Here is a 144,179-nt window from a genome sequence, read left to right as displayed (position 1 = left end):
CAGAACATCCTTAGGCTGCTGCTGTTTTCTCAGTTTTGCCAGAGACAGACAGAGAGGACAAGGAGAACTGGTGAAGCACTGGTAGCAAATGGGTGCAGCATGAAGAAATAGGAAGAGATACCAAGAAATGTCTATGTGCAGGGCCTTAAAAGATAAAAACAAGACCTGAAAGCAAGCATAAAGCAAGGGCAGCCCCAGGAGTGAGCTAAAAGTGTGTGTGCATGCATGTGTGTGGGGGGGGTTGGGGTTGGGGTTGGGGTGTCTTCCCAAATCAGAACAAAGGGACAAGTATGATTTTGCAAGGAAGGTTAAAAAAATGGAGAGTAAGCAGAAGACATCACAGTATTTCAGGAATGAGATAGTCAATAGCTAGACTAAAGTTTTGGGTGGAAGGATGGAGTAGCAGTAAAACAGAAAAGAGATGAAAAGAAAAGGCCTGAATGGGAGCAGAGCAAATGGGGGGTAAATTGTCAAAGACCACAGGGAGCTGAAAAGCCTGATCCTGGGCAGGGCAATGGTGATGATTAGGGGAGACAGGGCAGGATGGGAGGACTGATTTGCCAGTTTGAAGTATGAGCCAGTGGCACAAACAATGCAAGAAGGTGTGTGAGAAGTTAGGAGCTGGAGAGGCTCTGTCTGTGGCCAGATCCTGATGCATTTACCCATGGGGAGTATCACCTTAGTGCACACACTCCACTGAAGTCAGGGAGGAAATTCATAGGGTAAGGAGGCTTTCAGCTGGAGATTGTGGGTCTAAATCTCAAATAGCCTCCAGCGTAATGTTATCTAGGGCCAAAAGATGAAACAGGATTAACCAAGATAATCCTGCCCATCAGCTGCTCTCTGGAGGGAAGACCTGGGCTCTCAGGCACACAAGTGCAGCTACATTTATTTCAGGGCAGCTGTACTGATGCAGATGCTAACAGAAGTTTCTGATTGAAATTTATAAGGACTGCTTTGTAGCTTCTAAAAACTATATTCTATCACATTTACATTCCAGCTTTCTTCATTGGGTGGCTGTAAACTGAATATTCTCTCCTTTATTAAATCTTTCTTTTCCAAAACTATGTGTCGGTTTACTTGATATATACAACAACAGTCTTTTCAAAGCAAACAGAAAATGCTGATAATGCCCAAAATGACCTGGATGAGGGGAGGAAAACACTCTCCAGTCCAGACTTTCTCAGCTTCCCATTGTCTTCCTAGGCTCCCACCTTGCTGTAGGTTCCTGTCAAAATTTTTTAAAAAACAAGAAATTCTTTAGGAAGCACCACTCAGATCATGCTCATATCATCAAGAGCAGCCTCAAATTTGGATGTAACTAGTTCTGTGGATTTGATAACCATCGCTCTCATTTCCTTCTTGATGTCTACCTAACATCACAATTTTATTCTGTTTTGCCTATTTACAGTTTCTAGTAGACACCAGCAAAGGTTTTTCTCTATATATTTTCCATAAACACCCTTCCACATAGAGGTTTTTCAGATTTGTGTGAATGATCTATTCTTCCAGGCAGATTAGATTCTAGATTTCTCCTTTTACCTTTTTCTACTCCCTCAACATCTTAGAAGATGTTAGCTTCAAACACAAAGACCATCACATGCTTCTTAACATTTACCTGTATTGTTCTGTTTTCCAAGTTAAAATAAGTTTTTCATCATTAGAACTTCTGAGCTGGGGTGGAATCAGCATGGGTTTTTTTTCTCTATTCCATAAAATAGAAGTAGTTTAAGCACATTTGAAAAGGGAATTTCAACAACAGTGAAATCCCTTCCAATCTCAGAGAAAAAACGTTACCATGAGTCAAATACTATCTTTTACCAATGCAAACTTGAAGCAATTTTGACTATCTAAACAAAATGTACTGTTGGACCTAAAAAGAACAAGATAAGGAAGGGAGGTTAAATATACAGTCTTAGGCAATGCAAACTACATGCAAATTATAGCCAACACTTTCCAAAGGGCTTCCCCAAAAATGTACCAAAACAGTATTTGCATCCAAAAAAACCCTTTATTTGCATATAAGATTGAAGATCGTATATACTTCACGATGCTGAAGTACTGTACACATACCATTCATGAAACAAAGAGGCTGCTTTGGATGTCCTCCAAAGATTTCACTTTTACCACCCTTTGAGATACACAGAATACCTCTGCTACTTGATAAGACACTGTAGGAAATATCCCATATAGGGGTATTAACTTTTGGATCTGACAGAAGTGCAGATATCTAGAAGGAGAGTAAATTAAACCCCAACTTTTTCATGAGTCCTTTGTTTCCGGTCTTCAAAAGAGGTCTCATAGAAGGAAGTCCTCTTCATAGGACTCACAGCAAAAGCAGGACATGATAACTGAGGCAGTTGAGACCACAGTATTGCTTCAGTTTATTTAAATTAATAGGTCCCAATCTGATGATTCACAGGATCATGGTAACTGTTCTGCAGAATCATGTTAAACAATACAATCTAGTGTTTTCAGCTGCAGTTTAATGGTAGGTTGTCAATAATCACACTCATGCCAAATATTTGGGGAGCAACTGATCTGTAAGAGGACCTTTCCTCCTCTTTCCTGGAAGCTCCCAGCAGATGCAATAAAGCAGCTTTGCTCCCTGGAGCCTGGCATAGTCTAACTCCCTGCCAGCTGTCTGTCCGTGAGCACAGATATACGTGGTGGGGTTCTAGCTCCACAGTGCATTGACCCCAAGATGTAGTTATGTACTCAGTTCATACAAAGACTTATATAATTGTAAGAAATGTGAGCAAATAAGATTCCCAGAAAGGACCATCACAGCTATCAGAAGCCTGACTTTGTTCTCTGTCAGATAGAAACAGCAATATTTAAGAGTAATTATTCGTCCTCCAACGCTCTTCATAGACTAACTAACTACTCTGTTATAGGGATTTTTTTGGCAGTGATAGCTTATAGCTCAATGCAATTGCTTAAACATGGGTGTTTAGAGGCATTTGAGATGTCCTCAATCTCCTGGTCTCCAGATACCACCCAGAAGGGTATGCATCTCCAGTGTCCCTGTGTCATGTCTGTCAGTCTTGCATGGATGTCTCAGGTCCATAGGGGAGACTCAGATGGCACTCGATGCCTCTGTTTAGGCAATCAAGCCCCAGAGATAAAAAGATTTCAGAGTTGCCCTCCCATGTTTTTTTACTGGCTTTCATTACAAATATACTTTTTTTTTTTCTCAAAGCCTGAGTTCCTGCAGTCACCTTATTCATTAGAATATGCTTTGACTTTTTTTTTTTTTTTTTTGGTGTGCTTGGTATTTAATTTTGGTAATATAAGTTTTTATTATATTTTATACTTATTATGTTATTGTGAAAGCTCACAAATCAAAGGAATATTTTTGCTTATTAACTTTAAATGCATGATTTAAAATCAGTCTTATGAGCTCTGAAAGAATGGGGTTCATGCTTTCTGACCATGTGGTGCAGCATACTCTCTAACCTACAAGTTCAGGCTACTTAGGAAAGCTGTCCAAGAATGTACAAACTTATGGCCAAAGCTCACATACTTGTCATGAGGTATCAGAACAAGCAATCAGCACCTTTGAACAGGTCCTCCTTTGTAAAGGATGAGATGCTGAACGGTCTTGTGAACCACTTTTGCTGCCAGTGGAGAGCAATGCCAGGTGCCGCCTACCCACTAGGACTACAAGAGGGCACACAGATATATTGTTCTTCCTAGAAGCAGGACCAAGAAAGATGTAGCTCAAAAAACTTGCCAGAACTTGCCATCTTTGGGCAAATTGCCAGCCTCCCTTGCCAGCTCAGACACTGGAGCAGCTAAGGAGCAATACTAGTAAGGCATTACATGCTTTCAGCTCTTTGTAACTTTGTCGCATTATTGCAAACCCATGTTTTGAAGGAAAACTCTTCTCTTACCCTTAATGTGACACATGGTAAGGACCTTTGAGGCATCAGAAATTCTTTATTCAGGGATGAACTAGCAAATTCCTAGAGTATCTCACAGCCAATGAGTCTGCAGGGCAACAACCTCGTGCTGGCCCAAAAGCCTGCTCACAGTCAGGCAACATAAGTCATCACAACATGAAGGAATACCTCCTTCTGCAAGTGGCAGCCCAGCTTTGTCAGGAAGCAACAAGACAGTGGAGAGAGCACTCGAAACAATTTGGTCACCACGAGCTCTGTCACAAGGTGAGGACAGACCCTTCCCGCACGCCACCCCCTTCACCCTGGGGAACGTCCCCATCTGCTCATGGAGAAACATGCGCCATGCACGAAGTGATGGTGAACGGGTCTCACACCTAGGCAGGTCTCTTCAGTTTCCTGACTCCAAAACCACCTTTCCTCCCTGAGGAGATGGGCAGAGGAAGGAGTTATGGAGGCTGAAGCCAGGGCCCGCATTGGCAGCATGTCAGCAGCTCCTCAGAAGCTGCCTGTGGTTACATGCTCTTACTTTGGGGTACCCACGGAGAATGCAAGAGGCCTTGTCCCTCCCAGGTAGTCTCTACAATATAGCACCAGGTAATAGCAAGATCGTGACCAATCACTTCTGGTAAGCCGACTTACTGCCACAGTAGCTTGTTTGCCCTCACAGACCTAACGCATACCTAGTGCATGCTAAAATGCCAGCATGGAAATAAAATCACTTTCCATCAGATTGTCATCAGACCAATTTTAATCTTAGTCTTTCAGGGCCAAGCAGTCCTTTCTGCTGAGGGCTCCAGATGGGATAAAAAGAAAGCAAATAGCAGTCTAATCAGCATGATAGAAAGGGAAGATGTCGGCGCAGAGCCTTGTTTTCTACTATTTGAAACCCAGCCAATGAGTCATTTAATCTGCAGCAACATGTATAGTACCAGTAGCTTGTAAATGAGATGAGTAATATAAATTTTAAAAGTTTTTTTTAAGATGTAAAGTTGCAGATAGTTTCCTGTAGGCAGGTGGAACACCACCTCTGGCAACATCCAAATTGTCTGAAAGAATTAAGCATCAAATTGCTTTCAGTAGCTTGTGTAAGTACTTGGCCAATTTCAGTAGATATATTCTCATTAATAACATTTCTTGCACTTCTCCTCATGCTGTTTTTGGTTGGACCTTTTTAGGGTTTTGTTTTGGAAATCAAATGAAATAGAGAAGTTTTAAAAATTAGATCCCCTTTTCTTCCAGATATTTACTTTTCCGTTCGTGTCTGACTAAGCTTGTATTACAATAATTCTGTTCTTTCTAAAATGGAAGGTCGCTTAGTGCTTAATGAATAGGTGCTCAAGTTTTTTTATTTTCTTCCTTCTATTTGTAAAGAAAATTTCAATAAAGGAAGATAGCAAGAAAAAGCAAATAGAGATAAGTTCCCGAATAGGAGAAAAAAATCATGTTTCTTACACATTTCTTTCAGTCTTAGAGCTTGTTTACATACAGTTACAGTGTTTTTAAGAAAAGGTATGACTTTAAAATGGTTTAGATGAACAAGCAGAAATGGCTATATAAACTTCACTCTTTCAGCCTATATCAGGCTCACATCTATTTATCTTCTGTCAACTAGGAACAGATTTTTAAAGTAAACTGAAATAATGGAATCAACACTTCTACGCGCGCTTTCACCCTGCCTTAACTGAACCAGTTTATATTGTATGCAAGGAAACTTTGGACTAACCAGAGCCCTGGTGCGAAGAGAGATGATGAGAGAGGAACAGTGAGACGGCGGGCACCTCAACCTCCTGCATCTTTAGCTAGAGTAGCAAGAGTGAAATATCACCTGTGGTTCCTGGAGCCAAAGCGGCAAACCAGGGCGCTTGCACACGCAGCCGCGCGTGGCCCTTCAGCGCACGAGCTGGGCTGCTCCAGAGGAGAGCGCGTGCTGGTGGCTCTCGACACACCTGCACCCAGCCGCGGGGCAGGCTGCTCACTGCTCGCCCTGAAGGAGATAGATACAGAAAGTTTGCCTCGAAACCAGTATGAGCCCTAGCTTTCCCCTCAGCTCACCTCACTCATTTTGCACTTCCAAAGGCCTGTTTGAAAAGCTGGCTCTACAGGATTTGGTAACATCTTTAGTCTGGATTATTTTAACTAAGTGCTTGGCATGGGATAGCAAGCATATTCGAAGAGCGTAATTTAAATACAAGCGAAATCACTGGAAAGACTCCCACTGGGCTCAATACATTCTGAATTAGGCATAATGAAACATGTTCTGCCAACACAGTACAAGCCCTGGGTGGAAAGTGCTTGTAAAGATGGACACCTCTCAGATGGATGCATGTGTTAAACCAGGATTTCTCCTGTGTATTGCCAGCAGGGCGGAGGGAGTCGCGTACCACGACTTCTCAATTCTACATGTCTTGACTTCTGCATTTCTACTTGGCCTGCAGATTACCAGCGGCTTCCTCCTATTTCCCACAACGGATGATTTGCACCTCTTGTCGAGTTGTCTTCACACTGGACCAATGTGAGGTCAGTGTGAGCTCCTCATATCTAAAAAATATTTACAAACTTGTTTTGTGTAAATATTCCATCTTTCCAGACTGATTTAAAGTCCTGTGCAGTGAAACTTGAAGGGCTTCTAGCATTATCCCACATTTCTGTGGATTTAAATGATAAATCAATATCTGTTAGATTAAACAAAACTGAATAAAGTTTTGCTCAAACAAGTAAAAAGTCAGTAAAACAAATTGAACTGCAGTGCTCTCGTTGTTTTCTTTCTGACTATTCAAATACTGCAGTCCTCTCAGCTCCCATGCAGCTGATATCCTGCTTTTTAGTCATTTGTTCCAGTACCAACTGCACTAATTTTAGTAATGCAATACCATCTCTGCTGTGGTTGAAATTGTTATGATGACTTGATTGCATGGCTCAGTGATGCCAACACATGCAAAAATGGAAGCAGAGTATATATTAGACCCTATTTCTGCAAATATTTCTGTTCAGATAGAACCACATGTAGTAGTGAGCTCATTTATAATCGATGGGATGAAACACCAAAGCAAAGGACACAGGTAAGTGCCTACATAATCAAGCTTCCCAAGACAAAAATTAAGGTTGATACCATTGGGGAACTAAGAGTGTGGACGGACTCTGGAGGCAGCTGATGATAAGACAGACTCTTCCGAGTTTCTTGCTACAAGCACAGTTAAACTATTCTTATTAATTCTAAGGCCAAACATAATGAAGGACAGAAAAAAGAATAGGAATTCACTGTTAGCTACAAAAACAGCTACCATTACAAACTGCCTGAGAGCAGTCTGCTCTAAAGAAAGGCAGCACTCTGCTAAACCAGTTTTTAAACTAATTTATGTAAAATGGCACAAAGTGAAAGTCATTCTGTAATAGAGAATCTATTTCAGGAATGTCTCAGGCTCACTGCAACAGCTTTTAATTTGTGTGCACACGACCACATTCAGTGAGCTTGCTGCCAGTTAAGATTGTTTATACAGAATATGACGTTTCATTTCAAACGCCTTTACAGTTTCAAGGAAGAGAGGGAAGGCCACAAATGCACATGAATGGGAGACTCCCGACAGCACTGGCGTGCAGCAAGAAATGGCATTTGGCTGCGGACAGACACGACGCAGCGGCGTGGGGGCAAGATGTCCCTGCCCTCCCTTGCTTGCCACCACCAGGGCCGCCACCTCCTGTCCACACGAGCTGGAGGAGTGTAAGCCAAAGCGAGCACTTGCTACCAATGCAGGTGAGGAGCTTGGCTGAGCACTTGGTGGGGAGCTCCCGGAGGGAAGAGGAGGCATTTGGCAGCCGCAAGCCGCATCCCGAGGGACTCCCAACAGCAGGTCTTGCTCCTGAAGACCATCGAAATCTTCCCGCTGCAAGGCTCTTTACCTAAAACTCTGCTTTCAGCACAGGCATTTTGAATTTAAAAAATTATTTGAAAGCATTTTGGAAAGTGTGACTTTGCTGGCAGAGTTGCATCAATGCCAGAGCAAGCTGTGCACATTGCAGAGTCACACCGCAGCGAGCTGAGGGGTCCCCAGGCTTCGAAGCTGTCAAAGGGAAGGAGCTGCTGGCAGGTTGTAACATGCTCCCTCCAGCCGATGTTTTTAATGAGCACAGAGCACCCCAGCAATAAAAATGTAGGGGGGGGGGGCGACCAGAACAAGCTTCCCTGGGAAACCTTGCCTTTGGTTTTCAGCAAGGTGCAGACTTCCTCATCCTTATCTGTTTGGCCTGGAAGGCAGCTGCCTGGCCTGTTGGCACAGGGCTTATCCAGTTCTTATCTACAAATCTTAACCATCAAATTAAAACTCATTAAAAAAAGCCTAGGTGAGTTATTGTTGATGGTTCTTAGAGGTGATGAAAATGTGCCATTTGAAATGGGCACACAATATACTGGATATTGCCAAGTACACTGCATTGCACTGAATGTGATGACGTATTTCTTGTCGCTATCTGCTGAGAAAAAATAAGGGTGTTTCCAGCAACAACAATATTATTGCTAATGTGCAGAGACTAGTAAAATCTCAGTTAGGGTGGTTTACATAGCTCTTGTTATCCATGCTCAGAGAAGATGAATCTGGGCTGAAATTTAGGCAGAGATGGGCTGTCAAGATGGTCAGGGAATAGGAACGCATGCCGCAAGAGAAAACTGCAGGAATTCATCCTGGCAAAAGCAAAGCTGAGATATGATGTTACTGCTACTTAAATCCAGTCAGCAAGCACCCCAGTGAGAGATCTAGTCAGGCTGAATGAAAATGTTGGCAAAAGAGCCAATGAATGTAGCGTATGTATGGTGCAAGCAAGAAGATTCCTGACTATCAGAAGGATAATGCTCTGCTGCCAATAGAAGCAGTGAAGGCAAACAACCAAATCTAAGAATGAAACTTATTTTCAGTTTTTAGCAGGCTTTAAATGAAATGGTTGTTGCCATACAAAAATGAAGGATGTCCCTCCAGTTCTTAGTTCTTACATTTTGCAAATCACCGCACTGTACCACTGTGTCAGCTGCATTTCCTGGCTCTGCCATGCTGCCTTCTGGGTATTACATGTTACCAGAATGCAAAATCCTATCTCTTCTGGTAAGGTGGTTAGCAAAGGTGACTGGTGCAGTGGTGGCAAGCAAGAGATGATAACTGCCGTAACCTTCCTGTGGTTAAGTTGCAAATTCCTGAGCACTAGTCTATTATACTGAAAGGAGAATGCTGCAACATGTAATATTAATCTAGTTCCATATTTCTCATCCAATCAGTGAGAAAAGCACTGCTTTCAGCAGTGCACATTTAAGATTTTCAGTTGTTAAAATAATTTAAAGTATTAATTCATCAATATGAGTAGACTTAGGGAAGGGTTATATGAGATTATATCTGAAGTCTGTATTCATGGTCCAGCCTTCAAAAATCAAAAAAGGTATTTCCTGGAAGTAGCAAACAGAGAGAGATGAAAATTCTTGGCAGGGTTTTCTAAATACATCTACAAATCTGCTCAGATCCCAAACACCTTGGTAAAGAGACTGCAAACGTAATTAGCACAGCAACAGTGACCAAGAGCTGATAACTGTTGTATCTTTCCTGAGATCAAGTTGCAAATCACAGATCAAGACTGGGACACACAGAAACAGTGCAGCAGTCCTAACAAGATCTATCTTAGTGCCACTGATAAATAATAACAACACTGCCAACCCAAGAAGGAAAAAATCGTGAGCTGCACCTGAGTCATGGCAGGATTTGAATATTCTGATATTTTCATATACATAATAGAATTTAGAAAACACATTTGTCTCCTGTTTAGATAGCCCAGCTTTTTCCTGATACTGGAGGGCTACGAACTTATTTAAAACAAAAGAGAAGGGAAGAAACCGACAGTCTCATGTCATCAGGACCTAGCATAAATATTTTGGGACTGTGGGGCAAAATTAAAAGATGGCAATGCTATAGTACTAATTTTTTCCATTGCCTGAAATGAACAAAATGTACCAACTCCTTCAAAAGAAATTAAGCTAAATGGCATTTCCAAAGCATCTATGTTTCCATATTATCAGACGTTGTTTTACTCAATAGTGAGGTAAGTTCAGTGAGAGATCTCTTTGATTTATAGAACACTTTGTCTATTACAAAATCCCTTCTGTAAACAAACAAATTTATTGCAACTGAAGCTGCAGTCGCTCTTATCATACTGTCGGCTTTGATTAACTTCACCACAGCCTGGCACGTCGGTTTATTGTAACAGGCAGACACGGGCTGCTTCTCATGAGAACGAAGTAATGGATATGGGAAATGGAGACCTTTGTTCTTAAGCCTGTAATCTGCTTTCATGCAGGGAAAAACAACAACAACAACAGCAACAATTTTGGTGCTAGCCTAAAACAAGCTTTGGCATTCTGTTCACTGAGAAAATCCTCCGTTATGAAAACTTGTTGAGTATCAGTTTAATAGCCTCTAAGCTACACGTTATAATCGCGAGGGTGCAGGTTGCTAACCAGGATCTTCTACCCAGGCGGCTGCAATGGAATGTTTAGTTTAATCATTTTTCCTTGTGGTTTAAACAGGATAAGTAGATTTTATTTTTGCCAAATATTTTACACAGAATAAATCATTTGAAATCCTGAACAGTTGTGCTGAAAGAATTAATTTCTGTGTGACAACACCTGTCATCACCTTTCCATTGAATCAAAAAACAGGTCTCAAAGACAGCTACAGTCGAATAAGTTAGTTTCTTATTTACAGAGCAAAAAGTAACTGTGCTTCTAAAAAACTTCAAATATTTTGTTTGATGTCTAATGTTAGAAGGAAATAAAACAGTTTAGGGATGAATAAGACTGGTCTGAAATACCTCACTACAGTTTGCTAAGCATTTTTCCCATATGACAAAGCAAGCTTTCATCTTTTTTTCTGGCTTGTGGGTCTAAATTTCATAGTGCAGGTGACACAAATGATGCAACTGTGGGCCTCTGTTTCTTGTCTCTTCCCTCTTCCCTCTGGTCATACCAGAAGGGCATGAGGATCATAGCCAGGTCCTTTCTCTCCTAAAACAAGATCTTCATCTTTTCTTATCTGTAGATTCCTTCCTAACCCCTGACACAGAACCTGCATTCAAAACATACATGCCCTGAGCAGATAATAATTCCAGGGGAGGAGTGCATGCAATGCCCATGCAATTGCCCAGAAGATGAGCCAAGAACACATCCCAGGAATGATTCTCAAAAATCTGGAGGGAAAATCCTGCAAGCTGATATTTTTACCGGAACAGAATAACACATAAATAAATCTCCTCTTCTGCAATAATCCAACAACTACAAAAATCCTCCTTCATGGAGGGCGAGCACTTAGATCTAGAGGTGACCAACTAGCAAACATATCACTAGCAACCGGCCACAAAAATCCTACTCAGTTCAGAACTTCCTTGCTGTTATAAGTATTCGGATCTTGCCCAAAGAAATCCCCCAAACAGACATTTCCAACAGGGAGCCAGGCTCTCCCATCTGTCTAAAATCTTGAAGGGAAAGGAGAGGTTGAATTCTTTTCCCTAGGAGATAACAGGACTTTTGGAAGCAATTAAAAAAACAGAAGTGGACACTGACAGAGCACCGTCAATGAAGCTGCAGCACCTCATAGCAGATAGGCACTGTCTTGATATAAAGGCAAATTAATATGTTGCTTAAGATCAGAGAAGCTTGACAGGTATGTTTACCTACAGGCTCAAAAGATCAACCAATGTAGAATATCAAAGTTATAAGTTTAACGCTGAGAGGGTTGATTTGGGCAAATTTCACAAGTACCTCAGGTTTTACATGCCTTCTAAACCTGTTTTGAGCCTGTTCAAAGTACCTCTGAACATTTCTGTTGCTCACAGAAGTATCCAGTCCATTTTCCCAGTCTTGCTGAGTCTTGAGCCTTGTTGCTATCTTTTGGCAATGAGTTCCAGGCTCCAGCTGTACCTTACATAAAATGCGCTTCCTTTAATCTTTTTGGAATTTGCTCATATTTCATCTCTGACCATCCCCTTGCTCTTATGCTATGAGAAAGGTAATAAAAGCAACAAATCAACTGCTCTAAATGATTACTATTTTGTCCAATTTTACACTTTCCCTTTTGCTTATGTCCTCCCAAACAAAAGAAATTCCAATCTTTTCATGCCTTACAGAAGACCAGATTCACTGGAGGGGGCTGGAGTAGCCTCTCTGTGCTCTGTTTGTTCTTTGAGGGGAGCCTGGGACCTCTGTGCTACCTGTGGAGTCAGAACGGGACAGACACACCACATCTGGTGAGGAGCATCTACAGACACAGAGATCAGACTGCTGGACTAAGCAAGTTCCAGAAAGCACAAGGTTTTTTCATACAGCAGCCTGGGGCATCATCAGAAAATAATTCGCGTGCAGACTTCTTCATTCTCTGATTGAGGAGGACAATGATCAAATTAAGCTATCAGGTGCTTTCCTGGGTGAATCCATCTACATACTGTCAGTCACTAATAAAACCAGCTCCTACCTCAGATGTCAGCAGATGAAACATGAGTAATTCATTTAGTCACCTTAAGATGCTTCTAAATCCAACACTGCTTTCTTTTCTTTCAAGTTAGAAACTTCCCTCCTCTTCTAAAGCATTGCTGATGGCAACTGTTGCAGAGCACAAATCATTATCTTTCAAATAGATTTCTTCAGTCATTGTTAGGTTTCAATGTTACCATTTCAAATCCATTTTAGAAATGCAGGGGTTTCTTGAAAGGAATAGTGATTATACTGTGATGCTGGGCTAAAGAGAATACATGCTTTGTTCTAGTGAAAGCAGAAACTCAGGTTTCAAATGTCATTGTTGCCTTAAAACTTTTCATAACAAAAAAAGATTTTCCATTTTACAGGTATGAAATTATTGAAGAACTGAAAACTACCATAAATGGGTTGTATTACATAGGATAAAACCTATTGCAAGAGAGAGTCCTTATCTCAAAAACCTTAGCAGAAAACTGGTCCCAAATGTATTGTTCAAGTAAGGTGCAGAATTTTTAAAGACTCACAAATTATAAATACTGAAACACTTGGATTCTCCACAGTTTGGGCTATTTTACATCTTAACTTTCTACCCAGAGCCCCTTCAGGCCCTTGAACAGTATGGGTGCTGGTCTCATATATTGTTTGATGATGCAGAGATTATCATCTTCTCAAACAAAAAAGTTAAAGGTGTTCAGAAAAGTTCGCTTTTGGATAGGCACCAAATACAGAGTTTTCTGTCCGTAAGAACTTCTCATACAGCAATTTCACACACAGAGGCAGGAGGGAAATGTGCTGGGAAATGCTCATGTGCTGTCAGTGCCAGATCTCACCTTCATTCATGCTGGCACAAGTGGCTGCAGTTCTGCAGCCAACGCTTCAGCTGTATTTGGAAACACCTCATCTAGTTCTGATATTATAATAAAGGAGTACAGACAGAAATGGAGGGTTTTCTCATAGAGAAATGCAGATGGGCTGAACACTTCTAGATCTGGATCCCCCCAGACTTTGCCACAGCCAGTGGTCAAAAAGACAGGAAGCAGGAGTTCGGACAGCAAATATCTCTCTAATAGCTGTAGAAGAGTTTGTTGCTGCCCCAGCAGGAAGAAAGTAGTATCAACTGTAAGATAGACAAATTGGGATTGACTAGTCTGAAGCCATGAGGAAAAAGACTAGGCTGACTGTGACAGAGTTAGGAAAACCCTCTGCTTTGAAAACCCAAGCCAACAGCCCAAGTACTGAGTATGCATATCCATGGTATCCAAAATATGCAGACTAAATAGCTTAGAAAAGGCTCAAATGTTCCTACAATGTAGCAATTCCAGTATGTCAAGGGTGTTGGGAAGTAGCCTGCCCCTGACCAAAGTGGTGGCATACCCATTTTGCTCCCTGGCCATCCGCAGGCCAGTCCCTGCCAGGAACTGAAGGCTTCAGCAGCTCTGGTGCCGTCCCCATGAAGAGGAGGGAATGGGTACAGGGGAGACGTGCTGTCCTCAGGCCGCTGGGAATCTCAAGGGCTGGACGCTGCCCCTGATAACAGCAATGTCTAAAGACTGACTGACAATCAGAGACTTCTCTGTGCAGATGAGAAGAAGGAAAAAAATGACAGTAATGCTACAATGCCATCAGTTAAAAAGAGATTATACATGGAAGCTGAAAAGGCTACCACACTAACAATAAAATAGGCAAAATATCACTCACTCCTGTTTTGCTTGGTATTGTTTTTTGATCAAAAACTTGTATGCTATTAATGCTAAACTTCCAGCACAGCGTGAAACAGAAGAACAAGACACATCAGGAAAGGAGTGGTGAAAAATGATAGATGTAGCAATGCTCCATATCTCTTTAGTGGAAAGTGAGACACAACACATATGCATAAAAAAATAGGTGCAGATTTAAGCCCTGTGGGGTTCCATAATGCATGAGCTGACCGGAAATCAGGCTTATACAGAGAACGATGTGGAAGACAGGAGAAATATGCTCTGCTAAAGACTTGCATAAAATTAAAGGTTTTAGCACCCCAAAAAATACTGCCTTACTCCTGGCCAAGAGAAGTAACCCAGTCTTCCTGCATGCTTTGAGCAGTACGACAAGGAGTGGCATGAGCAGGGAAACTAATGAACCTGGTTTCCTGTGGGTTTGTGTCTCACGGCTGAATTGTGCCTATTAAAGGATAAGGTTGTGCTGAATCCTGCCCTTCAACAAACCCTTGACAATATGTCTCTCTTCTATCCAATTTAACTGAAATTTATAGGGCCATACAGGACCACAGGGATGCCTGTCCCTCTGGTTCAGAGTGGCCAGCAAATTCAAAAGGCGTTTGGGGGAGACTGAGAGACGCACACATATATGTAGTCAGCAAGTACCACGCATGCCTTGCCTCCTTGGGAAACTAGCTAAAACCAGACCTTCCCCTCATCTGCTTATTAAAGGACAGCATCCAAGAGGAACGTGGACAAGCATTTTGCAGAACTGCTGCCCACTTCTTTTTTTAAAGAATTGCTGCATTAAGGGAAGTTGGAAGACCCTCAGAGATCAACACATAGTTCACATTACACAAATAGCTGAACACGGAAAGTCAGGAAGAGAAAGCGTCCAAAAAGACAGTAGGTGGTCAAGCACATCTCCTAAGACACTTGAATGGAATCAGACTGTGAAAAACAACAACCAAAACCAAAGCGAGACACCATCACTGCAGTGGTACTGGGACACAGCGCTGCCCCTCCTGCCTCTCAGGCACTGGTGGGAAAATGCTGAGGGGCAATGCGGTCTGAAGGAGCTGTGTAACGAATGCCATTTTGTTGGATTGACTGTGGAGGCCCTGGGAAGCCACCCTGGAGCCAGTGGGTGGCCCAGCAGACATGGTGGCAATCGTCACCTGCAGTTGCCCAGGTGGCGGTCCTCAAGGACCTTCCTCTCCACACAATAATGCACCGTTCTTGGTGAGCACGTCCATGCCGGCGTCCAAGGCTGGGGCTGCCTTGAGCTTAATAATTATGAGGAATTGTATTGGTATCGCAATGGCAGTACCCAGCCTCATGTATGGGCTAGCAAAATCTGAGGTAAAAAACACCTAAGGTGTTTAACAAAAGCTGAACTTTACAGATATACCATTTTCTTACCAAAATATCTAGGCCCTATGGAAAGACAGCTGTGAATCTGTCCTGGAGCCATGCAGTACAACTAAAGTGTCGTAAAAAGAACAGGCTACTGTTTTTACTCCATTTTGCAGCTTCTAAGTGTATATATAAAACTTAGGTGCTTCCATAACGGAAGATAATGAATAGCAAATAGACTTAGCAGGCAAGTGCCTTTTCCATCTGGTTTAATTGCACGAAATTGTTTCAATAAACATAAACGCAAAGGAGATAAAGGGCAGATAATGCTTAGAAAATCTTAACAATCTCTAGTTATTCAGTCCTCTGGTGACCCAAAAGGAGCATACATCCATCAGGCCAAGCGTGTTATTGATGCTGATTTTTGTCACTTTTCCTCTAGTAATCTTGTACTGTTTATTGTGTTTGTGGTTTACAATTTAGATAAAACAGACCAGCATCCTGAATCACAGTTTTATACATGTCAAAATATAAGCAAATTTGCTTCTGTACTATCAGACTATTTATCTTATTAACTACTAGTCTGATTACATAAGATCTACGTGCCATGCATTTATAAACCACATTACCAGCTTCACTTAAATTCAGTCAAATTCATGCCCTAACAAGTGTTTATCAAGATAAGATGAATGACATCGCATATTTTGCCATAAGGTGTTTAACAACTCATACCTGGCTAGACAGTGTTTATTCCTCAAACTTTCCAGTAATTACAGATATTGCTCAAGTACCTCATGTGTGTGCTGCTGTTCTGAAATGCGCCGTGTAAACACACCTTGGAAAACTGACTTACCACCTGTGGGGGAGATGATATCATACTTCCTTGGTGGTATTACCATAAACCCTCAGTTCACATTTGCTTGTAATATGAGACACGGGAAACACATGCTGCATGTAGCTAGAAGAAAAAAATGACACATCTCCGTTTTTAATCATTTCGACTTTCCACAGCGAAGCCAAGTTTTTTATTGTCTTTTTTTTTAGTGTAATGTTCTTTAACAATGATTCCTGTCTTCATTCTCATCAGCAATCTTTTCAAGCTGGAGTTCTCATCTCAGTGGGTGTCTCTCATGCTAGAATGCATGGGCTTGGTTATAAAAAACAATTTTGGTGAAAATAAAGGAATTGCCCACATATGCCCTGCAAAAACTGGTCTACTATCGACACGCAGCTTTAGCCTGAATCTTCCCATCCTCTCTGTAGATTTTCCAAGTCAAAAGAAATGCTACGAGGTGTCCTAAGGCAGGGAAGATGTGTGGGGACCAAATGCAGGAAGAACCTCTCTGGGATATAGAAATGCCTTGTAGCTTCCTTCAGATCCCACAGCAACTATTTTATGTGGCTAAAAGGGAAAGGGCCTGGTAATTGGGTGAACTAATTAAATAAATCCTCTGCAGCAGCCATGAGCAGAGAAATGTAGCATAGTCACGGGCAAACTGCACTTCTATTGACTTTAGAGAGAAAATCAGTCCTGGTAGGAACTGGTCTCTGAGCTAAACCCAGATGTTAGGTTCTTGCCAGTCTGCCCAGTTTTCATAATTGCCCTCTTTCCATTTTCTGTACAAAATAGAGGAAATATTTTAAATGACAAAACATATGGAAATGTCTTAGTTCCACAGCCACTGGAATATGTTTCTGAAGAGATGGCACGAACAATTATCGAAGGAAAGAAATGAACGGCTAACTTGGATGAAGAAGATGGTCCTACCTGTGTATTCTACCCAAATATTTGCCCACTGCAGCATTTTTCTGAGCACCAGAAGAGACAGCTGGGAGATAAGAAGGAGAATCAAAGAGCAATGAAAGTGTTTCTCCAGCAGCTCATAAAAATAGCTCCTGCTAAAGTAGAAACAGCTGCTCCTGGGGACAAATAAACTCCCATGTCATTCCCATGTGAACAGGAAGCACTCTTAATTATCACAACACTGTCATGCTAAGAAACTAAAAGAAAATTAAATTCAAAGCTAACTACACATCCACATATTTACCTATTATAACTTTTTCACAGCGTACTTGTTTAGCCTTTTCTGCTACCCCACAAGATATTGTTGCAGGGCATACAACACTGAAAAAAAATCGCTTCTGGCTCTGAGCACAGGGAGACAAGATAACACCAGCAGCAATCCTGGGCTTGTGTGACACACGCTGTAGCTTTAAAAAAGTATATTTTTGTTCTACTTGTGCTCATGTAGGTACTCTGTCCAGTTTTAGGCTCTAGCTTTAAGAATAACACAGAGCAATTATGGGGTGCCTTAAAAAAAAGCTAACAAGAATAATCCTACATCTCCAAACTATAACCTACAAGGATGGATAGAAAGAGGCTGCAAGGCTCCATCTAGAGAAGACTGAGGGGAGAGACAGTGTCAGACTTCAAATGCATACTGCTGCAGACAGAAGAATGTGTCCTCTGGGTCCCTGATGGATAAAATCGATGTGTCAGAACAAGGAAAATTGAAGTTTGACATTTGGGGAAGGGTAGTAAAGCTCCAGACACGTTATCTTGTGGAATCACCATCGGGGAGGTTTTTCACAGTGGTTCGGACAAACATCTGCTGGAAATGTTATATCTGATCCGGGCTTGACTGCAGCAGGGTGGGCTGTAGTATCTCCGGAGACCCTCCCCAGCCCGCGCTGGCACTGATGCCGTATGTCCCCCTGCAATCTGCAGATATGGCTTTCTGCCTCTGGACCTCCCCGACTGCTCCCCATCGCGTGCGGGGACATGCTGCCCAGGAACAAGGAGCCACGATGGCGAGCTCTGGGTCCTCTCTGAAAGCTCCCGTGAGCCTTGCTCGTGCTGGGAGCAGCTCCCGCAGCTGAGGCTGTGGCTCCAGGTCCCTGCACAGGAGCCGGGCACACATTTCTTTTCCCAGGAGTCAGCCCACGACCACAGACATAACGGAGTCGGAGTCGTTTGTCCTGGATGGTACCTAGAAGATGTAAGGAAAGGAAGACTCCCTGACCACATATGGAGCTGACTATTTTTTACCACATCGTAAAATATTTTCTACCTTGTTTGGTGTTTTAAGCCTGTGTTTTGCTGCCAGATTTCCTGATAGCAGTTTCTACGAGGTGTCAGGCAGATGCTTCGAGCAGAATGAGCCAGTCCTGTCAGTCAGCTTCGTCATTCAGCACCGAGAAGGAAGTTAGCGCTGTGAATGGCTGATTTTAAAGCAGGGCTGACCTGTCAAAACAAACTTGGGGAAACTGCAGAAGTGACTGCATGTGCTTATTTCTCATGGCATAGAACATGTTTGTTTTTTCTCATCCCTATCCTTCCTTAGTAAAACGGAAAATATCTGTCAAAAGTCATCTATCAGTGGGAACACTTAGTAAGGGTCTGCTTGAACACGAAAACATATTAGGTGCAACAGGCAATGCCAAGCAAAAATATTAAAAAGGAAAATGAATCTGTAGATAAGGCATAGGAGCAGAGGTAATTAAATTTGGATTTTACTGTCAAGCAAGTAAAAATGTCACAGGTGGCCTTTGGAAAGTCCCTAATCATACTGTTTCAGTCTCTAAAATGGAATTTTAGTAATTACCCCTATCACAAGTATGCTGTATTGCTACGCTTATGAGTGACTGCAAAAGGTTCTGCGATTACCTCACAAAATTGTTATTCACGTTATTATCACTGTGATCTGTGTACATTCATGCAAATGCATCTGCGTCCCCAGGTGATCTATTTCAGGCGCTGGCTGGAATTTAGAGGTAACTCCTTATTCTTAGGTTGTTCTTTCATAGCTTAGTACAACTGACTGACAGAGACATTTATTCCAGACGACAAACAGTTTTGCTGTGTAATCTGGAGAGTTGCCTAAATTTTAAATCAAGGGCAAATAATGAAGAGCCCACTCAAAATCCATCCTGCAATCTGCAACAAGGATAGTGTAGAGCAAAATATGTTAAGGATGGGCACATTAAAACTACAGTAAAAGAAACTTAGAATGCCTGATGTCGTCTTAGTAAGCAGAACCCACACATTTTTCTGCTGAAATAATAATTTAAGCTGACCTTAATGGACGAATAAGATTTACATATCACAGACAGAACAAGTCAGACCACAACTCTATGGTACAACTCCACAAGGCAAGTATACTTGGAATATAGATCAAAAATACCGTGGCTATGTAAAGCTGATGCAAGCTTGCTCTGTCAGTTCAAATCAGTCCAGAATACTTTAAGAGATACAGTCACCTATGTAGACTCTATGCCAGATTAGATAGGATCTGTTCATACTGCCTCTTACAGGTATGATATATCCTTCCACAGCTGGCATAAAGCATAAAACCTGCAATGACTTTTATCTGCTCAGGTCAAATTTGTCCTGCCAGACGACCTGAGAGTGTGCAGAGGGGGCATTAGCACACGCCCACATCTCCCATCGCTCCCTGTGCTGGGAGACAACAGATCAGAAGAGAGGGATGCGTATGCTGCATCACTTCTTTGGCTTCCAAGAAATAAGTGTTTAAAGGAGTGAGTTAAAAGAAGGGGTTGTAGTTGTCGATATCATACCAAAAAGGAGACATTTTCATTAAAGTGAACATTAAAAATGATAGTAAAATCATCTAACAAAGAGTGACAGCTGACAGGATTGAAAAAGTACTCATATCTGAGTGACATAACCAGGACTAAGAAGAGCCAAGTTTAGACCCAGGTGAGGGAAGAGGTGTAAAGACCATACCTGTATCTGCAGTTCCTCAAAGGCAGCTCTGCTGGGGGGAAATCCCAGCACCCCCCTAAGCACACAGGGATTTTGCCTGCTGAGATGTCTCATACAAGCAGGGTTGCAAGAACTCATTCTTAAGATTTAGCGACCCTTGTGAAGAGTACAAACTACAGTCAGTATTCGGGCAAAACTCCCAGTGACTGAAATAGGTTCTGCCCCTGGCCAGTATGGACTGCTCTGATTTCTAAAGAGAATTATTTACATTCAGCACTGGGAAAATTGGAGATCTATTACCTGGCCTGAGAACTGATCGCAGGCTGTTCACCCACAGGGGGACAGCTCAGATCCCTGCTCTCTGAACTGCGTTATTAATGTGATATTACAAGCATCCACAACCAACTGCCTCCAGGCCCAGGAAGGGACTTGGAGCACTGAGGTTTGCTGCACTGAGGTTTGGTGCACAGTGAAAAGGATCTCTCTTCCCTGAGCCACAGTCCCTGGTGGGTTTATGGGCTGCTCCCTGGAAAAACATGGTCTCTTGCTGTGGTGGGAAGAGTTTGGGTTCACTGCTCAGAGCAAGCCTGTGCCCGGGCTCTCAGAGCTGGAGCCCACTGCATTGCTGTTGGTCTCCACACACAGTACACGCAGGAGCCTGGTCCCAGACTGGCCATGGCTGCGCCCTGCAGTGACCTTGGAAAGTCACTTCTGATCCCAAGGGGAGTCTCCAAGCTCAGACAGGAGGATGTGGTTGAGCTTTCAGGCACTGCTCCACCCCACCACTCAGCAGGGAAAGGCAGAGGTTGTGTAGAGCAGGCAGCTCCCTGGCTGCCCCCCACCTGCGGCGCTTGCTAAAAGTGCATAAAAGTGCATCAGGGCCACCATCACCGCTGCTGCTGTTTAGAGAAGCAAAAGCTGTGTTACCCTTCCCCTCTGCCTCTTGCAGGGAGGCAGAGGAGAGGAGAGCAGCCTGTTGCCTCCCAGGCTGTATCCTTCCTAGCCCGTCCCCTGCACATGCTTTTCCCAGCACTGCCCTGGCTCTTCTGCTTTGCATCGAGATGGGGCAACACCAGCTGTTAACAGCTTCTGCCCTCATGAACAAAACAATCCAGTGAAAGTTAGCAAACAACTGAGCCAAGCTGCTTTCTGAATTAATTGCCACCTGTCTCCCTGTTTGCTGTGTAGACTTTCCTGCTCAGCTCCACCTTAGAGGGGAGTGAAGACACACTGCACAGGTGGTAAGCCCCAAAGCAACCTTGGTCTACCAGGAATTATTGTGACAAGGACTTGGAGAGAGCTACAAGTCATACTAGCACAAACCAACCACATGGCTGAGCAGAAATCACAAGACGGATAGACTGGGATGCGCTGGTGCTCTGACGTGTTTATAGGGTGCTCAGAAATAACCAGGAAGGGTGGAGTTAGATTTTGCTAACTTTTGATTTCTGATGCACTGCAAACTCACTGCAGCCTCACTGCAGCTAACAGAGAACGAGCCATATTCATTACTGGCAGATACATTTTTAATTGAGATCCTGTTAGTGCCAGAGACTAAATTCCCAGCCTCAAGATAAGCCTCCAGCTCAGAGGCAGCATCATTGTTAGAAAAGGTAATATTGAACCCAGGATGAGTCCAGCTTGACCCTTTTCAAGCTGTCCATGGGCTGCTGGAGTCAGTGAAATACCAGGCCAGAACAAACCTAAAGTGGAACACATTCAAGCTCATTCGCCCCAACCAAAGGAAGGCAAAATCATATACATTTAGATGACAGCAGAGAAACATTTGTTTAACTTTGTTTGCCAAAACTGCCAATGGGTAGCCTGTTCCAGTGCTCTGTTCTCTTGGTAGAAAGTTTTTCCTAATATCTAAATCTTCTGTGATGATCAGGTCACTTTTGATCATACCTCCATTAGAGCTAGGAACTCCCCCCGTCCCCATCCTCATCACTCTTTATAACAGCCCTCTCAATATGGAAGTCTTTATCAAGCTAAGCAAGACAAAAGAGTTTCCATCTCTTAAACTTTGTTACGCTTCTTGATCTCTGCCCTGATCACCCTCCAGTCTGTCCACGTCTCATGATACAGTGCTTAAAAGTGGACAAAGTGCTCCTGCTGAGATGCCATCAGGGCAAGAAGAGACTTAGTCACAACTCTTGTTTTACCTATTATGCCACTTCTTATACATCGCAGACTAGCATCTGCCCTTTGCAACAGCATCGTACCTTGTCTTCTGTTTAATTTGTGATCCATTGTAACACCCACCCCCCTGGTGCTTGCACAAAGGTTGCCTTCTCATCCATGTGCATTTGTCTTTAGTCGTCTGCACTTTTTTTTTTTATTACTTCATCTTGTTGGTAGCAAATCCTCCCTGCAGTGTGCCCAAACCACTTGCAATACTAAGCTTGTTTCCTGTACTCGCAACCTGCTGGAGCTTTCCTCTCGGTTTTGATTCAGTGTGGAAATACCAACTTACACCAAATGATCCGCTGTTACTCCTAACTGGAACAATTTAGAGAACAGTGTGTTGCTTAAGTCAAGGGGATAATTTAACAAATGTCGAGTTTATCAACATTATTCAAAATCTTTCTTTTCTCACCATTTTTATAAATTTCACATGCAAAAATACTGATGTAAGATTGATAGCATCGCTTTTCCACAGGTGCTAAAAACACTGAAGCTATTCATTTGCTGAGACCATTGCTTAGTCATACCTAATGAGACTATTTGTATCTATCTCATCTCTTTTACCTGAGCTGTACACCCTTTGGGGAGGTGACCTCCTGCTCCCTTCTATCTCACCAGCCCTAAGCACAGGGCAGGCAGAGCTCTGTCCCCTACAGTAATGGCAACAGTAAATAACATTAAAGTGGATTACTATTACTACTGTATTTTAAATGTGCACTGCTTCAGGATCTGCCAACATTTCTGTATTCCTTGTCCAGCTGAAGGTCACAGCAGCTTGTTTGTCCCTCCGATCTAGTGTTAAGTTTCCTATCAGGGTATTCAAAATCTTAAATAGATAGATGACATGTACCCCTGCTCCACCAGGCACTGCTTTGTGACATGAGCTTTGGAAATGCTGATATTAGACAGATATCACAAATCAATCATCTCATTCACTGTACTTTCATCACAAGCTCCATTATCTTCAGTGGGACTTTCTCTTGCATGTACAAGTGAAACTTGGGCCAGCTGCTTCTTCACAGCTTCTTTATACCTGCCTCTTTACAATTCTCTTTTGATAACGTAAGTCAAGATTGCTTTAATAAAGGAAAAGGAAAATATTTTACTGTCCTTGTCATATACTCTTTCACAGCCTGAACATTGGTGGGCTTTGTCACCCAGGGGAAGAGGGAAGGGTCAAGCCACAGAAATATCCAAGTCCTCTTTAGCTTTTGCTCCAGGATACAGTTTATTATCCAAACATCAAATTCATAAAGTAACACAAAGCAAAGCTATTCCCTCATCCAAAGACAGCTGCAGGGGCTCCTAGGCTTTCCATGCCAGAAAAAGGGCACACATTTTCGTATAAACCCCTGCTGAATCAAGTGACAAGCAGGCAGCCGTAACCCTTTCCTGACTGTTTAACCCTGTCACAACACAATTTGCTGTCGTGAAGGCTTGGGGGGTGGGGGGGAGGGGGCTGGAAAAGACAGTTTTATGGTCTTTAAGGTTTTTGTGCACACAGTGCTTTAAAGGCTGGTTTTATACATCAGTACTTAAAACAGCATTAGGTAATTTTGCTAAACTTGTTTAAAAATCAGGCTGTGAAGAGGTGTACATGAGGTGTATGTCTTTTCTTAAATCAGGACAAGTTTGTACATACAGTTTAGCTTAGAGAAATTTTCTGACCATACGAAGACCAGCCATGTGTTCTGGCTAAGAGCTCACAATCTATGAGAAGCTATTAGATATAAGTTTTCTACACTCAGCCAAAGTATCAAGACAAACAAGGAAGAGATAACAATGGAGATGTGCAACTGGGTCTTATGTTTTGGATGCTTAAAACTTAACATGATGAGAAACAGAAAACTATTTAGGAAAAAAATAAAGAAGAGTTTGTTAATAAAACCTGGTTCTCAAAAGAGCAGATAAACTGGAGGGATGCAAACAAAAAGCAAGAAACAGCAGAGAGGAGGGCAGAAATGCAAAAGGATTTATTTTCAAGGCTGCTTCAGATAAACACCTTACACACATGGACCATAGTTACTTGCTGTACTGTGGACTTGTGAAGAAGAAGGCACCTTTCTTCTTACTTAAAAATACTCAGTCCTTCAATCCCTACTCCTCAGATTTAAACATTTTCCTGGATGCTGGCTGCACAAGGTCTTGCTTAACATGCTAGAGAACAGCAGAACAGATAGTAGGCAGCTCCACAGACTATTATCAGTCCCAAATTTCTAAGGGAAGTTGAGGCATAGAAGAGATAAAGTGTCCACATTTATGTCCAGAAACATAAAGTTACACAGCACCCTCTGAACAATAGGCCCATCTTGTCTCATGTTATTTTGACAACCATTTTATGATGCCCTCATTTACAAGACTAGCACTTGACTCTGTACCTTGTCGCACTGTCTCTGAGGGAAGTGCAAGTAAAAGTAGCAAAGTGTGGCCCATAATGCCAAAACGGCATTTCGCTAATGTGCTCACTCCTCTTGAGACAAGAGGTGGTGCTGACAGTGAACGGGGCTCCTTTCCCTTCCTGAACCTTCAAAAGAAATGCTTAATGAATTTCTTTGGTGCAGGCTTTAACACTGCATTAAGACACATGCCAGAAATAAAACCATTTGAGCTTCAGACCTCAAGGTAGGCTTACTTGCCTGACAGATGAAAACACTTTCTCCCTACTTGAAGACCAGCTAATTTGATGTGGAATCACTGCAGCCCCGGAGCCTCAGTATCCTGCTCACAGCACTGGCTCCTCTGACACTAAGCATCTCAGGCATAGCCTCCTCCTGCTGCAAGCCTCTCCCTGCTGTGTCAGGCTATGCACGAATGGGGTGGTGTAAATATCCCACCTGCCTTTTCTACCTAACTTTCATAAAGTTTTCATGAAATCAGTTGCAGGAGTAGCCATGAACAAACTACAGCCTGGATAACATGATCCAAACCATACATTCCTTGCCTGAAGAGAGGGCAAAATTTGCTTCACGCAAAATTGAAATCAAGGCCTTTAGGTAACTGGTAACTTAAATAGGAACCAAATCAGGTGCTGTCACTTTAAAACTTTCCTCCACCCTCCATCACCTCCATCCATCAGTTGCCTGCAGCACGTATATTGAGGAATCGCGTGCAAACGTTACCATAACCCAAGGCTTAACATAAACTATACTCTTTCAGGTCATTGGCAAATAACAGGTATATCCGGTTGTGCCTTTGTACTTGCCTGCACGCAAATTAAAAGCGCATGTAAAGTTACAATAATCAAAGTCAGTCAGGGGGAAGGGGAGGAGAGCAGGGGGATAATAACCGGGGATTCAGGTTATTTATCTTCACAGCAAAGCCACTGAGAAGAGTCTGCTTGCATGCCATTTACACCTCAAAAGAAAGAGAGGGGCAAACCTGGCTTTCAGTCAAAGCCATCCCCTAGAGCACCCCAAGCTGCGCCTAATCCTTCCTTCTCCCTGCATCCGGTAAAGGGCCCTGTTACCTCTGCTGCTGCTACCTCTTCTCCACAGTAGCGCACAGTGTTTCACACCTCCTCCTCGACTGCCTGGCAAGAGCGTTTCTACAGGAGAGGACAACCGCCAAGAGGGACCTTTGGTTTTCTTCCATGGGAGACCTTTCCTCTCCTGGTCTCAGCTACTGCTGCTTTTGCCACTAGGATGCACCTCACAGCGGGGCGCTGCTTCGGCAGCTGCTTCCTTCTCTGTTCCCCGACGGAGGCAGCACCTGCAGGATGACCCCAGCAGCCGCGCTCTCGCCTCCAGGTGGGCACGGGCTCCTGCCCTGCTCTCCCCTCCGGAGGCAGCCAGCAGGCCTCCTTGCAGCTGATGGGAGCCTGGGTGTGGGCTGCTTGGGAAAGGGAAGAGTTTCTTGCAATTTTTTTCTGTCTTTCTCCCTTGGCGTGCCATGAGATTAACAGACATCAGCAAATGCCTCTTCCCGGAGTGCTGTGACAAGACGAAACCTGCCCCGACTGGCACCTGCAGTCTGTTTCCCTCATGGTCTTTGATCTGCCATTGCTGAAGGTTAGGAAACCTGAATGGCTCAGAAACAGACACTTCCCCTGGGTTCGCTTCCAAATGCTGGGAGCAATCTCTATGTGTCAAGACTGTGTTTTCCCTCCCTGCTGAATTTACTGAGAGGGTTAGTGGAAAACTTTATTATTACTACTTGTCTTATAGGAGGAGTCAGCTGTCTTCATCAAGGTCACAGGCCATTATATTGAATATTGTAAAGTCTCCCAACTTAGTTTTCCATGACTGATCACAGGTACCACAAAGGGTGTTTCTTATTCCCTTGGTTTGATTATATTTTCTCTAAATGTTTCTTCAAATAAAAAAATGTGCAAATAAAAAAAACCCATTTCCCTTACCCCAGGGAAGGGCATGAATAATTTTATAGGCTAGAGTATTACCAGTACATATCCCAGTCCTTAAAATTGGAGTCACTTCACTTACCACTGCAGTGCAGTTACTGCTGGAGGCAAATGCACCAAAATCTTACACAACAGAGCAAGTAAAGCCAAGAATACCCAACTGCAGGGGGATGTGCAAATGTTTCCTTAGCTGAGCTTTAGCAGTCAAATCATTAAGGCCCATTTTGGATTCATGTATTTACCTCTGACAGTATATATACACCTGCTTTGCTTAGCCAGACGCACTGTTTCTGGTGGAAAATGTGTCACTCTGCAGCTCCGTGTGTCTGTCCTTCTCTCCCAGGTCTTCACGCTTACTATTCACCATTTTATTGACCTCCAGCAACAAAAGGGAAAAGGGGAGTGAGGGGCTAGGGTAAGCACGTTCCCTGGCTCATTTCAGCGGGGCTATTTAAGGGATGACATTTACAAGCAAATCCTTGATTGACATGAATTTTCTTAATGAAATCCCAGCTAAGGACCTTCCTCTTAACAATTAAAGGCTAGGGAGAGCCCTCGTGATGCACATGCTGTGTGTCCCTGTCTAGTTCAGCTGCCACCTCGACAATCGGTTTGTCATGCTGAATCCCTGTGCCGAGCGCAACCTCCTCTTTCAGAGCACCTGAGAACCTGAGAGGAACAGAATTAAGTAAACGAAAATATTTTCTAAAGCACTGAAAGTTTCCCATTATGAAGTTTCAATCATTTGGACAGGACCCTATGGAGTCCGTGCGTGACAGGGCAAGCAAGCTTAGCATATCCACTTGAATACGCTAGTAAGCAGAACAAGCATTTCAGAAGCTAGAACTGAAGCCCAAACAAGGGGGACGCACTGCCAGCCCTCTGAAAACACCTCATGAGCACGGGTAGCCAAGATCTGCTTTTACATTCACCTGACACTATGTTTCAGTAATGGTCCTAGTCTGACTCCGGAAGGGAAAAGTATATATATATTTATGTATATATATGCACACACACACTAGACCCCGGCATCACTTTCTGAAGTGCTCTTTATTTAGGTGGTTTGTAGCTCAGTCCAAGAACCCCCCTTAAGCAGCAAGATTAGAGGTATTATAAAAAGCATTGTTTCATCGGAGAGGCTGAAGAAACCACAGAACCTACTTTTAAGCACAACCCCATACAGAAAACATGCCCTCACACCAGGGGACACAGTTTTGGCCAAAGCTGGGCACAGCTCCCTTACCTAAATCAGACCTGCATCCCCCACTGTATAATCAGGTTTATTCTCCAAAGGAAGGAGACTTCTGAAATTCAAACTGCATTGCTCTAGAAGCTACCAGATTCAAATTGTATTGCCTCTGTTAACATTTTGAAGAGGTATTTTGCTGTCAAGTGGCCAAAGAATGCCTGGTGCACGCGATACAAACTAAAGCACCCAAATGACCAATATTTGTATCACAGCAAAGTATTACTTGGGAACTGCAAAGTGAACATAGGCTGGTCTAACCAATGGCTAGGAACCCTGGGATACACGACAGGAAAACCCTTATTCTCAGCAAACAACTGTAAGTCTCTTGCTTCCGTCTGTGCTTTGGTGTCTTCTCTCTGTGTAGTAGTGCCACAGTTCCCTTAGTCGGAGACTCTGCGTGCTCCATTACCTGTAACTTTGTCAAAGTGTAATCGTCTGGGATGAAAGTTTCTACTCTGGGAAAATCCATTACTCAGGTTGTAATTTTTAGAAATGTTTCATCCAGAAACAGTTGAGGCCATTTATGAGAACAAGGAAAGAAAGTGTTCATGTTAAAAAATGGTGGTGGCCTTTCCTTTGAAATGCTTTGTAGCCTCAAACTTTAAAGCCAGGACTTGACAATCATCCAGGTAATGCCTTTTCTCCCACATTTGTGTTTTTTGTTCTTCCCTTGATAATTCCCTTAAATTTGAACAAATTGCAAAACTCTGAAAAATCATATTTTGCACATCTGTAGTAGAGACTTCATTGAACTTCACAGATGAATCTTCAGAACTTCCATTCATACAGAATATACTCCAGCCTGTGACTGAAGTGGACCTTGCTTTCAGCTGTAGCCCTGCACTGTTTTGAGCTAGCATCCATCACTGTGCTGAACATACAAATGTACTGGCTGTACCGGTATTTGCTAAAATGGTAAATACTAAACTCTCAGAGTTATAGAGCAATTACACTGGAAACTTCATATCATAACTATTAATACAACACCCAGAAAAGTTTGCAAAGCAAATGAGAAATACAATATGACTGCATAATACTCTAAGCAATGTTACCTTTTTTTAGCTTCAGAGTGACCTAGCATATCATACAGGCTATAAAGTTTCTATACTTCAGAGTAAAGAAGGACCTTGTCAGCACAGCTCCTAGTTCTGCAAAATTCAACAATGTGATGATGCAAAACTGCTAAATGTCACAGGCAAACGTATTTGCTAAAGATGGGCACTGAGCAAGCACCACAGTTTGTCTGCATTTTGAGGATAGACACCGTAATGTAAATCTTGAGCAGGATCTAAACTTTTCTAGATGTTGCTGTTCGGTCCATCTTTCTTTCAAGTCCTTTGCAGTAGTTTAACTGTTGCTCACTGAGGGCATTTGTATGGTATAAATAAAAAGACACACACAAAATACCACAGATGAGTGCCCAATAGTGTGTAAATCACATTTTGCTATTGTTCCTCTTAGAAGAGCAGTTTAGAAAAGTTATTCAAAGCATGACCACAAAGTAATCAGCTCTGTGTTTTTCTCTCAAGAAAGACTTAGCTATGTGGTTTCATCTGGTACTGTCAAGAAAAGACAGCAAACTTTGGAAAGAAATGTTATAGGAATTTGGCAAAGCAAAATTAAGACAGTTACATAATCAAGTTTTATGCTTGAATTAAACATAATGTTATGTTCACATTTTCTGTAATCACACCTGTGTGCTATCTGTGTGGAAGAAGACTGCAATCTATACCTTTATTTTACAAATAATATGAAAATGTGAACAGATGCAGAGACAACAATTCACACTAGCACTCAGCTGAGCCCCAGAAAGCGTTGGGAGATTTCTTCCCTTCCCTCAGCAGCTGTGGGAATTTGGCTCAGAATTCAGAGCCCAACTTAGGCTTTTCAGTAGTAAGTGAGAATTGAAATCATGAGTTGGGAAGTCAGTGGGAATGCAGGGAAGAGTGAAAGTCCAAGGAAATCTGAAATTAATGAAGGTTAAGAATGTGATATGCAACCACAAATATATATATTTTAAAAAGCGTGCCACAAATGCTTTAATTTAGGCCAGAATGAATACAGAGCTAGCTCTGAATCACGGAGCCACTGGCTCCTATGTGTGCCTGGCACGCTAATACTGAGGACATGGCTCCTTGTATTTGCTGACATCTCGTGCTTGGTGTCAGGGGAAAGCTGCCAAACTGAGCAAAACAAGGAGCCTGGATCAGAAAATATCATATCATCATCCACACTCTTGTGGTAAACTCTTTTGGCTCAGGATTTCTTTTCCAAAAAATTTGCAAAAGCAGGAAATATTAAGTCCAAAAAATGGAGAGAAAATCCACCAGCCAAACAGAAATGTCTAATTCTGATCCCCCCAGGTTTCCTGGAACGATACTGAAGTAAGCAGTCTCGGAGGGGAGTTTTAACACTGAGCAATTCAATATTGTGTACGTAGCCCTGAGCAAGTAGGTTTTATCTATATGGTGCTGTGCAGCAAGCACAGACTCTGGCTCTGGACCTGGCTGCCCTGGGGTGGCCCTGTGCCTGCCCAGGCTGAGCGGCTGGTGCAGACCTTCTGCCCCTGGATCTGAACCTATCCCAGGCAAAGCTGGCTCAGGTAAGCCCAGGTGGTGCTAGATCGTGCAGTGCAGGCAATCTGAGGGAATTCTTGGAGGTTTACCAGGTTCTAGTTCTGACTGTGAACCAGCACAACTCTGCTTATTTTAATGGTGATTTGCCTGATTTACAACAGCATTGCTGAGATGAGAATCAAACTGCAAAGATATATAAAAATGCCTGTAAAATTTTAAGCAGTCTTAAACAATAGGATGTTCCATTTGTTTAAGTTTCTCAGTGATTTCTGGGTTTTATCATTATGCTACTTGTTTCTTCATTTTATAAAGTATTGTGCAACATTCAGAAACAGACAATCGGAAAAATATTTCCAAGGGATTATTTAATGAAGCATGGTTTGAATCCTTCTATAAACTGTAAACAATTTGTACAAGCTCTGTACTGAAGCAATCCCAGGACGAAACATTGCTCAACTGTCATATAATCTACCCTGAGAACTTGTAAAATGAAGAGGGGGGGGAAATGTTCCATAGTCCCAGGTATGGGAAAGAGACAAAGGAGCTCAGTGTCAGTGTTCTCCACAAAAAGCTTCAAAAGGAAGAGGTAAAGAAAGAAAAAGGGACAAGGTCAAGTCCTTAAGAAATTCCGGTTGCTGCTCAGGAGGATTTATGTGCAGCAGATCCTAACTGATAACCTAGTCTTGCCAGTGTCCCAAAAGAGAAGCCAACTGCCACCAGAGTTGGAAGAAAAGCTGGGAGCTGAGTCTGCAAACCATTGTTTAGGTAAGTAGTTCTTAACACGTGAAAAATCGCTTTGGGGATGAGGAGTTTTCTTCAAAAAGGGAAGACTGTGGTCGAGAGCTCAAAATTTCCTCTTAAAAGGTAAATGAAGTCTCTCCAAGTTCTGTAATTCCCCCCCAACCCCCATCAAACTTTCACCTTCACAACAAGGTTTCTCATCCATGTACACAAAGCACCTTCATTCAGAGTTGCAGAGGCACTGATGTCCCCACTGACTCTGCCTGCCTCCTGCGTCTGGCATTCTTGTCAAATCAGTCAGGATTTTTACCAGATTAGGCATGAATTCCTTTCCCTTAATCCCAAACCCACACACTTATCCCCTTTCAACTTCCTTCTCTCCCATATTGCACATCAAGTACATTTTTCTAGGCCTCAGAAGTAATTCATTTTAGGCAGCATACATTTTCATTGATCCTAGTCTTCAATTCTTGACAAAACCAACTTTGACTCGCAGAAATCTGGAACTGACTTCAGTAGCACCTGCATCTGAATTAAGTCTGAACTGAAAAAACAAATCATGAAATAGCTAAGAGCAATTCTGAACTTCTGTGTCTCTAGAAACAAAAGAAGGGAAGCAAGAAGAGTGAAAAAAGAGGTAGGGAGAAGGGCAATTTGTCAAGTGTAACAGAGACCAAGGGCTTGATCATCCCTTGCCTGCACCTGGTAACACACTAACTCATCAGTGTGCTCAATGTTTTACTGAAGCTGTAGTTGATTGTAAGTGTCTATAAAGGTCAGGATCAGACCCTAATATCAGACCCTAGAAAACTGGGTGAACATTTATTGCATGCAATCAAGCTAATACTCAGGCTATAATAGATGTAATAGTAGGCTGAGACTCTAAGTATTCTATTCGTACAGCACCTATTACAGTGGGACTGGCTGGTACCACCACAATAGAACAAAACATCTAAAAGAGATTTTTCTGTCTTTCATATTTAATAATGACAGAACTCCTAAAAAAACAAGGAGAAGTGAAAAAGAGAGGCAAATGTTTTCTTACAGCATGAAAAAAAAATGTACAAGGATTTGTGAATAACTCCTTAAACTGTGTCTGTGCAGCTCATAACAGTGGAAACATGCTCCTTCCTTCTGTACTGACTACTAGTGACCTAGGACCCATCCCACTTGCAGTATAATGTTGAAATTACAGGGAAAAAATGTTAGTAGGATATAAAGTGTGCAGTGCACTGGACCCCAGCTCACTCACTGAATGGATGAGAGACAGTGAGGTCAGTGCAGAGCCACTTGCAGCAAGGTAAATGCTTGCTCCAGGGTAAATGACATCCTCACCCTGACTGCAATAGAAGCTAGATTAAGCACTGCATCCAAGAAAGGATTTAAGGACTTACTAACTAGTGCTATAAGGCTCAGGTTTTAGGCAGCCAGTTCCTAGAGTTCCTAGAAAAAAGGCAAATTTGCCTTCTGGCAATGGCAAATACTCAGCAATATAATCCAGCACTCAGGCAACTGATCCAAGCTAGTCCTCGCTGCCTGGACCCAGAGCCCTGAACACTCTGCAGGGAAAGGCCTGTGTCTCTCCTTTGACATGTGACAGATGAAGGAAGGAAGGGTGGCCACCAAGGTGGGACAGCCTGCATTATATAACAGCCTAGTGGTTACACCGTGTGAAATTTGCTTTCTACTTTATGATGGTGGTGGTGAGATCAAATCCCCAGGACCCCTCCAAGCTTGCCCTAATCCTCATGCCATGGGGACGGGGCCATTCCCTTCTCCTCTTGGATGAAGCTGGGCCACAGAGCAGGGCCGGGCTGCAGGATCCCTCCAGGTCACTCCAGAGATGCAGCTGGGAGGAGGGAAGCTCACTTGTTCTGCACTACTAGGAAAAAGTGTTTTCAGTGCCTACGTCACTTGGCCATGTCTGGAAGAAGCACAGCGTGCTCTGGGGCACGCAGATGGGATTTTAGAGAGACATGGAAAATCTGTGTGATGCTAGTTAAAGCAAAAGATAGTACTGCTGTCTGGAAGAGCCTGGGACAGTGACGACCGACTGGATTGCACTTGCTAGCAAAGTCACAAGCAGCAGCCAGGCCAGGCCTGCGATCACCCCTTGAGCTGGGCTGAATCCCAGCATCCAATTTTATCTAATTCCTAAATGCTACCAAAATACCTTTCTTTCTCATGGCGTCACCATAACTAGGACCTGGGTTTTGTTTGTTTGTTTGTTTCTCTGCCTGGTACAACAACAACAAAACCAAGAAGTTTCTGAATACCCGGGGAACGGTTTCCTTAGCTCGGTGGTTTTGCAGCCCCTTTTTCCTCCTGGGGCACCGGAGCGCCCGGGGGGGGGGGGGAGTGCGGGGGTGCCGGAGCGCAGCACCCGCACGGCCCCCGCCAGCCCTCCCGGCGGCCGAGGTCCCCGAGCCGGGAGCTACAGGCGCCGCGGACGGGAGCGGGGTGAGCGCGGGGCGAGGCCGGGGGCAGCGGGGCGCTTCGAGCCGCCCGCGCTCCCCCTGCCTCCTTCCCCCGCGCCGCTGTCAGGTACTGCGAGGAGGGGTAGGGGCCCGAGGAGGAGATGGCTGGAGGCTTTCCAGCCCCGGCTCACGCAATGCAAACTCCGCACGCAACGGGGAGGCGACAGGCGGAGGAGGGGAAGCTCTCCGGCTTCCTCAGCCGCGAGGATGAAGGCGAGACTTTGCCTCCTGACACGGAGCGCTGCGAGCCCGCCCGTCGCCCCGCTTCCCTCCCAGCAGCTCCTCTGCTAAAACTTTTGGCCCGAGCCATAAAAGCATCCGCCGCTGAGCCGCTCCACTTGGCTGGGGACCAAGGGCAGCTGGCAAATAGCTGGGACCCCTCAAGCCAGGGGAAGGGCCAGGCAGCGGCGATTTGTCAGTGGGGCTAACTGCGGCACGCCCGCACCGCACCGCGCTGCGCGCCGCGGATGCTGGTGCATTTAAAGGCACGAGTACCAAAGCCAGGCGCGGCTGCTCCGGCTCCCGCTAAGCCTGGGGGGACCGGGCCGCCCTCCCTGCACTCTCCGAGCCGCTCACATCCACTCTCGGCAGCAGGCTGGGGTCGCCCCGTCCCGTACCCCCGCTCCGCAACAGCTCGTCCCCGCCGGCCGAGCAGCCGGGCGGCACTGCAGCCCGCTCGCCCGCGTTCAGCGGGGCTGCGCTAGGCAGGTGGCTGCCTGCGGGACGAGCTCCAAAGGGTTAAAGCGCTGGGAAGGTGATAATAACTCTATGCTGGGATCGGGTGCAATTGGCATTTGCCTGCACATGACCTGCCAAGCTCCGGGTGACAGGAACCTGGGCTCCTAATGAGTTTCCCACAGTCTGAGATCTGAACCTCGCTGCTGCTGCTGCTGCGCTCTCCTCCCTGGGGCTGCCTGCTACGGCTGCCGCGGGCTGCCCGGCTCCTCTCCATCCTCCCCGAGGTCTCTGATGGAAGCAGTGTACAACAGGTCAGTTTTGCTACAGGCGCCTGCGACGGCCGTTTATTTCACCCCCTCCTCCTCTCGCTGCTTCAGAAAGGCTGGAGAAAAAGGTAGGAGCGGGTGCTGACAGTCCCGGGCACCGGGACGGGGAGCGGCGCCAGGCAGCTCTGCCCGCCGGCCCCCCCCGCGCTGCTGCCGCGTGCGCCCGCCCGCGCTGAACGCGAAAGTGCGGGGAGGGGGGCGCTGGGCAGGGCGGGTGGCGGGGCCGTGCGCGGGGTGGCCTCGCCAAGCAGCAGGAAAGCTCCGACCGCCACGCGAGGAGCCCGTTTCTTGCAGGGGCTCTTTTGCCGGGAGCAGCGATGCGCAGCGCGGGCATGGACCTGTCTCCAGCACACACCGGCTGCCTGCATCTGCGGGAGGCTCGTCGGGAGAGAGCATCCTCCCGCCGGCCCTTTTGCCTTCCTCAGGATCCCCCGCTGCAAACTCCCCCTTGCAGGGGGGGAGAGCAGCGGCCCCGGCACGAAATATGGTTTTGGTTCTTTAATTCGTCACTGGGTTACCGACTATGCCCTGTTTCTCGCACAGGACCCAGGCGGGTGGCAGGCACACCGGGAGCGCCTAGCAAGAGCGCACGCCGACTCCGGGCGCTGCCGGCGCTCCCCTTCCCCGCGCCAGCGCATCCTGGTGCCCTGGCCCGCGCGGGGCCCTGCTCCTCCGGCGGGCGGCAGGGAGCTTCCCGGCCCTCCCGCAGGGCGCTGCCCGCTGACCTTTCCCTTTCCCTTTCCCTTGCAGCATGGCCCTCGAGAGGCTGGGAGAAGCCCTGCGCAGCATCCCCCCCTTGCAAAGCTCCCTGCTGCTCCTCCTCTCCCTGCTCGCCGCCATCCACCTGGGCAAGCTCCTCCTGCAGCGGCAGCGGCTGCGGCGGCAGGGCCAGCGCCAGGCGCCGCCGGGCCCCTTCCCCTGGCCGCTGATCGGCAACGCGGCGCAGCTGGGCAGCGCGCCGCACCTCTCCTTCGCCCGCCTGGCCAGCACCTACGGCGCCGTCTTCCAGCTGCGCCTGGGGCGCTGGCCCGTGGTGGTGCTGAACGGGGAGCGCGCCATCCGGCAGGCGCTCGTCCGCCAGGGGGCCGCCTTCGCGGGCCGCCCGCCCTTCCCCTCCTTCCAGCTGGTGTCGGGCGGGCGCAGCCTGGCCTTCGGCGGCTACTCGGAGCTGTGGAAGCTGCACCGGCGGGCGGCGCACGCAACGGTGCGCGCCTTCTCCACGGGCAGCCCCGCCACCCGCCGCCTGCTGGAGCGGCACCTGGTGGGCGAGGCGCGGGCGCTGGTGGCGCTGCTGGTGCGCGGCAGCGCCGGCGGCGCCTTCCTCGACCCCTCGCGCGTCCTGGTGGTGGCCGTGGCCAACGTGATGAGCGCCCTGTGCTTCGGCCGCCGCTACAGCCACGGCGACGGCGAGTTCCTGCGCCTTGTGGGGCGCAACGAGCAGTTCGGGCGCGCCGTGGGCGCCGGCAGCCTGGTGGACGCGCTGCCCTGGCTCCAGCGCTTCCCCAGCCCCGTGCGCGCCGCCTACCGCGCCTTCCGCGACCTCAACCGCGACTTCTACGGCTTCGTGCGCGGCAAGTTCCTGCAGCACCAGCGCAGCCTGCGCCCGGGGGCCGCCCCGCGCGACATGATGGACGCCTTCATCCGCCTCCAGCGGGAGCAGCCGCGGCTGCAGCTCGAGCACGTGCCCGCCACCGTCACCGACATCTTCGGCGCCAGCCAGGACACTCTCTCCACCGCCCTGCAGTGGCTCGTCATCTTCCTCATCAGGTAGGTGCCAGCGAGGCGGCGGCGCTCCCCGCCGCGGCCCGCCGCCCTGGCGGAGGCGGGAGCAGCCGCCGCGCCGGCACCGGGCTCGGGGGCGCGGGCGTCCCCTTCCGAAACGTCCCGCCGCCGCGGGGGAGGCGCCCGCGGGAGCGGCCGGCCCGAGGCAGGGCGAAACCTGCCAGCTCCGGCGGCGCGGGGCCGCGGGCAGCGCCGCCGCGACGCCTGCAGCCGCCAACGGCCGCCAACGGCTGCCGGGCGACCGTTGAGGCGGCCCGGCCGTGCGCGGGGGGGAGGGGGCGCCGTGGCGGCCCGCCCGGGTGGCTCTGGGCACCTCGGCCGTCCCCGATTAACGGGCACGGAAGCTCTGGCAGAGCTGCCAGAAAAGGACATGAAGAAGGAGGTGAGGGGAAAAAAAAACCACACCACTACTGTGGCGGACGGGTAATGTTGCCTAAAGAGAGGCTGGCAAAAAGGCCCCGGGGTAACACCCCAAAGTAACAGACTTCACCAGGTCGAGATCAGGGAGATCACAGGAGCAGGATAACAACCGCTTAAGCAAGACAAAGCGTTCGTGCACTGGTTTACAGACCCGCTATTATGTTGTTGCCCCTATAATGTGTGCCTTTCTTGTGATTGCGTGACTGGCGGCAAAACACCTCCAGACCTGCTGGGCAGCCCTGGTACCAGCCCTTCACGGGTGGCAACCTCACGGCTGACCGGGGGGGCGGGGGGGCGTTTAACAGAAAAGGGCATGGCACTGGTTTTCTTGCGTGTCCCAGCTTTTTGTTTGATCGTTTGCATCATTTGTAGACTCAGGCTAACATTTCATTAGGTTCTTTTATCTACCTAGCCACTTCTTGAAAAACAAACAAATATTTAATGCTTCAGGAGAAGGGTATGATTTCCAGTGTTTACATAATCTGTTTGATTTCTCCTCGTTTCTTACATTTGCCTTGTGTTTGACATGCAGACCCACGGCAGGAGGAGAAGGCAAAGACACGAAAACCAAACTTGAATATTTAAAAAAGCAAATAAAGGCTACTTGTTAGGAAGGCATGCTTTTAGGCAAGCAAGGAAAATAAGAATATTTTATTGATATTTTGGCCTTGTTTTGTTACTTTGTTTCTGCCCACACTTCATGACAGTGGTCTTAAAATACATTATAAAGAAAATGTATTTTGATAATAATTTGAGTAAGTATACCAAACTAAGACGAGCATGTTCATAAAACTATTCTGACAATTTTTAGCAGGGATCTTTTTCAATTTAAAAATATGTAGACTTTAATATGTGTGTAATATATCTAATGGTAACGTAAACTCCAGGGCCGACATTTAGAAGTCACATACAGAGCTGGAAAACAGAATTTTCACTCTCCCAGAAAGCCCAATATTTGAAAGAAAGAAGTCATTTTAATTTCAGAATGAACTATATATATATTATATATTGGATATTTAATTTTAGAATATTTTGTTTCAGAACATCTAAGTTAACTTCAGTTTTTGTATTGAGATTTGATTAGATGTGATATTAAATATAAAAGTGAAAACCGAGCAAATAATTAAAAATGACACCGTTGCATGGAAAGTTTGGATTTTTCTCTCGTCAAGTTTTCATTAAGATCTACATGTTCCTACAATATATTTATGTTTGCTCAAACTGTGTAGTGTAGGGTAGGGGGTGAGGAATTGTTTTGTGAGAAATGTTTAGAGCATGTATTATTTTTAAAAGTGTGCACGCACACTTATTTTAAATGACAGGTATCCAAAAGTGCAGGCTAAAATGCAAGAAGAAGTGGATAGGATTGTTGGAAGAGATCGTCTGCCGTGTGCTGAAGATCAACCTCATTTGCACTACATCATGGCTTTCTTGTATGAATCCATGCGTTTCAGTAGCTTTGTGCCTGTTACTATCCCACATGCCACCACAACCAACACCTTCATAATGGGCTACCTCATTCCCAAAGACACAGTGATATTTATTAATCAATGGTCAGTGAATCATGATCCAGCAAAATGGTCCAACCCAGAGGATTTTGACCCAGCGAGATTCCTGGATGAGAATGGATTCATTAACAAAGATCTTACTAGTAGCGTGATGATATTCTCATTGGGAAAACGTCGGTGTATTGGAGAGGAGTTATCAAAGATGCAGCTGTTTCTCTTTACCTCCATACTGGTGCATCAGTGCAATTTTACTGCTAATCCAAATGAGGACCCCAAAATGGACTTTACTTATGGGTTGACCATTAAACCTAAGCCATTTACCGTGAATGTCACACTTAGAGATACTATGGATTTGCTTGATAAGGCTGTCCAAAGACTGCAAGCAGAGAAAACAGCCAACGAAAATCACCAGTCTGCAAATACCTAAGCACAGAATCTTGCATCTAAAGATACTCCCTCTCTCTTTTTAGACTTAAATAAGTTATAGTTTGTTCTGGTGATCTTTTTGGAAAATAGACAGCATAACAAGATACAAGAGCAGGAAGGAAAACTGTGCAAGTCATAATTCAGTCTTCTTTTTTAATTCTAGAGGCAGAGCCAAGAGAACCATTTAATATATTAAATGATAAAACATATGCAAAAATATGCAATTCAAAAGTAAGCTTTTTCTTTTCTAGCATGTTCACAGAAGTTGTAATTGTAAAGTGCTTTTTGTCTACTGACTAGTTAGAGCATCTCCAGGAACTGTTTGTACAATCCTTTCCATGTCTCCATGCTCTATGCCTTAACTCTAAGCTCGCCTTCAGTGATTCCACATTCCAAAGTGAAATCTCATACTCAAAAAAACAAAACAAAAAAAACCCCCACGCTCAGAACATTGTAGCCTCCCTCTGAGTTCACTCTTTTGAAAACTGCCATAGGCATATGGCAGGTCCTGTGTTGTGACTGCTGGGGTGTATATTAATGCCTTCGTAAAAAACTTTCAAATATTTTTGATAAAATGCCAATGTAAAGTCTTGCCTTTAACATTCCAGAGTGTTTACACATACGACTAAAAAAAACAGATTTGCTTATGAGCACAACATTTTTAAATAAAATTCATATTTTATATGAGAACAAACAGAGTTCCTAATCCAGTCACTTTCAATACATTTTGAAAGGAAAGATCAGAACTGGTATGTCACCAGTTTTCTTCAGTAAAGACATACATCCCCACCCCTAGGCACATAGTAAGTCCAGTTAAAATTCAAATGGCCAGGATTTACAGAAGTGAGAATCTGGGGGGAGTTATATTGAAACGTCTGTGCCACATGCCTCAAATAATGCACACAGCAAAAACAACTCTGCTCACCAGTCATTCTGTTAGACTGAGTTAAATGGTGTAGCCAAGCATTGATTACGTACTTTTAGTATGATTTGTTTAGAACAAAGTCACAGAACAAAAACTAACATTACATATCCTGATTAATGTACCGGTTAACTAAAGAAAAAGTACTTTTAAAACTTTTTTGAGGTAAAGGACATCAAGTTAAAAAAATAAAACTATTATTTTAAAGTAAAATATACACAGGAAACTTTGTGGCCTTGAATCTCTGGCTAATGTTTGTGCACACAAAGCAGCATATATTTCTCTAAAGTGTGAACCCTCTACAGATGTACATATCTGATTTTGAAAAGTGTTGGACATTTCTGAGGAGCTACAGATCACTCTCAATGACATATAAAACCTGTCAGAAATAAGAGTACCTCACATGTGGCTTGCTGTGCTCATCTTCGTACAAAATAAGGCTTTAACAGACCTAGAAAATAAGGGCACAACCCTACAATCTAAAGTAGCTCTGCTGAGACCTAAGCAAGTAAAGATTTGCAGGACTGGGTCTTCTGATATGTGGCCAGGCATAATCATGTTGACAGCAGTGACAGAACTCATACTGACATTGATAGGAGCTAGACTAATGACACAATCCTGATCTTCTTGCTACTGATTTCAATAAGAACCTGAATCAAGTCTAAAAGTACCCCGCCCTAACCCCACATAGCAGTAATGTACTTATTTAACGTCCCTGACTTCACATGGCGTCTATTCTCTTTTTTCAAAGCTAAAAAAGCTTTGTTACCTACACAAGGAGTAATCTCAGGTGTTCTTCTGAATTACATACAAATCTGTGATATCCCAGAACTTAGCCTGTACCTGTGAAAAGCTTTATAAGATATCCAGCATTTTCATATGGAGATCTACATTAGATCAAATGCTAGCAAGACGTTTTTCCTTGTACCTTTGTAAGTATCATTACTGAAAAAAATATAAAGGATATAACCTACAACTGAATAGTTATTCTAACTCAAGGATCACTGTTTTATATTTCAATAAAAAAGGCTTTTGCAATTTTGTACTCTCTTTAAAGCTTTAAGTATGCATTGGTTACTAATGCAATTTTCATTCACACTGCTGATGTGGTTTTGTTGATGTGTGATGTCTGTCATTGGGTCTCACACATTACATAGCTGTTGGTGAAATAATGCCTCATATAATCTGTAAAGTTATTCAAATTTAGTAACACCCATTTAGAATATATGCAGTTGTTCAATGAGATAACTTTTGTGATTATTTTGAGACGAATCATTGTGTTACCAAAATACTAAATAAAATTATTCTTGTACTGCCTTTGCTTAGTTCACTTGTGTAACTTTTTAACATCCAGATAAACACAATTTTTATTTTTGATTTGGAAAGTATTATTCTAGATATTCTGTGTTCATATACCTTTTCTTCCTCTCTCCATTTCTGGATTTTGAGTTTTTTCTCCATCTCTTCCTTCAGGCTTCTCAGGTCTCCCTGCTTGTTCACATCCTGCCATCTGTATTCATGTTCCTCATTCTCTTTTGGCTAAGAGCACTCCCTGCTTCTGCTCTCAGCGTCTGTCTGGATTCTCTCATGTGTTTTGCTTTCTTCTAACATCTGTTAATCTGTCCTCAGCCTGCACAGTCTCCTATGTTAGGTTCTTCCCTCTAGCATTTCAGTTTACTTCCATCTCCCCTGATTTCATGCCCACAAGCTGCTTTTCCCTTCTTTTTTTTTTTTTGCCCTATATCCAGTGCTGGCATCTGTACATTCCTGCTACTGGATTCCCACCACTGCCCTTGAGACCAAATTCCCTCACTGTTCATGCTATTTTGGCCTTGGTGTATAGTATAGTCAGGAGTGGGGTGGGAATATTTCCCTGGAATGCCAGGAAGGAAGTCTCAGGGCCTTAACATGTCCTCTAGTGCAACCTCTCACAAAGTCAAGGCAATCCTGTGGTGAGGGGGGTGGCCTTATTCACATATAAAACATTTCCTCATGATGCAGTGACCCCCTGTCTGCATTCTCTCCCCCCAATCTCTTACTCCACAAGCCTGCTTACTTCAGACACGTCTGAGAAAAGACCTTCACAGTTTCCCCATAAACCTAGCCATGAGAAAGTGGTAAAAAACTACTGACTAACAGTAGTTCCTTACTGATTTGGGATACTTTTTTTCCCGGAGTTTCTTCTCAATGAAGCAGGACTTTAAGTGTTGGCTGAAGTAGCAAAAGACCTGTGGAGCAGCTGTAATGTCCGAAGACACTCCATGCGGTGTATGCATGGCTGGGGCTGACTAGTGGGACACACAGTGTGAATAGAGATCAGGTGTCCTCCCTAGGGCAAAACCCAAGAGCAACTTAATATGGTCAAGCAATACTGTGGTGAGCTGCCAGCCACACTGTCCCTGCTTCTGGTAATTTTGTAGATATTTTTCTGCTTTACCACCTGTCTACAGCTGAAGTCTAGCCTCCCTCTTCAGTATTGACAGGCACGTTCTTATAGCAAAAACTGCTGCTTTAGTGCAAAAAGATTCTTGTGCTGATGCAGCTAGGGAAGCTGGCGTGAAGAAGGCTTTCTTGGAGAGATCCATGAAGATCACTATAAATACTATAGTATTTATAGCAACTCAGTAGGCAACTGAAAGTTTCTGATTTGCTCATTGTAAGCCAGTACCAATTGTAAAGGAAATAGAATAAAGGCTAATGCGGCAAATAATCTTGAAACCTTTTTTTTTTTAATTCTATAGTTCCATTTTTCATCTATTTCATTAGAACAACTGGTAGGAAAAAAAACGCCATTTTCAAAATTGGGCAAGCTCATGTTTAACAGCAAGTCATGCACTTGAGATTTCAAGTTTGCACTGTCACTACCTCACCAACCTGTGACTGGATGTCACCATAGCAATACTTGACAAATACATGCTGCTCTTAGGGAACTACTTCATGAAATACAGCACAAGACGAATCAAAGTTGAACAGTTACAGAAAACATTTTATTCAAGTCAAGTGTTTTTCCTTTAAAATCTTGATGTTCGGGTTGTAGTGACTTCAGTGGGCCAGGAAAGCCAAATGGCATTCTCATGTTTGCTTTTTTCTATGTGTAGCCCATCCCCCGAAACTCTAGTAACATCTTTCATTCAGACTAAGATGAGTGTTTAAAAAAAGACTGGAAAGTACAGGGACCATTTAACATAATCATAAGTTTCTTGGAAAACCAGTAGCTGTCACACCACCCACTACATAAAATGAAGGGGAAGCAAATAAGGTGACCTAGCAGAGTTGATAAGGAAGGCATTTATACTATTCAAGTGTACCATTATATTCCTAGTGAAGCCAATAATTAAGCTTACTGGCTTTAGCAGAAGACAGTTCAGGGTGGCTGAATAAATGACAATACTCCTCTCATAGGTAAATGTTTTCCCAGAAGCTACTGCTAGGAACAAGACTCATCAGAGCTTGAGAAACAATCACTGCTAGAAAGAGGAGAGGAAGATCAGTCCAGGATCTGTGGATCAGGTATCAGTACCAGCATAGCATATTACTAAATGGAAGTTCGCCACAACAAACTGCAACTAGCTTTGCATCAGATCCATTTTCTGTTTGTGAGCAGCAGGGACTGATGCGTAGGGTAGGTCTGTCTTTAGGAAATTGGTTCACATTATTCAGGCAGAGCAGCTATAGAGACTAGGCAATTGGGAGCTTACGTTTTACCAGAGAGAAGTTGAGGAGTTAGCCAATGAAAGTAAACAGTTAAGATTTGTCTTTGCTGCATCTTTAGCTTGGTCAAGTTTTATTCAGACCTCTCATTCACCCACACGAAGAATTTGAGTTAGCACAACACCTGGACCTGGCTGTTTGGTGGAGGAAGAAAGGCTTGGATTTTGAATGTAGTACAATACAGATGCAATGATTCAAGTTTGAACAGCTTCTCTGCTGTTTACTGCTCTGTATTTTTTCAGCTGTTTTTTCATGCTGCAGTGAGTTGTACTCAGACCAGGCCAACTCATTAATTGTCAGGGTGAAAACAAGCTTAGCATAAAGCATAAACAGCCACAGAGCATTTAAGATGGCTCTAGCTGATGCTTTGATAGCCCTTCTTTGGGGATTTTTGCGAAATTTTGTCAGCTCCACTATCCAAAACTATTTCTTGATTTGTTAATGTTGCCCTGTCCTTCAATACTTAGAGCAGATCTTGCTCCAGCCTGAAAGGAAAAAGCTAGAGCTATCCAAATCAAACAAGAGTCTCCCAATTCCCCCCATTCCTTATCCATGTTGGGTGTCTGGGAATACTGATCCATTAATACAGTTAAATTAAAAGACATAGGATGCTGAGCCAATTTCAACTGTGAATGTGTGTGGAGAGGGGGAAGGAATGCATAGGGACTTATGAAAGGTACATAAATCAACTGCAGAGCTCTACAGAGTCATTTGCTGGAGTGGCTGAGAGCTAGTGGAGGAAAATGTATGTCTGAGGCGTGGGAAGACACTCCAGCAAGGGAGGAGCCATACACTGGGTCTTGGAGTTCCATAGAGACAGAGGTGGTGGTTTCACATGGCTTGTATATGCAGTATGTCAGAATTAGGATTAAAAGCATCCCACATGATTAACTAGAGAGGTTCACTCACATCAGCTGCAGGGAGCAAGTGGACCAAATCCTACCATCACACCAGGCTGAAGACAGAATGAGCGATTACTTTCCTGAAAACTTTGGACAAACTAAGGAAGCCCAAATACTGACTCCTCACTGCCCATTAGCTTGAGCAATAGGTTTGGGAGGTAGCAAATGTGGAAACAAGAGCTGTGGAACCAACCAGGAAGGATGATCAGGCTGTGCCATGCAGGCTGCAGGGTTTGCAAACAGAAGGGGTCCACAAGAGGGACAGATGGAGAGTCTGTCACTATCCCCCTCACCCCAGCTCCCCCTGCACCTGAGGGCACCAGGGACAAAAAGACACCCCAACAGCAACAGTCAAATTGGTGAAATTTTCCTCTCTGCATTCAGACAGAGCAGTGTAAGGAGTGAGCACTACCCCAGACAGAAGCACTTCTGGTCTAGAAGACCCATGCAGAGCAGCTCAGTGTCATTTATTTGGGCAAGCTGAACAGGGAGAGGTTTGTATCAGAGTTGGATATTTCCACACTATATAGTCATGTCTTCAGTTGTTTCTGGGGTTGCTCAATGTCACCCAGAGAATGGTGCATATGTTGCAGTATGTACCCAAAATAATTTTATCTGGTATTTATCAGTATATTTTCAGTGATGAATGACATTCTGTTCGCAAGGATAGTTCTACAAGAATAAAAACTTATTTCTATGTCCTCCCTTCTCCCAACCTAAGCTCTCATGATAAGATCATAGCAGTCATCATATAGAAGCAAACTTCTAATACTCTTATTGTAATAAATGGGATTTGAAGTAACTACATTTTATGTGGTAAGAATAACAGAAGACCTTTCCCTTATTTAGGCTACTCTGAATCATGATAATTTAATTCAAGTGGAGAAGATGTAAGATGCCTCTGTTGCCTGGTAAGAAAGCAAGATTTAGGACAAATTCTGACTTCATAAAGCAAGTATAATTTGCAATCATCTGCAGAGCAGTATGAAACAATACTCCATGTTTGCATGTTTTGTATTGTGTGCAAGACTTCCAGGCTGCAGTTCAAAAAGTATAATCCTACTGTATATTTTAATTCATTTTTAATTATACTTTTTTCACTCTACAGAGAAAAATCAAATTGTGAAGCTATTAGTCCTTTGTGATTCAGGAAATTTGAATAGCTCAATTCACGTAAAAAAGTGCCACTAGAGATTAAACTCAGATTTCATAATAATTATTCTTTATAATGAAAAATGAGATTCCTAAGTGAATCTTTGTCTCACTGTAACAAAGCTCCTTTTCCTTCCCTTCATTCAAGTATTTAACTGCTGGGACACAGTGTCATGCCGCAGCTTGCTCCAAAGCCATAACTATGTTCATCCTTCTGTTTCTGGCAGAAGTGAGGAAGAGCTGTACCTACACTCCAGAACAACATGCCCTGCAGGGAAGCTTTCTGGATAACCCTTTCAAGTGGCACAAGAACAGAAGGGAAGTGTTTTCCATCAGCTTTGACTGCATATGCATTCTTTCTCTGAGGTGCCCAACATCCTGCCAAGCTAACATCTTCCAAGCATGTGACAAGCACTTGTGCCATGATGAGCCAAGTGCAAACCAGCCAATGAATTTTAGACAAAAACACTGCAGAAAATATTTAATAAAGTTAAACAAGGATGAATTCCCCAAAAGGAGGAAAAGAAAAAAAAATCAGTTTTATGTAAATATTTAAATTAAGAGAATTACAAAGCAGATCCTCCAGTGAAGTTATGCTTAGACTGAAGCCTCGTAGAAAAAAATCCTACTCTTGTTGGTATTGAGACTAAGAAACTTAGCATCTATACATACAGATCTACAGCACACTGACAATGTCATCCTCTCCATTTTAAAGATGAGGCACAGTCTAACTTCCCTGAAGTCATCAGCAGAGCCAGAATTCAGAGCATTTGGCTTGCAATGTACTCACTATACAACACTTTCAAATATCTTCATGTCTTCTCAGAGCCAGAAGGATTTCATATCTTCACAATACTTTGAATACAAGTTATTTGTTACACTAATACAATATTTTTCTGCTTGAGCAACTAGCTGCAGTCTGTTCCCATGGTAGGTGCTTACAACAGTTTATGCTGGGTATACAACCATAAAACTGTATAGCAAAACAGAAACCCTCTTAGGGAAGTTCTCGGAAAAAATAAATGTTCCATCAATTGTCTGAATGGCTGAAACTGTGAAAGCAGAATAGATATTTACATAAAGATTGGATAGTAAAGATAAACTTTTGCTCTTAACAAAACAGGTGCTTTCTTCTAGCGGTTTATGAAAAGTCAGTTAATGAAGTAACAGTTGTTTTGACTCCGTCAGTTGTTTGACAGTTGTTTGAGCTCTTTAGCTCTCTTTATAACCACCAGATTTGTATCCTGGTTAGACGACACTGTTTTCCGTAAGAAAGATCCAGTTAGCAGAACTTCCTGCATCCTTACTTCCACATACAGTCAAGGTCTTCGTGTAATTATAAACAGGTTTCTCCCTGAGGATGTGTTAGCCCCCTCTTCTCTTCAAACATTTCCCTGGAATACCTGCAAACCTAGCTGGCAATAGAATTCTAGTCAGTTATTTCCCTGAACTCACATCATACCCATCTTTTTACAGCAGGCACGCACCTGTCTTTTGGGGGAATCCTTCAAGGACACTAATACAAGCAGAAGTTCTTTAGACTGGAGAGCAAAGAAGACTGTTATGTGCGGAGGAGTAAACATAGGGAAAGTAGTGGCAGTTCAGAAGTGAGAGGGAGGAACACACAGAAGGAGAAATACATTAAAACAGTGTGTCAAAGAAAATAGAGAAGTTTTTCATCATGAGGAAGAAAATGAACAAAATGGAGAAAAAATGTGAGAGGCTGCTGGTCTGCCCCATCTCCAGATACAATAGCTTCTCCCTGCACTTAATTCTCTGAGCATGAGCAGTGGTGATCACATGGGTTTAAGTGCAGGGTATTCCAGTCCTATTCCCTCTCATTCATCACTCAGAAACTCTTCACATGCTTATCTGCACACCTTATCCGCATTTCTGTGCTGCCTGGGAGGCCTTGCCCTGCGCCAGACCTGGAGCAAGTCATGTCAGTCTTGGAGCACTTTGAACATTGCAGGAGCCGATCTCTGGTGAAACTGCATGGCTGTGCCTACTGTGAACCTCTGTCCTTCCCTGACTGTCATAAAACCACTGTCTGAGTTCACACACATCATATAGAGCCGGTAGCATTCAAGTGCAACCATGTTAAATGGATATGAATAATTTTCTAGGGAAGTTAAAGCTTCCCAAGGTACTTTAGTGACAACAGCTTATAATTCATGAAGAAAGATGCACATGCCTCTGCAGAGGACAATTGATTTCATCTGCTGTTTTATCTCCACTGACTAGAGAGAGCATAGACGGCCTGCTTATACCAAACACCTACTTTTTGGGTGACTTTTATGCCCTGTCCCTCCCTTACTACTCATGATACATTAGAGGCAGATGTTTAGAAACAGACATGTTAAGCTGTGAAACCTCTGAAATAGTGCAGTTAGATTAGTGAAACCAACACGCTTACACTGGTGGAGCACATTTCTCTAGGGATCAAGGAAACAAGCCACACTGATTTAACCAGACAACATTACAGAGTTTATCCCAATTTAATAGCTGAAGTCATTCTATCTCCACAGTAACAATACTAACTACCCACCAGATTACAGTCTTTTTCCTGCAGTTTTTTTAAACAGTAAACACATTGTAAACAGTATGTGCACCACTGGTTTGCTTTTCTTTCTTCTTGTACTTAAACCTGCATGGACTTCACCCTCGGAAATCCACTGCTGTCCCTAGGAAGTACTTTTCCTTGGCACTGTCCCACTCCTACTGGATGAAAACAGCCTTTCCCCTCCTCACTTTCCTTTAGGAAGCATCCACACAGGCAGGACGAAAGGAAGGCCATATAAAACAGCCATTACTGCCTACCTCCTGCTCTTTTGAGCTGGATTTTATGTGATTTCATGCATGTTTGCTCCCTCCTTCAGCACATGCTGGAGAGGATCTATCAGTCCAGAATGATCTGTCACAGGCTTTCCTGCTGCTGAACTGAGCCAGTAAGTCACTCATGTCTTTCCCAGATGTTTCTGTTTTCTGAACTAATAGGAACCGTACGTACTGCCGCTCTCCCCGAAGACCTGCGCCAGCACAAACAGAGCAGGGGGGCTCTCCACCCGACTTAAGGAAGGAGGCGCTTGCTCACTCGCGGGAGCAGGGTTGGTGCAAAGCACTTCACCAGTGGAGGCTCTTCCAAAGAGCCATTCAGGAGCCAGCAGGACCAGTGCACACAAGTATGACCTACTGGGGAAAATCCCCACACCTTTTGAAAGATTTTAATCCTTTTGAAGTTCTAAATAGCACCACACTCTTTCATACTTGAAGTAGGAATTAAGCACTACATGCAGAAATCTTACCTGCAGCAGGAAGCCAAATAGCCATGCAATTTAAGACATGGGTGATAAGCACTGCTATGTTTGCCCACTGATTATTAGCACATAAATCAGTGTTGTACGGTGTAATATTTTAACAGTGACACAACAAGGAGCTTTTCCCCAGTATTTTAAAAACAAACTCCTTGCAAAGTACTGTCACAGACAACTGTTTTTTTACATTCACAAATATCAGCACAACAGTGCTAAATACATAGCATTCCTTTAGTAGTCAAACTTTATTATCAGGATTTCAGAGAGGAAAGCTATAGAGCAACAAATTTGCAAACACTTACATCCCTAATTTGTCCATTACATTTTAATGCATATCTGAAAAGAAAGAGAATTTTTAAACAGGAAACAAGTTATGATTTATGTCAACCCAAATCTGGACGGGAAAATTCAGAGCACAGAACAGCACTTCAAAAATAACTAGAAATTAAAATTCTAAAAACCTTTTTGGTTTTTTGTGATTTCTTTTCTTTACTCTCCTCCTCGCTCAGATGTTGATCAAAGTAATTTATAGTAGGCTTTCCTTCCCAGTGTCCAGAAAGATTTTATTGAGTATCACCCACACAGAGATATTAAAAACTGTATTTGGGATTTTGTAGGGGCTTTTTCTATCAATGCACAAAATATTTGCTTACAGATGTGCACCAGAACAAGTTTTATTAAACTGTTCCACAGAAATTGTCTCAAAATTCAGGAGGTACAAAGTGTTTTCAGCTTAAATGCACTTGGTTTATTGGCTTTTTAGTTTTCACTGCTAAATAGCAGCAGTATTAGAAGAGACAGACTTCAGTGAAATATGACTCTTGGGGAAACAGATTTCAGTAGTAGCATAGGCTTACATAGTGATGATAAAAAAAAAAAAAAAAAAGACCCAGTGTTCTAGAATGTTTCTTTTCATTTGTCTAGCTCTGGCCAGACTAGACCTTTTATAATCCTTTTTTCAAGGGAATGCCACTCAGCCTGCCCTCAGTAATTAGTTTGCACTCCTGCAGAGGTCCTGGGCTTTTATCTATGAATTTCTGTATTGAAACTTTAACTCCCAAGTCACCTTGAGTCCAGTCTTTACAAAGACACTCAGACATGATTAAATGTCAAACCACCTTAGGGATGTGGTGGTTCTTTCTGATTTAAGAAATGAGACCACCCTCATTGTAATTCTGCACTTGGAGTCGTCAAGTTTAGACACACAACCACTGGATCCTTTTACACACAATATCAGAAAGCTTCTCTTCCAGTAGCCTGCAAGGCATGACAAAGCCACTTATTTTATCCGAGAAAAACTAAAGCATAGGGTTAATGTTCATAATTTACCAAAGCCCAGTGTAATGTCGAGGACTCTCAGGTCACTCTCCTCCCCCAAACAAATAGAAGGGCTTCCAGGAGACTTAAGGAGCTTGGTTCCCTCCCCTCCTCCCCCCTCCCCCAAAAGTATTATTATATATATATTTTTAAATGAAACACATTGAAGGTCCACATTGCTTTCAGCTGTTTGCAATTTGGTTTATTTTTAGCTTGTAATATAGTTAATAAAAAACAGATACAACCTCATTCTGCATTAGAAACACATCTTGGAATTGGACAGCTCTGCTAAAGTCATCATAAAACAAGATTATAAGATGCGTATAAGAAGTCATAAAACAAAGTGTCCTTAATATGCCATAAAAGCATTGTTTATCCATGTGCATGCATTGAAACATCTTATTTTTCACTTAACCAATTTGTAGGGAAAGCCAACCCTGTTCAGGCAGACCACACACTATGTCACATTTAGCACCTGTCAGGAAAGTTTCAGCATGACCTTAATTATTTCCAAGCTTGGTAAATCCTCTCCTGCCTCCTTGCTAGAGGGGTTTACACCAGTTTTAAAGCTGTATCATGTAAACTGTATAAACCCCTAGAAAGCTTCAATCTGAATCCCAGTTAGCAAATTCCTCTCCTTTTCACTCTCCATTTAGAGCCCTCATCATGACAGAATAGAAAATACAGTCTCACAGATACTGCGGTTCCTGGAATTCCATCCCCAAATCCCTATATTGCAATCAATACCTGTGATTATTTGCTAGTATTCTCTACAGAGCTATCCTATATTGACAGAGAAACCAAGTGAGGGAGGACAGGCCATTTGGCCACAGTTACACCAGATTTTAGGCTCTTTTGGTGTTTGTATCTAAAAAGTAAGTTCCTAGAAAAACTTGGAAAATGAATGTGGTATCTACATCTAGGTCTATAGCTGCATTATCTACATCTAAGACTGCTGAGAAACTTAAGTTTTATGGTCCAAACCAAACTGCTTCATTCACCTCACGGAACCATCTTCAGGATCCACCCTTATCTTGGATCCTGCCCACCAAAACCCACCAGGTAAGATCACGTACGGTAAGAAAAGGGCACAGGCACTACAGTTCCCTCTACATGCGAGGAAGCACCATCCACTTTGAAAGTGATATGAGCATATCAGGTGCAAGAGAGGCCTTGAACTCTGTCTTTGGCTCCAAGCCCAGTCCATCTTTAGACACTGATATCTCATAGCCTTTGTAATCAGGGACCAAGGCACAGCTGAAATGTGGTTCTTTCATATTAGACTACCTATAACACATGAGAACCCATGAATTCCTTATTTCAGAGCAGAAATACACAGCCAGATTAAAAGCAATCCTGTAGTCATGCTTTGGCCTTCGTATCTAGAGTTCAGCATTAGAAGTTTTCACATACAGTCAGATCTGCAATAGGCACAGCAAGGGGGAAAAAATCAAATTGCAAGTAGCAGGAGTAATTTTGCTAGTAATTCTGCTATTAAAAACAAAGGCCAGGCAGGGTTGGAGCCCCACAGACTTTCAGAGGGGAAAATCTGACATCTTGCTCAGCAAGACACAGGAGGCAAAAAAAGGCAGTTACGGAAATTCTGAGAATTAAAGCCTCTTGGTCTCCTTCAGTCCCATCTCCTAGCAAAGGGCATTCCTTACCTGCAGCCAGACATCTGTCCACTGTTCAGTCTGGGCAGCAAGATGAAATTTGAAAGCTTAATCCATCAATTAAAGCACCAATATGTGCTTTAGTTTTAGGTTAAGAGTATCCCAGGGAATGGAAGAGTTTGTCCACATAGTTTGACTAGGAGAAGAACCTTACAGAATGTTCTTGCAGGTCATACTTAATAGCTAGGAACCCCCCATTTCTGACAGAGTTTGTTTTGGTGACACAAACTATTTTCTTATTCCTCAATAAAAAAGCAATATGAATTGTAACATCACTGCTATTCTTTTGGGGGCAACTTTTTCACAGGCAGAATTATGTTTTATTTCATAGTGCACTCCTGCTTGTAAAAAGAGACACAAATCTTAGAAAGCAGCCTACTGTTGCAGTGGGATCAAATATTATTCTTATGGAATGAAGCCGTATAGAGACTAAGTCTTCAGAGATGGGTCACCTGAAGGTTCTTTAGCGCTGAATGTTTGCAAATAAGCCCAAGCTTTCTGGGAGTAGATGGAGAAAATTTCTAAACAAGGAGGTCCGCAACCAATCCTTGCATGAACAGAAGATGGGTTACATTAGCAGCACAAAACTCTTCAGAACTATGACTGAGCACAACGAGTGTCAGATGCTTCCAATATATTTCTGTTACAACTCAAGGTGGAGTTCAAGTTTTTCAAGGCTACATCCCCAAGAAGTCATTTAGGCATTTAACACCCATGTACTGAAAGATCTGGACTTATGTAACTTTGGACTTCTGCAGCACTTATTCAAAAAAAAAGAAGAAGAAAAACAAAAAACCTCACACCCTAATGATAATCTTTCTATGAAAGCTTACATATAAACAGATATAACTGGTGCAGCTGTATGGCAGATACACCAGATATCAGCTGTGTAGCAGATATAATTAGTGTCATATTTTTGCAGAAGGAAGAGGAAAGAATTTGGACATGGCACTAGCAATAATCATTCAAGCTGTGAGGACTTATCTCAAAAAACCCCATCATATTGCCAAACATGTTCCACACAGCAGCAAGTTTCTATTGCCCTCCCTTCTGCTTCAGGAAACATCAAATAATGCTGTGGCCAATACGCAAACACAAGGTGATTTTGGTAGAAGACCCTTTTTTGGGACCTACCCACCGTCACCAACAGTTGAATACATTTTTTTTTTTTTTTTAATTAAAAGCTACTGGTAATTCCCAATGAAATGCAAACACATAAAACAAGGACCCCACCTTGGATTTGTATTTCCATACAAGGATTCCCATAGATTTCAGTTGCCTATTCCAGCCTGTGCAAACTTGTTTCCAGCTAAAACACAAACACCATCATTACTGCTGCATCGGAGTAATCAGCAACCCTCAGTGCCGACATCCTCACAGCATTAGTGTGGGGGGGGGGAAAGCACTCGGCCTGAAGCAGGAGACAAAGTGAAATCCAGTGTTTTCCCACACAGAGCAGCAGCATGGCCAGCTGTATTGGCCACAGTGTTCTGGCACATCTTTCTCACTCCCATCAGTCTGGGACCTGGGCATCCAGGGTCCCAAGGGGGCAAGCTAACAGGTTTGTTCTCAGCACACTTATCATGTCATAAGAGTTCAAACCACACTAGTCTCAACTACATTCTTAAAATGAAAAAGCAAAAAGGATACGTGCCAGAAAAGAGGGGTGAGAAATTCATCTTTACTGATAACAAGAGAAATGTTAGAACGCACACAGGAGAACAGGCTCACTTCCTGCTAGCGGATCTGCTTATACACTACTGTCCCGTCCCATCCCGCCCCCCCTCCCCCCCAAAAAAAAAATAAAAATCACTGAGTAAAAATGTATAGTCAACCCCGAGACCAAGGGGAAGAATCTTGCATCCTCTGGTTCAAACTCTCTGAATCATTAGACTACCATTAGGTTTCCACTTGCTTATTCTCTATGCATCCTAGTGGATCTTGCTTTCCTTTCTGTGTTTATCATTGTCTTGCAAGGAGCGATAAGGAATGCCCCATTCTAGTCCTCCTATAACCTGATATTAAAGCATCTCAAGAAGTAATAGTCCATTATGAATCTTCCCAGGCTACCGAGGCTCTAAGTGCCAGCTCTCCCACTTAGGCAAATCCTCTCTCTATTAGACTTATGCATGTAATATGGGCACTTCCCCTACCTAGGATTTAAAAGACATCAATCATCATCCTGCTTTTATATTAAAAGGGCAATTTAAGTACTTTTGTCTAGGAAGCAGTTTTGGCTGCAAATTCACCCAGTCTCTCAGACACCTAGATCAGGATGGCACTCACACACCTAGGCCAAGGACAGAGGTGGGATTTGGGGCAGACATGTCTCTTCATTCCCTAATGGCTATAGCAGTTCCTCAGTTAAGGGGCTCGTTGCCAGGGTCAGAGTTGGCTGGTATGGTTGGAGAAAACATAACATCACAAGACTTAAACATACAGGCTACATTAGGGGTTTTAACAGGGAAGGCTGCAGCCCCCTAGAAAAAACACACCTCGCTGCTGCACCGTGAGGCATCTTATTTTTACCATTTACAGCACAGGGACTGGGATCCCTAACAGGCTCATGAATTTCACTCCCCAACCCAGACACAGAAGAGCTAAGTGTAACACCAGCACACTGACGTAGCAGAGCCCCTCGCCAGAACTCTTGCTGCGGATGCCTGTAACTGAGCAGCCTACATGCACATTTCAAGCCAGTGCCCTCATAGCAAGAACGCCCTTTCCCTAGGGAAACCACCACGTGTTAAGGAGGAGATCCTAGGAAAATTCTTCAGTAATCCAAATTTCAGCTCCAGGAAAATGTTCACGTCCCTGGGCAATCTTTTCATCAACACTGGGTCCAAATGCCAGAAAGGAAGGGGAAAAAATAAAAAAGCAAATGGCGAATTAAAATCCTGTAGCGCTTAATTGTGGAAACACCAAAACACTGTGTGCCTGGAATGAAATACGTTCCCCAGGCACCTGAGCAACTGCTGCCTAACACCCACGGGAGTCTAATCAGTGTCACTCCTGTCCGAGCTGAACGGCTGCTGGGAATGGATCGGAGTCAGAGAAGAAATCCAGGGTCTCTTTTTTCTTCCTTTTTTCACATTTGCCTTGCTGTCTCTAATAGGACCAACAAGCACTCTAACAACTGAAACAACACCCAGGGCTTCCACAAAGCATCCTGTTGTTAGAAAGGGAACCGCTTGGCTAGCAACTCAGCAGCAGCCCAGCATCACCATTTCCCCCACATGGTTATCTGTTTATTAGGATAGACCTACAGGCTGTCATGTGGTCTCTGTTCCTAGGAAAAATAGTGATCCTATATTTATTTTTAATATATGGACATGCATCATTGCATATTGATACTAGTGAAATACTAAAGAGACTTTCATGGGAAAAACCATTTGGATTAATGAATATGAAAAATACAGTTAAAAGTTACATTTTCAGTGGGGTTTTTTATCATGTTATCATATTGTTCTTAATGTGATTCTCGTAAGTTCTTTACTGAATTGTTGCTCTGATAACACTGCAGTAGAAACTTACTGTTTTCACTCCTACACTGCATAACCTGTTGGCTCCCCCCCACCCCTTAAGTTGGCAGTTAGTTTACAAATCGCGGCTTTGGTAAAGTGCAAACAGCATTCTCTGAATGCTTTTGCCAGCTAGCCTTATTCCAGGGTCATTAGTATGTCGTCAGTTTGCACCCTTTCAGGACAGCAACAGAAACCCAGAAGATAATTACACAGAACACAAAAAAGGTTAAGGTGACCTCTAGCTCAAAGGGTTTGATCTCTAATCTATTGTATAAGTTTATAGCACTCTACTCACTATCACATTTGAGAACGTTCCACTTAATATCGGCAGGAAAATGCCTACTGATACTGAGGGTGCCTGGATCCCTCTCCAGGATCAGAATTTTAACTGAGTTAAGAAATTGGGTTTGAGGACTTTGGTAGCTTTGTTTTTAAACCTAGAGGGGGAAGGGAAGTACATGAAGGAAGCAGTTTGCAAGGGGTGCATGTCAACTATAGGAGAAATGTCTAGAAGGCTTACGCAATATTTCTCAAAATAAAAGAGATTAGGTAAATGCAGTGTCTAAGGAGATTGTTTCAAAGGGTCAAGGCACATAAGCCTTGCCATGAAGCATTTTACATGAAGCAATCCTCAGAAGGTTATGCTTTCACACCAAGAGCTTTCTAAACCATTCTGCAAAATTTAATAGAGAACTCTATCTGTGCTGAAAGGTCATATGCTCTTTTAAGGCTGCTGCGATGCCTGTAACAACAAGAATTACTCAGACTTTCTCCAAATACAAGATATATCTTTCTGAGATCTTTTAATGACAACTGGAAAATCTATTATGTTACTGGAAAAAAAGAAAACAGGAACTTGGGCAACGTGGCTGCTTCACACCCAAGTTTCCACATCAGCTATATTTTAATGAAAATTATACTCAGCGAAACACTACCTGAATGAAAAATGTCACAGGTCTCCAACGAAAGAAATCTTTTTACGGCCCTTAGGAGACCCTGGAAAAAGAGATGCTCAGTGGAGCTTTAAACAAAACCTACATAAGTCAGTGAAAGGCAACCTCAGAGGGCTTTGGATCAAATCTTTAATGAGGAACACCACCACAGCTTGAACGGGCAATAAGGCAGACTGAAGAATGAAAAAAAAGACTGTGGGTCACAGTGGGTGGCTTTTGCTACTTAGTTCTTACTATCAGCAGACAAAGGATGCTCAATTTAGAAGATCCCATCATTCAAATTAGGCTCCAAGCTGGAAGACACAGCAATTAAAAACATGATATTAAGTGTCCTATTCAGAACTATACTCATATACCCTCTTTAGCTTCCATATCCCAAAGGATGAAACTTTCCTAAAAGGCAACATTTAAGATCTTTTCCTGTTCTACAGTTTCTCACCTATTTTCCTGCTGACACTCTCAGTAGGAGCACTCTAACTTAAAAACTGACACATTCCAGTAAATCAAGCCAACTACAGGAAGGAAAAGAATAAAAGAAGGAAAGAATAAAAGATTGTTTTAAGATCTCCAAAAACACTGAACCAAGAGAGGCCAGACACCCTTCGACTAGAACACCCTCCTGCAGAGCTCACACAGGCACCCACTACCCTGAACTTCACGTCAGGTTTCTCTCTGATGTGTTTCGCATTCGGGGGGTTCCTGGCTCACCATCTTTAACAGGAGGGTTGTGCTGCTGGTGGAAAAGACTATTATTGCTGTAAGACTACTCAGAACACTGCAGCATATTTCACTGCAAAAGCTTATGCTAGATATCAGATGGGACCCTGTCTGATGAAACAGATCATTAACTAGAATTAGTTTGGTAAGACAATAATCAAGTAAGTCAGTAAATACAGCGTTACCTCCCCTCAATGGTACATATTTTGTGTGTTAAGGATTGAATATATGGGATGCTGTACCTTAAAATCAAGACAGCAATGTAGAAAGCAACTGTTAAGTTGAGGATCTAAACTTGCCGGTTTCTGACTGCCATGTGCTGCAACAATCAGAATAAAAATCAAAGCCAACTCCAGAGAAAAGGAACCATAGAAAGATCAACAGTGAAAATCAGAGTTTGCCAAAATTTTTGGAAACTGAAGTCCTGGAGATGCGCACAGCTGTGCTGAGGGCTTAACTTTTATGGGCATCTTCCCTTCTGACCATGGGGCCCCGTCTGCCTCAGGTCAAACCTATTGACGGGCCTGCGGTTACTGCTGAATAGCCTCGCCTGTCTGCTTGACAGAAAAAGCACTTAAAAATCCCTCAAATACTGTCTTTAAAGCTCACTGGTTTAAGGTTACATTTTGACTTCTCCTTACTTGGAGTACAAGCAAAAATACCATTTGGTTTGGCAAGAACACTGGAAGAGATTCAATGTAATACTGGTGAGCGGATCAGCTATTGGAGTCTCAGCAGGACAGCCCTCCAGCGACACATGGACACGTGTGCTCCTCTCCTCCCGGGCAGGGACCACAGACTGGTTTTGGATTAAGGAAACCTTTGTGGCAAAGTCCCAAGGAACACCATCAAGCACAGAGGAAACCCACATCTGCTCCAGCCTCATGTCTCCCCGCAGTCTTTTAACCGAGCTCCACTTGTTTGCGTGCTTGGGGAGGAGGGTGAGGAGGGGGAAGGCAGAGTGACAGCTTCACTTGCCAGCTGCAGTCTCTGCAGAGATACTCACTAATGGGAGAAGGGGAAGGAAGCCAGTCCCTGCCCCAGGGAAGCTTTCATTCCTGATGCGCAGAAGCCAGGGATAATTTAGCTCTGTTTTACTTTTGTCACTGAAGAGATCATTTCTAGTTTTCTACACTGAAAGTAACTGAGAGAATATAAAAAATAGGACAGCAATTAAGAAGAGGCACAGGCATGATGCCTCAGGGATACTGATCACAACTATATCTCCTATGGTCAGGGAACCAGCTCACAGTCTATCAACTTACTGACTCAGTAAACTCTTCAGAGTTCACAGGCTCACAGGTCAAGAAGCCAAGGCAAGGAATGCTAATACATTAATTTACAATAAAAAAATTTTTTTCCCCATTGTCTCCCTACCCTAAGTCAAATACATAAAGGAATTCCCATGGAAACTGGCTGCTCTGCGCCAAGATGAGTGTCTGCAGTATCAAGTAGGGTTATTACCTAGCGTTTCCTCTCCAGCTTACAAGATATTCACCAACACCTCGTATTCTACAGATATTTTCCTTTTCCTTCCTCTCAGAGGGAGTACCAACCGGGCTCATGAAACAGGCCCAATTCAGTGCTGAGCTGTGTTGTCAGGTCCCTTTCATGAAGCAGTTTAAACTCTGCTCTTACCAGACATTAGGTTCTGCCTTCACATATTTTTATATCCTTTCCCCTCTGCTCTTACTTTCTTACATTTTCACTACATGTGTTGTGGACAGGAATTTCAAAAGGCTCACAAAGAAAACAAGCTGCTTACTGTAGCTACAAAATACTGCAAACTGTATCTGTTTCAAATCCTCTGTTAAGTTGTGTGTACATATATATATTTACACATATATATACACACACATTTTTATATGCATACACACATGCAAACACAAGAACTGTAATCACCACTTTTATGTGCAAATACATTTTGGCATTCAAAATAAGAGAGAATCAAGTCCCAAATTTGTATCATTTGTACCAAAGTAAATCCAGCATAACACACACAAATCAGGATGTTGCAGGGCAGACGAATCCAGTCAGACTGTTTGCTTTTATCTGATACCATAACAGAAACATTAAACATTTGCTGCTCTTCTGCTGCTCACTGAGGTAAGAAAAGCTCCTTCCCTCAAGTTCCTTTTCTGGTCTGAATTTAGGATTACTTTTAAACAAACCTTTAACAACTTAAGAAAAACACAGCACCCCTTTGCTTGCATTTAAGGCTGCAAATCAGTGAGCCAGACCCTCAGCTGCCGGGAATGAGCCCAGCTCCTCTGGCAGAGCCCTGCTAGCCCTGGGGCCGTGCACACTCGCAGCAGCAGCTGCTGCCGGTACCCCGCTGGCCACACTGCTTCGGGCAGGCCCCTCAGGGAGGATTTTAACTGTGCTGGGGAAACCGAGTAAGATACTGGCAGTTAAAATATACCCCACAAAAAAAAAGCTAAGTTTTCACGCTAGCATTTTAGTGAGATTTTAGCATCTGCAAACACTTGATTAATGGTAACGAGCTCTTTCCACAAGAAGATAGTTGGTAGCCTTCACTTTTGAAAGGTCAAGTCTCTTCTACTTCATCTTTCTCTTTATAATTTTGAGAACATGAACAATTTGAAATGAACTTTTTGAAGCAAGGACAGAAGAAAAAAAAAAACATCTTTCATTTCAGTGTCAACTGGCACACGCACGAGCCCCACGCAGAAGCGGAGGGGGTACAGTGGGTCCTTGCTAACTGGGACGGACGCTGCAGCCACGAAGGGTGATGCAGTGGGTCTGAAGCGCTCCCCACACTTAAGGCACCCCCTTGGCAGGACTGACCACAAACCCTTCCCACCTTTGGAACAGCTTTCCTAGGAACAGCTTCCCAGTTTTCCTGGGAACAGCTTCTCAATTTTCTCTTTCAAGTGAAGCTCAGCAGGTGCCAAGAACAGACACACAGATTCACAAAACACCAGGCGCTATCATACCCACAGCGCTGTGTGGGTTGCAAGCGCTCTTCTCATGCAGTGGTGCCAACACAGAGGTGGATACCCACAGTGTGTGTACTCACCCAGCCCTTCGCCTCCACACCGGCAGCAGCAGCAGCAATCTCAGCCCTTCCTCCAGCCAACTCCTGCAGCAGCGCAGCACCGGGGTGGTCAGTGTCCTTCACCCAGAGATGAAAAGCAGGCCGACGCACAGCCTAACCCCTCTCAAGACATGGCTAGGAAGTTGCCACCAGGCCCTTGGCCAGGGCTCCCCTCGGGCCCCACAGCTGCAGGCCCTGCATGAGCCTCCCCAGCTGGCGCCACTTCTCAGGGCGCTTGCAAACACCCTCCTGCAGCTGCAGGCACAACCACGGGGGCAGCTCTACAGCTGCATGTGGGCTCTGCGAGTTAAAACTGAGAGTACTGCAGTTAGGCTGTAAATGTTTCCCAAGGCTTCGTGTCCCCTCACAGCTCTTCAATGCTCACATAAAGAACAAAAGAGGCCGAAAAATTGAAACCGATTTGATTACTTGCTGCTGTGCGTTCCCCAACCAATTAATGCTTGGCTGAATATTCTGCCAGCTCCTGAAAAATCCTAGGACGGCCTTCTCCTTTTTGCAGTTCCAGGCTGGGAATGTGGCAATTCCTATGAGCTTTGGCAGTCTGCAGATGGTCTGTTCAAGCAGTGCGATGGCACCCACTATGGAGAACTGTGCCTCACAGCCTGATGTGTACCCCTTCAAACCATCCCACGTGGGTGGAAGAAGCACCATCATCCCCATTTTTCAGATGGGGAAAGAGTCGTGGTGAGGGAATAAGTATTATAATGTAAATGCTTGGTGTGACTGGAAAAAACTCTGTGGTGGGCAATAGATTAGACTAAACATTCATAAAGGTCCCCCCTAAAGAACAAACTAACGCCCTTTAAAGAAATCGTGTCCACTGGACAACTAATTAAAAGTATTTCTCGAATGACTATATAGGCCTAGTTGTTTGGGTATTTTCCTAAACTATTGCTCTGAACTTCTGTGAGGGCAGCTGAAAAGAGCTGTCTTTCATTGCATGAATCAGCACCTTTGGTCACTCAGGATGGCCATAAAAGGGGCTGCAAGTGTGCCACTGTAGCAAGTAGGCTAAAGTGTCAGACTGTAAAAAAGCAAATGTCACACAAGGTCAAGTGGGTGCTTTTAAAAATGTCATCCTGGCATAAAGCCTGGATCTCACTGATGTCCAGGGGCAGTTCTGCCATGTTCTTCAGTGCCACCAAAACTTCCCAGGTAGGTTTTAGAGGGACAAATCAAGTGAAACTACTCATTAGTAAGACAAACACTTCTAAAACTAAGAAGACATCACGCGATTGTAGACATACACCCTCAAAATTGGTCTTTTGTTCCAGTGTCCACTGATGCTTTGGGTCTGGGGATTCACCAGGAATACTCTGCTGCTTTCAAGTGCCAATACCCATGTGTTCTGCTGAGTCCAAAGCTGGCGGTATCGAAACCAACACTCATTTTAACATTGCTTTTATATGAATTCCTTGCTGTCCTTCAACAATGTTGCTATAAAAGCATTTTTTTTATTTTGAAAATCTTAACTTTATTACTGCTTTAAAACTTCATATATGACTTTATACTGCACTATATAAACTGGTCTAGTATTCTGAAGACCATCCATTCTTATCCAGAGCCACAATCAGCAGCTTTACAAATGACTTTTCATTCCTTCGTAAATGATCCTCTTCTAACATTGGAAAAACACAAGTAACTCGCTGAATCCAATTTGCTGATTTGCCACTTTCTTCTGAACAGGATATGAATATTTCTACCACCTGGGCATTGAAAATTCATCAGCCATGTTGAATATTTTTATCCAAGAACTAGAAACTTCAACTTCGTTTATACATGCTTGGTAGGTTAAAAAGTGCATCCATATTCATGCCTGATATCTTTAGTATATGTTTATATTACAATAGTTCCCAGTTAGTATTGTGTGTCTGTTTATCTGGTTCATACAGGTAGGCAATCCAAAACAGATTATAATCTCAATAAACACAACAAATGAAGAATGGATAAATGGGTGTTTGCATAAGTAACGTGGACAAGTAATTTACCCAAAGTCACATCATGGATTGGTAGCACAACCAGGCATAGAGCCCAGAATATACATATTCAAATGCATACTTGACATGGTCCCTACATAAATTTCTAAAATGACTGTTTATTTTAATGAGATGCAGTAAAATACTTCCTCAAAAAAAAAAAAAAAAAAGTTTCACATTCTTAGTTCTAGTGCTTCATTTACCAGTGTCACACATGCATGAGTTACACAAACATAGATGGGGCCAGGAAAGCTTACTTCCATTTGTACTGTCAAGACAGTTTGATTTGTTTCTTCTCCAATGAACTTGGGAGAGTCTGTAAGAAGGAAAAGTACTAGCAAATATGAATATAACCTTATGAACAAAAAAAAAAAAAATCAGGAGCTGCAAGGATTAATGTTGGTCCTTCAGTCAGAGGTACTCCTTCTTCGGAGTTTGCATTGGATGAAAGCTGCAATACAATTTTAATTGTCGCATTACTGCAGGATTTTCTGCTTTGGAACACGTGTAATGCATTCATCATGACTATTGTGCCCACTGAAATAAAACAGCACAGGACCATGCTCCAGCATATTCAGAAAACTACAGACTTTGCTGAAATCTACAGTACCTACCTACAGCTATAGGTACTTCACATGGAAGATGTTCAGTTAGTGATGACTGGTAGAATAACCTGAAGAAAGATACCTAGATCCAGAGAAATAGATATGTTCAGGTTGACGTGGATATACTGTATCTCTGGTAGCCACTTTTTTTTCTTTTTAATTTATTTTGGCTTTTAATACTATAATAACAGTTTGGGGCAGGGGGCAGGAATTTTAGTTTTATTTTGATTTAACTGGATACAGGAATTGTCACTTTCCTTCCTAAATTGTCAGCTACTCACTGCTGTTGGACAGCTTTCTAGTTCGTTCCAGCAGTCGATGTATTGATATTACTACATAAAAATGAGTAAATCACTCTGAGACTCTGCAAAAGAAAAGACAGTAATTTAAACAAAATAGGTATGAGACTATATCATTGTAACTTTTTCCATAATGTACCAATTACTATAAAAATATAACTTTGTGAGTTGCTAAAGGAGTATCTACTGTTGCATGGAGGCAATTCCAAATGGATCAGGATCCACTAACAGAGTCTTTATTTTCACCAGAAGAAGAAAAAGTAGTATCAATTATTCAGGAAGGAATCAAGCAGTATGCAGAACTAGCAGTTCTAACTGTAATGAAGCACAACAATCCTAGTATTGGATCGAGGCCCCTTGAACGCACCTTTTGCAAACATGTAAAGAGACAAGCACTTCCCCCCGGGAATGTACAACGTAAGTACAGGAGCAGAGACCAAACAAGAGATGCAGGAATGGAAGAGCTGAAGGAGACCATGGGCAACACTGCCAAGACACCACGGCTTCATTCAGCTTGAGCCCTAGCTCTTCCATACCGCTTATAAGCCCTCGGGGGGTTAATGCAGTCAACTTTTAGCTCCTTCAAGGAGACAAAACTACGGAAGTGAACGTCTGCTTATGAATATTTTAAACAAAAAGGAAAACATATGGCCCTCTGGAACTATGCTTGCTGCTTCTCCAGCTGATAGGTCATAGAGAACAGAGAGCCTGGGGCTGAAACTAAATGTAAAAGCTTTACTCCAGGATCAATTAGAGAACAAATTGGGGAAAACGCTTCAGTTTTAAAAGCAATCAGATTAACAAACCAGAAAACACAAAGAGTTGAGACCACTCATGTACAGTTACCAGTAAAAAAATAAAAACAGGCACAAAATATTTTACCTGTAGAAAACAACAGTTTCTTACCTGTTGGAGGGATATTTTTGCAAACTATGAAAGACAACTTGGAACAAATGATTAAAACTAGCCTTTTATTTCCCAGATGTTATTTTGAGATTCTACACATAGAATAGTAATGAGCAAAAATTAAAACAGCAGAATAGCTTTAGTTCATAAAACTGTGAAGAAAGAAGATCAGTAATTTCATTTCATAAAATGAGAATTTCCGTAAGAAGCATATGTGGATTAAAACCACAGGTGCAATAAACCAAATAAAACTGTTGATGGCAGCCATAATGTGCACCTTTAAACTCAAGTCTTGAGACATGATGGTAAATGTTTCACAGTAAAATCTCATTAGGTAGGCTGGGCCCCAGTCCAGAGCCAGTGAGTGCAGATACAATCCCACTGACTGTGGAAACTGAGGAGGAGGAGGAGGAGGAGGAGGAGGAGGAGGAGGAGGAGGAGGAGGAGTGCCCGTGGCTCACAGGAGCCTGTACTCCCCAGAGACAGCAAGGCCAGAAGAGATCTTAAGAAGTCATCTAGTCCACCCCTGCCAGAGGATGAGCTGTGCCTTAAACATCGACAATGTTTAAAGTCATCTTTGTTTAACTTTTTCTTAAAAACTTGAGTAAATGATTTTATAATGTTCTCAGGAAATGTATTGCAGGGCTTTGCAAAGTCACCATCAGGATTTTTTTCCCCTAATGTCTAATCTAAAAGTAGCCAACTACTTCTTGTCTTATGAACAGGGAATTTGGAGAACAGGGTTTTCGGGTTTTTTTTTTACTATCCTCTCTGCAGTAACTTTTTACAAATGTGAATATTCCTTTGGTCTTCACTCCTGCAGACTAAACAAACCAAATTCTTTCATTTTTTACTCTCATCTTTCTTGTCTCTCTCCACTGGACTCTTTCCAAATAGCCGCCAGCCTTCTTGAAGTGTGGTGCCCAGAACTGGATATAGTATTCCAGCTCAGACCTAATTAGAGCTTATTAGGCCTAATTAGAGTAAAACGTTATTCCATGTGCATTTCATGGGAACTCTTATTTATTCACTCTAGTATGTAATTTGTTTTTTTTTTCACAAAAACACGACTTTATTGACCCATGGTTACCTTGCCATTCACTGGAATCTCCAGGTCCTTTTACACAGAATTACCAAAACTACCATGTTATCCTCCATCCTCTATCTGTTATTACTTGTATGAAATACTTACTAATTTGCCCTTAATGAAATGAGTTCTACTTACCTCACAATTTCTCCAATTAATTTAAATAATTTTTTAGTTCTAATCTATTAATCCAATGCACTTTCAACCTTTATCAGTACTTATTGCTTGTAAATGAAGTAACTATTGCATAATCCAAGATAATTAATAAAGTATACCAAATAGCGTCAAACAGATCTAGGTAGAACCCTACCTGTTACATCCTCCTAGGTGACAGTGAATTACTAATAAACCTAACAGCACAAGTCACTGTGGTAGATCCATTTAGACTATGCTTCCCTACTTTGGCTACAACAATGTCCAAAAGCAGCCTTTATCAAAAGCCCCTTACCAAAATCAAGACGTCACCTTTGCAGCTTCTCCTCTGTTCACAAGCCAGTTATTCTTTCACAGAAGGAATTATTTGATATGATTTATTTGATATATTTCTTCTTTTCCTTGAAATTTGTGTGGAAAAGGAGAACTCCGGGATTGAAATATGGGTATACAAAATATCTTCCCTCAGAAAGAACAGTGAAAACAATTAAAATGCTTATTGCAATTTGTGGAGATCTTCAGTAGAATGAAAGACATGAAGATGACAGCGGAAATTCAGAACCGATGTTCTGAACTTTCAGATTTTGGTCAGAAATATCCCATGCTAGCATTTCTAAAAGCATGTTTTTAAAAAACGTTTGGAAAACAGAGAGCTCTTTCTTCATGAAAAGCTTGATAAATCCCTATACTTCATGAGCAGTCATGAATTTAGGCTGAATTCAAATATAACTCTATACATTTGTCTTCTTCAAGTCTTCTGCACCTACTGCCTTCTGTTGTCAGAGCTCACTCTTACTGACTATGAGATGTTTCAGTCATACGCATACACATTCCTTCATATGCGCCCAACTTTTAGATCTTCGTTCAGGTCACTGTAGTTCCTACTTGCCTGTAAGCTTATGTCACTGCCCCCCTTGGTCCTAAATTAAAGGCCCAGTCATTAGTTCAATACAAGAGTCCTCCATGTCTTCGTCATAAATTGGTCCACATTATCTTACACATCAAACTAGCAGAAGGAGTGTGCAGCTGTACTTATCCAACTTTATTTGCTTCATTTCCTCTAACAGGAATGCTTACTTCCGGACACACTCTCTACATCTAGATAAAGACCCTGATTTAAAAGTCAATGAAAACTGGCCTTTGTTTTTCTACAGACTTTGGTGAATTCTGGATCAGTACATTAGTGAACAAAATTCTCTCCCTGCCTATTATGTTTTATTGAAAACATTGCTGCCCTATACCCTCAGACAGAAGTAGTAGGTCTTTAATTATTCTATTTTTATGTCAGGTTATGTTATACAGAAGATATAAAAGGTTAAAGATAGTCACATGCTGGAGAAAGTCCTCAGAAGACACAATAACACCACCACAGTAGGCAATTGTTCAAAGTGAAATAGCTAGGATTCACAAACTTCATGGAGGTCTCATAGAAAATCCATTAAAAATCACAACTATAACAGACTTGTCCAAAACACTTAATATCATTGGTCTTATTTTTAATATTTTACTTGTTGAGGTTACAAATAACATAAAATATAACTTCAGTATTTAATTTATAAAGTTTTCATATTTCCATGTAAAACAAACAGGAGATTTAAAGTAAAAAGAGCTTTGTGGAGGCAACAGCTTGTTCTTTAACTTCAACAAGATTCTGATTTTTTAAGAGTAAATGTGTAAACAAAACATTCATGATTTCCCTTTCCATACATCTGTGCAGATCAGTTGATACAAATATAATTTACTCTAGAAATAAAAAGTATATATTTTTTGTTTTTGCTACATGCAGTTCTGTGCTGGCATTGCATTTAAGTTGGTTAATCTTTCAAATAGTAAGATTTATGCAATTTGCACTCTAACTCCCAGTATGTCCATTGCCAGCAGTGGACTTCATGTTCAGAGAATCGAACTCACAGTGTCAACAATCTAAAATTAAACTTAAATACAAGAATTATAAATATTCAAAGAAATTAATGCATCATTTTCATATCATAATTGCCAGGTACTTAAAGGCCATGATCCAAACTCGCTGAAATCAATGACAGGTTTCCCACCGGCCTAGCTGGAATTTACCTGCAGTCCCCAGTGATTACAGATTCCCATTTTGATTCTGCAACTTTATCACAGCACGAAGAGTTAAAAGTGCATAGTATCACAGCTTCAGTGTGAGAAGTAAAGCCTCTAAGTCTTTCTGGGCCTCTTTATCCTGAAAGAGACAGACCATCATACATAAACTTAGGATAAATCCCTTGATTTGCCTAATACGTGCCTGTCCACATTTCTTCACTAACAACAGACATAACATACAACTGTAATAGCCACACAATGTACAAGACTGCATAGTAAGTTCATTTATCAGCGATCGCAAAAATAAAGTATGAAGTGAAAACAAGAGCCAGATGGCAGCCCTCCTTATACAGCTCTGTTAAAGCACTTAAAATGTTAGTCACAAATAGCATTCTCAGCAGAGCAGTAAGCCTTTCGGCTTAGGCCGTAACTTTTATTGGTGTACTTCGCATAAAGTTCTGCCTTGCCTTATATTTTACATAAGCTCGCAACCCATTTGTGTGCAGTTTTTCTATGGATGTTTCTGTGATGTTTCCTAATAATTTATTATCCAGTTAACAACAAAACATTGTGAAATGTAATTAATGACACAGATGAGACTGTGTTTTCAGTGCATACAGCCAGACCTACCTATAATATCCCACTATGGAAAGACTACATCCTTGGTATCTTCCATACTGGAGTACGTGGGCTCTGCCTACGCTACCGGGCTCACAGCAGAGTGGGGGAGCAAGAGGCAAGCAATCTGCTGTGGTCAGAGCCAATACTATACCATATCACCTAAGGGAGACAGGAAAGACTCCTTTTAGGCTGATGTGTAAGTGCACAGTTTGCACAGAGCTGTTCCTCAAAACAAAACCTAGCCCGTAGACCTCTTCCAGTGGTATCCAACGACATACATCTTAGCTATTCCATATAAACCATTAGGAAATGGGTATGTGTGTATGAGCATGTAACAGCAGTACAAAAATTCTACTTTTGTACTTATTTTTGTAATGTCTCCTGGATATAATCCACTCACTTTACTTGCTGCTGCAAAACTTCTAGCCTGCAAAATGGACCTTAGCTTAAAACAACATTTCTAAAAAGTCGGCACCTTGTACCTGCAGACTGGTAAGGATCCAAACAACCAGTACTTGCACGCACATGTACTTAATGGTACAAAGGCATATTCACATGACAAATTTTGTGCAAGTATTTCTATTGACAGAGATCAGTGTTTCTTTCCCAGATAAAATAACAGGCAATTCTTAAAGAAAATACTACAGACAGACAGTGAAGTAACCACTGAATTTCAGGATCACTTCATTATCTAATCAACCACAGAGCTGGAACAAAATGCAGGACATTTTAAAATACATTTTAGGAGTGAAGAAATTCCTGCTTCTCTTTATTTTGGTTAGTTGTCTATAATGTCATGGAGGAACAGAGTAGAATACTGAGATGAGAGAAACCATATGCCAGATACGTCAAACTACATTATACTATTGCTCTGCATTGAGGCATTAATACATTAGCTGGACACTTCTCTTGGAGTCACTGCCTTGCTCCCACTGGCAACAATAGGCTAAACTATCTGCCTAATCATTTATCAGAGGCCTTTAAAAGGCACACATTGTAAAGCTAGTAAGCTCTTGCCAAAACACTCTAACAGAAGGAAATGTCACACTGAATTCAGCACCCCTTAAATTCCATGTCACTGTGGGCTGCTTGGAGCACCAGCCCATGCCTTTCAATAAAAACTGGAAAACCCACAAACTTTGCATCAATATGTTGATTAATTCAGGGAAAATATGTTTTTTTTCTGTACCGACTGCTGTCTATGAAAATGATTTCTAAATTCCATTAAACATAAAAGTAACTGGCGAGATATTGTCCCATGCTATTAAGAAAATGAAAAAGGTTTTATCTGGTTCTATCTGGTCCTACTCTTTTCACACATTTCTGAGCCAAAAATAATAAAGATGCAGGTTTTGTCATACCTCAATGAACTGTGGTCAGCATTTTATGGGTTTTATGGGTTTTATGGGTTCACAGAATTCTTTACTCACTTTGCACAATATAGCTTTTTAAAAACATAAAAACATATCTCCAAACAGTTCTGTACAATTATCTTTTTCCTTAGAAGCAAACAATACTGGGCAATGAACTTTAGGGAGCTGCAAAGTCCCAAAACCACTGGGCAATCTTTCCTGAATCTTCCTCTGGGTTTAGGAAAAAGAATGAAACAAAAACATGATTGTTCTAAGAACTAGTTAAAGGAGAAACTGGAAACATCACGCAGAGTTTTCTACCTCTGGGTTGCCAGTTTTAAATAAGACTGTATCAATAAAGGCAGGAATTATTGTTGTGAATTATTGTGAATTTAATGGGCTGTGTTAATTGAGCTAGCAGCTTCCATTCAATAATAAAATGCAGCTGGCAAAAACATTTTAAAAAAATCAGTAAAAATTAAAAGAAAAGCTGAGAATGGTCTGGGAAGGGAACTATTACATCTCCCTCAGATAGTGTCCTTCCTGAGAGTTGTGTCATGCTAAGAGAGAAGCCCACAACATTGTTAACTGTGCCATTCTCCAGTCTGAAGGATGAAAACTTCATTATTGCCCAAACTTTGACTGTTAATGGGAACACAAAGCTGAGTCCTGTATCTGGACAATTCTTCCTCATTGATTTCTGGGTCTCTGGCTTTCTAGAAACAAACACTGCGGTTGGCTTTTTTTTTTTTTTTTTTTTTTTAACAATTGGCAGGCTTTAATGTCCCTCTAGAGTGGGGCAGGGGGAGGATGATGTGCAAGTCAGATGAACAATGCAATACATTTGCCATAGTCCCAGTTGCTCACCCTGAGGCTGAGTTTAGCTCTCACTGAATACCCAACCATTTTCAACCTTGACTTTCTACTGTCAAGGCTTACATTTATTAAACACTTCTCATATCATGTTCAGAGTTGAATATGAGTTCAAAATGTTCTGCAAAGTGTCACACAAAGGGCATTCAGAATTACAGGGTCAGTGACTGTATTTCTCCCTCTTCCTATTTAGTTGCTTTTCTTTTTTATTTCATCATTCACAGGGGATATGCACAGGAAAGAAAGACCAGGGAGGCCAGGGACTGAACAAGGGAAGAGAGGGAGTTGAGAACAAGAGCAAGACGGAAGAGAAAGTTAGTGGGAAGAAGGGAATGCTGGCTTAACTGGATGCAGTCCACATTTTTACAGTTAATTTCTGCTAATAAATTTTATTTATACATACATACACACACAGAGGCATATAGTCATATAAATGTACATGTAAAAAATATATGGCAATTAAAACTGAGACAAAAAGATAATGATTTTACCTTCCATCTCAGTTAATTGCTTCCTTATGCATTAAACACACTCAACCCAGGCATCGCATATGTGTGCACTTGTTGACAAATTCCCAACTGTCAACAGAGAATTGATACACCCCCATGACTGCAGCCAAAACGGCTACAGCCGCCAAGTATAACATACTTGTGTGCAGCCAGTGCCAAATTCCAAGCTGACATGCATCCTGTATGATGGCAGCGCAGGCAGCGGGGCTGCATGGTATATTCAGTGAGCTGCACTGCGAGGGTGGTCCAGGGCTGTGCTCTGCTGCTCAGGAACAGCAGCGAGGTGCTGAGAGCCAGCCCGGCTTTTGGGTACAGCTGTATCGCTCCTTCACCGCTACAGGAGAAACCCCGGACTATAACAGAAGAGGCACCCAGGCATGCACAAGGAGTAACAGCATTTGTAGACAATATAATTATAGAAAGCTATATGCTATCCATTCTCAATTTTGCGACAACTTTTCACACATGGTGTGATTGCAGTAGGCGTTAATTTACATTCAGTTGCATAATACTGTTTTTCCCCTCATTTCAGTAAACCATTGCAATCATCCACTTGCAACTTTCTGTATGACTGCTGCATGTCACAAGTTAGGGCTTTTTATATTCTTTCATATTTTCAGTATCTTCCTGTGAGGATGAAAGATGACTTCTCTAGGCCTTTAGGATCAAGGCAAACAAAGCTCTAAAATATGGAATTGACAATAATTCAACATGTTCTGATTATACTTCAAATAATGGGAAACATACCATTTCCTATCAAAACAACTGTGAATTGATACTTCAACTAGTTTTAGGATTGCTGTTGAAAAGTTACAAAATAACTGAATTCAATTTATAATGATTAATAGTTGTGTCAAATTTTTATATACCAGCAGATATTTTTCTAACCTAAAACACGGAGTCTCACGGACAATCTGGTTTCCTTTTATCATCGCACACGCTAGGGAGCTGTTGGTGTTGGAGGCATTCCCCCTTCCTCTGCAGATGCGGCTCCCACCGCTGCGGGAGCTACAGCCCCTCCTTCTGCCCGGTTGCCGCTGAACGGGCTTGTACAAGTTCATGCCCGGTTACAGCCTCTTCAGAAAGATGCCTGCTCAGGCTCACCTTCACCCTGCATATTGCCTCTGAGGTGATGTATCTCAAACTCCCGGAAGCTAGATTTCCCTCAGCTGCCCTTAAAAAAAAAAAACGAAACCAACTGCAAACCTCTTCATTCTGAAATGCACTGCCACCTCCGTGAATACCTCTCCTGCTTTCCCCCCATCCTCAGCATGCCAGAGGAGGAGATATGTCTTACCGTGCTGACAGCTATGCTGAAATTGTGCCACCTTTGACAGGATGTTACCAGAAATATTCTGTAATAAACTAGTCCATTTCATCATAAATATATTAAGCTCAGTATTTAACAGTATAGATTTTATTCATATGAATGAAATTACTATACCACCAAACAACCAAAATCTTCATCATTTTTTGAAAACTTTTTTTGGAGGGGAAAAAGAGTGAGCAAACAACGTAAGCAAACCTTTTGGCAAGAACTTCAAAAATATGCAGACTGTAAAGCAGTGTGATCAGTAAGAGAGAGAAAAATAGATTGTTTTCTGTGAAGAGCTAAATAACGTAAAGAATAGGAGCTCTCAAATTCTTTTAGCAGTTCTTTTACAAATGTCTCATTTTAGCAGCATTTTACAGTTTGAAAGCTGATCCCTTTAATATGAGTTTTTGGAAGGTCCATTCCCTAAGCTTCAAGAACTCATATTCTGTGTAAACAGAATCACTAACTAAAGCAAGAGTTATTAAGGATTTGGGTTTTTTTCGTAAGCAGCAAACAATCTTTTGACAAGCAGTATATTCAAAAGATACTTTCATCTAGGGTTGGTGATAGCTATTAGGAAATTCTTGTTGAACTTCACAAACAGTATTACTAGGAAAGCAATAGCCTAGAATTTAAAAATGAGTACCAATCTGAATAATTTCATTATTTTGTAATTGAAACATTATGGATTTTTGTTTGGCATTTTGAGAACAAATGTACATCAAATCTAAAGGAAAGAATATCCTCTGAAAACAATAACATTTTGTTTTGAGTAGCATCTGTAATTGATACATTTTTGAATAGGGGAAAAAAGGGAAGATGCAGGGAAAAGAAAATGTTCTGTTTGATGAGAAAACAAAAACATTTTTGTATAAGGTTAACTCAAATTATCCATATAGTTTTGATGGGTAGTTTCTTCACAAACAAGTTATAATTTGTTCCCCTTCACTTTAAAAACAAAATTACATTACTTTTCCTCCTCTCAAAATCTTACTTCAAAACACAGATTACCACATCAGCTTCAAATGAGATCTACTGGAAATATCACAGCAAGGTCTGCTACATAAGACCAGCCTTTAGATTGGAGAAGACATATCTTGGAAGATCTCCTTTGTAAAGTTAGAGATATCTAAATGGCCTGTTTTGACAAAAGCAACTGACAGGTGCTGAGTTTTATATTCCGCCCCCTCTTCCATCCCTTTTTAACTCCCACCCTTTTCCTTACACACAATATTCAAAGAGTAAATCAGTGACTTGGAATGTCAATTACGGTGAGGTAAGAAAATATAAGAAACTCTTACGGGCATGATTTCTCCTCAGCAGCTGCATTCTTGTTCAAACATCATGCCATTACTCTTGTCTAATATTACATATACCTCTGTGTCCTCATGGGGTTTTCTAGCCTTTCAAGTGTCACTGAGTTTGATGGCAGAGTCCTTACCAAGAGTATGCTTCCTGCCATGCTATGGCCATAAGAAGTAAAAGTCAAAATTCTCAATTTCTGTAAGATCTGTAATATTGCTCTCTCATTAATTTTAACTCTGAATTGCCTTCATTTTTAATTACTGGGGAGGAGGGAGTGTTTTGTTAAGTCAAGAATTTTTTTTTACCACTAATAATTTTGTAAAATACATTCTCAGCTTAAGTGAGGTTTTCATCTGCATTCTAAATAAGACTTTTCTGTAACTCTCAGTGCAAATAAATTTGCTTTGCTTTCTTCCTGCTTTACTGTCTTCAGCTCTTCCAAGACTACATTTTTTGTAAAATAACTGCTGCTTTTCAGATTCATTTTCAAGCAATGTCATAGAGACAAGAACCTTGAGGTTGTATGCAAGATCAATGCTCATGTTTTCACATTTAAATTATATTTTTCTCCCCAAGTTCAAAAAAGTCATTTTTTCCATCACAGTAGTCCACCACATCTGGTTTTGACAGCCCTTTATGTAGTCACACTCATCAAGCCTCTGAGTGCATTACAAAGTAATGAGTAAAAAGTCTCAGAAAGGGTATTGCAATGACTATTAGTTAAACAGAGCAGCTATTATGCACTTGACAATAACTCACATGCAGCCCTGAACATTAGGATCTCTTTTTTTGAAGGGGTGAATGTTTCCCAGGACCCTGAGGTTATCCACCTGGACAGCAACCAGAGAAAAGCGGGACAATTTAACGTCCCATGAACCTCTAGCCGTTTAGCACCACTCTACAATATGAGAATATTTACGGCCAAGGAAAGACTGTATGATTCATCAGAGGTTTCTGTTTAGAGTAGAGAGGATGAAGAGAAAGGTCTCTAATATAGTACTATAACATTGGTTTTGTTCTCCAGGTCTAATTTGCATCAAATGTCCTGTACTCGCTCTTAAAAGAAAAAAAATGTGCATACTGCTTAGTTAAGAAGGTGCCAAATTGACTATTTCAAAAAACTGATACTAGGATTTATAGGAATCTTTCTTAATAAATTGTTTCTCTCTTGATAATTTCTTTGGTATTCTGTTTTAGGTTTATCATGGGTTGAAACTGGCCATCAGATTTTTTTTCTTTAATAAGAATTAACTCTGTTTGGAAGCCCCTCTCCCCTTTGAATTAAAAACATATTCTGTAAGTGGTAGAACAGACGCACAAAAGGGGTAACTGGATGTGATACAACATTCAAGACAAGAATCATCTCACTTTATTTGAAATGTTACATGAAATGAATCCTAGACAAGTGTCAGAGAAGTGCCTTGACTTAGACCAGCTGAGAATTTGGCCTGAGGATTAAAATGAGCTATGGGTTATTTTACTGATGCCAAGTACCTCTGGTTCCCACCAAAGTCAATGGAAACTGGATGCTCAGAAACACTAAAAAATTAAACCATTATCTACTATTATTTTTCATATTTGTGCTGCAGGGTGATTTGTATCATGAAATGCTATACGTTTTCTCAATGTGGCACCTTTCCAGCGTTCAGTCTACTGCTGATTTTATGCCTTTATGCATATATATGTTTCTCAGTAGAAGCCAGCATTTAAAAACAATAAAGGAATTCCCCTGCCTGAAGAAAGAGAGGTTTTAAAAATCACATGAGAAACTGTGATTACTCTCAGATTTCTAGCATGACTGTGACAACACACTACGCTGCTGACAACCTTGAGATTCTGTGCTGTGGCAAACTAAAGAGATCCTCAGACTGCTGTTGAACTGCATTTTCTATTTCAGTCCGTGAACTCCATCTTCTATAGGGCTGTAGTCAAGTCAGGCATTTTACCAGCATCTGTTTCTGTTGTCTCCCCAAAGTCTCTTCAATCTTATTACAGCCTCTTCCCTCCCTTAAATTAACCCAGCTAAAAGTTATTCCTACATCCAATTCCAAATCCTAAACAACTGCAGTTCCAACATGTCTTCCCAAAAATCAGTAATGGTCTTTCTCTAACACAATAATCAATGCAACCACTATATTCTAATTCAGGTGGGATTGGAGTTAACTGCTAGCATCAGCAGAGTTCATGCTCCAGATATCCATTTAATATTAATGTGCTTGCTTTATCTTGTGCTGATTTTTTTTTTTTTTGAATTACACACTGTTGCCCCAACAACATATTTTCCTGGAGCTTTTTCTAAATTTATCTCAAAACACGTCACATGTAAACAAGCCAAATCAGACAAATCTGTGATATATATAAAATTAGTCACAGCAGAAGAGGACAAATCATCTTGTCCTCTTCAGATGCACAAAAGACTTTTGAGACCTGCTTGCTGCTCTTTTTCAGTTCACATACCAGTATAAATCTTAATCCCATCACCACTCTGCTTGCCACAATACACATATGCACCCTTCAGATTGCTCCTGAATTCCTTTCCTTACCTCAGCAACCCCCTGCCTTTTCAGGTCTGTTGGCATATCAGAAATGAAACAGGGCTTTCCTGTTTCCAGGAACAAAATACCCCCAGATGGGCTCCAGCTCATGTTTAGAGTTTGGAGGCAGGATTTGTCTCCCATTAACGTAGCAGCCTGAGAGTTAAGTATCTAAGGTCTTCACATGTCATCTCTGTCTACCATCAGTGGACAGAGAGAGGCAGGATGAGGCACCTGGAGGTATCTATCTTTTTCCGCTGAGTGGAGCCTCAACAACTACCTTTGACTGGTCACCAAACTTTTGGCCAGCTAATCTTAGCAGAGATGAATCCCAACCTATGCTATCTCTGTATTTTTTGAGGAGTCTTTATGACTATGTTGAACAACTTCCAGTTTACTATACACAAGCAGCCTTATGCCCACCAGAAGTTTCTGTGATATATGTGTTTGCAATTTTATTGGGTAGCATTTTTAATTACACATCTTACTTTTTGACTTCAGAGTTCATTGCAATATTACCTGGCCTATAACAGGAAAAACAAAAAAATTCATCAGCATAATCGGTCCAGACATACACAGAACTGGCTGAGCTCAAGCAGTTCAGTTGCATATTCTTTCCCTTAAACCACTGGTCCTACTTTTTTTGCAAAGAAATATGGTACAAAATTACTGCTAATTGATAGCAGTCTTTCATATGTTTTGTAAAAATGGGCAAACTGAAGGTACATTTCAGCAGTAAGTAAAGAATAAAGTAGAGTGAAAAGATTATTAAGTCATATCTGCATCGACACACATTTAAAGAAACAATAAAATTAAGCAATGATTGCTTAATTTATGGTTGGTACATACTCTAACTTGGGCTGAAAATAGAGGCCACCCAGGAGCAGCTGCTGGTGAGGCATGCAGTGGTCTTTCTTCTGAGCAGGAACATTTGACATAAACATGTTAGTGCTCCATACACTGCACTTATTGTCAATCAAATTACGGAGCTATTTAATGGTCTTTTTCCTTAACTTCAAAGAATTAAACGGGATAGGGCCAATTCCTCTCTGGAATCACCTCTCTCTCTCCCCCTACCACATCTACTATGCTCAAAGGGGGTCCCTTAGGCTGACAAAGCTCAGGTTTGAACTTGTGATGCTCTAGGATGGTAAGACGTTTTCAGTCATAGGTTGTTAATTATGGAACTTGCTTCTACATGAGATCAGACAGCAAGAGTGAGTCTTCTTGCCATGACTTGGGTTACATTTGAGAAGTTAAACCACTTAAAATTTCTCAAATATCTGTAGAAATTTCACATCAATGCACAAAAATGCTCTAAAGGATCTAAAAAAATAATTTAATAATCTGTAAGAATAAACTAACTTCCAGCAGATGGAACTGGAAGAACTGTGCCTCTGACTAGACTGTGGCTGAAGACAATGACGAGCTTGAACAATTCATCCAGTTCTGCTATAGCTAACAACCCACAGTGCCCAGGAGGCCTTGACAACAATCACAAAACATAAGCTTTTAGGTGAACTAGTAATTATGGGACTACAATTCAGAATACTTTCAGCTGAGAAAGAGTAGGTGTGAGGGAAAAATTTCAGCACAGCTAGAGTGACACACTCAACTGCTTGTGCTTAAGATAGTTTAATGAAATGGGTTGAATTACAAAGAGCTTAATCCACAAGGCAAATCTCTGACAGCCTTTCACACAGACAAGTCTCTGACAGTTTCCCAAAGAGTTTTTTACAGCTGTTGATACAGACAACTGCAATGAGACAGCCTACAGTGGAGAAAAAAAGAAGGTTCTGTGTTCAGAGGAAAAAGTGAAACATTATGCCACTATTGACACTGTAATAATGGGTACTAAAAACAGGACAGCAATCACAAGAGAACAAGTTATCATTCTCAATACCCACCTCATTAGTAACTGAGAGAACTGACAGTGCGGAATCACAGCACTTCAGTGCATTGTTTTTCTGGCCAAGATCTTTATAGCACTGAGAAGAAAAAACACATTTTATTTCTAACCAGACCACTGTAAGAATACCAGAGTCTACAAATCATTATTTTCTAAAGAAGTTGATTACCTTTGCCAAATACACATAATTTGACTTGGAATATCCTGGACACATTTCTTCTGCCTAAATAATAAAAAACAGGAAACAAAATAGACATAAAAATTATGTGATGAGACTTATGTGGTTAGCATAACATTTTTAGTAATGCACTAAGCTTCCTCAAACATCAGACTGAATCATCCCTACTGTGTGCACCACAATCCATTTAGCGTTAAAAAAAAGGAAAAAAAAGAAAAAAAGAGAAAAGAACAGAAAACTCCAAACCAGGCACATGAGATGTTGATATTGAACACAAAAATGTTCTAACTCCTCAGTCTTCTCTATCTCTAAATGCTTTGTAAAGACAATGGATCATTCTAAACAGAAAACAAAATGTATTCACTCATACAGTGAGTTGGAAGACACTAATTTTTCTGCATTATTAGTAGTTATTTCCCCATCAAAGAAATAAACAAGCAACCAATCGTTACTCACTTTTGGTGATGGTTAAAAATTATATTCATTAACCTTATAACTATTTTTCTTTCACAGACCCTTATCTTCTATCTCTGGGTTCACCTTTCTCTTCACATCATCATCTTCTGAAAAGCTCAAATAATTCAAAAAGTTCAGGACTATCTTCCTTTTAAAACACACCAAGGACATAGAACCTCAAATGATGAGTAAAAACATTACCAGTTATCTACTAACCAAGAGGCAGCTTTAATCAACAAATGGCTTTTGGGAGTGAAAAATCACATCAGCAAAATTTACAGAAGCTACAACTCTTGGACCAGAACAGTGCTACTTTCACTAGAATTGTGTATTATCAAACAATTGAAAAGGATGCCCAAACAACTGTCTTTAAGAAGATAATTTAAATTTTGTTGCAGAAGATGACTTAAAACTACAGTTACTTTGCAGCACTGAGGTCTGTAAGCCCACCACAAAATGCCCCGAAGCTAAGGTGAGTATTTCAAATGATTTCCACTAGCTTGGGATCATGACCTTAAAGATAAAAATCTCTTACACAGGGAAGGTTGTAATATACTGTGTTGTCCAAAATTCAAGAGATTATTCCACTTTTAAATAGACTAGGAACATAGAAAATAAACACTTCTGATATTGCCAAAAATATGCTTTTGTACAATTCTTTTGAGCAACTGTCTGAAGGTAACTGTAATGATGAAAGTTTACACTTTGAATTTAGTCAAGTTAAAAAACTTTCATTTTTCAGTGCCAGAAGTAGAAATGATTCACATAAAAGATACTGAAAGACAGTTTTATTTTATACACATGGTGTTTTTTTTGTAACTGTGCATTCAAGTAGAATGGCCAGAACCTATGTGACAGAGCTTTCTTTTCTACTTCACTGTAAAGGTCATTTCTTAGCATCCACCTCACCTCCACAAAAAAAAGAAAAGCTTCTACTGAAATTCAAATAAAAGAGCTTCAAATCAGAGGTTTTCCTTGCCTGTGTTAAATCCCTTGCAAAAATGGGCAAAGTCATTGCAAAGTTACTACTGTGGTCAATCTGTTTCAGTGGTATGTATAACTACATCTATTATCTATCTCACATTAAATCCAATAACTATTAATGTGGCAAGTCATTAAAGACTTCTGTAAAACAAAATTAAGAGAAGAAAGGTATTAGCCACTTGTCTCCAAACTAATTTTAAAATAGAAAAGAAAAAATTATTTTATTAGAGAGCTCTGTGGTATTTAGGAGAGTCCTGGATTTATAGCTACTGAACATAATCTGTTGAGCAGAAATCTTGAAAACAGTCACATAGATCAGCTGGTAAATAGCCACACAGGAAAACCCTTGGCTAGGACCTACCTTAAGGAAATTCTGTAACGCTTCTTCTACTGTTGAAGTTGGTGGAGTCCCAAAAAGAGCAGCAGCTACTTTCTTTTCAATCCAAGACAACTGAGCTACCTACAATATAAATGGGAGGAAAAAAAGAGAAGTCTTTTAGGATAGTTTCTCAGATTTGGTGTAAAATATTGTCCTGTGCTGCTGTACTACCTATACAACTTATTTTGCAAAAGAATGCACAAAGGAATGTTTAATGTTGTCGACTGGCCAGCTTAAAGCACAGCCTTTTGGATTTTAGAGTCCATTGACAGGGAAAAGTACATAGGCAGAAATACACTATAAAAAACTAACATCATTGACAGATTATCCCAATCTACAAAGTTTAAAGTACATTTAAAGCATCATAAGACCGTACCATTTTTAAAAAACTAAGGCTAGAAATAGTGCTTTAATCTTTTAAGGTTTTCAAGTGACAGATAGCACAGTGTGGTAGTCCATCTACTGAATGCTTTTCAGCATTATGAAAAGCTGTTGCTACAGTCAAAATGTGCTCTTGGCCCTTGTAAAACAAGTTCATTTATTATACAGAAGCTGGTCGCAACAACTGTTAAGAAGCAGGCTTCATTTTTCCCTCTCCAATCCTGACAAATAACACATGCCAAAAAGCTCTTCTCTTCTCAGGAAGACAGGCTGCTATAAAAGGACTTTACGGAACTGTCATATTGCCACACAACATATATGACTTCTTCCCTTACATACAGTGACACATGACAGAAACTGCACTGGTTACTGCCACAGGGTATTTGGTTGCAGCCCCTAACACAGTGAAACACACCTCACGCCTCTACTGAAGGAAGGAGCCGTTCAGAAATGCAACATGAGCCTGAAGCCCGTTCATACGGAAAACGGGTGAAGGAACCCTCCTCCTCCAGATACTCCTCCGGAATAGCTACCACATCTGCAAACAAAGGGCAGGTCTTTATGCCTTCACAGAAGTGTTTGAACCACAGCACTGATGGCTCCTGTCACAGAGTAGAAGAGAGTTAAGCAAGGTTCTGTGCTTTCCTCATGATTTCTGGCCTGATCTATGCAGAGCAACGCAGAGAAGGGATGCACACAGGCAAAGTAAGAAAGCTGCTCATCCAAACCAGGAGATGAAGAGAGACGTGAGCCCCTTACAGCCATCTGTTTTAGAGGGAGCTCTGATTCAGTAATGGAGTTAAGCCTGAAACTCAAGTCTGTCCCTCTGCTGTAAAAATTTAAATGGTTTTGGATAGCTTCTGATTATTCCCGCCTCATTCCCTGGCTTCCCAATCTCTTCAGGGCTGTTGCCACCTTCCCTGCCCTCTCCTGCTGAATCCAGCAATTATCCAGCAGGTTACAGTTAATTATGCTAAAATACGCGAATCCATCCACACTATAACATATGCTACCTACAGCCATGAACCAGAACGTTTCTCTTTTAAGTGGACATCAAGCTCTCCCTATTTCTTGTTGCAAACTGCCTTAAAAATACCATTGCAAAGAGAGCAAATACAGGCCAGCATGCAATGGAAAAATGCACAGAACCATGTTTTCTCATTTGGCATCAACAAACTAGCTAAGTAAGAGCAACACTGCTTGGAGACAGAAGGCATCCTGGCCAAGCCTTGCTGGTTGTCTGGCAGGGTCCAACGCCTTGTTTGTTAAACGTCATCAGTAAGTCTTTCACTCAAAACCACTAAAAATAATATTCCAGAGATAAACAATATTAAGAAACCAAAGCTTTTTTTCATCATCTCTCTCAGATCCCTCGCTCTTGAAGCCTCTTTTAATGCAACAAAGCATTTTTAGGAAAGCTCTCTTTACCAATCTCACAGTTCTCACTCATTAAAACAAAATGATGCTTCCCCTCTTTGCACTGAAGTGCTTTTACACTGCGTTACAATCTGCAGCTCAGAGGTTAAAACTTCAAGTTGTAGGTAGATACTTTTTAAAATATATATACATACACACACACACACATATATATATGTATATATGTAATTCCCCCCACACTTCCCTAGCTACTCTCTAGTTTTCCAGGACAGATTCTGTGAGAGGTATTAGATTCATTTTTCTTTTTACAAAAATATTGTTTTCTTCAGGCCGGTCTACTGCTATAGTGTTCCTTACTCTTTTGGAAGAGGAAGGGGTTTTCTGTATCTCCAAGTTCATCTCATCAAGATAGAGTGAGCTTACAGGGGAAGGAAGAAATGAAAAAAAGTGAAGGGAGTGTATCTTATACTGTTCTCTGAGACACCACCTGACACTACATATACACTGCATAGATACAATTCCCACGTACACAGAGCAAACTTGCAGTTTTTCTATGTAGAGTTATAATTAGCTATTTAAAATAAAAGTTCTTCCTGGCAGTTGTTTTATTGTCTTACAAGATTTAATCAGAATTATTTTACTGAGGTTTTAGTTCTTATTTCATCTGCCTTGGGTGCTGCTTTGCACTATACGTACTTAGCTATTTCTATATTACAAAAGCCACCAACCTAAAGCAACATTTAAAAGCAAAATGCAGCTATAGTGAGTTTTCATTAATGTGCACTGGAATCAATATTACACTTTATGGGTAATACACAGGTAGTCAGATAATTCTGTAATGCTTTACATACTCAGACTTACATGCCAACGGCCTGATGAATTCATTGCAGCAAACTCTAGCCATTTACAAATGAAGTGCCTAGTTTACACTGATTTTCTGGGTTCCTTGGATAGTCAGTAGAGAGATAGGAGCTCTTCCATCAGGCAATTCCTCTCGCTTCATCTACTTTAGCCTGGGCTGAACTATCCTCTCTTTCTCTTTCTTTCTTTTGACTACAAAAGGAGTGCTGTCAGTTAGCTCAGATCTGACATGTATCTTGTGGATGGCTAAAGACAGGTGAGATAAATCCCATCCCAACAGCTTAACCATCCCCTACCAGAGTCAGTCTGCCTCCCTCATATGACTGAGCGGGGACAAAGGGAGAAGAGCTGCTTTGTAACATAAAATTGTGTCCTGAAGCAATAATGATGTACAGGAAATGATATCCTTTCCCTGAACGCATACAAGCAGAGTCTTTAATTTGAAATCAATTTTTGACAGTAAATTTTTATACCAACTTTATTAAGTGTTCTCTGTGTGTGAGCAAGCACATGCAACAAAAACCCCAGTGCAGAAAGCTCTAGTATAGTGAAATTTTAATTTCTGCAGTTATTCCAAATAGTGCAAAACATATCTGGATGCCCATACAAAACAAAGCACAGAGACTGGATGGAGTGAGATTGTAACTATCATCAGCTTCAACATGACCGCTATTTCACTTAACGTGCATGTCTCAGGACTGGTATAGGAGAGCAGAAAGTAAAAAGCAAAATAACTAATGCAGCAGGTAATAACTACCACAACAAAAAAAAAAAAACGTTAAAGAAAGAACAAGATTGTCCCCTGCTCTACAGATGACTTTCCAATCTTTAGCATGTTTTGGTTTTCAAGATCTCCCAAGCCCTGACCTCTGTCTCCCCAGCAATCTGAAAATTCACAAGGACACTGCAATGAACGCTGGAACATTGCTCCCCAGCTGCTGTATGTGAGGACAGCTAGTCCTGCTCGCTTGAGAAGAGTGGCTAAGAAAAAAGAAAACATCAGTATACTCCTGAACTTCCCTAGGGCTGGAGGGGAGTAGGTCACCAACACAGCCTGGCCACTGGCAAGCAGGGGATACCACTCTTCAATATCCAGAGCTAACAGGGACAGGCGTCTCTTAAGATTTCTCCTAGAGATCTGTCAAAAAAGCAAGCTTTCAGCAGCTTATTCTACCCAAAACTGTATTAATACCAGAAATGGAAGAAAAACATCCACAGGACTAAATTGCAGCTGACCATGAAGTCAGTGCCTGGCACGCTCCTATCAGACCTCTCCTTCCACTGAAGACTAAGGCAGAAAATGTGGTTCTCCCCTATATATTTTGTGTCTAAATTGAAAGTGGGAAAAAGGTTTCCCTAACATCCCTTTCTCCTCCGTAGATTAGTGGCAGCAAAACTCAGATAAAAACTAAAACATCCACTGCTTGGAGTCTGTTTTTGTCTTCTGTTTGGTTTTGATGAGAAGCAAACCCTGTCCATTCATAGCCTTTGTCAGACTTCAGGAAGTTGGTGCCAAGGAAACTAGCCCATTCGGTCTGAAAATTCAGCCAAGACTGACCTGCCTCCCTAAAGGATTTCCTTTGCCAGTGCTTCTTTGGTAATAGTTCGCTGAAGACACATAACACAATTGTCTTCCATAAAGGAAAATCATCCCATTGATTCAGCTTCAGTAAAATATTAATGCAACCTATGTAAGTATCTTCTGAAAGTGTTTTCTTTTTTATTACAATACATTAATGTGAATTGTATTAAATAACTTTACAATGCTTTGACTTCTGGAAGAGATTAAATAACTGGACAGCAGCTTTAAAATACTGGCTTCCAACACAAACACTCTCGTCTCTTGCCATCTGAGGAACCGCTACAGTCTGCACAGGCATTTAGCCATTTATCCAACTTGAATTCCCTGGGCTGTTCCCCTTTCAGTAACGGGAGCAGACTTGCAGAGCACACAGACAAAGGAACTGGGACAATCTGTTCCCTGATGTAACCCAAACCCATTATATTGGGATACACCTGGGATGAATCCAACACATGGCATGTAACCTGCAAAAGTAAATTCCAAGAGATCTCATTTTTAACACCACACCAGCATTTACCAGAGGCTCTAATCCAGTTTCACAAGTATATGCCAGCTACTCTGCGCCGGTACTGTAACGGCAGGTAGCCATAAATCTTAACGAGATACATACTCAGTTTTAAAAGCTACTCTAAACATTAAAGCACTAAAAAAAAAAAAATAAGTATTAAGAATTACCAGATATTTGCTTACAGAATTTTAAAGAAAGCTCTAATTCTTACATACAATTCACCACAGATCAATTCACTTCCAACAAACATTTCCTGATGATTTGAAGAGCAAAGCAGTTTTCACTGTCTATTCACCAAAATGAAGAAGCTGAAACTTAAAAGTCTCCAAACAACACTGTATTTATTTTAAATCACATGCATCAACATAAGCATATATTAAACACACGAAACCTTCCCTAAAAGACATGTACTTGGCAAAGTCTGCTTTTTGTCATTGAAGGTTGAGGGGGAAAAAAAAAAGATTCATCTACTATCATTTAAGAAATTTTAAATGAAAACTCTTTTGCTCCAGTTGTTTTTCCTTGCAACTGCTAACATATCTTCTTACATACTAATCACAATTTTAATTTGCTGACTAAATATTTTAAAGTACCTTAATCACAATTATATGGTATTCATCTTTTCTTCAACACTAAAGCTACCCTGGAAAACATTAACACTATTTAGCAGTACATATCAGCTCTGGAAAAAGGAATATTAAGATGACATTTAGTAGGGTTCTATGGTTATTCATTTCTAACAGTGTTCAATTACGTTTGGTAAATGCATAAATTATTTTTTCTTTCCTCATCACCTCTGCAAAACAAAAAACATGCTCTACACTGGAGCTTTATGTGGGTTCTTCTATACACAGCAGGTCTTACAGGAAAATTTTGCCCATCATGACATCTATGAAGTGATCTACGAAAAATTCTGCCTATCTGATTTTGTTACCAGAAGTAATTCTCTGACAAAGCTGAGATGATATGTGAGTCAGAAAAGAATCTAGCTCTGTCTTACAGCTCTACCGGCTTTCTAATAAGAGAAATCAAAAATATCAGAAATCGATTTTTAGACAAGGAGGCATCTGAGTGTCACTGGTCATGCATCAGAGGCGAACCCCTCCATGCTGCAAAGTGGTGGGAAGGTCACCAGGGGCTCTGCTGGAAGGCACCAGTGGGGATCTGGCCCGGGAAGAACAACTGCTGTGTCAGAAACTTGGCTCTCCGTTATTGCTGCTTTTCACAGCAGGAAAAACTGTAAGTAGTTTTATACCGAGGAAGGTGAGAAGTGGCAGTCAGAGCCAAATTCTGGCAAAATTCTACCAAATTGCTTGAGCAGTATAGCACACAGTCTCTGGGTATAGATTTCAGCCTTCAATAAATCTTCACTGTTTGCCTCCACTGTATGTTTATGCTCAAATGACTGTTCAAACGATTTTCATTCAAAAAATAAACTGGATTCCAGAGTAATAATACTAGAAGCATCCCATTTTACAGCTTCTTATGCTATACCTAACTTTCAGTTAGTCAGCCAGAAAAACAGTGCTAGAAAATAGCAGTAAGATCCCCCAACACTAAATGGGGAATAAATGGGAAATGTTTGACTAGAACAGGAAGATTCAAGTACATCACATTTCCCAAAAGTGTTATCAAAATCTAGAAAGTATCAAAACACTAGTTACCTTTTCTAATTATGCTGCTTCAGTAAGAGAATATGTGACTAAAAATGTCCCTAGAAGAAACACTTATAAAAGAGCAAATGTTGAGGCTCATCCTAATTTGAGCCCCAAATGAGCTAAACTGCAAGTACAAGCTCACCTTTTTTCCTCAGTCATCCTTCTTTCTCCTATCATTTCATCATGTTAGGTAACAGCCTCCCCAGCCTCAACCTCAAATAGACTAGACAAAAAAATCAGAAGGTCTAAGAGGAGCATTATCACTCCATCTATGGGTACCAGTACCAAGGAAGAGTATGATATATCTACTTTTCAAGAACCCTATTGCAATCTCTACTCCGAAGAAATATTTGGGACCAACACTAGAGACAACAGTCTAATCTGGGGATTATTATCACAGCATGAAACACCTTGGTCTGCAGGACAGGACCAAGGAATCTGTCACATCTTCCACAGGCTCCTAAAACCATCTATGTTAAATGCACAGCCAAAGCCTGTATTAGTGCATCAGCACAGAAACTTAATCGTATGGTCTGCTAAAATTCATGAGGGTATTACCAATTTCACTGGTCTCAGATCTAGAGCCAACTTCCATGCTTGAGCCAGTTTTCAGAACCATATAGGGTTGCCAAATGATAGCCTCATCCTGCTACTGAAGGTGTGCAAATCACAAAGTGATTAAAAGCTGACAGTCCCAGAAGTTAAAACAAAATGTAACCCAGTCCTATATTTCATTTATTTGTATTATGCAAACCTGTCTTAAGTGCCTCAGGTTACTATTTTGCCACGGCCATCAAGACAGTCACAGGAGCTGGGAATTAAAGAAAAAATCCTGAAATAGTCCAATGGATACATCAGATCACATCCGATTAGTTGGATTGTTTTACTTTAAAAAAAAAAACAAAAAAAACAGGTCAGGCCATATCCTGAAGCAAATGCTAATCTGTGGCTTTACTGTTCAGTAAGGAAACACTGCATAGATGCTGTGAGTGTGGAACACGTATGTGCAATGACACAGCACAACAAGCAACATTTATCACTCACTCAGGAAGTGGCGTTTGCCACTAAAGTGGAACAAGATTAAAAAAAAAAAAACACACAAACAAACAGTGCAATAAGAACCAAGTGGGATATACTGAGGTAACATGTAAAGTATCAAAAAGGGGTAGTTCAAATGACAAACAAGCCATGAGAAACATCTGGGAGTGTCTGATATAAATGCAAGCTGCAGTCAGTTGTTGGAAACAGCACAGTATAGAAGCATTTGAGAGAGATTCTCCTCAATAGCAGGGCAGCATGTATATGACAGGACAGTCTTTAGCAACTCACTTTTGCATAGCTAGTGCTGATATTTCAGAGTACACCATGATGAAAAGCTGGATGAAAAGCTCTTTGAAAAAATCTGGTGACATACCATGTTTCGATCAACTAAGAAAAATGTAATTGTTGAAAGCTTATTGAAAATCATATACATGATCTGAAAGAACTGCTGAAAGATTCCCTTGCATTAAGTCTTGTTGTAGATAAAGACAACCAAAGTCAAAGGCTGCAATGTTCTAAACGTCACAGCAACTCCCTCCTCCTAGTTTGCAGGCACTTCACAGTGACTAGCTTTGGAAGTAGGTGAAAGAAAAAGGCCACGCTGGAATACACTTTTTTCTAGCAGTTTTTTTATTTATTTGTTTATTTGAAGGTGGGGGGGAGGACTTATGCAGTGAGGTAGGCCATAGAGGAAATTGATTCCGAAATACACGCTTGCTCAAAACATATCATCATATGTTTTTTCCCCCCAACTCATGTGGCACAGATGGGGGGGAAAAAAAACCCTGGTATGTATGTTAATGCTCTTGCCTTAAAAGAAACTTTCACTGCCTGCTCTGCCAGTAAAGTATGGATTTCTTAATACTGTCCCAGAAGGAAAAATAACTGCAGTACCATCACCACTGGACTAGAGAACAGCAAAGCCAAAGCTGTCAATTTTGACATGTAATTATTTTAAGGGATTGGTGATTAAAAAATAGAATCCATCAGAAGAGGTCGTTGTCTCCCTGCATGGATCAGCAGAAATATATACATACATGTTTTAGATACAGGTTTTAGAAACAGAAGCACATGGTTCAAGACCAACTTTCAGCATTCAAAAAGAAAAACAACCTCCCCCAAATTAGAGCACTCAAAATGATAAATGATTGATCCGAGTTCACAAACTAGGCAAAATTTTACAAACTATCAGGAATGTGTCAGTGAAGGAAGCCCCTGCTGAATGCAGTGAAAAGGCTGAAATGCCTTGGTGACTGGGTGCAGTGCGTTTTTCTGACCTATTTCAGTTTTTCAAGGCATGCTGAACACTTGATCCCAATCTAGATGGACATCTTCATCTCATGTTTATATGTGCTTTTGATTCAATTAATGTGCTTGAAGGCAACACCTTACTAAAAGAGGAATACAGTGGTTTCAGAACACAACTTTTAATATGAAGAGTTCAGACTGAATTTTTGGAGCGAAATAAGCAATCTCCTTCTAACATCAGCTGCTATTGCTTTGAGAAGTCTCCCAGTGACCTTTTACAGCATAGACCATGCAGGAACATTTTCTTCTGACAAAGATGTCTCTCAACATGCAAGACAAAGTGATAAGGATAGCTATCTGAGCCATCAAGAATGTGGGTTTAGGAATAAAGAAACTCTCAGATTACAAGCACAATCATCAATTTTTCAAAAAATTAAATCAACAGCTAAACTTATAAGCCAGATAATTATTTTAATTTTGCATATGCAAATACTCATCACTATGTTATTAATACAATATTTAAAAGCATTTGTCATGTTGGCATAACAAAAAAACCTGTATTACTCGGGAATTTTGAGGTAAGTTACAGATTTTATACTTGCATCTTTGCTGTGACATTCACATCAAATCCACCAAGCCAGTGCAGTAGCGGTTCTGCCACACACCTAACGCCACAGCATGGAGGTGCTGCCATCTCCGGTTACGGGTGGGGAATGAAGTTACAGCAGGGCTATATAACTGACCCAAGGGCACCCAGGAAGTTTGTGGCAGAGTGAAGAACTGAATTCAAGCCTTCCAGTATCCAAGGTTACCTTTTCTCTTTTCCAAATATCTGTTACTTTTCATTTATGCATTTAAATAAGAAATCTGAATACAACGAGGGGCATATGAGTGTAGTTTACTTAATATACATGACAGGAATGGACAGCAGTAACATCACAGACATGGAAATAAAATCCAGAAATGCATATGTACTGTTTCATCTAGTTTCAAAACATCTACTTCAACAAATATGTACTTTGTCTTAAAGCCTGTTATTTCATTTCAAACGCATTATCATTTTTCAGTATACTCAAATCATAGGTTAGATACAGAAAGCAACTTACTGAATAGCACCATCTTCCATTTAGGTAATACAAAAAAGGATCTTGAGGCTTAAGTTCAATTGCTTTGTCTAGGTGCTCCTATTCGAAAGAAAATCAGTGTCACTTTAGATGTTTGCTTGGCAAGTGTGTTCACATTCTAAGAAATTCACTGTAAATCATACACAAATTTTGAAACTCTCTTCTGCTTTAATTTTGTTCTAATATCCTAAAAATACTTTAATTAGCAAACCCCTTATGAAGGAAAACCACAAACAATTATTTAGCAACTCTGCACACAATGCAGCAAGACCTGTTGCATTTAGAACATGACTGAGCAGCTCCAAAGTTCCACCAAATAGCTCAAGAACTTTTGTCTTAAAAAGGCAACAACTTCAGTTATATTAATTGTATATACAATTACCATTATAAAATGGTAGCACACCAAATCAGTAGGAGTGCAATTATTCTCTTTGATAGATCTTAAAAAACAGCACCAAGCTCTTCCACCTTGGAACATCACTGTTGTAACGATATGGTTCATGACGCAATAAATTGTTCCTATAATGTGAAACATAGGAAATAAAATGGTTCTGCTGCAGTGAAACAATAAAACCCAGGAACTATCTAATGTGGTGCTTCTTCCAAAGCCATTTTCATTACAGGTCATGAGTTTCTCTATTTCTCTGTTTAATTCACTGCAAAAAGCTCTTGTTGCTTAACCTGAGTTTAAAGAAAAAAGAAATATGTTATTTCATCCCTAACTACCATTTGCCTCTCAAAAGAAATTTCTCTTAAGATGTTGTTTTTTTCAGATATCTGTTTTTCTAATTAAGTCGATCACTAAAACATGCAAATTATACTGATCTGAGAACCTATTATTTCATCATATTGTCCACAACTATTCAGATACGAGCTACTTTTTCATGCTACTATTTTCCCCAAAGCCTCCATGCTTCCAAATGACTTACATGGATTTCAGCAACTACTTCTCAAGAGAAGGACCTCACTGAAAAGGCTACTGTTAACACTGCGGACTCTTTTTAAGCTCCATCCTTTAACAACTGCAGCACTTCTCTGTTATATGCCCCCTTTTCTGCAGCATCACATCATTTTTGCTATGCTCCTACCAGGCCCTGACACTTGGGACTGAGGTCGCTTGGCATGGCTCTGACAAAATTAATGTGCTCTCACAGGAGAGCCCTGCGACACTCCAAGCCCTGTCAAGGAGGAGAGGTGACAGGGACTTGGCCCGGCGTCCCCCAGCAGGGGAACTCCCAGTAAGGGCAAACCTGCCTGCTGGCTCTGGTGACACCCAGAAACAGGGATGCAGGCTCAAAGGGGCAGCAGATGGAAGGAGCCAGAGCAACACCGAGCACAAGCACGGGCAGGGGAGTACACCTAACACACACCACTATGTCTAAATTACACAATTACCTTTGAAGGGACAGGGTTAAAGCATACACCACTTCTTAAGGGTGGCATGAAGCATGATTGCGGGAATGTGTTAGTTCACCACTAAATATTTAATGTGTTTCAGTTTTGCAAATGAAATTGTTACTCCCTTCTCCTCCCTGCTTTGATCACAGAATAAAATGGAAATCTTGATGTTATCAGAATCCTAAGTCAATTCTTACATTTTGCCAGCATATCACCTATTCGTGTACATAAAAATAACTCCTTCACTTTAACATAGGCACCAAAATATACCTTTGAGGATGAATTACTGTGTTGGAAATATCCATCTTTGACACTATATGAGGAAATAAATTACAGGAATAGCTTAAAAAAAAAACAAAAAAACCCCACAACCCTACAAAAAAACATACCTTAAAGAGATAACCATTCCTGATTTTGTTTTGTACACTTTCAAACTGAGACATATAGCCACACATAATTGCAAACCTGAGAGGGGAAAAGAAAAACACACACACATACTTTTTGTGATTTGAATAAACCTTTGAATCAAATTACAAAATATTTCAATACCTAATTTACAGATTAACACCTGTTTTTCATCCATCTTGATGGCTGGTTAGAAGCTTGGCATGAGCTGTATACATTCAGGAGCAGACAAAAAACAAAACGAAACAAAACAAAACACAGCAATAATGGAAACAAGAAGCTTAAATGACACTGGGCTGTCAGTGAAGTGAACAAACAGGGATGTTTCTCCAAAATTTAATTAACTTAAAGCAGCGACACTTCCAGACTGGCTTCAGTATTGCCAGTAGTTTAATTGCACGTGTTGCGTTCTCCATTGCAATGCACCAAGAACATGAACACCTCCCCTGGGGGAGGCACCTCCTTGGGATGCGCTAAATGGGAAGATGAGCGCACCCCAACAGTCCTTCACTGTCTCCTACAACCTTTCTTAAGTGTCCTGGTACATTTCAGTACCTCTAGCTTTGTTTCAGTATGTTTAAATAATTTAAAAATATGCATGCACATTCTGCTCTTACAGGATCACTACTGCTACTCTGTCTATTGTAAAGGGTTTTTTTTTAATTCTGAGAAAGTGGGGACACTGATAACAAGAAAAGAAATGTGAGGTCATTTCTATTAAAAATTTATTGTTAAGCAGGTAAAGCTTGCAATATTTTCAATGGTCTCTCTCTCTATGACATTTTCTCAGCAATACTGCTGTTTTATTGACAACCCACTTTGCACATTTTTATTGCTGTGCCATTATTACTTCGACAGCCATAGAACTTGCTACGCATAACCAAAAGGAAATTCCCCAAGCAAGTCAGTCCTACCTTCCACAGACCTATTTCCATTGGCATTTAGACAACTTCACATTTCTGTATAAAACTAATGCAACCACTTACAACATACTTAAGCAGCATAAACTGATACAGATGTTCTCCTCTAAATTTTTCAGAATTTTACTTTCCTATTAAAATTTTTACAATGCAATGTCAAATTGAAACAGAGTAATCCCAAAATCAAGTTGAAGTCCAGAGGAAAACATGAGTTATGGAAGAAACTTACCAAGTTAATCGCAGTAACAGAACCACAACCTGTATGGCACACACTGATTTTAAGCATTACTAAATCTCAGCTTTCTTGAATTTCTTTATATAATGTAATGGTTCAAGCTCCAGTGAATCCTCATTAAAATGTCACTTCTAACCTAAATAAATCATTTTATTGCTTACAGTCATACCTAATGGTTTTAATTTAAAAATCTATTTTAGAAGTAGTCCTGCTACAGATTATTGCTTTTTTGTTCTGTAAATGTTCTCGGGTACAGCATGAAAGTCAGCATAACAACAGTAGTTGAATTTGTAAGAGCTCCAGACAGACTGTCAAACACTGTTGAGCAGGATGTATGTTGTGATCAATGTGCACCGAACAAAATCCAGCTAATCGCACCGCTCCTTCTGACAGCTAAAGCTGCAGGGGGAGCACATCTCACATGGGAAAGAGCTGCGGTGGAAGAAAAAAAAAAAAAAGCAAGGGAGGGTCAGCAAAGTTCAGGTATTTGGAAAGAGGGGGAAGGTACTGAAAACTTTATTCGGCTTAAGTAACTTGGGCAACATTTCCCCTATTCCCTTTACTCATTAGATGCTAATCAGATAAACTCAGCATACCATAGCTAAACGGATTGCTGCTACAAAAGAAAACAATGAAAAGCGAACAAGCTAATCCAGCATCTTGCAGTATTTCCCTGTCTGTGTGTGACAAGAAAGAGGGCCTTAGTTTAAACCAGTTCAGAGAAAAACTTCTACTTACAGCTAAAATCTCCGGTGGAGAGAAATGCCAGTAAAGTTTTCAACAAACGAAAAATAAGATAGCCTACTGACTTGAAATGTATTTTCTTTCTTCAAAGCTCAAATGGGAGCGTCTCATTATGAGCATCATTTTTTTATATTTTATACTTTTGAATTGGACTAAATAGGCAATTAGCATAAATAAATTATTTAATTTTTAGAGTTAAAATTCTATGGCATTTCAAATACTAATTTCCAGGGAAAAAAGTACCTTTTGCCAGGAAAGAGTTTTTAGACATTTGATATAATTTTAAAACAGTTCAAAAAAGAAGGGTAAGAAAGCAAGCTTTATTTTCACTGATCTAAATGGTGATATTAACTAATAAGAAAATGATCAGTGAAAATTAGGAAGGAACTAACTAAAAGTACTTCCATTTTGCTCTTTTCATTCAATGCAGAAGACATCTTGGCAGATTTCTGGTACAGCTCTTAGCAAAGCAACCAGACTGAAAGAGAAGTGCTTCTATTGCAGAGACTATATCTTCTTTTTCTGCACATCCTTGATCCTGGAGCTGTACCCACTGCACTAACTTTGTCTTCAGTCTCCTCTCTTCACAGTCACCTCCCCCATCTAGTGGTTAAACATAAAAATATCAGACAGCCTAAGGCCCTGAGATTTTCACAGATTTTGACATGGCCACCTAGTGTACTATTATCATAAAAAATGTGAAAGAAACCCCACAAGAATGTGCAAATACTCTATGAAACGAATAAGGCATACATATATTTTATCAGAGCACATGATATTGTCTTTCCTTACAACCGTTGCCTTACTTACGCCCTTTGAACAGGATTACAGTATCACTTATGACAGCTACATAGAGAAAAATAAAGTGAAAATCATTATTGACTAAGCACTGCAAGAAAGTGACCTAACTACTGAGTAAACATTAATGCCTGAAAAATGTCAAAAACATGCCCATAGACATATTCATCAAAATAAACATAACTGAGATAATCATAACTTCGTTAGACAGACACACATTATTTCCGACAAAAAAAAAAAATTCTAGGCAAAAGAAAACTTACTGAAAATAGTATAGAAGCATATGGATTAATCTTCCACAATTTATATTCTCTTTCTAAGCACAAACAATAAAACTCAGCAATAAGTCAGTACCGGGTCCCTTTGCCACAAACAATGTGACTAAAACTCAGAGTCACAAGAAAACGTAGTTGACATAGATGGATGCCAAGCATCTATACGGACCTCATGTAAAAGGGTCCAGCTGCAAGTCAGTTTATGTTTTCCCCCCTGGTGTTCCAGAATTTCTATACAATTTTATCTTGTCTGAATATGTAAGAGGGAATTACCTGCTGCAAAAGAAAGAACAGCAGGTTGATCCAGCTAGTTTTACCAAGCAAGTTCACAAGCAACCTGAATTTGGATGAGCAAGGAGCTCCTGGCAAAACTCAACCAGAAGAAGGAAGTCTACAGAAAGTGGAAAGGGGGACAGGCCACTTGGGATGAATATAGGAATGTTGTCAGAGTATGCAGGGATGCGACGAGGAAGGCTAAGGCCCGTTTGGAATTAAATCTGGCTAGAGATGTCAAGGACAACAAGAAGGGCTTCTTCAAATACATCAGCAGCAAGAGGAAGACTAGGGAAAATGTGGGCCCTTTGCTGAATGGGGTGGGTGCCCTGGTGACGAAGGATGCAGAGAAGGCAGAGTTACTGAATGCCTTCTTTGCTTCAGTCTTTACTGCTCAGGCCAGCCCTCAGGAACCCCAGACCCTGGAGGCAAGAGAGAAAGTCTGGAGAGAGGAAGACTTTCCCTTGGTGGAGGAGGAGTGGGTTAGAGATCATTTAAGCAAACTTGACACCCACAAATCCATGGGCCCTGATGGGATGCACCCACGAGTGCTGAGGGAGCTGGCGGACATTATTGCTAAGCCACTCTCCATCATCTTTGAAAGGTCATGGAGAACAGGAGAGGTGCCCGAGGACTGGAAGAAAGCCAATGTCACCCCAGTCTTTAAAAAGGGCAAGAAGGAGGACCCAGGGAACTACAGGCCAGTCAGCCTCACCTCCATCCCTGGAAAGGTGATGGAGCAGCTCATCCTGGAGGCCATCTCCACGCATGTGGAGGAAAAGAAGGTGATCAGGAGTAGTCAGCATGGCTTCACCAAGGGGAAATCATGCCTAACCAATCTGATAGCCTTCTATGATGGAATGACTGGCTGGGTAGATGAGGGGAGAGCAGTGGATGTTGTCTACCTAGACTTCAGCAAGGCTTTTGACACTGTCTCCCATAGCATCCTCATAGACAAGCTCAGGAAGTGCGGGTTAGATGAGTGGACAGTGAGGTGGATTGAGAACTGGCTGAATGGCAGAGCTCAGAGAGTTGTGCTCAGTGGCACAGAGTCTAGTTGGAGGCCTGTAGCTAGCGGTGTCCCCCAGGGGTCAGTCCTGGGTCCAGTCTTGTTCAACTTCTTCATCAATGACCTGGATGAAGGCACAGAGTGCACCCTCAGCAAGTTTGCTGACGATACAAAACTGGGAGGAGTGGCCGATACGCCAGAGGGCTGTGCTGCCATTCAAAGAGACTTGGACAGGCTGGAGAGGTGGGCAGAGAGGAACCTCATGAAATTCAACAAAGGGAAGTGCAGGGTCCTGCACCTGGGGAGGAATAACCCCATGCAGCAGTACAGGTTGGGAGTTGACCTGCTGGAAAGCAGCTCTGCTGAGAAGGACCTGGGAGTGCTGGTGGACACCAAGTTAAGCATGAGGCAGCAATGTGCCCTTGCGGCCAAGAAGGCCAATGGTATCCTGGGCTGCATCAGAAAGAGTGTTGCCAGCAGGTCGAGGGAGGTGATTCTCCCCCTCTACTCAGCCCTGGTGAGGCCACATCTAGAGTACTGTGTCCAGTTCTGGGCTCCCCAGTACAAGAGGGATGTGGCACTACTGGAGCAAGTCCAGCGAAGGGCCACAAAGATGATTAGGGGACTGGAGCATCTCTCTTATGAGGAAAGGCTGAGAGAGCTGGGCCTGTTTAGCTTGGAGAAGAGAAGGCTGAGAGGAGATCTTATCAATGTGTTCAAGTATCTGAAGGGAGGGTGTCGAGAGGATGGGGCCAGACTCTTTTCAGTGGTGACGAGCGACAGGACACGAGGCAATGGGCACAAACTGAAACACAGACACTTCCATCTTAACATGAGGAAAAACTTTTTCACTGTGAGGGTGACAGAGCACTGGAACAGGTTGCCCCGAGAGGTGGTGGAGTCTCCTTCTCTGGAGATATTCAAAATGCGCCTGGATGCAATCCTGTGCAATGTGCTGTAGGTGACCCTGCTTGAGCAGGGGGGTTGGACTAGATGATCTCCAGAGGTCCCTTCCAACCTCAGTGATTCTGTGATTCTGTGATTCTGTGAATTTTAATTGCACCTAATATCAAAAATGCAGATAGGCACTACCAGCAGTGAGGCTCTGGCAAGCATAGTTTATCCCATATGAGATGGATTTACAGTAAAGATTTAAAGCCTGAAACCCAAAAGGAGCCACTTGAGGACACACAAACACAGCAAGTTTTACCTTTTCCCTGATAAGCTTCATGGGACCAAAATCAGAAATAACATACATCCTCTCAGGCTGGCTCCTTACTCTTCCATACCTCCTTCCATCTATTCCAACTCCAAAAACCCTCCTGTTCCATGCACACTTTGGCTTGGAAACACAATTTGGGGGACAAGACTTCCAGGTCTCCTGAGCCTCCCATTTAGCAGTCTAGTTTCAACAGAAAAGTTTCTCTTTACTGTAATCAGTATGACTAAGAACAGGATGAGAGTTTGTGGTATTTATTAATGCCAAAGGCAACTTAATTCAAGTGCTTCGTGACTATTCCTGCTCTCCCCCCAGCTCCCTCCGCGCATGGGTAACGCATGAGAGGCCCACAGAAAAAAGGTCCATTTTCATTCCGGTTCTAAATGCTGTTCCTGCCTCTCTCTACATGGCTCACAACCTTGTGCATCCCGTCTCATTTCTTTGCCATTAACTCCCTCTTATCTGGATCACAGCAGTCATCCTACTGGTGAAAATACTCAGAATTTGTCCACAGCACTCATTCCATCAGGCAGAGCAGGCGGCGGGAGCACACGTGCTTCCTTCTCTGTCAGGGCTGCGTGCACCTCACACACGTGATCCATGCGTGGGTATACTCTGACGGTCTCTGCAATGCAGCCAGACCCTCAGGCTTTCTTTATAATCTGACTTGAATGAGATCTCAATTCCTACAGAGGGAGGTCCTGCAACTTATATTACTGTTTGTGCTTCCTGTGACATTACTGCTTCAGAAATCAGTTTTACGTACTTAAAATTGTATTGCTTTCCCAACTTGATGCATCATCTATAAAAACGCATCTGATATTAAGTTTCGAGGCAAAACCAAAACACCAGTTCGAAACTACTTTCCTTATGTTGGCAAGGGCATGGCGGCAGTGGCTACGAACATGAAAGACTGCCAATGTACAAAGTGAAATGCGCCGAGGCATAAAGTAAAATGTTTAGGTTTTCCTTACATGGAACACAACTGAGTCTACATTGAAGAAACTGGCAGGAATACAGTTTTTATATTAAAAATCCACCAGAGTAACAGAGCTGAGCTCCAGGGAAGCATCAGATGTAGCGCACACCTGCGTAGCTGACACTTGCAAATACACGAGGAACAAACCAATGTTTAGGTAAAAAAACAAAAAAACCCCAAAACATTAATGCAAGGACATTTAAAAAATTCTGGCTTAATAAATTATTGCAACACATACAATAAATCAGAACAAGGAAAAATGCTGCCGTTAATGGGTATTCACAGAAGTGCATTACTGGAACATGTGGATGTTATGTTTTGCATTTCTGAGGCTGTGGATTCTGCAACTGAATCATGTTCCAGAAATGTAGCTTTTATTACAGACATTTCTAGTCCTTATTGCTGCAAACATGACCTCAAAAAAAATCTGCAAATCTGGAAGCAAAGTGAAACAACAGCTGTCAGAGATTACATTTCTGTCAAGGAGAATTGTTGTTATGAGGATCAGTAGGCTGCCAATATTATTTCCTCTGAGACCATTCTGGCAGAGAGCTTCTAGTAAATACATCTTTTCACAAGCCAAATCCACCTCCTTTGCACTTGCATAAGGATGCTGCAGCATTTTACCACAGCGCTGCTATTCCAAGAGCCTTTACACCCAGGGGAGGCATGGTGCCCCCCCTCACAGGCGGGACTACCGACCCGAGCTCAGTCCCATGCAAAGGGCTCCTATGATGCGAGTGCCGGCATCTCCTGCCTCCCTTCAGCAAGGAGGGAAATGCACACCAAGTAGGAAGATCAACAGATGGAAAATGGACCAAAAATGTCCTCAGGCGCTGCAACGACATTACAACATTTCTGAACAGAAACATTTCAGTGACCTACTCTATTTAAAAAAAACAAAAAAACCCACAGAACTCAAAATTATGATTTTCCCCCCCAAATGATTTTTGTCTGATCTAATAAGAACCCCACCAGCCATAGTCCTAATGCATGACCTTCAACCATTCTCTCATTTAAACGCTTCTTAACCAGAAATACACAAGCTAAGCATCCCTCAGATTCACTTGCTACAAAACAAGTTACAGCTTTTCAAAAATGGCTTCTGAAATTGCCTTTCTGTATTTAAAGTTTTAAATTATTGTTGCCAAAATAATAAGTGATTTAAGGATAACTGGCTGACATCAAGCATAATTAACAATGAAGACTCCTATAAAACTTCTTTGGTCTTCCCATAAATCAAATACAGGATAAATAACTCATAACCTGAAAACTCCATTATATCAAGTTTTGACTGCAAGCAGTATTTCTGGCCAAGGCATCAAGTCTTGAAAAACAAGACTGTATAATAGAAACACATGCTTGTAGCTTGCGAGTTAATCTCTCTCTGCTACAATTCCAGGGTTAAATCAGGGATAATTAAGGAGCAACAGTCACAAGTTTTTAGTCAGAACAAGCACCATACAGATTCACTTTCAAAAGTTGTCAGTAGTATGATAATATCCTACAACATATTCTACAGTTTTAAAGAGTTCCATCTCACTAGAAAAATATTTTATTGGCACTGCACCCTACAAATCTGAGAAACTATCTGTTACAATTCTATTACTAAGAGTGCATGACATGTTTACTCTTCTGCAGGAATTTTGTGTAAAATTCCTTTGCATGTACATGCCATTAAAGTACTTCTTCCACAAAAAGAACATTTTTCCTGCTCCTGCACAGCCCCCTACATTTCTGCAAAATAACCAAGTTACATGCATTTAAGAACTTGACTTTACCATGCTGGGTGGTAATACCTATTAACCTTAAAAGTTAGTCCACTGATTGTGATCCAGGAGAAACTTCATCCTGGTCAGGTCAAAGCAGTGATAGACTTCCGCACTTGGGAATCTCTTTCTGAGCAGTTCTTGACCCTTTTGCCAGTGAGTTTATGGTCTTTTATTCACAAGATTCACAAGTTAAAGATGTTTCCAGATTTCTGAATACTTTGTAACTCTCAAGTACTACAAAACACCTGGCTAGACTCTCTGAACTGTTACACACAGGTGCTTCCATATCTTTCCAATCTTTAGGATTCTCCACTGAAATGTGGCCTACCTGGGACTATAATTTCTTTCATTTTTTGTATACCAAGTATAAGACACAGCAAGTCCACTTAGAAGCATAAGACATACTAGCGCAAAGATTCCCCAATTTCTAGCCCAGGCACAAGCTCAGCAGAAAATTATATATAAACATAAGGGTCAAGATTTTGAATTAGTCCTGGAAGTGAGTAATAAATCTCCACAGCTAACAAAAGCTAGTACAGTCTCTATGACTACCTCCTTTTCCATTTTCTGCCATGTTAATACGGGTCAGGCAAATCCCCAAGTGATAATTACTCAGGTCCTCAATGCAGGCAACCCTTTCTCTTCCACAGTTCCCTCTCCCAGTGGGACTGTCAGCTCTGGAATCGACTCCCACGGACAACCCTGGGCTTGGGGATCTTGTTCCTGTGCTTCTGTGTAACCCACGTACATATGACAGAGAAAAGTCTTGGAGGCAGCTGTACTTTCTGGGGAGTCTGCACTTAAAATTATCGGCTTTCCACTGATAATTTCACTCTGCTGTAAATGGGATACATGTTCTGTACAGTTCCCGTCACCAGGTGAATTCCATAAAGTGACCCAAACTTAACTGCAGTGCTAAGCTGGCTTTGTGGCAAACCAACCAAAGTCCAATGCAAAGAATGATCTTTCCAAGTGAACGTGATGAAAACTGGCTGCATCTAGTAACCTTGCTGTTCTTTGAAGAGCCTATGCTAACACATCCTCTTCACCAAAAAACGGAGTTGCAGGATTCTGGACAATTACCAGAGAAGCCTTCTGGACTTTTTCCTAACTCCTGGGGGGGGGGGGGGGGGGGGGAGGAAACATCAACAACAACAACAAGAAATCCACTTGCTTTGAAAATGAACTTAAAAGTGATTGTTTATATTTCATTAAAAATACTATTCAGCACACCTTGGCATTCTGCATTTTTTTGTAATTGTGAAGTTAAAGTGGTGCCATCTGAAGTGGCTACAGCACTGAATCGGCCTCACAGCACTTCCAGTTAAAATCAGGATGACAAGGATATACTGTGGTCCAAGATGAGCTGTGAGGGTTCACAGCTATCATTTGGGAATCACTGACCCAAAAAAAAGATTTCGTTTGAGGCTTGGGAAAACAAGAAGACCTGTGACTGACCAATGCCAACTTCTGCATTCAGGTTCCTTCACAATTTGAATAATTGCCACAGGCTGAAGAAGGCAACAGGTCACCTAAAATATTTACTCTGCCTCTCATCGGAGTGGTCAGACAAACAATAAAAAGTTACAGCCATGTTTTTTCCTTTCCAGTGTTTCCATTTAAGTAAATTTTTTAAAAGGTGTCCATTCAAACAGTCTGAAGGTTTTGTGATCCAACTGACAACCACAATATTAAGTATGAATACGTGTTTTCAAATATCTGGATTTGAATATTAAAATTACTAGCAGCTGGAAAAGATTGTTACCAAAGCTGACTGACTACTTCAAGCTCTTTTGCCCAGTTCTTTCTGCATGCATCTTATCAAATGCAATCTGAGGATGAACACTGGTCGCTTGTCAGTGTTTTGGTCAGTAAGCTGGCCAGTTCCAGTGTTGATATATTTTTTCATAAAACTAGATCATAAAATATAGATGGTTTACTGAGGACATGTATGGCTTTTTTTTTTTAATGAAGTACACATGAAAAGTAAAGCTAAATATCTGACCTCTAGGTGTTGTGTACATTAGCAAGGATTTGCTGGTAAGACCATTCCACTAAATTCTCCTAGTAGACAAAAAACATACTTTTTATTTCCCAGGACAGCTTATGGCAGTTCCACAAAACAGGAAAAAATTGCCCTGGCAAAAGGACTTTTTCCCCAGTATATCTCCATCCACACTAAAGCTTTCATGGAACAGTTATGCCAGTCAGGGTGTGACCAAAACATATTTTGCTGTGAACGAAGCTTTTAAGCATTAGGGATAAGCTTCTAAAACAAACTTTCAAAGAGGCCTATAGCCCTAATCCTTGCTTGACAGACATAGTATACATTCCTAATAAAGAACATTAAACCATAAACAGAACAGGATGCAAGGAAAACTGAGTGCCAGGTTATAAAAGTTTTATAGAAGAGTTATTAAGAGACGATATTCAAAAGCACAACAGCAAACAACCCTTCCCAATGTGGAGAAAAGACAGGACATGGATTTAAAGGCCAATTCAGCTCCAGTGAGGTGTTCTCCATTGACCTAAAAATCAAAAAGGAACTGAACCTAAAGGTGAAAATAAGAACACATGGCCAAGCTAGTGATAGTGAATAGTTACTAAAGAACAGCATACAAGTATTTAAAGATAAGATTCAGAAATGCTTAATACAAACTGAATTGCAACTTGCAAGAGACATAAAAGGCAGTAAGAAAAGGCTCTATAAATATAGTGGAAGGAAAAAAAAGCCACAGATGGAAGTACAGACCCACTAGTAATGAGATATGATGATGAAACCAACATGGCTGAATTATTCAATCTTTTCTTTGCATACACCCTTCTCTTCCCTCCCCACCCACAAGTGTTAATTGTAAGCAGTAACAGGGGATAGGACCACAGGCCAGGAAAAAAATAGGCTTGTCATTTAATCCTCACTCATTTAGTAAGCCATAATATATTAAACAGTTTAACAGAACATGAGAAATAATGCATGAGTTAACAATACAGATAGCAGCTATACCAAACATCAGTTAAAAACTCAATCACACTGATAGAAAATACCAAAAAAACTCAGAAATGAGAAGGTACAGAGAAGCAAGAAATCAGCCAAAACTTTCCTTAGGCAACAGTCAGCCAACTTTTTCATCAACAGCTAATACAGAATGTGATAGCACTATACAAAAATGAGAAAACTGCATAACTAATAGATGGATGTATCTTATACAGGTTAAGACCATTTTGTAGGGTCTTCAGTTAGCTTATGCAGTTTGAGAAAACTTTATACTGGTGATGAGATGAGGAAAAAAGGATTTTGGTATGAAACGGTGTTGCACTCGCACAGAGCATGTATTCATGCCGAGCTGCTCATCTCTAGACAACCCAAGTTCTCACTGTGTATCTACGCTCCTATTATAGTCAATAGGGACCCTGTTCAATTCACAGCAGCCTGCCCAAACACAGGTATCTACTGCCACTGGAGATGCCCTAAGGTTTCCCACCTGTTCCGGTTGCTGGCTCAGAAGGGTAGAGACCTCCCAGGGGTCCTGTGTTATATCTGCCATGACATGCAAGCATCCTGTCACATCAAATGGTACATACACCTACAATGCAGACAGTGCCTTTAGGTGCCAATCTGGAGTTGGGTCCTGCCCTTCAACTCTGAACTCAGGTAAAACTGGTAAGCCTTTCTTCCTTAACTGACCACTCGCTAGTGATCTTATTCCTTTTGTTTAACTATTTGTTAAATAATACTGTTTAGACAAAATCACCTGTAGCTGGTTGCAGAACCAGGGTCAGTGATTGTACCACTGGTTCATGTGAACCTGCGAATCATTAAAGGCGTTCCAACAAGTTTTGTCCTGGGTTCATTATCTTCCCATATTTTCATTAATGACTTCAATAATAACCAGAGAACAAACTTATAAAATAAAATAGTACATGGGAGGAAATGCAAGCACTTACTACCCTAAATACCCTTCATAAACCAGAGAAATGGTCTGAAATCAACATGAAATCAATGAAACATGAGTGTAAAATACTCACCTAAGAAGGGGAAAAAAATATATATGCACAATTACAAAACAAGTCTATTTCGTTAAGCAGCAGCACAGCAGAAAAGGATCTACAGGGACCACAGACTGAATGAGGGTTGGCACGCTAGACAAAAAACGTACAAATGTCTTTCTGGAGCATATCAACAGGGCAGTCCATTCTGTCCTGTATTTAGAGCCTCAGTTGGAAAGGTATACCCAGTATGGGACATCACAATTTAAGACTTGCACATTGAATCAGAAAGACTTCAGAAAAGAACAATAAGCAGACAAAATATTTGGGGAAAAAAATTATTACACCAGACTATTCACATCTGTTATGTCCATCTGTACCACTAGAAAACCACTGGTTCAATAGTAATAGATAAAAACCTCACATTTGCTTGCAACCCAGATACACAAAGGATGAAAACTAAGCATACAGAAAGACCTTGCCTGTAACAAAAAGGAGTAGCATACAAAACACAAGATTTTCTTCTTATATCTCTAAAACAGGCTTTCTGAGCTAACTCTGGAACACATCTCCTTACACTTGTAATTCTTCCCTTACTGGATATGCCTGCCAGTATGGGATCTCACATCTGAAATCTGGCAGACCACCTACATTTCCCTGAACACTGTGAAAGCTTTTGTCAGCCCGGTTTCTGTAGCCAAGTTTATACTAGAAGATTTTGTCAGCCTCCCAGGCAGCAGGTGGGAGGACTTGTGTGTGCATGTGATGGTATGTTTTTTTATACACACAGTTCTAGCTGAGAGGGGTAGACCAGCATTACCCTGAAGAAGCGACCACAGCTGTGGTCAGGCAATTGGCAGAAATGGCTACAATTTGCTTCCAGCAGGTGTTAAAGTTAAATGGGCTTTAATTCACTTTGCACTGAGGAGAGATGCTCACATGATCCTCTTCTGCTAGCTTTGCTGCCACTGTAGCAACCTCCAGCTGATGGATATTAACAAGCAACTGTGTAAGGGGCAAAGCAAAGGCTGGTATCTTTAACTGCCACATTATAGCTAGCTGAGGCCTAAGTCTCACCTCCAGGCAGGCATTGTCACTACTTCCAAGCCACGGGAGAGAACAAATGCGAACCTATCAGTGATGGCAAAGCTCCACTGAGATTAAACTTATTTCCACAATGCATGACTTCCAGTACCCCATCGTTACAAAGCAGGTGTTTGGATCACTAGCTGTTATGAGCACAAGGAAGAAAAACAATCACAGAAGTATGGCAACACTCAAAGAAACACAGCATGGAATAACATAGCTATCTTTGAAGTTTAGAAGGAGAGAGAGAGAGCAAACACAAGAGCCACCTAATTAAATGTAAACATCTGCATTTAATCGAGTATCTAAACCTGAGTTAGCTGACCTGTGCTCCCTTTATTGGCAATGGAGATGTAGCCAGCTGAGCCTAGGTAGAAGTTCATCTCACCCTAATGCAGATGTGCAACATGGACTCATATGAACTGCACTCCAGAAGTACCTACTTCATTCTGGACTATGAAGAGAGCCTGGGATAACAGGATCAGGTTTAGACACATAAGGTTAAAATGAAATCCCACCCTACATGTGTGATGGGGGGGAAAAAAAAAAAAAAAAAGAAGAAGAACAGAGAAACCAAAATGGAATGAAAAAGCTAACAATATTAGAAAAGAAAACACAGTTTCAATAAAATTGATTAATAAAATAGTAACCTGGAACTATGAGCTAGCTGGGCAGAATTATTTTTCACCCAACAATGCTGATTTGATAAAAATGATATAAATTTGCAAAGACTTAGTTACTTCTGGCAAGGTCTACAAAAATCAATCCAAGTGCCAAGCCTGGAGGAAAATGCAATAATCAAAACAAAAAGTCAAGAAGTTAACTGAAACCGAGATCATGCTCTCATTGTCTATTCTTAATTACTAAAGTTTAGATGGTCAAAATTTTGGCAGGGTATTTATTTTTCATATGGATAAGAGAAGTAACAAAATAGGAGGTCAAACTACATTATTTTGAGAAAGTAAGAGAAAGTTGTGAGAGAAAGTAAATGGAAAACAATGGCTTCTCCGAACAGTAACAGATACTGGTTTAAGCAAATACTCCTATATTTCATTATACTTACTGAAATATTGTTAGTGATGTTTCATCTGCAATAGTAAATGCTTCATAAAATATTACTTTGAAGTAATTTTATCTGCAACTGATTGAGTTCTATAAAACTATGAAAAGATATCAATGAATAATTGGTGAAATTGATGTCCAACTCCAATATGATAAATGTCACTTGCTGTGGGCAGTCTTTAGAGCTGGAGACTGCTGTCTTTTTGGTTGGATCTGATAAATACAAACAACTTTGCAAAAATGCACACTCTTGCAAACTTACCACTGATGACTCTCTGCGTTCCTGGCATCCAGCTGGATGGCCTTTTCAGCTTTAATCTTTCCTGTAAAAGGAGTATGATATATTAAAGGATTTATTGTATTCTTCTACATTTTAGGCAACACCCAAGAACCAAGCAGTCAGATAAATTCTAGCTGCAAAGAAGAAATTGCTCCTTCTTTTTTAAAATGTTTAGATGAACAGTGTACCATTATGGCTTTAAACTATTTACACACACACATATTTATATGTATATAATTTTAATATTTTCTCTTATATAATTCAGTTCAGATTCAACTGAATCGGGGAGGGATTGGACTGGACTGCTGAAAGAGGCTGTGGTGTCTCCAAGAGGGAAGATCCTTAAAAACTGGTTAGAGAAGCACCTGTCAGAACAACCAGCAGAGCTGTTTTCCACCTTGGGTACGGAAATGAACCAGGTGAAGTTCCTTTCCAGCACAATGATCTCCATTAAGTTCCACTTTTAAGTGAGTAAAGATGACAGCAGATCATTTGATCAAATCCATGCTCCCAGTAAGAAGTTCAAATGAGACGCTTGCTGTTTGCAAAGTCTCAGCTGCAACCAGTTAAACCACACTGACATTTCTGTATTACAAGTTAACTTCCTAAAAACAAAGGGCAGCATACACAGTCCTCCAACCGAGTGGAATGAAAAAACACAATCTACTGCCAGCTCCCCCACAGTCTCAGTCTCTCTGCATCACTTCCAAAAAACAGATGAAAAAGGCTGCCACCACCCACCACTTCAGGAGAATGAGCCAAACATAGCTGATTACTCAACACCTAAGACCCAATTTCATTCCACCATTCCTTACCTCTCCGTGTCTTTTGCTATGCCATTATCTTCCATCAGTTCAAGCTACCTTTAATCACTGGTAAAAGCAAAGGCTCCAATAACAGAGTTTACCATTGTGTTTTATTTTTTGTTATAACCCTCACTGGACTGGGTGATTTCCATGCAAAAAAGTCAAGTTGCTACCAAAACAAAGACAGTATTAATTAAATAGTTAAGACAGTGTAAGTCTTCATAAGCATTTAGATGACAACAGGATAGGAATGGGGACCTTGGACAAGCTGAGGTTGGCTATGGCATATTTAATGACAGCACAAAGGGTCACATTGCCTTTGAGGATAACAAAGGGTAGTCAAAACTACTCTTTCAGGGATGTCACTGACAACAGAACATGAAGCAGCAAACAAGGGAGAAGAGTTACAAAAGACAGAATAACCTGAACTTGGAATACAGTTATAAAACCTTTAATCTGGTGCAGTAAAAAAATGGAGAGGCAATGGAGAAAAAGAGGAGAGAGGCATATTCTCAGAGAGAGGCAAAAAGGATTATTTTAAGAGAATGTGTTGAACAGACAGCAGAAGGGTGACATAGGTAGAAAAGAACTAGGTTTTATTGTAATCAAAAGAAGGCCCAAAACAAAAGGGAAATGTAAACCACTCCTCTCCCCAGTATGCCTCTAAACAGTGAAAGAAAGGGCAATGCCCTTAAAAGCAACATAGAAATCAGAATCTGCTTGAGGTTAAGTCGTCAAACAGGACACCTGGTGAGAGATGCCTGGAAGCTGCATCCTCAGTTGTCATACACGACTATTGTTTCTGGTAGACAGTGTTTCCTGATTCCCAAAGTATTAGCCCCATGACCACCACAAAAGAGGCTGCTGATCTGCAGGACTGCTCCTTTGAATTAAAACAAATCTTGGCTTTGCCCTTGCATTTATTCCTCTCTCCCAAAGGTGTAATTAAGAAGCTGTGCTGACAACATCTGTCTTTTTTACATTTTGTTTCCATCTGATCCTCATTAAAATAAAGGATTTTAGGACACCATCCGGAGCCAACTGCCTTCAACTGTGACTGACAACACTTCTACATCATTTCTGGATCTCTCCAGTGTGAAAAGAACAGACTGAAGCTATATAATGTGGCAGTTTGTTGTGCAAAACATTTTTATTATGGTATACAAGCTCCCATTTATTGGACTGAAAATTGCTTGGGTTGAAAAACTTAAGCATGAGTGCTCCAAGCATGTTTCCCTACATTCAGACGACATTTTACATAAACATTTTTCCTTGACTTACCATCAGTAACATATTTTTTCTTTTCCTCAGCATCTGTAGTCATCTCAAACAGATCTCCATAAGCACGAGCAACTCTCCAAAGAAAGCCTGCACAGTTTTCATACTGAAAGTAGAGGACAAATGGGTAATTAAACTCATCAAACTGGGTAATTAAACTCATCAAAATTAGACTTATACAGTTTCCTTTCATAATACTTAGAATAGGTTTGAGGAATACTACATGAATCTTTGGTATTTTGCATCCTTCTATACTAGCTTTCCTATGTGTGAGAACCATATGACCAATTTTTCCACTAACAAAGAAGAAGATAACTTTTGGTAATACTCTGGAATGTCTAAATAGGTTTTATTTTATAAATCATTTTTACAGGTCTCTTTTTATTAAAAATAGAAAGGCAATCCAGTAAAGCACAATAGGTTTCTGAAAGTTATATATTTTCTTTAGGTGTGAAATAAGCACTGTATTCTCTCACAATTCTTATCACATCTACCCATCTGGATATTTCAATATATAAATGGCAATATAACCGGAAATAATAATATCTATCAAATCAGAAGAAACCGATACACTGAATTAAGCACTGCACATCAAACCACTTGCAAATTTCATTAAAAGTTACACATGTGCACACAAAAGTTAAAAGTCATACAAAGTATACCAGAAAATTATAAGCAGTCTACAGACTCACTGTTTGATTTCTTCAGAACATTTGGTCTGGTTACTACTTAATTCCACAGGACTTTCTCATACAGGCCATTTTAAAACCAGTAAAAATACATATCATTTATCTAGGAAAAAGCCCACAGTGTCATCCCCCACTGCATGCAAGAACACATACACCAAACAGAGTCTTAAAGTTATTGAACCTGGATTGGCTATAAAATAATAAAACTTCTATGCATGCCCAAGAGGAATATTGGTAATATTTTTTTTCACTGTATTTTAAAAATAGGCATGGAATTCCATCTTCTATTCCTGTCTGCATTTTAATGCTTACATTAAGGAAGTTCCCAAATACAGCGCTAAGCATAAGTTAATAGCAACATAATACTAAGTTTACCCTTTAATACCTTGTCCTCTTTCTCAAGCAGCAGTCTGAAACTCTCCTTTTTATCATCCTCTGAACCCTTGTGCAAACTGTCCGCCTGCTGTAAAAGATTAAATAACTCTTTTTCTTCTTCCAATCTCACAACAACATCAGGCGATTTCATCCATCCCTTTTCTTCCTCAGACTCTCCTTCAGTATCAGTATGAGCTGTAATATAACTAAAATAACAGAAAACAATAACTATATTTTCTGAAGATACTGGCAAAGCATTGTGAAATTCAAATGCAAAAATTTCAGAGCACGATTTCTGCCAGTTGTGAAACCTTAAGGGAGTTTTTGTTCATGGTATCAAGCTTTTTATTACTTTAGCACCTCTATCTTCAAAGGGACCGCATGATCATAATTCCAAACATAATACGCAAGTAATTACACTATGTCCCCCCTAACAGGGCACTCAAAAAGTTAAATACATATTAGAAACATGTGTGTCCTTGTGGTTCAAATGCAGAACACTGCAAATCATAATGCATATTAACACATGTTTTGTAACCCTGAAGAGGCCTCTTCAACACTGTGCCTCAATCTTCCAATTTTTTGAAATGGAAGAGCTTACCAACCAAAACAGGAGTGCTTTAAGAATCACACAATGTTTTGTTAAACACTTTAAAGGTCACAGACACAATTTTAGATACAAGCAGTAACATCATTATTGTCAATTTGTTTACTTATTTCTTTTGTACATTCTGGAGATCAGAATATCTGATAATGGGAAACAGCTTGTATCAATTCATTATTCTTAGTGCACAAGTAGTCAGCACAAGACAGTCAAGGACAAACAAATATTTACAAAAGCCATAAATTCCATGCAGAGATAAGCAAGTGGCCTTACTGTCCAAAGTGCTAAGCATACAATAGGGTCCTCAAATTTCAAACAGGAGCAACTGAACAACATTATTTGTAAAAGTAGCCATTTGCTCATGCACTAAATACGGACAGAAAAGCCTGATCTTTTGCATTTCCATTTTTGAAAATGTTGTTCTTATGAAAAATAGTAATTTAAAAGTATTATCTGCTAAGTTCAGAGAATTTAAATGGTCACTATGAGCAGAAAAGAAAGTACGAAACATACTATATGCATTAAGCAACTCTAACTAGTTCAGGACAGTAGTACTACTTTTTTTCTGGAAATATAACCAGTACAGAATGTTAGAAATATAAATGGAACTTAATAATTATAAAAATAATTATGGCTTTTAAATACTCTGTTTTCAATAAATTGCTATAGGAAGTGACCAGAATTAAAACACCACCAGATACACTTGTTGTAGCCTGTAATATGCAGTTGTAAATATTCGTTTAAATTACAGAACTGCCAGATGTGGCATGACAATTTCTCTGCAAGATTAACCCAGTAATATGGGAAAGAGGATTCAAAAACTTTTGAATAGGGGAAAACCATGTTCAAATGGAAAAAAAAAAGCACAGCAGAGAAAAGAAGGGAAATGTCATAGATATCCATAGAATTATAACACCAAATCTTGATACTGCTGAAGTCAAAGACAAATCCTATGCTGTATGCTGCAGAGTCAGTGTTTGTGCACAGTGAATGTTTACTTTGGTTTCCTGATGCATCTTTAAAAACACAGCATATTGTTCTTCCACAGTTACTCTGAAGTGGCTGCAGAGCTACATCATATATAGAGAGCACAAGCAAGGAACACCAACTTGACCAGAAGTGCACGAGATTTGGAGGGTAGGTCGGATGTTTGAAAACCACCCGGTTTTGAGGTATGTTTGAAAAGCACCTTTCCTGACTTGATTTGGGTTGCTCTTCCAATTAAAAGAAAATTTTGTGCAGTTACCTACTTTAAATTGTGGGTGCTAGATAATATAAAGTAGCAATGACTAAACAGCAAAAGGAATTACAAATTCCTGAACAATACTGTAACACTCTTTAGTTCCAGACATTTGGGCAATGCATGATAAGCCACCTAAGCATCTAGGTATGAAAGAAAGGAATCAGTGTTTGGAATTCAGTGTTGCTATTAACATCTCTAGCTTTGCTGCACAAATGTCTCAAATTTCTAAAATCATTTTGATTCCAACGTGGGAAAACAGACAAAAGTGATTATCACAAGATGTTACTCTGTCAGCAAAAATGGAAAGGCCAAGGTTGGGCTGAGAGCCACCCCTGTCCCTCCAAACAAGCTCAGCAGAAATTTTCAACAAACTGGCATAACCAAATATCAAATTCATGCAGGTTAAGTCATATAAAAATATTCTTCCAGAAACTCAAATGAAAAGAAGCGTGCAAGTAAGGTCACGGACTAACAGCTGATGTGGAACCTATAAGGAGCAAAATATAAAACATCATGGAAGAATGATCTCCTAAGATGAGACCATACTGCATTAATCCTCTTCTTGTCCCGCTACTCCCAGAGAAACATGATTGCCAGATCACATCTGTGCTGATGAAGAGGAGGAGGCAGGACAGGTCCTTTATTTCTACCCCTCACTGTCCTGGGAAATTCTCTCCCACCTTCTGTATTTCTCTGTCTTATGAGTCCTCAAAGAATTTAAATGTGGAGCAGACCATCTTAAACCTTGATAAGAATGACATATATTTCATTTTACTTGTTCATTTGCATGCTTTAAAGAAGGCAAACTAGTACCTCTTAATCCATGGAAAAATGAAAAACACCAACACAGTAAATAACTCTTCTCCTCCCCATGTAAGGCAATACCATTTCTGGGAACTGCAAAAAACCATACAACCCTGTGCTTGCTGACCTAAGTCAAAAGACACAGAACCGCATAAGGGGCTGGGGCATCTACGCAACCAAAAAAGAAGAATGCCATTCTCAAATGAAAGTAACACAAAATTTTAAAATCTTCTCCTAGTTTGGCCCATGAACAGTGTTTCTCATGAGAAGGACAGAAATCAATTGTCCTGATACCAATTTGTCCAAGGGAATGCAAATAATTCTCCACACTTAAGCTTAGACATGCTAGTTGTCTCCCAGAGATGCATCAGCATTCCTCAAAATTTCTGTTTTCTTCCCTCAGAAAATTGACAATATTCCTGAAGTGCCTTCAGAGGGTCCTCTCCTCCTCTTCCCTCCTTCCCTGGCTCCAGGCCTTTCCCAAAGAAACAACACAAAGCTGACAGCCTTTATGGGGCTCCAGGACTAACTTGTGACGAGTTGCTGCCTCACTCGTCAGGCCCCCCGGCAAACTCCTACATTGGTTGGGAGCTACTGAGGTTAAATGACAATAAGGTAATTTAATCAAGTATAAAACATTATACATCACTTGAAACATTTTGCCAAACTAGGCATAAAGAATGTTTCCTGTTTTGTTTCTGATTACATGAATTTTCTTACTAGCTCTCTGTTCAATCCTTAGCTTAGTCAGACTAAAATATTTATTTTAAGCATGAAAACATAACATGTTAAGAAGGCAATATGGACTTTTAAAAAATAAATAGCTGGATTTTTCCTAAAAGCTTGGGTAAGGTGTACTTCATCGATTTGAACTGAGGCCAGTTTTACTTTAAGATAGGATACCCTTCCAGCTACTTAAGGACAAAATAAGAGCCTAAAAGATATTGTTGATATAAAACTACAATAAGAAGAGCTAGATAACCGATTTCAACAAACTAGTTAGCTGGCGTTTATATCTGCTCATTCTAGAAGTAGAGGAGCAAGCTGTACATTATGAAGAACTACACTACAAAACAGATTTATCAGTACTAAACACAAGAAGCATAAGTGGAGATTTTTAACACAACCTAAAAATCTAAGGGATGATGAGAGTAATCCAAAAGGCAAATTAACAATGAAGGTGGAAGAGTCATTACAGTTTGCTTTACAAATGTTTCCTATAACAACACTGATAGCTGCTATTTTACCTGGTATTTTCCTGAAAAAGGTTTTATCAAATGCTGAAAAGGAAAGTGAATACTTACATGTGATAAAAACACTGAGCAGTATCTGACAAAATGCAAGCACTTTAAAAATGTGTATAGTCAGTGCCAACTTGTTTCCACCTTTATTACCAAAACATTTCATTTAAAAGAGAAAAACAGCAATAAGACTGTAAGGAGCAACAATCAACCAACTGGACTTCACTGGATCACAAAGGGCTGTTCAAAGTTCAAAGACCAAACGGAAACCAGGCTGGGGACTCACCACGCTGTGGTTAAGCGGCTCAGTAATCCAGGCACCTAATATTGCATTAAAAAACCTGAGCTACCTGGTATGCAACACTGCTGTGGTATAAACTCACTTTGCTGGTTCAAAAACTGTTTTGGAGTAACTTTTTATTGGCAGGCACCGGGCCTAACCAGGCATCTTATCTGTTCACAACACTCCAACTTTTAGATAGATCAGATACTATCTTTTGTCTCCCAGCCAACATAAAAAGCATAAGCTGGCACAAACACTGTCTAATCCACTCCAGCTAATTCAATAGGAAGGTGATTATGTGTCAACACCTGATCTGGATCAAATTTGCACTGTATGACCCAGCAGAAGGCAGATCCATTTTTAATGATAATGGCCTCAGAGCAGAAATCTCCCAGACCAGATTCTCAGGTCAGCTGAGGATCGCACTGAAAATGTATGGGCAGCAAAACTGAATGAATTGACAAAAAGTGAAATAACACTCACAAGCAGCCAAGAGAAATATTTCTCCCTGGGGAAAAATTTGAAGAAAAAAGCTTTACTGTGGTCAATCTTTCCGGTGACTGATGCCAAACGTAATTTGAAAAGCTTGGGTGACAGCTAGCCAAAGACTGGTGCCAAACATGGCACTGATGTCACTGGTTCATCACTGCTGTACTAGGGAGGAATCAGCTTCAAAATGACAAAGAGGTCAGAACTAGGTGAAACACTCCATCCCAGCTGATCATCTAGACACCATTTATTGTATTTGTAAGTGAATGAATGTTACGAATCCTCATAAACTAAAGACTGAGATCTCTGTTAATGAATGATATAAACTGAAACAACCTATTAAGAACAGTCTATAGGAGCACACAGATTATAAACAATGGGCTCTTCAGCATCCATTTAATGTACGATCCATTCAGCATACCTTCCATTCAGGCTAGCTGTCATTATGTAAAAATGTATCTCATTTATTCTAAAACATGTGATATTTTTTCACTTCCAGAAATATATGATCATTTTTGAAATGCAAAATACAAAGCTTCTCTCTCCAAAGTGTTGAAGATCAACTGCAATACTGAGAATAAAACCAGAACAGATCAAAGCCATGAAGACCACAGGTGAGCCTGCCAGCGTCAAATATTTTATGGAAAAAATAGGTAGTATTAGGAGAAGTCTGCAAATCTGAAACCAATGTAGTCATTCAACACAAGTCCATAAAACACTTAAGATTACTTCATTTGTCGATTCCTAGCATCTACCCATGTATCAGTTAAAATCAGAAGTGCTTAACAAGCAAAATCCTGTCTTCTAGACAATGAAAATATTGCTTGACGGTGAAACATATTGTATGTACTTTAGATAAATAAAGCAACTGAAAAATAAAAAGAGGAAGAAGATTATTTACCAAGCACACAAACTAGTAACTGAATTCAGTATCATGCCTGAAATTCACTACAGAACAGCATAAAGCAATGCACATGGTCTGACACCTATAGCACATGAAGTGGTGATGCACGTTAACTGAAAAGTAGTGTATGGTGCTATTGTCTCTCACTGCAAATTCTCACAGAACGTGCTCTGTCAGTAAAGCTACACATGACCTCAGAAAAACCTGTATACATCAGAACTGTACGTGAATTAAGAATGACAACCTACTTCTATCTGCAAGAGAAAGAACAGAAAGAAAACTAATTAATCAAATGAAACAAAACTATCTTAAATTCAGAGGAGATATGCAAAACAATCAATGAGTACTGCTTAGAAATTACCTTCAAATATATGCACAAGTAATTTGTGTTAGTTAAAAAAAAAAAAAAGAAACCTTTTCAGAAGAGATAAAAAAATAGCCTTGGTAAAGCACATACCCAAATGACTAACACTATCTATAACCTTGAATTATCTTCCTTCCTTTCTTCTGGCTGTAGGCAAACACTCATTAGAGAAGGTCTTTCTTAAGGACACATTCAAAGCTCTTGCACACAGAGTCATTTTTCTGTTGGGTCATCTTGCAGCTTGTTTGTCACACAGAAGAACCTGAACAGACAAGTTTCCTTTGTAAATTGCCATACTGCTACGCATCTCTCCAGACTACAGAATGTAATCTTCTTAAATGCTAGGTATGGTATAACCTCTGCATTGAGCCTATGAATCTGATAACTCATAAACTGGTTCCTTAGTCTTATCTACATCTCCAGATATTTTATATGCAATATAAAGGCCTTTGCAAACCAAATAAAAGACAAGTCAAACTGAGAAACTAATAGAACTGCAAAGTTTCTACACCATATGAAGGGGAATATGTCTTTGAAGATCCCTGCTAATATTGAAGCATTTTAAAAAAAAGAGTAAGTACTGATTCATAATAGAATTGGCAGGTCTCAAAATACAGAGTCAAAATACAAGGCTCATGAAGCACGTGGGCTGGGAAGTAACACAACAAAAAATTCTCCCCACAGGAACCAAAAAGACATTTTAAGGAACTCTTCAAAAAAAGAGTTTTATTAATTACAACAGACAGCATGTTACTGTCTTCAGAATATTAAAGTATCTTAAAAAAATACATGAATCAGGCAACTTATAGACATAATGATGCCTACGCTAGTATGCATAACATACTGAGGAGGTGGCACAAAAATTCAGTTGCTCCAAACATGTTAAATTGCATATAAGCATCTAATTTGATTATATCAAAATAAAGTTAACACGCTTCATTGTGGCTTATCTGCATAAATAAATGCTAGGTGCATGATACCGGTCTTGAACTAGAGACAAGCACATTGCAATCAGAAGAGAGTAATGTCATCACCATTTTTACATTACTGCTGTAGGGTGTATCGGGTAACATAAAAACACAAAAATACAGTACCTCCCTCAGCTGAAGCCTATAAAAGAATCCATGAACCACAGTGGGACTCCAGAAGTGATCAAAACTAGGAACTTACTAACTTACCGAATCAGTGTCCAAAATCCCTCATGATTTTTAAGACAGGGAGAACTGGATGCAGTAACAAAAATACATAAACATACAGCTGTTTGTACACGTGTTGCATTCAGACATAGCTTTCACAGCAACGCAACACCCTTTGGTAGAACAATGTAATAACTCACCTTTAAAGCCAATGGAAGATAATTATCATGAAAAGCACAAAACACTCCTACAGTTTGAACACAGCACTGGCAGGGAAACACAACTACTTTTTTACTAGCTCTTTTAAAATCACAGCATTATTCTGAACTTTGCCTTCTCATTACATAGCTGTGGAGCAACACTGCATCAGGCTGTTACCAAAAGCGCCCTTAAAAAGCTGTATTATGCTTGGTGTTGAATGCACAAGTTAACACAGGGAGGAGTTAGAGACGGTCACCCAGAGTTTCCTCTGACTTAAAAATGACTAATCTGAATTTTTAAAGATTTTTTCCTGAATACAGAGAAACATAAAATACACATAAAACAAAAGAGAGTAGGCTACTGTTTGCAATACACAGTTTCACATATGTAACAACACAATGTGCCCTGCGTGTATTCTGCACTATCCACGACATATTCCTCGCTCACCCTCCTTCACTTTCCGCCTCCTCCGAGCTGGTGGCTTCGGCGGCGCCGGGAGCCGCCTCGGCTCGTCTCCGCCTGGTCGCTCTGTGCGACGGGCTGACTCTCTGAGCAGCCCCCTTCCCCTGCAGCTCCGCTCGGACAAGCGCCTCCAGCTTGGGAAGAGCTTCTTTCAGGAATTTCACCTCCCTCTTCAGCTCGTCCACGCTGACCAGCAAGCCGTTCAGTTTGTCCAGGATCTGAAGCTGCCTTCCGTGCAAAGCCAGCACCGCGCCCTGCTCGCCCCGAGCTTCATTTTGCAAGCCTAGGGCATCAAACCGTTTGCCCACGGCGAGCAGGGCAGGTGCACTCACGGCTGCGCCGGGTTTCCGGATCTTATGGTACCAGATGAGGAACAGGCTTATTCCAGCGGTGCCTGCCATTATGCCCAGTATTAGTCCTTTATTTTCGAAGTGAGACATTTCCGTGCTCTCCTGAAACTGTGAGACAACAAGAACGCGGGGGGGGGGGGGTGAAAAGTGCTTTCTTGCTCTCACCGAAATACTTTGCTTTTAAGCCATAAACGCGTCAGTCAGCAGTAACCGGTGCGGGCTGTGGAAGTTGCAGCACCGCCGCAGCCGACTCTACAACGCAAGATCATGTGCAGCGACAGCGACCGCGCTGCACCAAAACCAGGACGGGTTAGTATTTCTTTTTTTCTTTTTTTTTTTTTGGTGGGGGGGGGATACTCCTGCACCGGCACCTGCGCAGGGGCGCAGCCTTCATTTTTTACCTTTGCGGCAACTTAGGGGGTTTTTTTGTTTGTTTTTGTTTTTTTTGTTTTTTTTTTAACGGGGAGAAACTGAGGTTCCGGTCGGCTCCCCCGCCGCACAGCAAGAGGACGCAGCCGCCAGGCCGCGGCCGGGCCCCCGCCTCCCCGCCGCCCCCGCAGCCGCCGCCGCCGCGCCCCGGCCGCCCCGGCCGCCCCCGCAGCCGCCCCGGCCCCGGCCCCGCTACGTACCGGCGGGCCGGGCCCTGCCCTGCGCGGCGCGGCGAGGCGCGGCGCGGCCCCCCGCGGCTCTGGCGGCGCGGCCGCGGGGCGGCGATACCCGGATCGAGGGGGCCGGGCCGGGCCGGGCCGGGGCTCCGCCGCCTCCGCCCTGCTAAATAACTCTGCATTGGGAACCTGAGGAGGACGCTGGCCTTGCGCGAGGCCGCCCTGCAACCTGGGGAAAATGTGGGAAGTGATTAAGGTGGAAAAATGGGTATTCTTTCAGTATTCTATAGTTTTCCTAGTTACAAAAAAAAGTACAGTGTGCTCCTATGTTCATAATCTGAAAATTTTAAACTGAGGGCGAATCTCTTCAATTTTATGGAAATGTTGCTAAAATAAAACTATTTCCAAAGAACAAGTTTCATTACGGTAAAGGTAATCGTTTTAAGTTACATAATCCACCAGTGGTTTTAAGGTGGAAGAGGGTAACATGTACCTTCTTGGAGATTGTATTTCAAATGTTGCTCAGGAATGGTAATAAAAAAAGTGTTTGAAAACCTTTATTTGTATTTTCACTCTTAAATATTATTTGCCCAATATCTTTCTATAAGCCAATTAAAACAGGAAAGGTTTTTTAAATGAGACTCAGAGGACAAAAACAACACAGACCTGAAAGATTACGGGTGCAAAAGCAAAGTGGATTTTTTTCAATGATAAAAGATTTTCCAAAGTCAGCATCTAAGGCCGCAGGCCTTAGTCAAACAGCCTGTTTTCTAAAATAATGGCCATGAAATCCAATGTCTACATCTGCCATTAGTTTCTCTGGGATGCTCAGCAACCATGAAAATCAGGTCACCTATTTGGTCCCTAACGTGTCATTTGCTTTGCATCTGTGGCCATTTTACCAAGAAAGAGCTATGCAGAAGTGAGGAAGTCATTACATGCATGTAGAAACCTGCCAGAACAGCTTGCCAAGTTGGGACAGAAACACTAATTTACCTAGATTTGGCATAACTAAATTGGCCTAAATCTGACAGCCGTTCTAACAAAATGGAAACAAACTTTTTTTTAAGAGTGCTGTTATCCAGCATGTGGATTTCTTCCCAGTTCAGAACAAACTTTGTCCCTAGTGTCCTAATAAATATGTAAGTCCAGACCACCTTCTCTATAAAGTGGTTAGATGCCCATTACTTGTAACTGTGTTTTTAGCCTTACTTCCTAAGAAGACGAAGCTTATGCTCCCAGGTGGTCTGTGTGCTGTCCTTCTGTCAGGCAATACCATGACACATTCTCCACCCAATAACTTCCAAACCTGTAGATTAACTTCAATCAGTTTTCACAGAAGAAGAAAGATGCCAAGATACTGAAGTTGCAACAAGTTTCATGAAGGTCAGCGGCTGCAGGGCAGTAAGACCCTGCTGGCATCTCTCCCCTCCCTCCACCTCTGCCCAGGGCAAGCACCCCTGGTTGAGCTCCACACACCAGACCCCACACCAGACACGTGGGCATGGACCACCAACCTGCACACAGCACTGGTTGTTTTAAACAGACCATGTAGCTTAACTTGTCTTTTAGAATATTTTGAGCTTAGACAGTATTTTTGTGTCATATTTAACAAGTTTATTATTGACCGGTTGTGTTTAAAAGGTGAAAGAGCAATTACAAGTAACCCATGCATGTTTTTTCTAGCCAAGATGAAGTGTCCCTTTACCAGTGTTCTAATTTGTGCATGAAAGGCATTCAGATTTTAAAATCTATATAAAATTCTTTAGCTGTAATTTTTCTGTAAATTTGCTTTTGTGGTTTGCAATTTGTTCTGAAATAGTCTTACAAACTAGAGATAAGTCTACTGCCTGTAAGGAATACAGAAACTTTAAAAAGTCCAGTCCATAATATGTTAGCAACACTTTATACTTACTATTTCAACAGTTGTCTTGTAAGCATATAGTTGAACCTCGTTAATAAATTACCAAATATTGTGAAACCTTAAATACCTTTGACCAAAACTGTAGCCAGTCTGCCAGAAATCCTGCTGTTCTGTCAAGTTGTATTGAATTCTCCTGAATCATTTGCTATAAAAATAGACAAAATTGTATCTTACATCAAAGGGAAGGGAAGAGCATTCACCATCAGACTTGTCACTTATTCTCTGCTGCTCTTGCCCTGAACAATTGTATAGAACTCTTAATTAAAAATTAATACATTGGAGTTAAAAGGAGATGGGCAATTGCACACTGATCTTTTCTGTCTTCTTCAAGTAAAGACATACTGTTTAGCCTGGTTGCCAGAGGAGATAAGCTATTGTCACTGCACTGTCTTCATGCATGTGTGTGTGCACGTGTATCTGTACCGCTGCATCCTCTCAGATATTTTTTGAATCTTTGGCCAATCTCAGTCAAATTCAACAGAGAAGTGAAGTTTTGACAGGTTACTTTGAATTAGTTAGCCACATAGTGGAGAAAGTCCTGAATTAGTGCCCCTACTATAGAGACTGCTCACCCCTCATTATGCAGTTGAGAATCCACCCAGAAGAAGAGCACCCTATGTTGTGCAAGGACAAGAAAAGCTTCAAACAGCGCTTACCTTTTATTAGATGTGAGGGAATTGAACTACATGATATAAGCTGATAGGAAACCTGGTTTCATTAGCTCAACTGCACACAGAACCATCTGTTTATTTATTTATTGTGTTGATAGGATGCAGTGCTGCAATTTCAGCTAAGAACAAATGGTCACTGATGTCATGGTATTTAAAAAGAAAAATGTACCCACTGTTCTGTTTCTTTGTGTTTCTTTTCATCTCACCAGGAAGTTCAAGGACATTATCAAAAGATATTTATGCAAGCTATGTTAATTGTTTAGGCCAAGGTGCACAACTCAATTTCCTTGATGTCGGAGTTGCCAGTTGGCAGTCCAAAAGGGTTTCTGCATGTTGTGTTGACAACAACAGGAATAAACACTTAAGGTCACATTAGCAATAACTGCCCAGCGCTGCCTGATGCCTTCACAAAGAGAAATGGCCCTGGGAGTGCCTGGGTACGCTCCAGGCATGCTGCTGGAATTAATATATTTATTCAAAGGATAAATGTGCGAATAGTCATAAAAGCATAAGAAAGGGTGTGTGTGTGTACATATAAATATAAAAACATGTATTTTGCATATATATATATATATAATGTATATATTTCTTGGGAGACCATCAGAACTTTTTATAAATACACGTGCATGTGTGTACATGTATTTCGCATCACCCAATTGATTTTCTTCTCTCTGTTTAATGAGAACTGACCTTTCTTTTCTGCCTCCCTAAGCTATTTCAGGGTATATTGAAGTATTTTAAAGGGTTTTATGATTTCCATCTGCATATAGCAGAGTGGCCCTTCCTGAACTCCACAGATGTGTCACTCCATCAAGCATGGCCTAATACATGGCACTGCAGGACATCTGCAATTCCACATAAACGCACAGACCTCATCAAGGCAACATGATGTGTTCGTCCTTCCCTGCTGCCCCAGGTCTATACTAGCATTTCTGAGCTTGTCGAAAATTCCCCTTCTGATTTCAACTTTCTATCCAGGCTGCTAAGACTATGTGCATGTTAGCAAGCAGTGTGGACCAAGAGTGCATCCGCAGGCAGAACAGTCGGTGCTGTGGACGTGACACCCACACTGTGCACTGTGCCTACGTCTGCCTCGCTCTAGCCCGATCGCGCAGGCTGAGAGTCCGCACACGGCTGCAGCGCCTTAGACGCCCTGCTGCAATGGGCCTCCCCGAAGAACAGTTCATGCCCCAAGCCTGCTCCATGGGCGAAGCAGAGCTTGCTAAGTGGCGACAGCTGGGAGATTTGCTTCAGAAGTGCACACCTCATCCAACCTAAAACATTACTCTATACATACATATTTACGCTATGTAGCGTAACAGCCTCTCCTAGGAAAGACAGAATTAGCTGGGGCTTGTAGTATAAAAGTAAAAAGTTGTGAAACTTTGGCAAGGCAAGCAAAGCTATAATAGACAAGTTTCCACCTGCCTAAAAGCTGCTTGGCGGATGTCTGTATCCCTGAAGACATCATTTAAATATCAAAGTTTCCAGCTGATACCAGTGCAAAGATTATCTTTAAATAGTTTTCTAAATAGAATGACAGTTTTCCTCAGCTTCCCTTCATCTAAATGAAGTCTAAAATGGTAACTATTTTTACCGATAATAATTTGAGTAAATATAAAACTTGTCAACATTTCACATTTTTAACATTGTCTTTTGGTTTGCTGGTAACAAGGGGTTTATCTCTGGCTCTGTTGCAAACTTGTATGTGTCCTTCAGTAGTCATTTCATCATTTAGCACCTGCATTTGTCTATCTATCTGCAGTACTAGAAAATGTTAAAGCTGTATCTATATAAAAATATAGATATTTTCACAGTCCATTTACTTTCTATTCAAACGGTTAGGAAATATTAATTTAAATGCTCATTTGAACAATTTCTGAAAAAAAGTTATAGAAAACATCTTCACGTTCCAAATGGCAGTTCTAAAATTTCTTAGTGATTTTAAGCATGCAAAATTTTATGAAAAATTTGCAAGTCACACACAAAATTTCAAAATATGCTTTATTTTCAAACAGACAAATGGAAGTTTCAAAATTGTGTTTTAAAGGTTCCAAATCCTATTTTCGAGACTAAGGAAATATGCAGAGAAAAGCCTTCAAAACACAGATATAATCACCAAATCTAGTTGATCCTTGAGCATAAGTTCACATTTTCAGATAATGTGACTGCATAAATGTCAGTGACTGTGTTGGGACTAAATACATTACAGGATTCAAAAAGAGATCATGGAGGTTACATGCCCTTCATTCTGACTGAGGAAAATGAGGGGAACTAAGCTTCACCTTCCTCCTTTTCTTGGACTCTGCATCTGACTGCATACAGAATAATTAACTTTGGTAGGCCTATACTGCTGAGTGTTTTCTATGGCACAAGCATGACCTCATTGTGAACCAAGAGATTTAGGAGGTTTCGATGTGACACAGTGTGTTGCACAGTGACCCAGGTAGGAGGGAGTTAGTGCATGGCAGAGAGGTAGCTTCCCACCAGCAGCCACGGCGTGCTGGCAAAGTGGTTCCAGCTTCACTGCACGATCACTGGTGGGCAATGGCGACTGCTAAGTGCTGCAACAAGCAGGAGGAAAAGGGGTGAAACCAGAAGAGTTAAGGGGAAGCAAACACTCTTAATTAGTTACAGGTTTTTAGCTACACACAGTAACAATATAGGAGTTCTACTATATACAATGCGCACACACACACACACACACACACAAATATGTATATACACACAACATTTTAGTTTTGCAGGTTGCTACAAATCCCCTCCTTTGCTTTTTCAGCAGGGGACAGGCCTGTTAATACAAAATGCCAATGTAGATTTTATTATTTTAATTGCTCTTTGAACCTAGTGCTAGCTTTTAAGAAGTTTGTCCTACCCGATTCTGAGTTACAGAGTCCAGAAAATTTAAAAAAATAAAAATAAATCTGGCAACCTTGCTGCATTTTGGTGAGGCAAGTCTCGCAAGCCCTTGCTCATTAATAGTACTAATGCTGCCACCGTGTGGGAATAAACGCTGTAGCAATTTCAACGTCAAGTTAGCCCTCTGGTAGAGAAGTGGGTATTAAGAACGAGTGTCAAGAACAGTAACAATAGCCTTTTAAATGTTCGCATGTTTTCATTGTTATAATTTAAATGTTTTCTAATTAGAGCAATTATAGCACTCAACCTGTGTTAATGTGATTAAAACAGTAGGTTATATGGGGAAGCAGTATTCAGTGTGGTCCAGAAAAAGATTTGGACTTTCTGACTACCTAAAATTTTGTAGCATTTTTCAGCAGAAGTAACAAAATCCATCCCAGTTCATTCAGGGGTAGAAGGAGTACTGCTGTCTGTGAAAGCAGTGAAAATGTTTCTTCCATTGCCCCTTTTAGCCACCATAGCCGCTTCTTACAGCCACTACTTAAAGCTACTGCATTGTTTCTTAATATGTAGCTTTGAAAATCCAGTGCTAACGAACAGCTAGAAAAGCATCTTAGCATTACATTATTTTTCTGAAACATGCACATTTTTGGTCAGAATAGTTGTTTTGGAAATGTTTTCATTGGCATGTGCTTTTATATTCGAAGTGAAATACCAGTTGTTTCTGAGGACTACTGAGTTAGGGATCCGGCCTGAAACAGAAATTGCACTGACAATTTAAACATATTTTTCTGGTATTTTGTTTTCAATTTCAAATGCTCATGCAAATACAGCTTTGCACATTGATATATACATTAAATACTTGATAGACTTTTATTACATACTGATATAACCCACCTTAGCAAGTTACTAAGCAGTTTCTCAAGTCCATCCATCGTCATAAAGCATATACTTAGTGTTTTACTGAATACACTTGAATTGGCAAAGTGGGGCTTAAGCAAACAAAATGTCTAGACAGGTCAGAGACAGAAAGAGAAGAGTTTTGCTCCAGAGCCCAGAAAATTAATAGTGTGTCAAAACAAAATTGTTTTGACTAAATTTCGATTTCAATGGGATTGTGTCTGTCACTTTTTAAATAGGATGGGGGTGGAAAGGTTGGTTTAGTTTTACTGGTATTTCAAAGACAAGAAAACAACTTCCAGAAATACACTAATGTCCAGAAATAGAGTATGTCTTTAAGAGGCAAACTTTTAGATACTTTTAACTATTTTTTTAAATTTATGCTCTTTAAAATTTAGAATAGTTCCAAAGCTGTAAAGGAATCTATGGATCTGCATTCCTTGCACAACTAGAAGTCCCACTGAGGGAGAAGTTTGAAGCATGAATAAAATCTGGCACTGCACTCTAACACGTGTGACGCACATCAAGAGTTTCTTTGAAGAGCCTACAGCACATGAGGCAGCAAAGGACATAGACAAGTTATTAGCTCATCATTTTGCATGAGATCCTGGTTCAATAAAACACCCGTCTGCCTAGAAAGAATGCTAAAAATGTGCTTAATTTTGAACTCACTAAAGTGCTTTCTCAAATCAGGGTGCAGAGGGATTTTGTAAAGCTTCAGAGTGTGAAATCTGTTTGATCTTAGTGTACTTCCTAGTCATTTGTGCTAGGCTACAAACTGATGTTGGGCAATAACATTTAAACCTTTCTTGATATTTTTATCGAAAACAGCATCATGCCAGTATAATGTGTCATGTTGCTATTAAACCTTTCGGGCCATGAGGTTGGAGCTGCTGATGAGGGCAAAGGTATTTCTCTCTTTCCCACCCCTTGTTAACTCCCTGCTCCCCTGCTGCTCTGGGCTTCAGGGGGATTTCATGTGCTCACAGAGGAGGGTGGGACAGGAGGTGGCACCGCTTCATGCCCCATCTCTGTGCCCAAGGGCCACCCCTCCTCCAGCACGACCCCGCAAGGCCTGCTCCTCTCCAGAGCCCGCTCCTCTCCAGGGCCCGCTCAGCCTGCACATGCAGAGCTTTGCTGCCCACCTTTGGGGGTCGGGGAATATGACCCCCACCCCTGCCCTTCCCCATGGCTGGAGCGGAGCTGCCCTGCTGGTTGCACTGCTTCCACAAGTGGGAAACTGCGGGGGCAAAGTGGGGCTCCAGCCAGGCTAGGATGCACAGGGCACAAGTCAGGTATTGCAGATGCTGCAATACCATGGTAGTAAGAGAGCATAATACATTGGAAGTGCATATATTTAGAACTGCAGTGCTACTATTGTATTGACAGGTTGCTTATTATTCCTGCAAACTCCATTTTGAAGGCGGAGCTTGTTTACCTTCTCTGCTGTCTTTCTGTCTCTGACTTGAGCTAATTACCTAGCAGCAGTAGACAGAGAAATCCTGATAATAACCACCAGCAGAGCACTGGCATGTGTCGATGATCAAAGAATGATTGTCACTCTAGACACTCCAGTCTCTCAAGACTGGATAGCTGCCCAGCACAGAAAGCTGTCCCATAGGTCTTGCAGAAGCGAGCTGGCACGGAGAAATGGACGTCTTGTTATCATGGTCTTCTGGAATTCATAGACTTCAGCTCCATCCACCCTACGTTTTAAAAGCTGAGCTCAAGGCCAGACTGTTGATCTAAGGGCATGCTCTCTGGGTACGGTTTAGCCGTCATGCCTAGGATAAAAATGTGAGAGCACTCTTTAGAGTGCTCTCAAGTGCATATTAGCCTATAGATGAGCCCAAAATGCTGTGTTTGGTCTGCCCATCTTGCAGTTTCCTATTTGCCTTTATGGGAGGTGACTTGGCTAATTTTAGGAAGACCATATAACCTTGGGTCCTCTCTGCTGCTGCAAGGGCAGGTTGAATTTAAAGACTGACTGACTTCAAGCTACCCTGAGGGACAAAGCACATACACAGAGTCTATGTCTCTGGAGTCCTCTGGATATGAAGTCACTCTGGATCCCCAGGACACAGCATAGATGCAGTCGCTGTGACCAGCTGCTTGCAGCTTCCTTTTCTGAGGCAAGAGGAAAGTCAGGTCGTGTAAAAAAAGAGGCTTGTATGGCAAAGCACACAGGGAAAAAGGTCGGTACTTTGCCTTACCTCAGTCCTTTCCTAATACCAAACATTTCCCATTGTAAACCCCAGCTTTTTTCTGCACTTTTATTTTAAATCAGCTATTCAAAAGTAGTTTGGCCGCTCAGAATAGCACATGCCAGCTTGAGTCAAATATGTGACAAATACAGGGTGGCTTCATGATAAGACATGAATCAAATGCCACCACATGACCCGAAATTGCATCTCTTGGTTCCCTGTCCCTGACAGTTTTGCTGGGGGAGCTTGAGGCATGGGTGGCCCATGTGATTTCCCCAGGCCTTGCACCATCCTGGGGGCTCCAGCTGCCAGACAGGCCGGTCCTCGCGACCCACGCCACGGCCTGCCGCTGCCGCACGCTGCTTCTGCCTGCCTGCCTCACCTGTCTTGGATGCTGCCACCACCCAAGAGCGCAACGACCAGCCTCTGCCCAGGCGTACCAGTACCGTCTTGTCCTCGCCGGCGAGACGAGTGCAGGCAGGGAGGGGACATGGCTGCTCACTGAGGGAGGGAGGTGGGGAGAAGGGGTGCTTAACGCACAGCAAGTTGGTGTAAACTGGCCATGGGCAAACAGCCTGGAAACTACAAATGTTTTTTTAACTAACAGAGGAGCTGCATTTTGAAACAGCCTTGCAATGAAGTGTAACGCATCAAGAGTCCCATGGGGTTTTGAGATGGGGTGTGGAACATGCAAGAAGAGGCGGGTAATGGGACTCCCTGAAGCAGCAGGGCGCTGGAGCCGGTGACCCAGGAATCCCTTCCTAATTCTGCCTCCTGTATTGTGTCACGGATCTCTGCCATGTCTGTCCAAGGGGAGCAGAGGAACGGGGAGCCCTCCGCAATTCGCCATGGGCCTGGTCTCTCCCCACACGCGACAAGCCCCACTCGCGGCTGTTCCTGCAACCGCTCTGGGCTGAGCAGGGAATCGCCCTCCTCGCGCTGGCAGGGCTGCACGGCCGCCTAAAAACGACACGAAGTATTATCATTTGAGGGAGACCCCCGCTCGCCTCAGGGGGCTCTGGGGACGCCGCAACGACCCGCTGGGGGTCGCGAGAGCGTCGCCGCCGCCACCCAACGGCTGGCGGGAAGGGCGGGAAGGGGGGCGGCGGCGCGGCCCTTCCCTCAGGGAGCCCCGCTGGGGCCGGCGGCCGCCGCGGCGGGAGCGGCTCCCGCGAGCGGGCCGCCGCCGCCGGGCGTGGGGGTGGGTCGCTGGGAGTGAGGCGGGGGGGGACCCCGCTGCCGCGGCTCTTTCTGGAGGTTTCCAGCAGTGCTCGCCGTGCCGCCGCTGTGGGGCGCCGCGCTCATACAAATGCGTTAGTGCGCAGTGAGACGTGCCGGTGGTTTCTGTAATTAGGGATGGGCTCGGTTCCGCTGAGGGAAGAGCCACTGGTATCCCTGGAAATGAACCTGTTTATCCTGAAGGAAACGTTCAGTCCCTCCCCGCCGGCCCCGTTTTCGTCCCTTGTCTCGGGACTTTGTGGTGCGTTTCCGAGCCGCACGTGGAAACGCTGAAATGCCTCAAGTTGTTGGTCAACGTTCCTGTGGGATTTCCAGTCCGGCAATAAACAGGAAATGTCACGCAAGAGTCCCTTCATATGAAATCCTTGGTCAAAACCGACGGCACCCGGCCGAGGTTTTCATTTAGTGTTTTTCTGTAAACGGCTACAAATCCAGTTTTGAAATCCACCTTCAGGCACCCGCCTAAGTGTCCTGACGGCAACAGTGGAACAGCTGGTGCTTAGCACTTGAGAAAATCACATGATTAAGTGTTACTAGATGGTCACTCTGGGTATATCTTAGGTGAATCTTAGAAGCCTGACTTCTCAAAAATTTTGGCCTCAAGAGCTTTAGATATTTTGGTGAAGTACTGAACATTTTAGTCACCATTTTTTTCTAAGAAGAGGTGAGGAAAGACAGATGATGATAGAAAATCTACGATCTGGAAAAGAAGAAAATAGAATGAGGGAGGAAAGAAGAACGGGCAATGGAAAATGAAGCTGCTTGAACGAACAGCTTGCTGCCACCCAAAGCAGTTGTCTTATTTTTCCCTGTGATTTTTCCCTGTCCCTTGCACTGAATCTAGTGCTCATTAGCTCTCGCAGCTCACTGACTTGACTAGTTTTTTGCAGAGTTAGTTTTCTGCCAGATTGGTGGGTTAATCAGGTCAAGGAGTTCAAAGAAGAAAAGAGGCACAAGAACATGGCCAAGAGTTGTAGGAAAGGGTGAGCAGTTCGACTGACTCAGCTCATCTCACAAATGAGAGCATCATGAGGGTGCGCCATTAATCAGGATTGTAGTAGCAGGAAAGGCGCATGATACAAATGGAGAAAGGAAAGACAACGCAAAAACTGCTTGTATCTAGCAAACACCTGTACCAAGAGGAGGATAACAGATATTTTCAGGGACTAGTTAGAGAGCAGCAGAGCTCTCTGTGGTGTTTGTTCTTGTTTGCAGTGTAGATCTGAACCAGAATAATTCTTGTGGTGTATCTTTGTGTAAGTTGGCTCTTAATGAGCTAGATGCAGTTCAGAGACGTGTTCTCTGAGTCTTAAAAAAAAATGTCGAGAGAAATGAAAACAGACAGCAAAACAGATGCACTGGAGAAAACTGGATTGATCAGAAATAAAAACTGAAAGTGAAAGCAAAGAAGGGAGAAGTAAAGGAAGGTGGAGAAAGTCTTCAAAATTTTAAAGGAAAGTATATGGCAGCACCAGCTGCTTGCCTGCTGAGCGAGCTTGTCTCCCAGATGAAGGTGGCCATGACTGGATTCCTTTCTCCTGATTTTAAGCATGTAACCAGGATGCATAAGTTTAGGCTTCCTATAAGTTCTGCAGAGGGAAAGGTACCTTCAAAGGGTAACACAGGCCTCTAAGTAGAATAGCTGTACTTGTCCGTCTTCTTCAGGTTATAGACCAGTCTCTGACTCTAGCTCCTATGTGCCTAAGGTATTCCAACCTCTGTCTGTTGCAAGATAATCCTTGTAGTGGGAGTAACTGGACTGTATTATATGGGAGGCCAGCCCATATGATCATCATTCTCTCTTTGGTCTTAAAAACGGGTGAATTTAGGTTCAACCTTTGGCAAGATGTCCTACAATCTTTTTCAAACTGAGATAGCAGGATGAGCAGACAGTCACGAAGCTGTGACAGCTTTGCTGCTTATCTTGGCTGCCTTCTCCTGAGGAGCTGAACAGCAGTCTGGTGCAGCAGAGAAGCTTGACCAGTATTTCTAAACAAACATGGGTCTCTCAATGCATTTTTTCTTATCTGTATCTCTTTTTTGATACTTTAATCTCTTTGAGGCAATGGCAGGCTTTATCTGTGATGGTACTAAAGACCATAATCAGTGTTTAACAGTAAAGAATAATAAAAGTTAGCTCCAGCTAAGCTGCAAAGCAGCATGCTTATGGACACAAGCTCTTTAGTTTAAAAAGTCAAGTTTCTACTCAGATTCTAGTTCATTTTCTTTGTAGCATCTACTTCTAAATACCATGAGCAGATTAAAATCATGCACTAAGCATAAGCTTTGTGTTTCCATCATGTTTCACTTTCTAATACATGGAAAAGGGTAGTACTAGAGTTGCAATGTAAAGAAAAAACATGATAGTTGTTCTGTTACTCAAACTAAGACAGCAAAGGCACAGTAACACTTTAAAAGTATTATGTGTTAGGAGCAATGTCCCTATTGATTTCAAGAGCTCAGCTTCAGTGGTTATAATTTTGGACTCTGCAATTTTGGTACTTATGTGTACTTTAGATAGAGACGCCGTTGTTCAAATAGGCATCTCTGTCAGCTAAGGTGACAAATGCAAAGTTATTAAGCAACTGGGTGTTTAATAAAAGAAGCATATACTGCTTAGTGAAAAAATAGCAGGAGAATTCACTTTCCTCTTCAATTTAAAGAATACTGACCAATTCTCAGACTCTAATAAAACTCAGAAGTTTTTATCAGAGGATTAGAGTGTTGTGTAAACCCTTTAATATTAAAAGTCTTGAGCACCTGTATTGTTTTACTGGCCACGCTAGACTGAATACATATTCCTAATTCTGGAGGGAGTATCTGATGTTTCAGAAGGGTATTTGTGACTGGGTTGTGGCAGCCAGGACTCTAGCGCTGCTGCGACGCCAGGTCTCCCAGGGCCCTGCACCTCTCTCTCTGCCGGGCATTATGCCTTTTTCATTTGGAGAGACAGTGGCAACATAGAACAGAGCTGGCTGGGAATTTCTGACAGAACATTCTTCCATTGGGGAAAAAAAGGAATTGAAATGGACAGGTTTCTGAGCAGCGTGTTGGCTCTGACAGAAGCCAGGCAGGATCCCAAGCTGCCTGCTTGCCCAGCAACCTCACTCGGCTTTCTCCATCAGCAGCTTGCATGGCTTCCGGGCTTGACAGCTCAATAAGGAAGCTACTGGGGTCAGGGAGCCTGCAAACCTGAGAGGTGGGGCCAGAATTAAGCTCACATTTCCATTTGAATTCCACTTTGGAAGGATAGTGTTTTCCAGGAATGTGGGGGAGAGATTCCGGTTCTCCAGGGCTCTGATGAAAGAAAGAGGAGATGGGTCTCCTTTTCCAGAGCACCTGCCAATGGCAGAAAGACTGTCCTTCTCCAACCCAGAAGCAGCAGTGGGGGTAAGGTGCTCTAATAAAAAACAGGCATCCTCTCTTCCCTTTTTGAGATGCAGAGGCAGAAGGTGCCCATCAACTTTTAATCACTACATCAGCTAAGTGGGCACTATGGCTGATGTGCTTTTCCATTCCTAGCACATGACATTTCCCATGGGGGTCCAGTTAATAGACATTTAACCTAGACCAGTGAGTGAGGAGAGTAAACACAGTGGACAATTTATAGTTCTACACCACTGTTCTCAAGTGGATAAAGGCACTAGCACACCCTGGCTGCTAGTCAGTGATGCTTAGATCATGTTTGAAACTCTCCTTCTTAACTGCTAGGCATCTACAGTTTTTCAGCAAGCAACAAGATCCTGAACAACTATGTGACATGAAGATTTTTAGGCTCTCTACCTGTAAGCAGCTATTCTTCAATATAGTGCTGAGTATGTATATTTCCTTTACAATAAATGCAGCATTTCTTAGAACATTTATTTAGGACATTTATTAGGATTAGCAGGACAACGCATAATAATTGTGGTATTTGTCAATGTAGGGTAGAAACTGTTCTACACAGAGTTTAACTTAGGTCCAGAACACTCTGTGTCATGTAAACTACAGAAGAGCTCAAATCCTGAAGTTTTTATGCAGGCCCCGATTAAACAAACTCCGCAAGCATAAATCTAACTAACATTAATGGCTTTCTGAACTTGAGCCCCAAGTCTTACTCAAGCAAAACCATTCAAGGAAGTTAAAACTCGGTTGTGGTTTTTAACCTGTTCTTTCAAGTCAGAATCTTTACACCTGTGAATAAAGCCAATTATCATTCTTTCTTTTCATACCTTTTAGTTTTCTTCAGCTTTTCGCAGTCATCCATAATTTATTTTCCCAGTTTGGGGTATTTGTAGAAGCAAATAGAGCAGGAGAGCCTGGTAAGGCATCTGGTCAAAAGGCAGAATTAAACTTGTCACAACTAAGTGATTTGCCATAAAATAATGAAAAACACATTAATCTTTCACTGATTCCATTTTAGGTTGTGAGAAGAGAGGTGAATATTTTTTTAAAAGTATGTCTTCTGTACACACTACTAGAAGGTTAGACAAGTGTTTTCTTTTTTGTAAGCAAGTCCGAGCATCTGGCTACAGTCCAGCAGACATTTTTCTTTGTCCGTTAAGACAATCTCCTACACAGTTTACCAGGGGAGGATAAAATTCCTCAAGCTATGTTATAAACATTCATCACTGAAATCATGCTCCTACTAAGCTTTACATATGTGTGCTTTACATATGGACAATAATGAGTTAGGACTGAACCAATAAAGCTGAAGACCAAATAAGCCACTGTGGAAAGATTAAACAAGACGGTTTTCTATCACCAAGAGTTTTGAGGATCCGTGAAGGTTATTCTGTCACTCCAAACATAAGACAAAGTAATACTGAGTTGTCAAAGGGAAAAGTCTGAGAAAGCTTTTTTTTTTTTCTCTTTTGAAAAAGTATTGGTTCTTCCCTAACACTGCTTAACAGAGACAATCTGGAAGTACTGCAAAGCTACATAGTCTATATTTTCTTCCCTGGACAACTTTCTTAAGAGCTCTAAGGAATCCCTTTATTGTTCCCATCTCTTTCTCTTACTCAAGTTCATTAGTCCTGAGTAAAGTTTCTAGAGATGACAGCTGAAATCATGGTTGTGTCGAGACCATGGCACTCAGTGGGCAACACCGCTTTTGATTTGGCCTCAGTTCACTGTAGAACTGAAAATGGGCAGTGCTGACAGCAGCACCCGCAGGCATCTGGTCAGGGCGTCTCTCTTTATCGGCTCACCTTCCTGTCTTTCTTTTCAGCTGTAATTTACTCCCTTCTCTGCAGTCTCTCTAATTAGTTCAGAAGATTTGTTTGGATATAGCCCTAATAAGAATCAAATTACATATAGTGTTTCCCCAGGCACAAAATTCTTGTTTTCCAGTCATGTCCTGTGCCAGGTATTGGGTCAGGGGGGTGGGAAAGGATTGCATATGTACTCCCGTTGCCAGCAAGGGGAAACTCTCGTGTCCCTCCCTCATTTAAGCTTGCTCTACAGGCTACCACCATTAGTGGATTATTTTCTTTATGAAAGCATGTCTCAAAATTGAACAGGGACAAAGCCTATAAGGTTATCAGGAGACTGAACAAATTACTGCAGAACTTCTAAAGCATTTAGAAGAACAAGAAAACTTCTTAAAGGCTGTTGGTTTTGTGATAAAACGCATGCAACTCTGCAAAAGGCATACATCTTTCTAGAAAAATAATAATTTGTAGACTTCAGAAAGGTCTCTTAAAATGTTGATGGCATGAAGTTGATGGGGTGGGATTTTCTGAATGTTTTCTGAGTGTTGTGAGCATACGGATACCAGCCTCTCTGCCACTGCAGTCTGCATCTGGTTTTCAAAGAGTTACATTTTCTACCAGTGTTGCTTGCAGGTTTCTGGTGTGTGAATATAGTGAATCTGGGAGCCCCACTGGACTGCAACTTCTGTGAAAGGCTGTGCTGAGTCCTGGCAAGCTGAATCCTCAGGAATTTAAAGGTGCAAATAGAAGGAAACATGCCAAACCATCTACCTGAACGGCTTTTTCCCCGACACATTCCTCTGGTGTTCCTTGGCTGGCTGCTCAATCCCCCAGCTCTAGAACTGGAAAAATTTGGTGCTTGAAGTTATATCCCTCACAATTCTTTATGTAGCATACATGGCAAAAAGAAGCCAGGATACTATAAAAGTTCCATTTTCCAGAAACAAACACAAAATCTAAGAAATAGTTGTAAGTTCCTAAATCGTTATGTCAGCATATTTTTAGTTAGTACTCAAAAGGAGCAGATGGGCGCTCATGTATTTGGATATAGATATTATGAAAAATCAGAAGCTTATCTTTGAAAATTTAGTTTTTCAAATTTTGTTTTGAATAAGATATTGGCAAGTTAAGACTTTGAATAGATTGTCTTTTAAAGCAATCTTTATTAGAGAGGGTTTTTTGAACTAACACTACATATCTAAGAACACAAATTTATCCTGTATTGTCATTACCACTCTCGCTTCTTTTTTCTCTAGGGATGGTTTGGCCAAAATCCCATAACCTGCAGTGTTCCCCTCTCCAGTGGATCTCTATTTATGTAACACTTTAAAGCAGATGCAGAACTAGCACAAAATTGTGGTTCTATAGAAACAGAGACGCTTAACACAGGGAAAAAAACACCATACATCTAGGAAAGTATCATGAAGGCTTTTATTTTGTGTTTTCATAGCTTACATTTGTAGATGATTGACAATTTCTGCTACAGAAAGTAGAGAGCTTTCTGTGTTTGCCTGTTTGCTGTGTCACAAGAAAACAGTCTGGGTTAGCTGGGTCATGAGGGTCAGTCATGTCACAACAAGAAAATGCAGGACAGATTCCATGGAAATGATGGAACTGATATTTTAATAAGTTGAGTATTTCAGATTCAAAGTGTTTGCAACTGTGTATTTGTAATTCTTTTAGTAACTATCATAAACATTGAAGGTTGTTTCCGGCAGAAATAATATTTAGTGTGAATGTTTCTTAGCTGCATGCTAGCTATGTACTGAGCAGTAAGTTTTAACAGAAAGGATAGCAGCTGAAACACAACGGCTGGTTATATGCAACATGTTACTGTACCTATTGCACATACTGTAAAAATGTCAGCTCAGCAGGGAAAGAGAAGAATTTGGAAGTAATTTTATACCGTATATTTGTGCGCTCTTTCCATTTGTCTTGACCAGACAAAGCACAGAGTCCTATTACTATTTTACTAACACTTGCCACTAATAACTTTTATTATTCCACAGATTTATGTCAAAATAGTTTCACATACATAAAATTACAGCTCTCAGTCATTCTTGTGCATAAAGAAAAAAGTTCCTTCAGGGACCTCACCCCCTCTTCCTTTTTGGAATACTAACTAATTTATAGGTTTTTAGAATACTAACCATTGTCTTAGGAAAGTTTTTTTTTGGGGGGGGGGTTGTTTGTTTGTTTTAAATCTGGCATTGGAATATGGGTTGTTCACAGACTAAGAAGAGCTTCATGTTTATAGGCCTCTTGAGAAAACTGAATCACAAGTCTTCAGTAAAATATAATCAACATTTTAAATTGCTCACAGATATAAGAGTTTAACTAAACACAGAAAATACCCTGGTGTTCCACCCCACAGGGCCTTATCACAGTCAACTTGGCTGCTATACTACAAAAACATCCTCAGCTCTTCAAATATGCCAATAAACTTCCCCTGAAAGTCAGACTTCAGCAAATAAACCCCTCCACTCCTGCAACATCACCAATGTTTGCTTGTTAGGATGAAAGAGTGAAAAATTTCTCCACTGAACCAACACACTGCTGCAGAAGTTCAAACTGCTGTAAGCCTGGGAAGGCAGAATAGTTGAAACCACAAAGGTAGGATTCAGGACAAAGTGATGTCATGGCCTAGCATGCAACATTTTTTACTACACAAACAGCAAAACATCCAAACTCCAGAATCCTTCTAGGCAAGCAGTTCCACTTTAACATAGGTGTCACCAGGGAATTTTTAAAAGGCTTGCTAGATTCAGCCAAACTGAGGTCTTTAGAGAGTTACAGGAGAAGTAAAACATGCACATTTAGGATGTAAACCAAACCAATACTGATGCTTTAGTTGTGCAAGGCTTTCACATCACCATCATATATAGATGAGGTTGTACATTTTGTTAATTCTTTTAAAGAGTTCACATTGATTCTCCAAAGAATTGTATTGAACATGAATATATACAGAATAAAAAGCTTCATTGATGGATATCAGATGATAGCATCAATAAACAGAATAAAGGGAAGTTAGTCCCTAAAGTAATATATTATTTTTCTTTGAATAAGGGTAAGCTAGAGCAAGTAGTATGTTACTAGCCTCCCCCTCCTTCTGTGGTGATAAAAAAGGAATAACATAACTCCCAAAAGATTGAATAGATCCACAATGTAATGATGTTCAGACAGGATGCTAGGAAACAGAACTCGTCAGGAATGAGCAATTAGTTCAAAGAAAGGAAACATAAAAATAAGTCTAGGAATATCTAAGTAGAGAACATTTAAAATACTGAATTCACTTTTTATAAAAAGATAAAATTATCTTGAGAAACAAGATTTTCATTTTTAAATCAATTTGAAATTGACTAATAAAAGCAATAGTTCACTTCAAAGACAGCAGCTGTGAGCTCTCCAACCAAGGCATAATAGCAAATGTATATCTGCTGTTAGATTATAAGAAAAATAAATGTGTGACAATAACAAACTGATTAATATTTCAGAGGAATGAGAACACTGAGGTCCCCTCATGACTTAGAGAACTTCTGAGATACACCATACCCAGCGCTGTCTCTCTTCTACTTCCTGCTGTTCTGGACATGACACAAGTTACATTCTGCCATTGTTCTCTGTTTATGAATCATCCCAAAGATTATTTAAAATGACATATGTTTCACCTTTTGACTGCATTGGTTTAGAATCACATACACGTTTAGAATCACATCAGATCACATGCACACTACGCTGGAGATACAGAGAAGATGATTTGAGGGACTGCTGAGCAGAAGGTTTATGACATTTGGCCTTCAAGTGTGAATGCTTTTAATCATATTGGCAGTTGGACTAGATGACATCTGAAGGTCTCTTCCAACCTAAATCTTTCTATGATTCTATGAAAACTTTACAATTATAAATAAAACGTGAGGAATCTCTGTGCAGCTTATCAATGGTGATTAAGTTTACAGAGCTGCCGAATTATAGAAGGCTTCTGTATTTGCGGCATTTTACCTTTGCTGAAGGGGACGTGTCATGTGTCACTGGACTTGCTGAATCTGTTTGGACCCAAACCCAAGAATTGCACCATTGTGTGGCCTCCTGAGTACTCCAATCTAGGGGTGATTTTTAATAGTCTGGATTGCATCTGTGACCCTGGCACCTGGCAGTCACCTGGAAAGCCAGACTGTCTGGGTCAGTTCCAGCCATGAGGCAAATCTGTGTCCTTCATATATCATGCAAAAATGCTAAGGCAGCAGAATTTAGTGGCAATTTATTTAGGTGGAAACGTGTTTGGACAATCATTTAACTGACCTCTTCTTGACTTGCCACTTTGCAGGGGAGCTGGTGTTGACAGAATGGAAAAAACCCAAATTCAGAACAAAGAAACCAATGTACTGATGCTAGCCTTTAAAAACCAGAGCCAAAGACTGTCACAGACTGATGAGAAAACTGGAGCAGGAAAATGCATGTCTGGAGTTGTGTATTTTGGGGCTAACTGAAGTCTGAATGTGCTACATGCTACATCTACTGCATAAGCACTCAGGGAAGCTCATGCACACACAAATCCAGTGACAGGATTGACTAAAGCTGCCTCAAAAGGTTGAGCTGGGAGAGTGCTACCTGGGCCTGTGACAACATCTCCTTTACAAAAATCATGAAGACTTGTGTTTTTTTTAGTAACAGGACAATTTTTTTCTTCACTCAGAAAAATTCCAGTTCTCTACTGGATATTTAGCAATCCATGAGAGAACTGGTCCCTAAAGGGTCTTAAGCCCTACCTGTCACTTTAACTACCTGAATTCAATCCTTGAATCCCCAAGGGACTGTTCAAATGACCCCTGCCGGGGAAGACACCAAGGTTGCCTGACTGCCTAAACTACTGTCTCTCAGCGCTTCATAACTTACTGAAGGGCAGATATGTCCACACTCGTCCTTGTTTAAATCCTTCTTAAATGAGCTATCAGCTGATCTACTTTGCCTGCAGCGCTCTGGCTCCAGGCATTTTCTGTATGCACTCTCATGCAGGTCCTCGCACACAACGTTCCCATTAAAGGTGTTTCCACCTGATACGCAATAGCCTCTGACTAGGGCAACCTCTGGGAGACAGGAAAGTCTGCCCACCCAGTAAAGGGACATTCAGTATATGTAGAGTAACCACTGCCCTTCTCATAAAGGCAAAAAGAGAGACAGTACCTGCTTCTTTTGAAAAGGGACTGACTTACTTGCCTAGGAAAAGGCTCATGGCAGTGAATATTGAGAGGTAAATACTTCCATCCAGCCCAGAGTTAGACCCCCACCTACCCCTGAGCCTTGCCTTTCCTCTCAGCACTTGCCACCGACTTCAAACTCAGCTTTTCAACTTCCAGGAGACTCACAAGACTCCTTATGCAGTGTCTGGAGAGATATTCAGGCACTAACTGGGAGCAGTGGATGCTACCAGGCAGCAAGGAGCCGAAGAGTAGTACTCAGCATAAATCCGCTTTGTGCTCTTAGCCCTTAATGTAGGACATGAGAGGAAATCTGGAAGGGGAGAGCTGGGGGAGCACAAAGAAGCCATCCCATCCCACTTGACAGTTTCAGTAAGAAATCTGAAAGGCATGCTTTGCAAAAGACAGCTTTCCTTCCAGAGAATATTAGAATAAAGACCTCTTTAGGAAAACATTGCATTTAATGCAAGTAGTTTGTTAAGGCTATAGTGCATACACTAAAATTAGGAAATGCAGCCTTTGCATGTGCGAATGTGGTATTTATCTAAGCACATAGTGGCAGATCCTCAGTCAAGGTCCACTGTTACAATTAGCTTGACCTTGGCAAAGCTGTAAGAGCCAACATTAACAGAGAATCTGCCCACGCTTGTTTTCCAAGGCAGCAGCAGACAGAGGCAGCATATCACAACTCTTCTGTCATAAAAGGAAATACTCTTTCTTTACTTGCTTTTTCAAGCCAAAATCAGTACTTTCTTTCCTCTTCCTTTATCTTCTTTAGGAATAGGCTCATGCCAAGAAGCTTTTGAGACATTTTGACCCCAGAGGCTGCTTCAGGCCCATTGTAGGACCTGCTGAGAGGATTTTCAGAGGTTCTCATCACCTTCTAATAAAAACTTGTCAAGCTGAGAGGGTATGTGGGCTAATTTCCTATCTCAGCAGCATTCCCCTTCTTCATTCTGGTGTTATAACATATTTCCTAAAAAGATGATATTTGTTTTACTTTTTAAATGGTCTGCATCATGTGTGACATGACCATGCACAGTGCTCAGGACTAACTCACAAGTCAGGTGCACCCAGGTATTTGTTTGTGCAAACACTGGACCCATTCACACCTGGGGAATATTTTTCTTGCTCAAGACAGACACATACGTGTTGCTGGAAACCTGGCCTTTCATGTTTTCCAAACGGGCCATAATAAGCATCAAAGATTTTAACTTACATAGCTCCTATCCCACAAGTGATTTGTAGTTCAGTTTACATACCCTCCATGCAGTCTTAGGACTTTAGAGATGGAAGCAACCCTGGTCTTGCCAACGAGTGTTATATTACATGATGGCTCTGTGATGTTGGGTTAACCTTAAAAGAAACTGGACTGGAATCATGTAAGTATTTTCATTAGAGCTGCCACCTCGCCTGACATCACAGTCTCACATAATAAACAAGAGCCCTGTCCACTAAACCCTTTCAAGCTGTATGTTTTAATGAAGTTTTCAGTTTATGCAAAGATTTTGGTGAAAATCCCACTTTGAAAAAAATCACACTGTGAGGGCCTTTATGTTTGTGGATTTCCCCTTCCCTTGATCATATTTTATTTTGTTGTTTCCTTTACTAATTTTGCCAAAACTAACTTCTGCAGACTTTGGTTTGCTTTACTCCCAGATTTCTACTTCTAACATCTGATTTGTAAAGGTTTTAAAATTTGGATTCTAGAATAAATGTCTCAGATTTTTAAAGCCAGAGTAATTTGCTTTAGCAAACTGGTGTATTGCACCTGTATCAGCTTAGTGTCAGAAAACTTCTTTAGGGAACTCAATTTTTCATTAGAGTTTTTTCACTTTATTTTCATTCAGCCTAGCCAAAAACTGAAAAGACTGATTAAATTTTAAATAGTTTTACTCAAAATGCTGAGAAGAAATGGGCTGCACAAAGAATCTGCTTGCCATGCGCTTGGCTAGTGTGAATGGTATAGCATTATTACCAAAATTATTCATATTTGTGTTCAGCCTTAATGTGTGCAAAGAATAAAGTATCAGAAGGAGTCTTAGCAGAGAAGACATGTTCAAACTATGGCCTCAGGGAAAATGTGCCATTTTGCTACAGCTGTAGAACTGGCCCAAGTGTCTGAGAATCATAGATAATTACCAGCATTTTAAAAAGGCAATATGTGTTGATGAACTGTGCTATTATGATGAATTGTGTTTATTATTTTCTATGCCCAGAGTCAGAGATCTGCCCTTCTCACCACACTTCACATTTCCGCATTCAGCATTCTTTCATATGGACAAGACTTGATCTTTGTCCTGTTGCTGCCATTCCTGCTTCTGTTTTAGTAGGGATGGGTCAGTATACAATCATGGGTCTTTCTCTTTAATACACAACCAAGGACACCGTTTGTGATAGAGATTACTTAAATCAGCTTCATTACATCATATTTGCTAGTCTGAATTGGCCCTTTGCCTGACAAAATGGTCTGTCACGTAGAAAGGGCTGTACTCTCTGAACCTGTTATTTCTCCACACCTGCTGCTATGCCACAGCTTTTGTTTGTTCTGGGAACGCAAGATAGGATGACCGTCAGGGTGTGCAGTAGTGAGAGAAATTCATGAACAAGGTTTTATATTGACAGCTTAAATATACTAATGCCAGTCAACACCTGAAGTCATTTATCTAACCTCAGTTATAGGCATGTCTATTGACCAAAGTCGGGTCATTCGCAGGCAAAATGCAGGTCTAGAAAATGTACTCACAGCCTGTCAGTCAGGCTCCTGGCAGAGCAACGAGGTGTTTCCTCCATGCTGACTGTGAGCAAAGCAAGCACACGCCTGCTTCGCTGACAGAGGAATATAGCTCTCAGCTACAGGCACAGTCCTCTGCTAATTAGGCTGGAAGCTGCAGATGCCCTGGTCTCTGGCTGAGCAGTACCTCATGCCTTTCTTTAAGCTATTACTTGTGAAGGTCATGCAAGTGGTATGTGTTAACCTTGTCTAGTCTCTTTTCTCCAGCTGTCTATGGGGCTATCTTCATGCACAAGGACCCAAAAGAGACAAGGGAGATGGATTTGCCTCAGCCCATCCTTCTGCCATCCTCACGTTGGATAGTATTTCTTTCCAAAGCTATCCTTGCTGGACTCCTTAAGGACTATCAAAATCATTTTGTCATGATCGGTAGGAACTGGATCATCAGCCAGAGCCGGGGGGGGGGTGTGTGCGGGGAGAATGCGAGAAGTAGGTAACAAGCAGAGTTGAATGACAAAGCATTCATGACAGACCCATGCCTGCTCTCAAGCCCAAACTCAGCATCCATCTGGGCTGGACACAACTCTGCTCGGTTGTGAGCACTGAGAGGACTGAGGTACACAGTGGAGAGCACCTGAGCCCACTCTCTCTTTTCAAGTAAAGGCAGTCACATCCCTATCTGCAGCTATGCCAGTGTGAAACCCCTCTCCAAATATCCTGCTGAAACTCCACCTGCACTTTTTTTCTCTCATCCCAGGACCCATGAATTTCCTCACTAACTACCTCCTGCTTCTGCCAGCAGAGCCATCTGTAGTGTTTGGAGGAGGAAACCTGAGTGCTCCTTTGACTGCTAGGTCCTTACTAATAACAACTCACCAGATACCTCCAGAGTAGCTTTCAGCAGCATCTACTGTCTCTTTGGGTGCCTTCAGAGATGGTGTGGTCAGAAGTGCTCTGCGGAATATTTCCCCTCCTTGTCCTTCTCTATGACTTGTTCATCATTTAATCTTCATCCTCTCTTCCTTTTTTTTATTTTATTTTACAGAATCACAAAATCAGAAAATCACAGAATAATTGAGGTTGGCATGGACCTCTGGAGATCATCTGGTCCAACCCTGCTGCTCAAAGCAGGATCACCTAGAGCAGGTTGCCCAGGACCGTGTCCAGTCAGGTTTTGAATATCTCCAAGGATGGAGATGTCACAGCCTCTCTGGGCAGCTGTCCCAGTGCTTTGCCACCCTCACCATAAAAAAAGTTTTTTCTTATGCTTAAATGGAATTTCTTGTATTTCATTTTTTGCCCTTTGCCTCTATCTGTTCACTGGGTACCACTGAGAGGAACCACGCTCCATCTTTACTCCCTTCCATCAGCACAGTCCCAACTCTCTCAGCCTTTCCTCATAAGAGAGATGTTGCAGTTCCTTCATCACCTCTGTGGCTCTTTGCTGGACTCACTCCAGGAGGTCCATGCCTTTCTTGTACTGGGGAGCCCAGAACTGGACCCAGCTCTCCAAATGTGTCCTCACCAGTGCTGAGCAAAGGAGAAGGATCACTTCCCTTGACCTGCTGGCAATGCTGCTTAATGCAGCCCAGGATACTGTTGGCCTTCGTTGCCAGAGGGCACATTCCTGGCCCACGTTCAACTTGTTGTTCGCTAGGATCCCAGGTCCTTCTCTGCAAAGCTGGTCTCCAGCTGGTCATCCCCCAGCCTGTGCTGGTGCCTGGGGTAATTCCTCCCTAGGTGCAGGACCCTGCACTTCCCTTTATTGAACTTCATGAGGTTCCTCTCTGCCCACCTCTTCAGCCTGTCCAGGTCCCTCTGAATGGCAGCACAGTCCTCTGGTGTATCGGCCACTCCTCCCAGTTTTGTACCATCTGCAAACTTGCTGAGGGTGCACTCTGTCCCATCATCGAGGTCGTTAGTGAAGATGTTACTTAGCTGAAATACAATCAAATATTTCAAACGTTGCTAGTCTTCATCCACTGAAAGCTCATTTGAGCACTTGAAAATTTTATTTATGAATATTCTATTTGTGATATCCAAAGAATTCTCCACTGTTCACCTTTGTCCTTTAGGTGCAACATAAAACCATGCAATTATTAAATGGGTGTTAATCCAAAAGAATTTGTAGCAGAGAATTTCCAGGAAAGTGGTACTGTTTTCAGAATGAACCTCATGGAACAACAATTAAAGGAACACTGAGATTTATTTTTGACTAGGGATTCTGTACAGAAAACAGTCTTTTCTAAAAAGGGTTTTGTGGCTAAAACGCAGAGCACACATAGTAAAAAAGAACAAAGCGTGCATGAAAGGATACTCCCTAGCCCACTAAAAACACTGGAAATAGTACGTTCCTGTACAAAACCAAAAAACATATATGTGTGTGTATATATATACACGTACATATATATATATATATGTATATAAAATATACATATATAAATGAGGGAAGTTATATTTTAGCTCTCCATCCCCCACAAGCAAAGCCTAGCTTTGGCAATAGATGAGTACTGTACACACTTTTAATGCAAATATAGGTTCATTCTGTTGATGCAAACATAACTGCAAAAATGAGAGACAGGTCTAAGGTGGGGTAGCTACAGTTTCATACAGAGCCAAGCTCGTAAAACTCTGCAGTGTAAGAAGTAGACCAACAGCTAGCATTTGCACAAAGCCAAAAGCCCTCATGCTTTTTCTTAGCAATAATAAGGCCCCAAAATGTCTCTGAATACATTGGTCTTTTTTTCTGTCCCACTACAACTGTGTCTTTCTTTTTTTGTCCTGTGTTATGTCACAGTAACCCTTTAAGTGTAATTTGCTATCATTTTCAATCCTGAGAGATAATGGGACAACCCATAGCTATTGTTTGTTCCTTTTTGTGTTAACAGGCCTTGTTCCTGTTTGATTAGTGGTGTTTCCTTTTTCCTGTTCTTTGTTTATTACTTTAACACATTTCCTGTTTATCAGTTTATAATAACCAGACAAAAATAATATTGTTTAGAACTTAGAGAGGCTTGTATTAATGAAATGCTGGAGGTTCAGTGACGCAAAGCATTTGAATCTTATGGTCCTTCCAGATCTCTCAGTTTCTTCCTCCTATCGATTTTCTCTTGTCCCCCTTCCCAATTCCGCTCCCTTTGCCATCACGCATGGTGCTTTTCCTTTCCCCAAAAGCCTTCATTCACCCCTTCTTCTCTTTTCTGGCACTGGAAACTAAGTACTTGGCAAGAAGGAGGAAAAGAACCACAAAAAGGGGCCACATGGCCAGCCAGTGTAAACATAAGCGTCACAGAGGCAAACCATCTCGCTCCAGCAACATTGGTCAGAGAGACAAAGTTGGACACCGCTCTCCAGTGATAGGACATGTGTAGGGAAAGCCAAACAATTTAGTGAAACTGAGCCCATTGCTGGCAGATTTTTAATCCACTGAAAACTGGATTAGAAATCCTAAACCAAAAAAAAGAGAAAAGAAGTATTGCTTTTTCTTGCTTGTGGGTTGGGGGCATTTAAGTTTTACAGTTTCAAGCT

At 41.6% G+C, this 144,179-nt stretch overlaps 2 protein-coding genes and 1 long non-coding RNA gene across 6 annotated transcripts; 2 read left to right on the top strand and 1 right to left on the bottom strand.

Moving 5' to 3' along the window:
* Nucleotides 1-34,093: 34,093 nt before the first annotated feature.
* Nucleotides 34,094-41,147, top strand: CYP1B1 (cytochrome P450 family 1 subfamily B member 1). 3 transcript variants are annotated; one of them, XM_067293275.1, is made up of 4 exons: nt 34,094-34,522; nt 34,629-34,757; nt 35,523-36,539; nt 38,297-41,147. In XM_067293275.1, the coding sequence occupies exons 2-4, from the start codon at nt 34,738-34,740 to the stop codon at nt 38,907-38,909; spliced, it is 1,650 nt and encodes a 549-aa protein (XP_067149376.1). In that variant the 5' UTR covers nt 34,094-34,522; nt 34,629-34,737; the 3' UTR covers nt 38,910-41,147. The 3 variants fall into 3 exon arrangements, with proteins under 3 accessions (XP_067149376.1, XP_067149375.1, XP_013799285.2); XM_067293274.1 differs by having other exon boundaries at nt 34,094-34,757; XM_013943831.2 differs by lacking the exons at nt 34,094-34,522; nt 34,629-34,757 and adding an exon at nt 34,786-34,840.
* A 25,530-nt stretch (nt 41,148-66,677) lies between these two features.
* Nucleotides 66,678-118,270, bottom strand: RMDN2 (regulator of microtubule dynamics 2). 2 transcript variants are annotated; one of them, XR_010883705.1, is made up of 11 exons: nt 116,764-117,229; nt 109,058-109,253; nt 107,987-108,089; nt 105,882-105,942; nt 91,245-91,320; nt 89,440-89,517; nt 79,660-79,758; nt 77,850-77,903; nt 77,679-77,759; nt 70,757-71,786; nt 66,678-67,401 (listed from the first exon to the last, which is right to left on the bottom strand). XR_010883705.1 is itself a non-coding variant. In XM_067293276.1 (11 exons), the coding sequence occupies exons 2-11, from the start codon at nt 117,216-117,218 to the stop codon at nt 67,348-67,350; spliced, it is 1,257 nt and encodes a 418-aa protein (XP_067149377.1). In that variant the 5' UTR covers nt 117,219-117,236; nt 117,758-118,270; the 3' UTR covers nt 66,678-67,347. The 2 variants fall into 2 exon arrangements, 1 of the variants encoding a protein (XP_067149377.1); XM_067293276.1 differs by lacking the exon at nt 70,757-71,786 and adding an exon at nt 117,758-118,270 and having other exon boundaries at nt 116,764-117,236.
* Nucleotides 117,123-117,680, top strand: LOC106485485 (uncharacterized). The gene is made up of 3 exons (XR_001292728.2): nt 117,123-117,209; nt 117,314-117,437; nt 117,596-117,680. It is a non-coding gene; the product is annotated as an uncharacterized lncRNA (long non-coding RNA).
* Nucleotides 118,271-144,179: the final 25,909 nt, after the last annotated feature.

Source organism: Apteryx mantelli, chromosome 3, assembly GCF_036417845.1.
Source record: "Apteryx mantelli isolate bAptMan1 chromosome 3, bAptMan1.hap1, whole genome shotgun sequence".
NCBI classification, from domain to species: domain Eukaryota; kingdom Metazoa; phylum Chordata; class Aves; order Apterygiformes; family Apterygidae; genus Apteryx; species Apteryx mantelli.
Note: the sequence above shows the minus strand (reverse complement) of the source record. Positions and strands in the feature narration are given on the sequence as shown.

Coding starts and splice junctions, on each gene's coding strand:
- CYP1B1 (XM_067293275.1), top strand. CDS start 34,738: ATGGAAGCAGTGTACAACAG. Junction 34,758..35,522: donor ATGGAAGCAGTGTACAACAG/GTCAGTTTTGCT, acceptor TTTCCCTTGCAG/CATGGCCCTCGAGAGGCTGG. Junction 36,540..38,296: donor CTCGTCATCTTCCTCATCAG/GTAGGTGCCAGC, acceptor TTTAAATGACAG/GTATCCAAAAGTGCAGGCTA.
- RMDN2 (XM_067293276.1), bottom strand. CDS start 117,218: ATGTCTCACTTCGAAAATAAAGGACTAATACTGGGCATAATGGCAGGC. Junction 105,943..107,986: donor GAAAAAATATGTTACTGATG/GTAAGTCAAGGA, acceptor CTCCTTTTACAG/GAAAGATTAAAGCTGAAAAG. Junction 91,321..105,881: donor AACGCAGAGAGTCATCAGTG/GTAAGTTTGCAA, acceptor TTCCCCTCTCAG/GTTTGCAATTATGTGTGGCT.